Here is a 144,179-nt window from a genome sequence, read left to right on the forward strand (position 1 = left end):
CAAGGGAAGAATTGGCTGCGTCTGGAGACATTCCTGGTTGTCACAATCTGGGAGGGGGTTACTCCTGGCATCTACTGAGTAGATGACACTGCTCAATGTCCTGCCGTGCACAGGACAGCCCCTATCCCATTTAAAAAAAAAAAAAAAACTACCTGGCCCCAAATATCGAAAGAGCTGAGGCTCAAGAATCCTTCTCCAGAATCAAAGCCCTGTGAATACCCATGGCTGTGCCGGAAAGGTGCAGGGGCCCCAGCCCTGCAGAGCCCTGTGAGCTGAAGACATGCTGAAAGGTCCTTCACCCAAGAACCCTGGGTCGGATGACTAATGAGCCAGGAGTTCAGCCTTTATACCGCTCCAGAGCAGGGCATAAGTGACAAGTTCGGCTGTCATGATGCCAAGGTTTCAACAAAGGGGACTTGAACAGGCGGGCAGAGGAGTGTGGAAAGGCTTGTGGGGAAGGTCAGGGCAGCAGCTGTTGCTGGAATCTGGGCCTCACCGAAAGGAACAATGCCCCCAGAATGCCAGGCGTGCCATGGAGACAGCTGAGCCTGCGGGGCGGGCAGGCGTGGGCAACGGGCATCTGAAGGGCACTAGTAAAAATGGAATTGTCTGGGTGCCTTGGTCCCCCCACGCAGGCAAGACAGATGACTGAGGGCTAAAAATACCAGGAGAGGAAAAGCCACCAGAGGCTTGTCTGGCTGCCTGGGACTGGATCTGACCTCTAGGCTCCCTGGGGGTGGTGAGAGCTGGGACCTGGATCCCTAAGACCGCAGATCGGATAGCAGGGTGAGGAAAACTGCAGTGGTGGAGTCTGACATGCAGGCTTCAAATGTGCCAGGCACTAGCAGAGAGACCCTGGAGAGTGACTGCTCTTCTCTGAGCCTCAGTTTCTTCATCTAGAAAATGGGCCTAATACTAGTACTCTCCTCTCAGGGCTGTGAGAATGAAATAAGATGATGGTTAAAGCTCTTAGGTCAGTGCCTGTCACATGAGCTCTAGATAAGCAGGACAATAATGATTTGATTTCTCTGGGGACCTCAGTTTGGTGAGGTCATGGGACAGTGGCTGGGAGGTGGTCACGGTGGGCAGGTCTGCTTTCTCCAGGCCTTACTATCCACCCGCAAGAATCCAGCACAGGCTTTAATGTCCCCTCCAGACCCAGCACTTCCCCCTCATTTGTCCTTCCTCCACCAGGAGGCTTCATTTCAACAATGCAAACATGTCCAAGTGTCACAGCTCACCTTCCTCCAGTACCTCTGCCTGAGGGTGAGGTGGGGGCTGGAGTAGGAAATGAGCTGGAAAGATAACCAGTAGTAACTCCTTTGCACACACACACACACTCATGGTGCACATACTCTGGGAAAAGACATTCACAGGAATTCTACGAGTTACTATGCGGATGGTACTTGGGACAGTACCTGGCACAGAGCAAGCACACAATATATGTTAGTTGCTATTATTAGCATCTCAATGATCTAGTTTTACTTTTAAAACAATCTTCCAAGGTCAGTTCTACTGTTTCCCCCCATTTATAAGTAAGGAATCTGAGGTTCAGGGTAGTTAAGTCACTTTTCCAGAGCCCTACAATAAAGGAAGTGAAGGAGCTGACCTGGAATCCAGCTTTCAATAATTGTACCACTCTGGTATGTCAGGCTCAAGTGGTAAAAGATCTTAACTATTGGACCAAAGAGTTCTTCCTCAGGTAGCAGGGAGCCATTGAGAGTTCTGAAACACATATAGGTCATCATCAGAGTTGGGTATGTCAGGAAGCACTGCAGTGGGGATATACGGAAGGCATAGGTGGAAAGGCAAGAGAAGAGGGGTCTCAAACAAATCAGGATCTACTACCATATGCCAGACCTAGGACAAGATTTAGGAGAAATGATATGAAGACATGATAGGGGCAGAACAGACTTATTTGCCAGTGGGACAGAATCAAGAGGGCTGAAGATTTTGGTCTGGTCGTTAATAAGCAGAGAGTTTGGTTGAGTGAGAGAAAAGAAAATAAATCCATGCTTGAACTTGTTATCTCTTTTACCCCTCTTTTTCCCCTCTCCCTGGACACGGCTGACCTCCAGTGCTCTGGGAAAAGAGCTGACAATTACTGAACACTTACTGGGAGCCCAGAGCATTCCAGCACTTTGCAAGTATGAGTTAACTCATTCAAACCTCACAAGAATGCTTGCAACACTTGGAAATTAGGGTCTCTATTATCCCCATGTCACAGATGAGGAAACTGAGGCTGCTTGACCAACTTGCACTCGCTACACAGAAGGTGCCCCTTCACTGTAGCTGCCCCATCTCAACTGGGCACAGAGCCTGTCTACCCAGGTCTGACTCGCTGGAGAAGCCAACTTCCCCACCTGGTGGCTCTCACTGACGCCTGGGGGCCCTGACACGGGGAGATAGGCTATCACTTGGTGACAGAGCCCATCACCCACCCGACTTTGGGCTGGCAGGGCCTGGTATGCCTTTGTTCTATTGGTGATGGCTGACTTCACCACCCTCCTTAAAGAGGTATTACGCCCAAGGCAAGACAACCCGCTAGACCAGTTTGTTTTCAATGATAACATGGTGAGCACATATATGTCATTTTCCTATGCCAGGTTTTGTCCTAAATATTCATGTGCTTAACACTTTAAATTTAACGCTTTCATTTACTGATATTAATGTATGTATTCGTTTGATCCACTGAAGAGTTTTATAAAACAACCACACAGAGAAGAGCTTCCTTTTCACCTTACAAGGAATATAAAGGCTTAGACTTGAATTCCAGGAGCTAAAGAGGAAAAAGTACTTACAAAGGGGATGAGTTAAAAAATACCCCTAGCCAGAACTGGATGAAAACCTTTAAAAGACTCAAGAACAGCAAAGACGCTAACTCCCACTACCTCATATGAAATGCAAGATAAAAACAGTACGAAACGGTCAGACCAGCGTAAAAACATCTCACGATGTTCTGATTTTCCCTGCGGTGACTATTTTAGTCCTTTTTGAAAATATATCTAATCCTTTCCCCAAAAAAAGTTCGTCGGGTTTTCCTTTGTTTTGTTCTTGGCACCCCTGCTCAGCTGGTGCTCTGAGTGTGTATAAAGTGTGTCTGCTGCGTGACCTGGCTCTGCCTGCAGCCTCTCGCTCAGTCACAGACAGGTGGACAAGCATCTCAGCCCCATGGGAGAGGAGAGGGTGGGTGGCGTTTCAAAAGGTTTCAAGGCACATCGTGCAGTAGAAAGGTCCAGGTGGCTGGTGTGTGTGAGTATGTGGGTGTGTGATGATATCATTCATGTGAAAAAGTATATTAGTATGTGCATGATATGATACTAATACAAAAAAGTACAACTGTGTGTGCCAATGACAGCGATTGAGAAAGGGAGAGGGAAAAATTGAGATGCAATCCTGAAATAGATCCTGGAACAGAAACAAGGGCATTGGTGGAAAAACCAGAAAAACCCAGATGGAGTCTGGAGCTGAGTCAATAGTAATGTACCAACGTCAGTTTCCTAATTTTGACCAAAGTCCGAATGACAACGTAAGATGTTAACATTAGGAGAAACTGAGTGAGGGGGACATGCTGCTGCTGCTGCTAAATCACTTCAGTCGTGTCTGACTCTGTGCGACCCCGTAGACGGCAGCCCACCAGGCTCCCCCGTCCCTGGGATTGGGACCTCTGCAAATTTTCTATAAATCCTAAAGTTAAAATTTTATTTTTAAAGAAGTCTGGAAGGAACTTCCTGAAGTTCTAGAATAACAGAACTAATCTCCGATTGTTGTGTTCTGCAGTCACTACGTCGTATCTGTCTCTTTTCCAATGGACTGTACCCCTTGGACTGTAGCCTGCCAGGCTCCTCTGTTCATGGGATTTTCCAGGCAAAAATAATGGAGCGGGTTGCCATTTCCTTCTCCAGCGGATCTTCTCGACCCGGGGAGTGAACTCGTGTCACATGCATTGGCAGGCAGATTCTTTACAGCTGAGCTACCAGGGAAGCCCAATCTCTGGTGCTAGAGGTAAAAAAAAAAAACAAACCCAGTTATTTTTGAGGAGTGTTGACTGGGACAGGGCTTTGGGAGCTGGGGTGTTTTGGATCTTGACCTGGGTGTACACATATGAAAAACTCACCTCACTGGGTACTGAAGAGGTGTGCACCTTTTTACAGGTGTATCTTGATTTTTAAAAAGCAAAGGATTAAAAATATAGTCTAAAAGCCACACACACGGTTTCCTCTGGGGAGGAATTAGCTGGAGTAACAGAAAGGAAGATTTTTAGTCAACTATTTCTGTAGCATTTCAAACTGTTTGATAGCAAGAATGTATTCATTCACATTGTACTAATTTAACTTTTTATGGACATGCACACAGAAAAGGGCACAGATCATAACACTGCAGCTCGACAAATCTTCCCAAACATAACACATTTGTGTAACCAGCACCCAGATCAAGATACAGCACATTCCCAGTGACCCAAAAGATCTCCAATTATTCACTGTTTACTTCAAATTTCAGTTTAATTAGGGAGTCTACATATACATGCTAAGTCGCTTCAGTCGTGTCTGACTCTTTGTGACCCTATGGACAGTTGCCTGCCAGGCTCCTCGGTCCATTGGATTTTCCAAGCAAGAATACTGGAGTGGGTTGCCATTTCCTTCTTCACTATGTGTGTGTGTGTGTGTGTGTGTGTGTGTGTGTGTGTGTGTATTGTTGTTGTTTCATTGCTAAGTTGTGTCTAACTCTTTTAAGACCCCATGGACTGTCGTAGCCCGCCAGGCTCTTCTATCCATGGGATTTTCCCAGGCAAGACTACTGGAGTGGGTTGCCACTTCCTTCCCCAAGGGATCTTCCTGACCCAGGGATCAAACCTGCGTCTCCAGAATTGCAGGCAGATTCATTACCACTGAGCCATAAGGGAAGCCCTCTGTGTGTGTGTCTGTCTGTGTGTGCGCGCACGTGTGGGTGTGCTTTTATTTATTTTTTTGCTAAACCTGGTATCCCAGAGGCCCCTACACTTATGAGCTCCCACTGTTCTGATCCCTAACAGCGGGGATTCATTTTACCTGTTTACCCACACACTGTTTTGAAATTTAAAGTCTTAATGTTTACCTTAGAAAAATATCAGAAGCAGTGATCTGCAACATAGAAATCACAGGTTTATGTCTCCTTCACCCATCTCCCCTCATTCCAAGCCCCTGAAAACACAGTCAACCCAAACAAAAGTGTTGGATCAAGTTCAAACAGGGACTTTGACTCTGAGACACTCAATGTCGAGGCTCCAAATGGTCAATGGAAAAGGACTGTCCTTCCTTCAAGGATTCCCTCCATCAGGTTAGACCACATTTCCCAAGCCTAGGAAAAGGTAAAAAACTTCCTGGCCCCAAGTTGGGGTTCTCAGGTCTAACAGCTAAGTGCTCCAAAAACAATCACAGTGGCTAACGTTTATCGAGGGCTCAAAACGCTCTATCCTGTTTGATCCTCATGACAACCTTATGAGGCAATGCTATTGTTACCTTCATTTTACAGATGAGGAAACTGAGATTTAGAGAGGAGAAAAAAAAGAACTTCTGAAATAATACAGCTGGCCTGAATTCAAACCTTGGCTTACTGGATTCCAAAACCCTGAGCAATCACACAAGGCCATCTCAAGAATCAAAAGCAAATACTCCTCCTGTCCTCAGCCTGGCAGATGACCAATTCCGGGGACCGAGGGTCTGTGGTCTGCAGTCCCCTGTTCTCTGGCTCCTTGTTTCTAGCATTGCCAAAGAAAAGTCTGATGCCAATTATATTTTTTCCACAGGAGCTATATTCTTTCTGCCTAGAAATATGTCAGATTTTCTCTTAACCCTGCAAGTTTGTGAATTTTGCCAAGATACACCTTGGTGTGTTTTTCCCTCATCCATCCAGCATGGAGCTTGGGAGTCCTTTCAATCTGCAGATTTCATCCTCTCCTCAGCTGAAGACAGTTTTCTTGTGTGTGCTTGGTCACGTCCGACTCTTTGCAGCCCCATGGACTGTAGCCCACCAGTCTCCACTCTCCAGGCTCCACTGTCCATGCAATTTTCCAGGCAAGAATACTTGAGTAGGTTGCCATTTCCTACTCCAAATTTTCTTGAATTGTTTGTTTATTTTCAGCCCCTCCTTCTGGAATGTGTATCATTTGCTTCTCTTTATTTTCCTCCAAGGTACTCTCTGCATGTCATCCTCCAGACTACTATATGGATTGCAATGACCCTCCTTGTTGACAATTCATCTAGTTAAGTTTTTTATTTCAGAAATCAGGTCTTAAAGCTCCAGGAAGTCATTTTGGGATTTCACTGGCATTTCTGTAGGTCTGTTTGTTTTAGTTTTTGTTTTATGTAGTAAGCCAATACATGGGTTTTAAAAAATAATCAAATTAACACACTGCTTCGTTTTCAAAACAGAAGACTATTATGCCATTGACAGTTGGACATAAATTCCTACTTTTCTCAAATTGAAGCTTAGTATGTACATCTCTCTCCTTACCCAAACAAAGTTTTACTGACATACATCAAGCCCTGAGAACAGGACCCTGCACCAAGTGAGGCACCAATAAATATTTAAGTATTCATGTCCTTTGAAATTGGGGTTGATATCATTCTTGCTTTAAAACAATGTACATCCACAAGCACTACTTATGTGTTTTCCTCTCCTCATGCCTTCTTTTAAAATCATCAATGGGTAATTTTTAAAATTACCACTCGATAAAATTGACCTTTTTTCATGTACAGTTCCATGAATTTTAATACACTTAAGTTTTATTGTTGTAATTAATATTACTTAGCTGTTGCTCTGTTTCCTCACGTTCTCACTAGATGTGGGGGGCAGTATAAACTCCTCGGAAATGTCCATGTCCCTGTAACGTGTGACTATGTTACCTTACAGGTAAGGGCGCCTGAAAAAGGGGACTTTGCAGAGGTGATGAAGAATCTGAAGTGAGGAGATGATTCCCTCACCGAGATTATCAGATTATCCAGGTGGGCCCAAATTAATCATGGGGGTCCTCAGAAGATGGAAAGAAGGCAAGAGGATCAGAGAGGTTGAAGCCAAGAGTCTGGAGTGATGTGTCCATGAGCCAAGGAGTGTGGGCAGGCCTTAGGAGCTGGAGAAGGCAAGGGATGGATTCTCCTTGAGACCTTCCAGAAGGAATGTTAGCCCTGCATTTTCAATTGATTTCTGACCTCTAGAACCATGAGATGAATAAACTGGTGCTCTTTTAAGCCACCAAGTTTATGGTAATATTTATACAGATGCAATAAGAAACTAATCCACTAGATTCGTTTTCTGATTGTTCTGCCCGATGTTCTTCTCTCTGGCTTCTGTTCAGGGGGGCAGTTATTTTTCTCTTTGGCTCCATGGAACTTAGGTCTGGTTGCTGGACACTTCTTGACCATAGGAATCCCATCAGCAGGGGAAAGCTCTCAGGACTGGTGGAGTTGCATTCTCAGGCAAGGTGCGTTACCCACACTAGCCTCAAGGACAGAGAAGCTTCAGCCCACTCATGAAGCTCCTTCCCCTGATATACCCTTGAGGTTGGGACTGAATCCTACCCCTGAACGTCTACACAGACCCAAACCCCAAGTCTTCTTAGACTGTCACTCCCAGGGCTCTGGGGGACTCCCCAGTGCCAGTCCAGCTCATCGACAAGAGGGGATATCTGGTTCTCCAACAACAGAACCTAAGGTCTAACACAGCCTGTGGGCACAAGTCCTGGTGGCCACATAGCACCATAACCTACTCAAGGTGCCATGTTCCCAGGATTTTCCTGACACATATAATCTCACTTAATCCTCCCAACAGCCTTATGAAGGTGTGTGTACTATTATGGTCTCCATTTCCCAGATGAGGAAACTGAGGCCCTGAGAAACTTACCCTGACGGAGACCGCCCCCCCACCCACCTTGAGTTAACAGAGCCGGAACTCTCTCCTCAGCACCTTCTCCCAAAGGCCCAGTTGAATAAAATATGTTCTTAGAGGGTCCAGCTGTACAGACGCCCGTCTGGGAGGGCCTCAACCAGGGACTCTCTACCCCTACCATGCATTCTGCACATCTACTGTGGCTGCAACAAACTTTTTGTTTAGCCATTTATAGCTACCGACTGCTCACACAAGCGTTTTAATGGAAATCCATGGTGTGCCTATTAGCTCAGGAAACATTTGTTCTGGTGTTGTCAGAGAATCTTGGACAGAAAAGCTCTTTTTGATCTGTCTGCGTGCAGGTACATGTGTGTGTGAGTGTGCACAGATGTGTGTTATTGTGTGCCTCTGTACATGTGCACAAGTGCATGGGTGGGTTTTGTCCATGCGGGCGGGCATGGGTGTGGGTGCATGTGTCCACTCAGGTGTGTGTCCCTGTGCCCGCACACATACAGGAAAATACATTTTTTGTTATTAACGATTCTCTAGAATCGGCTCCTGGGTAATTCTAACCCAGGTGTGACTGCAGAGAGAAAATAACTTACACTTTTTTTTTTTTTTTGGCCATGGCAATAAATGATTCTTGGGTTTGCACCCCCAAAAGTGAAATTATTTTTTACCTGAGAAAGGAAGTTGAGTGATCACTGCCATTTACTGAGGACCTGCCTGGGCCTCATAGTTACTCACACTGGAAAAATCTCATAAGGAAGGTCTTTTTAATCGTTCTCACTTTATGTGCTCAGAGAGGTAAAGCCACTTGCCCGAAGTCACACAGAGCCCCCCTCAGTTCAAATCCAATTGTATCTGACCTCCCAGCCTGAGGGCTCACTCATTCCACTCCACCGCCTCAAATTGCCTAAGGTTGAATGAAAACTTTATAACAATCCCTACTCAGGCCTTTGACAAGGAAAGCAAAGTCTGTGTTACTTGTTTCTTTAACTACCTTGTTCTTTCCTGGGGGCCAAGGATCTTCCAGTTTTCTCCAGCAATATCCACAGAGGTTTTAGCACATCAGAGCAACTGAGCACATATTGGTAGATTGATTTGGTTGATAGGATCTCGTTTGCTGGCCTTGCTCCAGTCAGAATGCCCCTGGAATGGGCAGCCTAGGCGCTGGTTCAACACAGTGTCTCCTGCTGGTGAACTCGTTATTACTCCCCTCGTTTCTGGTATGAAATTCCAAGGCCAAACCATGTGATCTGTCTTGCACACCTTGCTGTTGCCTCAACTTGTGCCCCTGCTTCCCTCACTCACTCAGCTCCAGTCACATGCTCCTTCTGCTCCTCAAGATTCTCAAATCTGTCCTCCTCTGAGGCTCCTGCTGTCCCCGGGGCCAGGAGCATTCTCCCCATCTCTGCTCAGCACTACTGCCTGGCACTGCCCATCTCTATTTCGTCCCTCTGTTGCATCTGTCACCACTTGAAATTCTCTGGGTTGGGCATTTGTTTCTTTTCATCCATCTACCCCTTGCACAGTTTCATGAGGACATGCAGTTTGTCGCTAGGCAGCTGTCTCCCCTACACTGGCCCCACGCCTGGCGTGCAGCGGGGCTCCATGAGAGGGTGACCACCCACCCAGCCATTGACTCTGTTTCAAAACCACTGGGGCGGCTGAGGAGATGTTCTGCTTCTTGGACTCTGAAGCCCATCACCCACGGCCACTAAACAAGGCCAAGACTTTATTCCAAGCCCTCACTTCTTTTTTTTTTTTTAGTTGGAGGCTAATTACTTCACAACATTTCAGTGGGTTTTGTCATACATTGATATGAATCAGCCATAGATTTACACGTATTCCCCATCCCGATCCCCCCTCCCACCTCCTTCTCCACCCGATTCCTCTGGGTCTTCCCAGTGCACCAGGCCCGAGCACTTGTCTCATGCATCCCACCTGAAGCCCTCACTTCTTACTCCTTGGATCCCAAGGCTGCCTGCAAGGCCACAGGAGGAAAACCATCCTGAGAGATTAACCACCACAGTGCCTTGAGTTCTGACAGCAAACCACCTTTCCCAAGGCCCTTTAAGAGCCTGGACTCTGGAAGCAAATGGGCCTCAGGTCCACTCCCAGCTTCTGTCTGATCCCAGGCATCTCATTTTGCCTCTCAGCCTCAGTTTCCTCATCTGTGAAATGGGGACACAGAAAACAAGGGGGTCTCTCCCACACAGGGTGATTAGATTTTAAATAGGAGCACAAAACGTATACACAGTTCCTGGCACACAGCAGGCACTTGATGAGAGCTGTTCTTTCTTCAACCAGTTAACAGACTCGCTGAGCAGCTGCTGTGTGCTGGCCAGTCAAGAGCTTGGAGCCGAGGAGAGTGTGGTGAGGGCCTCCTGAGCGGCCCACCGAGAGTGAACAAAATAAGGGAATTGCACAGTATGTTGTGGTTGTCCACTAGCTCAGTCGTGTCTGACTCTTTGTGACACCAAGGGCTGCAGCACGCCAGGCTTTCAGGAAGTGGTAAATGCTGGGGAGAAACACAAACCGAGAAAGGGCTCTCCAGGGCAGGGGCTCAATGGCTGTTTTTAAAAAATATTTATTTGGCTGCATCAGGTTAGTTGTGGCACTCGAGATCTTCGCATCATGCAGGATCTTTCATCGCAGTACGCAAACTCTTGAATTACAGGAGCACTCTGTCTCTCTTGCTGTGGCCCATGGGCTCAGTAGTTGCTGCGAGCAGGCTTAGTTGCTCTGCAGCATGCAGAATCTTGGTTCCCTGACCAGGGATCGGACCCATGTCCCCTGCATTGCCAGGCGGATTCTTAACCACTGGACCTCCAGGGAAGTCCCTAAAGGGTTATTTTTAAAATAGCATGCTGAGGAGGTCTCATTGAGAAGGTGAGCAAAGACCTGAAGGAGGTGAGGGACGGAGGTTCACAGATGTCAGATGGAAAAGCATTCCAGGCAGAGGAAACCACAGGTGCAAAGGCCCTGAGGTGGAACCCGTGACTGATAATGTAAGAGAATTTTTAAGTCTGCTCTCCCCGCCATTTTCCTCCTCAAAATTGACAAGCACAAGTGCTGACCGCCCGAGCGCTGCAGCAAGCGAGCAGCATCTCTCCCCGTGCACCAGCCGCCCGCCTCTTTAACCTTGAATGCCTTTCTGGGCCCCACGTGTCACCGGGTGGCGACTGAGCTGCCCTTACTTCAGAAGAACGGCATGGGGTGGGGGGGCCTTAGGTGGTGTCCGCCTCACCTACCACTGCCAAAAGTGGTCATGGGGTTATTTTTAAACTTAGGGAGGAAGTATTTATTGTTCCCAGGCTGAAGAGAGCCGGGCAGACTGTGGGATTCTTCTGGGGGAGCACTGCTGCGTCCTTTCCACCATGGTGAGTACTGAGGGCCCCCGGAGGAGGTAAGTGATGCTGGGTGGCAGGGAGGGGACACCACCTCCAAGCAAAGGACCAGAGGGGAGGGGGAGCACGGCAGCTCGCCGGGGCCCCAGATCCTGGAGGAAAAAGCACTGCTTGCTGCGTGCACACAGAGGAACCCCAATCAATGCCCCCGATAAGCCACAAATAACAGCAGCTCCCGGGGACTCGCAAAAACAAAATAAGAGAGTTGGCTTTTTTATGGCTTGTCTACTGACCTCTTGAGGAATCAATAACTCCCAGGGCTTGCAAAATGGGATTGAACGCTTTTAAGGATCAAATTGTAATTCTTTTCTCTTGTTCAGGCAGCTGGGGAAAAGAATCTTTTTGTTTTCACCTTTTGAACTTGCAAATTTAAAACCTCTCTCCCTCTGTTGTTTAGTTAGGTGTCCCTCTTCGGAAGCAGGAAGCCCCCAAAATCAGGATCAGTGTGAGGCTGTGGTTAGGGGCACAGACTGTGGAGGCAGTCTGCCCAAGTTCGACACTGGCTCTGCCTTTTTGTGACTGTGTGACCTTGGGTAAACGACCCAACCTCTCTGAGCCTCGGTTGCCTCCCCGGGAAAATGGCAATGGTAATAATAGCATCCACTTGACAGAGCAGTTATGAGGACTAAATGCAATAACATATGCAGTGTTCAAGCATTTGCTGTAACTCAAGTCAGAAGCGGGTGGGGAAATGTTAACTCACTCCCCTCGCTCTGTTTGCATGATGCAAGGACAGAACATTTAGAGAGGAGATGTTGCTGCCATTTGGATCAGGGGAAAATCGAGGGGGACAGAGCAGTTGGGTTTTAACACCCTGAAAATGTGTCATTTCATCTCGCATTCTTCATGGTTTAGTGAGCCTGACTTTTTTTTCGCCTCCAATCAATTCTCCTTCTGTGCATTACTGAACTTTTTGTGAAATGCATCAAACAAAAGCAGCTGGGTCCTGCTGGGGCTGATCCGAAAGCCTGACCTCCATCCCTGGAGACACACCTCTACCTCCCCTAGTTTGCAAAGGAGTTGCTGCAAGACCCACAGTCTTACAATCCACCAGAACCAGGCTGATTTTGGGAAGTCTTATTCCATGTCCTTTTATCTTTCCAGCACCGCCCTTTTGAGATGAGTGTCGGCACCATACCCACATTTCACAGATGAGTGGCTGAGGCTTACCCAGAGATGGAACCTGACCTCGTTTTCTAATTCCCAGCCTCTGACTCTTTTAACTGATGTGTTTTTTCACCCTCTAGTCACCTAAGAAAGCCAAGAAGAGAGCAGAGGGAGCCAATTCCAATGTGTTCTCCATGTTTGAACAGACCCAGATCCAGGAATTTAAGGAGGTGGGTGCAGCTGGGTGGAGATTCCCACATGCTAGAAAGAGCCTTTCCCTCATTCCATATTCCCTGCAAGGACCTTTCAGTTATGTTGTCTTTGTTTTCATTCTGTTGTTGTTGGCTGTCCCATGCCACATGTGGTATCTTAGTTCCCCAACCAGGAATCGAACTCACACCCCTTGCAAAGAAGTGCAGAGTCTTAACCCTTGGACCAGCAAGGAAGTCCTAGCTTGTCTTTATCCTCCCCAAAACACCCCAAATTTGGTCTGAACATGTGTGTGAATGACTTAAAGAAATTAACTTTTGCTGATCATCAAAACAAAGCCTATGTCTTGTTGAAAATGTAGGAATGAATTTCAGAAATGCATGAAGAATAAAAATGACCTGACTTATAATTCCATGACCCAGAGATGATCAGTTAACATTTTGGTATATGCCCTGCCAGTGGTTTTTGTTATGCACGTATTTGTTAAACAAAGTGACTATCTTCTATGCACACTAATCTGTACCTGTTATTTTTCCTTGAGCAATTCAGCACCAACATTTTCCATCATTTATTTAAATCGCCTCCTATGGTTAGATGTTATGTTTAGAATGCTTTACTATTATAATTAACACCCTTTGCTTGTATCTCTAGTTATTTCCTTGGGGTAAATTCCTAAAAGCGGAACAGTTGGATCGAAGGAACATTTTTTTTTTTTCTTTACAAAAGGAACTAAAACCAAGTACAACCACTGGTCCAAGCTGCCCTCCAGAAATCCTGTGTTCATTCTGACTCCCATCAGCCCCAAGAGGAGAAGGTGTCTTTCCTGCCACATCTCCATCAACACTGGGTGTTAACATCTCAAATATGATTTCTGCCAGTCGCAGAGATATCTGAGAGTATCTGAGATATTAATTTTTACCGTCTTAATTGTTGACTGCTAGCTGGGTCTGAAACCCTATCCCAGTCTATGGGGATGTGCCTTCGTAAGCAAACCTAAGTACCAATTACGTAAAATTAAACCACTGCTGCAGACTCAGGATACACTGAATTAATTTTCCAGCCATCCTGATGGCTCACACTGAGTTATCTACTCTCTCACCTGGCCCTTCAGAGGAAAACACACTAAAGCTATGCTGGCGAGGCCACAGTATTTTATATGAAAGGAGAAACCACTGGGGGCTTCCAGTGGGACATGAAGACTTGCCCCTTCTGTCCTCACCAGCATTCAGATCACAGGAACATCACACCCCACAGGCTGCCAGGGAGAGAGGAATTCCTGGGATGAAATGTCACATCTGAACCTGAAATAGGTCTCTTCCCCGGAGAAGACTACATCCTCCCTTCTCCCTCCCTCTGTCCCACCTTCTGGAATGAGATCAGCTGCTGGGGGCATGACCTGGGGGTGCAAATACTTTCAGGAACCAGTTGTTAAAAGAACTCAAGAAATGCAGATATGATACGTCATTGGTAAAATACCTGGGCATTCACAAAGGTCTTGGAGTTTCCCTCAGAGCCAGCTGGAAAAGATCACTGGCTTCATTTTACAGATAATGTGGGCTTGCGAGTTGGTGAGCAGACTCGTCTTTAACTCATTTATTTTTTCAACAACAGCTTGATAAAGTTATAATTCACATACCATGTATTCAGCCTTTTAAAGTAAGTGTACAATTCAGTGGTTATTTAATACAGTCACAGCATTTTGCAACCATCATCACTTATCTAATTTTAGAACATCTTCATCGCCCCCAAAAGAAACCTCATACCCATCAGCAGTCACTCCCCAGTCCCCCCTCCCCCCAGCCCCTGACAACCACTAATCTATTTTCTGTCTCTAAGGATTTGCCTGTTCTGAATGCTTCATAGAAATGGAATCGTACTCTATGTGGCCTTTTGTGTCTGGCTTCTTTCACTTAGTATCATGTTTCAGGGTTCATCCATGTTGTAGCATGTGTCGGAATTTCCTTTTTATCATTGAATGACATTCCACTGTGGGGAGAGACCACATTGTTTATCCATTTATCAGTTTGGAGCTACTGTGAGTAGTGCTGATGGGGACGTTCACACACAGGTGTTTGTATGGTCACGTGTCTCATTTCTCTTGGGAATACACGGAGGCGTGAAACTGCTGGGTCCTGTAGTAACTCCAGATCTAACACCTAATATCCCTCGATGCTCCTTGAAAACCCCAGAATCCCACTTCCCCCAGCCCTTGGCACAATCGCTGGGACTCCTCCCCACAATTTCTCCCGGGCTGACCAGACAATCACCTTCCTTTCGCAGGCCTTCACCATCATGGATCAAAACAGGGATGGTTTCATCGACAAGAATGACCTGAGGGACACCTTTGCTGCTCTTGGTACGTCACCCCGCACCACCACCCAGCACCAGCTAGGAAGGTCTTCTTATCCCACTCCATGAGGGGCAGGAGGTGGGGCTATCAAAAAGGTCAAGAGCTTGTCATTTTGAAACAGCTCAACCAAGATTGGTCTTTAAGGCAAATTTCAGAGGATAGGAAAGAAGTGTTTAGTCTTTGAGTGTCTTAACGTATCTTTTTCTTTTAAAATCATTTTTATGTGGTTTTGAATACAATGGCAGTTTACAATAGAAAACTTGGAAAATTCAGAGACGTATAAAGGAGTAGACAATGTTGACCACTAGGGCATATTCTACTCTCAACATCTGAGCCTCTAATTTTTTTCCTAGGCATCTCGTGTGTGTGCATGCTTATTAGTTAGACTCATTCTATTTTGGATTCAGCTTTTAAAATTTAACATCTCAGTAGGGTGATCATGAGTACATGGAACTGCTTCAAAATATAAGTGTCCAATCTGTCACCTCCTCCTCCATTCCTACCCCCAGAACTCAGGTCCATGAACAGCTGGGCAGGTTTTGTACTGAGCAATTATCCAGAGTACTATTCGCATTTGTAGCCACTGTAGATTATTAATTTAAAACATAAGTTATCTCAATAGGGGTGGCTTTTTCTAATTTATACAAACGTACTATATGGGCTTGTGACAGTGGCTAGGACAGGTATATCAGAATCTCCAAGGCTGTGTGGGTCAGAGCGGTTATAATTTGAAAAAGTTCCCTCGAATTCTGATCTGTCTCTCCCACCTCCAAGTGAGAAGGGCTAATTTTATAATATGAGGATTTCTTATTTGAGTAAAACATTAAAACATCTGTATAAAATATTCCAGGTCCTGAAAGCACAGTTTTAAAAATAACTAAACCCTCTTTGGGTTGTTTCCAGTTGTCTGGTTATTATAAATAACACTTTTGAGAACATCTCACGTGAATCTCTGGTCCCGTCTACTCTGTCTCCGATTATTCCTAGGCAAGATTCCTTGAAGTAGGATTACAAGGACAAATGCCAGTGTCCTGACAGCTGTTTCTGTCCCAGCTCAGAATCGCTGAGTGTCTGTCTCCTGCTCTAGGGCGTGTGAACGTGAAAAATGAGGAAATTGATGAAATGCTCAAGGAGGCTCCAGGTCCAATTAACTTTACTGTGTTCCTACAGATGTTTGGGGAGAAACTTAAGGGTAAGTTCATGTGTATTTCTGTTCATCTATGTCTGTATATGTATATATCTGTGTGTGTTGGTTTGTGCACCTATGTGTGTGTGTCTGTGTGTGTCTTCATCTTTGGGCATCAATTAAAAGCACTAGGAAAACATACAGGAGTTGGCAGATGGAGGCAAGGTAACATAGGAGAGGGAGAGAATAAAAAGAGCAGTTAATAGTGCTCCAAGGTTTATCCTAATCCAGACCTCATACAAAGCACTTTAAATGCATTATATGCATCATCTTAGTCTAGGATGTAGGTTCTCTTCTTATCCTCGTCTACAGAAGGGGAACTGAGACTCAGAGACGGAAAGTCACTTGCCTGAAGCTACATGGCTAACAAATGCTGGAGTCAGGATTCAAATCCCAGTATTTCTAAGTCTAGATCCATGCCTGACCTTGGGTTTGCTCCAGAAATAACTGGATTCTCAGCCCACGCTTTCAAAACACCAAGGCTCGGTGCTCAGAAGTGGTGAGGCCTTTCTTCCTTACCCAAGATTGTTAGCCACCCATAGCACATCAACCCCATTTTCTGTTGCAGGAGCAGACCCCGAGGAGACCATTCTCAATGCGTTCAAAGTGTTTGACCCTGAAGGCAAAGGAGTGCTCAAGGCTGATTAGTGAGTGGGATGTGAGTGGTGGGAGGGGGGCCTGGGGGTTCCTTGCTTCTCCCCACAGCCCTCCCCACAAAGCCGGGGCAATACCTGCGTTTCTCTCTCTGCAGTGTCAAGGAGATGCTGACCACGCAGGCGGAGAGGTTTTCCAAAGAGGAGGTAACAGGCCCCCTTCAGACACCCTCTGTACCCCAGTTACTGGCCTCACATTTCTAGGGACTCCCTCTCCAGACTCTCTTACATAAAATAGCCCTGACCCCACACTGAGAGAGAATCTGCTCTCGTTTACTGAGCCCTTACCTCATTTCATTCTCTCAATCACCCTGTGAGGTAGTGACTAGCACTATGGTCGTTTTACAGATGGTGAAACTGAGGCTCAGGGAGGCAAAGTTACTAGCTTAAAAGAACAACACTAATGGGAAATGCCGGGTCCTAGATCCAAACCTCTGTCTGACTCCAGGTTCTGCCTTCCTCGTAACACATTGAGACCCGGTGACAGCATCAATTTCCTGATGGACTGAAGGTGTCATGCAGGGTGACCATGCATCGTTGTGTAGGTTGTACACTGCACAATCCTCCTGGATGCCCTTAGTAATATATACTGCAGAGTATCTATTTGTTGCAAGTTTTTTCCAGCAGATGGCAGTCAAGTGTCTTGCTATAATTTTCTAAAAATCAGAACATAAGACTCTTTCTGGCAGGTGGCAGTAATGTGCCTGGAAGAAGGGGCACTATTGCTATCAATAATTCATCAAAGGCCCTGTATGAACAAGCAACTGTCTTGTCAACATTGCTAATTAATCTTAATGAATCTATTTAAAATAGTCCCTTGCAGCCTCTCAGGCCTGATTCTGTGAAGTTTCACATTTTACTAAAAATTTTATTTGAATTTCCTCCTTAAAATTCAAGCAGTTGAAAGAGCCTACCTTTCAACTCCCACCATCTTCATGACTTCGGACAAGCTCCTTAACCTCACTGTGCCTCAATTTCCTCATCTGTATAGTGGGGACAATAATAGAATCTACTTCATAGTATACATGACGATTAAATGAGTTCAAATGTATAAAGTGCTGATACGTGAAAAAGGTAATATGTGTTAGCTATTATTAACCCCAAATTAAAAAAACAATAATTAGCCAATATTCTTTAAGGACTTCCTGGTGGCTCAATGGTAAAGAATCCTGCCAATGCAGGAGACTCGAGTTTGATCCCTGAGTCAGGAAATCCCCTGGAGAAGGAAATGGTAACCCACTCCAATATTCTTGCCTGGGAAATCCCGTAGACAGAGGAGCCTGGTGGGCCACACTGCATAGGGTTGCAAAACTTAGCAACAACTACTACAACAACTTAGCAACTAAACAAACTAAAAATATTTTTAATGTAGAAATTACACATTTAAAAAAAATTAAATTTCTAATTTCCCTCAAAGAATCTAATTCCTCAAGGAGTCTGACCTCCTTGCCCACATGGCCACAATGGCTGGCCCTGAGAAGTTACAATCCCTGTAGACGGACTACGTCTCCATTTAACCACAGTCCCTACCAGGCCCATTGTGCTCGCCTACATAACCTGCCCGCCCCTTTGCACACACAATTAAGTTTGCAATCCCTGCTTTCCTCATTGCAGGCTGGGTACCTAGGAACATCCCTGCAGGATGGCCCTTGGGGTCAGCACCTGGGGAAGAGCTAGGAAGGGCAAGGAAGCAGGAGGGCAGGGAGAGAGATGCCCATAACACCCCATATCCTCCAGGCCCCAGCTGCCTCTCCACTTGGGCCGCCCTCCCCCCCAGATCCTCAGCATGTCTTGCTGGTTCATTGCAGATTGACCAGATGTTTGCCGCCTTCCCCCCTGATGTGACTGGCAACTTGGACTATAAGAACCTGGTGCACATCATCACCCACGGAGAAGAGAAGGACTAAGAGAGTGGCTTGCTTTTGGGTGGGCAGATGGGGGCATCCTTGCCCTCTTCTCATTTTGCCCAGTAATGCACCACCCCCAACCCTGGCCAGTTGGTCATGTGGCTGCCTCATTTATCCACCTCCATCTTCTTTGCAGTCTGGGTGCCTTAGAGCTACCACGTGACCACACAGCTGGCAGATGGAAATTCACCCAGAGCCTGTGTTCAAATAAAGAAGAGGTCGTGTATTTGTTCATGGTGTGTCCTTGAGTAAAGAAGACCCTTTGCTAGTTCCCATGAAGGCAGTCTATGAGTTAGGGACAGCCCTGCTGTCATTATTATTGAATCTTAGTGACTCTTTACTTAAAACAGATCTTTAGGGACTTGGGACTCTGCTGGTGGTCCAGTGGTCACCAGCAGTTCCTGGTTCTTGTCTATCTCTTCAGCAATTCTAGTGGAAAGAGGACACTTCTCTCTCTCTCTCTCTCTCTCTCTCCACCAGCTCCACACAAATCCCAAAACAGGGCCTATGCAATACCTGAACCAACCCTGAAACAGGTGCAGTACTCTGACTAGCAGACTTGCTCATATGATCAACCCTCGCGCAGGGGTTGAAATCAGTCCCTTCCATACCTTACATGGCCTGAGGGTAGGAGGGGCCATTCCCAAAGGAAAGTCCAGATGTATTTTAGGAGGAAGGAGGAGTAGATGTCATGTAGTCTAATTTTTCAAGGGAACCCCAAGAACCTGGAACCTAGCCAAAGCGAAAGATGTACTGGGAACAAAGAGCTGAAGCTGGGATCAAAGTGGCAGCTGGGGTCACCTAGAGAGAATGAGGGGGTCTGGGTGGTTGGAGGAGCCAGAACTGGAGTGAGTCTTTAAGGTTCAAGAACAATAACAGAGATCCCCCCCCCCCAGAGGAGAAGCTCAGGGTCTGCTCCAATGACATCACCTGCTGGGAAATGGGGTTCCTTTCAAGCCAGCTGAGAGGCAGGGACTCAGGACCCCCACGCCATGCCATGATGACCCTTCATGATCCACACCCTGTGATGACCCATGTCCCCCTCACATCCAGAACCTGTGACCTGGGGCTCCTGCAGAGACAAGGCCAGGCCCAGGAGAGGCCCCAGCTCATGGCACTCAAGTGGAGTTTGTATTTCAGGACAAGACATCCTGGACACAGCTCTACAGTGACACACTCATCCATGCGACCCTCCCACACACAGATATAGACACAGGGCCTCCACAGCTCCCGGTTCCCACCTGTGAGTCTGCTGCACCCTATGTGGTTCGAGGACGTGAAATCAGTATTTTGGCTCCCATGTGGCCCCTACACTTCACCTGGTGAGCCGTGATGCGGGGGGTACCATCTCAAGGGTAGTCAAGGGCCACGGTGACCTCACACCACTCTTGCCACCTGTGTCAGCTTTGGAGCTCCACACTCCTGCTCCTCTACCCCGTCCTGGGGAGCTGCCAGTGCCCCAGTCTCTTAGTAATGAGTGTGGAAGAGGCACTGGGGTTACAGAACAAAACATTTACTCTCTCTAGTTATGTACGAATGGCCAGAGCCGCCTCAGACTGTTACCTTCTTCTTGGACTTCACTTCGTCCCCTTTTTCAGGTATGCTGTCCCTGTTTCGAGACTCTCTTGTGGTGTAGTGGTTGAGCACCATTTGCCGAAGGCTGCTGTGGTCCAGGGGCTGTTCCACTGCACCAAAGACGGGACTCGGTGTGAGGAGTTCAAAAATCAAATCCAGCACAGCAGCGGGGTGCGCTTCCTTCCCAGGGCTAATGCCTCTTTGCCCTGTCCAAGGAACTCCAAGCCTGGTTTGGTGACCCTCCACAGCACTGGGGGTTGAAGTGTGAACATTCTCCAAGTTCAGGGAGAGGGAGGACAGGCAGAGATACACTGCTCAGGGATGGTCAGACAATAACTGTCTTTTTCTCCCAGACGAGGATGTGAAGGTGAGTTGGATTTAATATCAAAAAGACAGGGCCACCATGTGCAGTTGCTCAGGATGTAGACTGCACAAAGACACCTGTTTCCGCAGGGCTGAAACCCACTCCCCCACACACACACTTGATTGCCAAGCTACATGCATCCAGCAGAGGTGGCTTTGCCTAATTAATCTGCCTAGAGGGGCTTCCCTCTTCTAATTCACACATGCAAGCCATAGAGGCTAGTGGGCTAAGAGAACCCAATGTTTATCAATATTCCCTTGAACAGAAATGAAGATATCATCTGTATATTCCTGACCTTGTGAGGACAGTGTTATCAATCACTGTTCTCTGCCACCCTCCTTGTTTAAGAACTCAAAGGGTCAAGGGAAGCTGTGCTAAGGTGGCTGACACCAGCCCTGGTTTTCACTCCTGCTAAGTCTCAGTTGCCTTGAGTAAATCAAGCAGATGTGTGTACACCTGTGCATCTCTGCATGCACACATATTGGCAGTTCTCTCCCTCCATTCTCGGCACACCTGCACACTTGAAACGCTGCTCACAGAAGAGGGGGAACTTTTTTAAAAACCAATTTTTTCCCTCTGGCTACTCAAATCACACAAGGTCACTGTAAAAGAAAATTCTAAGCAATGACAGAATTAACTCAGAAATACAAAGTTCTCTGCAACCCACCACCCAGAAATACCCACTGTAAGTCAGCATATACATCCTCTTCATTTTTATATGTATAATCAAGATATTTTCCTTCCCTTCCTCCTCCTCCCTTTTCTCTCTCCCTTTCTCTCCTATGTACCAGGTTGTGAAAGGCTGTCTTGTGCACTGTAGGTTTTACGTAGCATCCCTGGTCACTAGATGCCATATACACATATGTCAGTTCATGTCAGTCCACAGCATTCTTTTTAGTGGCTGCATAGTATTCCATCACATGCACGGGTGAACTATAACTTATTTAACCAATCTCTAACGGGTGAGCATTTCAGTCATTTCCAGTTCAGCTGCCCTCCTACTTCCACCTTCGACCCCTGAGTAAGTTTTTCTCTGAAGGACCAATCCCCACAAGCAAGATTACAGACTCTATGCATGTATCTGAAACCCAGGGTAATTATTAGCTAAGCCCATTTCACCTGTAACCTGCTTTCACTAATCAAGATCATTTTATTATTGGTACAAATGTCTCGCTTGTCCTCCAGGCAACATGTAGCCTAAACAACGTGTCTGCCTGAGTTGTTTTCTAGGAGCTTGGGTCCAGCTGTGTCTAGTTCCAGCTGAGCAGGTTAACCCTGGATAGAACCACAATCCTTCCACTGAGCACATGCGAGAGTTGCTGGATGACATCTTGAACACACAGAGGCCCACACTTAGTTACACCTATACAGAACCAGGATCAGGGCACCATTTTCCAATCACCTTCCCCCACATGCTCCATGCCTCAGATCACCCGGCATCTTTAGTCTTTATCCCATAAACACCAGAGCCCCTTGCTTTCCAGGAGGCGGATTTTGGAGATTTGTCTCCCCGTCCCCTCTCCTTGGCTTTGCGAACTTGCGAATGAATCACCCTCTCTCTGCTGACCCTTCATGTCTTGGCCTGGCTTGCTTCGCATTGCAAAAACGCAACCTGGCTCAGTAACATAACCACTTCTCAACCTTCCCGAACATGTTGCCAAACTACCCACCAAACACCACGTGGGGCCAGACTTTACCCCCACCTTCAGAGAGAAGGGCTAGTTCCCTCAAGCCCCGCAAACAGCAGTACCACCAGCTTCCGCCTCCAAAAGCAAAGAAGGTCAATGTGCCTGTGCCCGCAGGGCCACAGTTAATCTCTGGTGTGAACCAAGTCTCAGCTGCTTCAATCATGGGGTGGGGGCACACAGATGCGGTTGGGGAAAGGAGGTCACATGTGGAGCGAGAGTCAAGAGCATACGGTGAGGGTAGGAGACGGGATCAGAGAATCTCGTCTGCTCATAACTTGCCAACTTGGAAATTTTGGCTATTTTAAGGTTCATGAAATGGTCACAGAGTAGTTGTAATTTTTTAAAGTATCTGAGATAACTAAACTTCAGAATCTGTGGCTTTGTCATCATGCTGTAGAAAAAAAATTCCAGGTAAGAAAAGAACTCACCTTCATCCAACTTGTCACTAAAGGGGTCAGCCCAGAACACTGGGGGGGTGACCTTGATGGGTTCTGCAGGCTTGAGGAGGGCGGAGCCGCCCCAGAAGGGGTTGAGGAAGGATGGCTGGACCTCCGCCTCTGTCACTTCCATTTCCATAAGCCGCTTGTAGGATTCTAACACCAGCAAGTCATTGGTCTTCTTCTCAATGATGGCTGGAAAAAAGGCATAACCAAGAAGTTTGCCAGAGACCTGGGCCCTGGGGGAACTAGAGGTAGAGCTCCCTGCTGGAGAGGAAGGGAAGTAACAGGAAGCAGGCAGGTCATGAATGCCTATAAGGACAAGGGCTTTCTCTTGGGTTATATCATTCATTCCCTAGAGAGCACAATTTGGTTCTTGAGAGGCAAAACCAATCTGACTCTTTGATGTATAAGGCACGGATATACATAAAAAAACATGAACAGTTATATGGTATATCAACTGTATGAAAATTCCATAAGGAAGAGCTGTTAGGAAAAGTATGTCTGAAAAGGCTCCATAGGGGACAATAATAAAAAGAAGGTTGAGGAATATTTTTTTAACACTAAAAACTGGGAGCCATGGGCAAACTCTGTCTTAAACTACTGATCTTTTCCTCAGTGCTCTGAGTTTGGGGGAACTGTCCTTCCCACTGTGTTTCATGGCCCCATGGAGTCACCAGAATAATTCATTCATTCATTCATTTATTCATTCATTCCACAAATGATTATTGGATGCTTATCAGACCAGGCATGGTGCCTGAGACGCCATGATGCATGGAGGGAAAACAATGACCATAAACAATAACAGAGATGCAAACCTTGTCCTGATGAAGCTCATAAGCTTCAGTGTGAATGGGAAGATGGACAGAAAGGCAAGTTCAGCAAATAAATACACATACTCCTCACTATCCAGATGCTTGTTATCTAAATTCAGTAACTATTGGATTTTTTTTTTTCAATTTCACATAACGCATACCGTTTCTCTTCTCTGTGAAAATCAGGGACCAAAAAGATTCACATCTGAAACTTGCTATTGGTTCTCAAGAACCTCCTCTCTTCACACAATGAGAATTACCTGTATATAGAGACAAACTAGGCAAGGATTAAATAATAGAACTGCTATGAGAGTGAGTACCAGACCAGCTGACCTGCCTCCTGAGAAATCTGTATGCAGGTCAGGAAGCAACAGTTAGAACTGGGCATGGAACAACAGGCTGGTTCCAAATAGGGAAAGGAGTACGTCAAGGCTGTGTATTGTCACCCTGCTTATTTAACTTATATGCAGAGTACATCATGAGAAGTGCTGGGCTGGATAAAGCACAAGCTGGAATCAAAATTGCCAGGAGAAATATCAATAACCTCAGATATGCAGATGACACCACCCTTATGGCAGAAAGTTAAGAACTAAAGAGCCTCTTGATGAAAGTGAAAGAGGAGAGTGAAAAAGTTGGCTTAAAACTCAACATTCAGAAAACTAAGATCATGACATCTGGTCCCATCACTTCATGGTAAATAGATGGGGAAACAATGGAAACAATGAGGGACTTTATTTTGGGGGGCTCCAAAATCACTGCAGATGGTGACTGCAACCACGAAATTAAAAGATGCTTGCTCCTTGGAAGAAAAGCTAAGACAAACCTAGACAGCATATTAAAAAGCAGAAACATTACTTTGCCAACAAAGGTCCGTCTAGTCAGAGCTATGGTTTTTCCAGTTGTCATGTATGGATGTGAGAATTGGACCATAAAGAAAGCTGAGCACTGAAGAATTGATGTTTTTGAACTGTGGTGTTAGAGAAGACTCTTGAGAGTCCCTTGGACAGCAAGGAGATCCAACCAGTCCATCCTAAAGGAAATCAGTACCGAATATTCATTGGAAGGACTGATAAATTGAAGCTGAAACTCCAATACTTTGGCCACTTGATGGGAAGAGGTGACTCATTTGAAAAGTCCCTGATGCTGGGAAAGATTGAAGGCAGGAGGAGAAGGGGACGACAAAGGATGAGATAGTTGGATGTCATCACCGACTCAATGGACATGAGTTTGAATAAACTCTGGGAGTTGGTGATGGACAAGGAAGCCTGGTGTGCTGCAGTCCATGGGGTCACGAAGAGTCAGACACAACTGAGTGACTGAACTGAACTGATGAGAGTGAATAATAGTGGATACAGCAGGACCAGCCTCAGATGGAGCAGCGGAGGGGGACTTGCTGGAGAGAGGACATTTAAACTGAGATCTAAGAATGAGGAACTGGGTACGGGATGAGTATCCTAGGAACACCCCATGCAAAGGCCCTGAGGTAGAATTTGTTGGGGGAGAGATTTGGAAATACAAAGAGGAGAACAGTGTGGCCACAGGAGGTGAGCAAAGAGGAAGAGCAGGACAAGAGATGATGAAAAGTGTAAGCAAGGGGACTTCCCCGGTGGTCCACTGGTTAAGAACCCACCTGCCAATGCAGCAGACACCAGTTCGATCCCTAGTCCGGGAAGATCCTGCACGCTTGAGGCAACTCAGCCTGTGCCCCACAACAAGAGAAGCCATTGCAATGAGAAGCCCGTGCACTGCAAGTAAGAGTAGCTCCCTGCTCACCACAAGAGGAAGCCTGCACACAGCAATGAAGACCCAGGGCAACCAAAAATAAATAATAAGTAGATGAATTTTTTAAAAATGTAAGCAGGGGCCAGGCTATAAAGAAATTGATAGACTGCAGGTAAGAAAGAGTTAATATGGCAAAGTCCAACTGCTCTCCTTGGAAAAGGTTGCTTAGCAGTTTGGTCCTTGGACAGTATCAGGGAACTTGGATTTCAGGAAGGTCCCCCTCACCATTAACTGTTAAGAGAGGCTCATCATGCCTTTGTTGTTCAGTCACTCAGTCATGTCCGACTCTTTGCGACCCCATGGACTGAATCACACCAGGCTTCCCCGTCCTTCACTGTCTCCCAGAGTCTGCTCAAACTCATGTCCCCTGGGTCAGTGATGCCAGTATGCTTAATCTGTGTATTTAAAAATGTAGCTTATGCTATAAATACTTGCTATTCTTTCTGGGGTCTGGAACTGGGATATGTGCCAGGCTGGAGGTGTCTGTATGATCAGCCCCCATCCTAACTCTAAGCGATGAGTATCCAATGAGCTTTTCTGGTTGACACCATTTCACGTGTGTTGTCACAACTCATGGCTGGGGGAGATTACGCACGTCCTGGGAGACGACCCTTGGAAGCTTGCTCTTGATTTCCTCCATGCTTTCCCCCAAGCTCCTTTCTCCTTCACTGATTTTGCTTTGTACCTTGTGGCTATAATAAATCATAGCCATGAGAATATAACGATATGCTGAATCCAGGAGCCCTCCTAGTGAATCCCTGAAACTGACGGGAGAGAGGCGTCTTGGGAACCTCCCAAGCACAGATGGTATTAAGAACCTTCGATTCTATTCTAAAAGCAGTGGAAGTCATTCATTCTAAACTGGCATGATCTCTGTGGGTACATCTCCCTCTCTCTCCAGAGCTCAAGGCCTAGAAATGTGTATTACAGTTAATAGGCATTTGCTACATGCCAGGCACTGCTCTGAGCACTTTCTTTCTTTCCTCCCAATCTGAATGCTTTTCATTTCCTTTTATTGCCTTACTGCATTATCAAGAACCACCAACATAATATTGAATAGGAGTTGTGAGAGCAGACATCCTTGCCTTGTTCCTGATCTTGGAAGAAAAACATTGCTTTTTTTCATCATTAACTATGAGGTTAGCTGCAGGTATTTCTGGAGATGCCTTTTATCAGGCAAGGAAGTTTCCTTCTAGTTCTAGTTTGTTGAGAGTTTTTTTTTTATTATGAATGGATATTGAATTTTGTCAAATATTTCCTTCTGTATCTATTCACATGATCCTGTAACTTCTTCTTTAAGAACTACTTATTTATTTAACCTTCCCAACATTTTTTAGATGAAAAAACTGAGGCACAGAGAGGTTCAGAAGATTGCCCAGAAAATTCCCTGATGGTCCAGTGGTTAAGCATCTGCTTTCCAATACAGGGGACGCAGGTTTGATGCCTGTTCGGGGAACTAGGATCCCACATGCCACGGGGCAACTAAGCGCTACAACAAAGATCCCAATTGCCATAACTAAGACCCGATACAGCCAATAAAGAAATATGAAACACACAGACTCAAAAATCCATGTTTAAAAAAAAAAAAAACAGTTGCCAAAAGTCACACAGCTAGTAAGAGTAGAACCACGGTTTGAACTCAAGCAGGTTGGCTTTAGTGCCAACAGGCTTTACCACCAGGCTCACTACCTCCAAAACAGCAAGTCCTGGTGCCTGCTCATAGAAATCTCTGGAAATGGTTGCTAAGAGTCTAGTGGGCTTGACTCACCAAAGTACTGCGGGAGGTTGGTATCCGTGATTTTCCCCGTCTCCCCTAACTGCACCAGGATCTTGGTGGCATCACAATTTATCTTCTTAAACAGATTCTCCACTGAGGTCTTGAGATACTCCAAGGTCTTGCTGATCTCCCTGTAGTTGTTCTCGTACATGTCTGCCTCCTCCGTGGTCTTCTTCAGTTTCTCCTATGGCAGACCCCCAGTTCCCATCCAGGTCAGCCAGGTGGCCACTCTGGCTGGGCTCAGCCCTCACATGTGAGAGTCTGAAACCAGGGTCTCCAATTGCAGGTTTGCAAACCTCTAAGGGGCTTTCCTGCTGGCTCACCCAGTAAAGAATCCACCTGCAGTGCAGGAGACGCAGGTTCGACCCCTGAGTCGGGAAGATCCCCTGGAGAAGGGAATGGCAACCCACTCCAGTATTCTTACATGGAAAATTTCATGGACAGAGGAGCCTGGCAGGCTACAGTCCATGGAGTCGCAAAGAGTCAGACACGACTGAGAAACTGAACTGAACTGAACTGAGCGACTAACACTTTTCACACAAGGGGTTGCAAGAACAATTTAATGGGCCTCAATCCACATTTTTTAAGTGAAATAAAATAAATCAGAAAATAAAGGAAGAGAGGAGAAGATACTAGTATGCACTGGAAGTAGTGAGGATAGATATTGTCTAATGTAAAGATTTGTTTCACTTATGTGTATGTGTGTCTGCATGTCTACTGGATTGCAGCATTTTTTAAAAATTGTTGACTCATTTTTAAAAAATTAAGGCCCACGGGAAGAAATATATTTTACATTGCAGTCCAACACATTCACACACTGTTGTTCAGTCGCTAAGTTGTGTCCTACTCTTTGTGACCCCATGGACTGGAGCACGTAGGCTTCCCTGTCCTCCACCGCCTCCCAGAGTTTGCTCAAGTTCATGTGCATTGAGTCGGTGATGCCATCCAACTGTCTCATCCTCTGCCGCCTTCTCCTTTCACCTCCAATTTTACACGTGTGTATCTATAAACATTTATCTAATCAAATGAAATTAAAGTTTCACAAATCAGTATTCTTATTGTGTGTTCTAACATTTTCCATTCTGTTCTGTTCTATTCCATCTTGTTATCTTTAAATGCTGGTGGCAATCCAACAAACCGATTTCATCATTCAGTTTAAATCATATTACTAGAGACCAGTGGTTCTCAAAGTGGTGTCCCAGGACAAGCAGCATCAGCTCCATCAGGGAACTTGTCAGAAATGCAAGTCCCAGGCTCTAGAATCAGAGGCTCTAGGTATAGGCTCAGCATCTGTGTTTAATGAACCTCCAGATGGTCGTGATACATGGTGAAGTTTGAGAACCTCTGTGAGTCCACTGGATCACAATTTCAGTTTCACATTGGTATTACCTGGGAGCATTAAAACATTGGCTACCCAGACCCCAGCCTCAGACATTCAGACATCTTGGTCTGGAGTGCAGCCTCGGCACTGGAAACTTTAACGCCTCCAAGGTGATTCTGACTTGCAGCCCAGACTGAGAATCGCTGCTCTAGGATAAATGCTCTGATGGTTTCCCACCTCTCTCCCTGGCTCTCAGCTTGCAAACGTGAACTGGGCCCTAGAAGGATCAGCCTTGTCCCTGCCAGCTCCATATGGACCATTCCAAATAAAGATCCCAGAGGGCCCTACTCACACGCCCATTTCCAGGTGAGGGAACTGAGGTTCTGAGGCAAGGGAGAGGGAAGCCATGATTTGAACTGTCTCTCAACCACCACGCCAGGCAGCTTCCTCTGTCCCAGCCACTGGAATATTCAGTTCCCAGGGCTGAATTTCCTCATATGTCAGCCAGAGCCCCTCCTCTCATTCTAAAGGTGCAGTAAAAGATCACATGGTTAAAAACGCTTTTTAATAGCCTGATGTGGTGTTGATAACACAAGTATGTGTGTGCATGCTCAGTCATGTCCAACTCTCTGTGATCCCCTAGATTGTAGCCCACCAGGCTCCTTGGTCTATGGAAATTTCCAGGCAAGAATACCGGAGTAGGTTGCCATTTCCTCCTCCAGGGGATCTTCCCGACCCAGGCATCGAACCCTTGTCTTTTGTGACTCCTGCATTGGCAGGCAGATTCTTAACCACTGTGTCACCTGGAAAGCCTGATAACACATGTCCGGCACCTAAAATGTTCCAAGCACTTTACACGCATCTTCTTAACTAATCCTCACAATTGTCCCAGTTTTCAGATGAGGAATACTGAAGTCAGAGAAGAAAAGTGAACTTGTGCTTACCTCATCTGTGTTGAGTTGTCTAAGAACCTGACCTTGGGCTCTTTATTTAAGCAATTATTTAGTAACAAGATGATGGTGACTTGAGGTTTTATTGACTTACAGGATAAACAACAATAATGATAGTTATGTTTACAGCTCTCTGCCCTGCAGTATGCTAAGCGTGTACATGCAGGATTTTATTCAATCTTCACAGCCCTACAAAGTGAGTACAATTATTATTCCCATTTCACAGGTGAAACTGAGGTTCAGAGAGATTAAGTCAACTTTCTCAAAGTACTAACGTCAGGAAGTAACTCTTCTGGGAATCATACCCAAGCCTTTGTTCCCAGGACCTGGATGCTTAATTTCTATGCTAAACCTCCTGTGAAAGGACTGATTCCACCACTTCCCTCAGAGGAGACAACAAATGGAAGGTAAATAGAAAGGTTCCAAGACTAAAGGAGATGGGCGTGATTTTTAGTAGGGGGTAAGAAAAGTGGGTTCTAGGTGAGCCCATTGCTATTAAGACAAATTCTCTTGCTAAGAGTATCTGCATTTGAAAAGAGGCTCCAGGAAAACGCAAGGAGCAAAGAGTTACTGGAGGACTTCAGACAGAGGTGGGGCCATGCTTGGGGTTGCCTGGTCAGCCTCCCCAAGCTGTATCCCCCATTAGGCCTTCAAAACCCCAAGATGCAGAGCAGCAACAGTCCCAACCCCAAGGAAGCATGTGAACACTGGGTGGCCAAGAGTCAAGGATGTGGGATGCCAAGCACGTGTCCAACTTGAGGGGGGATCTCCTTGAACCTGGGCCCTGCCTGCAAGTCTACTTTCCCCATTCCCGAATCCTGGGAGAGGGTGCTGAGCCTGAGAGGTGCTTTGCTGCCCTCCAGTGGTGCATTAGAGAATGGCAGAGCCATCCCTGTCTACCACCTGCAATGCCAAGAACAGAAATCAGCTACAGAAAAAGGAAGGGAAATGACCCATGAGCATGGTTCCTGGGATAGGAACTACTGGATTAGAACAGGGCTTTGCAATCAAACTCTGTGGTTCATATCTTTCTCAGACACTTGCTATCCATTCTCCCCTTATACCTTAATAACAAAATGGTTATCATTTTAGTGTAGCAATGTGCCAACTAAAAGTTGTATTTCCAACCATCCTTTGAAATAGGAGTGGCCAGTAAGACACAGATACAGATGCTATTGACTGAGAATTCAAGGAAAGAACTTTTAAGCTGACTAATCCAATTAGCAAGGCCTTTTTTTCCTTCCCTACTTTCTTTCTGCTTGGAATGTATATGTGATGGCTGGACCATAATACAAGCATGAGGCATCGTTGGGAATGTAAGCCACACACTAAAGATGGCAAAACTGGAAGGAGAAGCCTGATTTACTGATAACATCATGACCAGCCCTAAAGTGCTAATCTCCAGATTTACATTTTAACAAAGTAAATAAACTTCTATTGCATAGACCACTGTTATTTTGGGTCCCTATTATTAGCAGCTGAATCCAATGCAAAGCTCATACATTATCGCAACTCCATGATGATGGAGATTGCTTCTCTGAACCTCAGTTTCCTCATCTGTAAAACAGATCATACCACCTACTTCATAGTGTTGCTGTGAGGATTAAATAAGATAGTGCAAGCCAAGCTCTTAGCTCAGTGTCTTGTGCATAGTAATTGTTCAGGAAATATTTGTAATTACTATTATTGATTGAGAACAGGCCACAGCTAGGACAAGGGAGAGAGAGAAGTAAAGACAGAGGCAGAGATCTGTTTGAAACTCACCAGTCAGGGATGAAATTACGGGCACAAGGGCCTGGGATAGGCTTCCTGAAGTGGGAGAGTCTTTAAAATGGAAAAAGAAAGCCTTTGCCCTTTTTAGGAACAAAATTTTGCAGCAATGTCTGTAGCAGAGGCTGCCTGTGACAAGGGGTCAGAACATGTCAAGACATGACTCAGGCCAGTAGTCATAGGACAGGCATCTTACTCCTACTGACAATCAACTGACAGGCCATCAGACAGACAACAGAGACTCCCATGTCCCCCCGCTCCCCAGGCTGGTCTTACCTCCAGCTCTCTCAGGATGGAGTGGCTATCATCATGGGATGATTTCTGCTGGGATCGCAAGTGCAAGATCTCATTCTGCTCAGGAGAGAACCAGACCATAAGGAAAAGCAGTGTCCCCCTTCCTAGCACACCTCAAAATAAGCCAGTGCCTTGAAGAGTTGATGAGGACTTATTTCATTTTTTTAAAATATCTAGAATACAATTTATTTTTAATTGGAGGATAATTGCTTTACAATTTTGTGTTTGTTTCTGCTGTATACAATGTGAATCAGCTATAAGTATATATATATATATATATTCCCTCCCTAGTGAGGATTTAAATTATCCATTTCAAGAAACCCCAGAACCCCTGGACCCCTCTTAGGTCCATGGAAGTTTTCTGATGCTTTTTAAATTAAAAGGAGGATGAGGGCATGAGTGGGTGGGTGGTTCATCCTTTCTGGAGAATTGTCTATAATCAATAGGATTTGCAGCAACGGTGGCCAGGTTCTATCTGCACTGTCCAGTACCGAAGCCATTAGCCACACGCAGGCACAGGACTCTTGCAATGAGGCTAGGACCAACGAGGAACTCATTTTTAGATTTAATTTAAATTGATTTAAACGAAACTCTCCCATGTGGCTGGTGGCTACGGTAATGGACAGACAGCTCCAGAGTAGGGGTTCTACAACTCTACCATGAATCAGAATCATCTAGGGGTTTGTGAAAACACAGACATCTGGGCTCCACATCAGAGCTTCCGATTTAGTATGTCCGGGTGAGGCCCTGTGCTATGCTATGCCTAGTCGCTCAGTCATGTCCGATTCATTGCAACCCCATGGACTACAGCCTGCCAGACTCCTCTGTCCATGGGGATCCTCCAGGCAAGAATACTGGAGTGGGTTGCCATTTCCTCCTACAGCAGATCTTCCCAACCCAGGGATTGAACCCAGGTCTCCCACATTGCAGGTGGATTCTTTACTGTCTGAGTGACCAGGGAAGCCCAGGAATATGGAGTAGATGGTCTATCCCTTCTTCAGGGGAACTTCCTGACCCAGGAATTGAACTGAGATCTCCTGCATTGCAGGTGGACTCTTCACCAGCTGAGCTACCTGGGAAGCCTGGGTGAGGCCCTAGAATGCACATTTCTCACAAGTTCCTAGGAGATGCTGCCACAGTGGTGGCCCAGGGGCCAGATCTGAGAACTCCAGGGCTAGAACAGTGTGTCCAAATGTAAAAGGCAAGCACTTTCTGATGGGGCAATACCATTTCCAGGAATCTGTCCCAAGGAAATAGTAGGACACGTGGGCAAAGGTGGCCACTCAAGGCTGTCCCTTGAGTTATTATTCATTATCTCCATTAGGAACAACCTGAATGTCTACTGGTTGGTGATTGGTTAAGTAAATAATGGTACATTTATATCATGGGGGGAAAAGGTCTCAAATTAAGATACAATTTTTTTTTAAGATACAATTTAAATGCATATTCCAGGCTTATTTTCAGGGAATCTAGGTTTGCAGGTATGAGATAGGGCCTGAGGAATTTGCTTTTTTAAGAAGCATCTTGTGGTATTATTACTACAGAGCATCTAGGGAGCATGTAGGGGCCCCAGAAGCCACTACAAAGAACATAGGAATAAAAAGTTTTAAAAGGTTATGTAAATTTACTTAAAATACCAGAGGAGAAAACCATAGATGATGTTGGGCAAACTGTTGGAGGAAAAAAGTTTATAAAACAGCAAGAACTATTTTGTTCGCTGCCACATTACCAGTGTCCTTTGGCCTTCAAAAACCTTCCCTGTGATACTGAAGATGGCCACCAGAGAGAAGTGGTGAAGCGCCTAAACAGGAGGGGACACACTCAGAGGCCAACTGGGTTCCTCTTGCTTGAGACTGGCCTGGTCTCCTCAGAGCAAATGAGACCCCAGCTCCTCTCAGCAAAGGAGAGAGAGTGTGGTCTGACCAGTTTATAGGGGCAGTGCACTCAGCTACCTGTGAGAATGTGGGCTGGAGTTGTCAGGTCTGATTTTCCTAGAGAAAGCAGAAATCCACATTTTCATGTGGAATATCCTGATTTTTAAATGTTGGCAACTCACTAATTTTAAAATTTGGGTATGAAGGAGGCCAAACAACAGAACAATGAAGGCTGCATTCATCAGTTTATGACCTGTGACCCCAGCCCTCTAGGTAAGAGTGAAGTCAGATGTTAGAATCCCAAATGTTTTTGACTTAAATCTGAACCCTACTTTGGGCAGAGCTGCCACAAGAGGGCAAAGAGATAAGGTCTCAAACACCCCCCTCCAGTAACTTATCTCACCTCCACCCCCTTCATCCAGAACCACTCCATTTCATCTGTTTTATATACTGATGTTTCCCCATACCCTAGTTTAAACAAAAATTTTGGTAGCTTTTAAACGAAAGCTTGGAAACTACTGCTCCAATCCAAGTATGTCATTCTTGGTGGGGAAACTGAGGCCCAGAGAAGGCGAGAGTTTGGCCATCTTTCCTCAGACACACTTGTCTTCACAACAGAGACAGGCTGTGTGGCTGAAGAAGAAAGGAGAGTGCCCTCAAGGTGACTGGGAAGGTCAAGGTCAGTTACTGGTGGAGAACCATTGCTCGGGGCTTCCCACTGTGTGCAGGGCAGTCCTGGGCTTTGGGGATGAAGAGGGTACACACGAGGGCCTGTCCTCTGAAAGACTGGCCTCCAAAAGAGAAACATAGGGCCATTCAAGCGCCTCTCCCCTTCGCTCTCTGGGTCACCCAGCCAAAGGGAGACCCCAGCTGCACAGTGGAAGGACAGCGAGATAGGGGGTGCTTGCCTACCCTCGTGGCAGGTCATTCGTTTGGCCACTTGCCACCAGGAAAGACACACACACAGCCTTCTCCACATTCCTGTCTCCTGGTTCCAGAAGCTGCTCCCGCACCTCACCCATTCTGGAGCTCAGCTATGCTATTCTGCACATTCCCTCCTTAATTTCTTTAGACCTTTGTAAAGTCTCTTTTTTAAAAGCTCACCTCTATTTACCCATTTTGGGCATGCCATCTGTTTCCTGTGACAGCCCACCTCCGTTTCCACGTGTCACCTGTACTATTATTATCTATTAGTAGCTTTCTTTAAATTGACCAAATTTTGTGTAGTTTGTTTATCATTATTTGCTTACTGTTACTATTACTACCTGGGCTTCCCAGGTGGTGCAGTGGTAAAGAATCCACCTGCCAATGCAGGAGACTCAAGAGGGGCAGGTTCAATCCCTTGATCAGGAAGATCCCCTTGCCTGAAGAATCCCATGGACAGAGGAGCCTGGCGGGCTACAATCCACAGGATCGCAAAGAGCTGGACATGACTGAGCAACTGAGCATGCACATACATTACTACTCCTTACCACCCTAAGGAATCCTCTCTATAGAATTGCAATGCTCTACAAGCTGTTCTTTCTAATCCTCATTAAAATTAAGTTCATCACTCATTTTGAAAAAATTAGAATGTTTTCCCCCGTCTTCTAGCTACTATCTACTTGCATGTGGCCCCACGTTCAGGAAATGGTGACACTGCAAAAGGAAGGGCTCCCCTAGGTTCCCACCCAGCACAGGCACCTCAGAGGGAAGAGTAATGAGTTCTCAGAGGAGGTGACATTTGTCAGGACTAATGAGTGGTATTGCATCAGAAGAAAAGTGAGAGGGGTGGGCAACAGCATGAGGAAAGTTTCGGAGAAGGGAAACACAGGGGGCAGCTGGGACTGGCAGCTGACGGGAGTGCCTTGAGGGTCGTGATGAGAGCTGAGCCTGCAGGGGAAGGTTGAAGCCAAATTCTGAAAGGACTGGAGTGTCATGCTAAGTTTAGACTCTCTCTGTGCACAGAGTCCCAAAAGCTGTTTATGTGTGTTCTGGGGAGTCAGCAGCTCAGGGAGTCAAGTTTGGAAAATTACAGGTTCAACAAAGGTAGTTTTTTTTACTGCAGGACTTATCAGAGCCTTTACTATGCTCACCTACATCAATTCTCTCCAAGATCAATTTACCATCTTTCCTCAATTCTACAAAGCTGCTTATTGACAGGGGTCAGCCAGCTTTTAAGGCAAAGGGCCACACAGTCAATATTTTGGGTTTTGCAAGCCACATATGGTCTGTCTTGCATATTTTTTTCCCTTACAACCCTTTAAAAATGTAAAAATCATTCTCAGCTCATGGGCTGTGCAAAAAATAGGTCAAAGGCCATATTCGGCTGTGGCTATAGTTTACTGAACTCTGGATTATAAGACATATCATGCTTATTAAATGTCACTTACCGGGGTGAGGGGACATGAACCTATTAAGTGTATGTGTCAACTGAAAGATTACTACCAGTTTCAAGAAGGTTAAAATGTAGAGGGGAGAACACTGGGGGAATATAGTATTTCCCAAAGTTTTTTTGACTTGAAGTCCTTTTTCTGCAGAGCAGCTCAAAGAGTGTTCTGAGGAACCTGCTTTGGGGAAGGCTACTGTGGGAACAGATGGGCCCCTGGCCTGGGAAAGGAGAGGTGCCCCGACCTGGATTCTCTCGATCTTCTTGTGCATCATCTCCATGTCGTTGTTGAGCTCTGTGACATATGTGAACCGAGCAAAGTTCTTCTCCTCCTTGGCCAGAAACTCCTCGATGAGCTGATTCAGGTTCCCAGTCTTCGTCAGTTTCAGCAGCCGGAGGTGAGCCATCTCGTAGCTCTCAAAACTCTCGCCCTTGCTCTTCTTCCCAAACTTCTTTGCCTTGAGAACTAGAAAAGGAAGAAGCAGCAACTGTGAGTCTGAAAGGGAAGCCATTCAGAGCAGAGCTTGGCAGAGGAAAGAACTCCATAACATTATCACTGTGCCCCAGGGAGGGGGCTAGACTTTCCCAGGACAGGGAGGGGAAAAGTGAGAGATGGGAGTTTCTCAGAAACACACTTCTAGCCATACAGTTGCAAATGAGAAGGTAGAAAGGGACAGAAAGGGACAGATTTGACAAAATCAAATGTAGCTACACAAGGGGGCTCTCTGAAGAGCTCAAATCTTTCAACATGTCCAGGAGAGAGTTAACATAGCAGCCCTGAGACTGCTCTGCTTAGAAAGGTCTGTTTGCAAGGCTGGCCCTTCACCTTCATCTGGGAACTTGAATGGTGAACATTTCCCTACACTGATATAAAACTGTCCGCAAATGGTTAAGAGCGGCTCCTGTGCCCTGACTGTATGAACAGTGTGGCCTATGCCGACATCTGCCTTCCTGCTGGGAGGCTGGAATCTTGGGATGTGCTGGGGAGAGAGGGCCTACACAACCAGCCCCCAGGAAGAATCTTGGGCATCAAGTCTCTAATGAGCTCTCCAAGTAGATGACTCTCCACATGTGTTGTCAGAATTAGAGGCTGGAGGAATCAAGCATAAGCTGTGTGACTCCACTGGGAGAAGATCCGGGGAGCTGGGCCTGGTTTCCTCTGGACCTCGCCCCATGCATCTTTCCTCCCTGCTCATGTGTCTGCATCACAGCCATGTTTGCAATGATATGCTGAGTCTTGTCAGTCCTCCTTCAGAATTTCCAAACATAGATAGGGCTGCGGCAACCACCAATAAAACAAGTTTCTCCTCTAAATAATGGAAGCAGAGCCACAAGGTGAGAACCCATCCTGTAGGTTAGCGATGGCGGATAAAATCCAACTCATCTAGTTAAATTTGAATTTCAGACAAACAATGTATTTTTAAAAGTATAAATATGTCTCAATTGGAGATAAAGCACAAATAATTCTTTAGTGTAAGTATCTTTCAAATATTGCATGGGACTAAAATTTTATTCTTTATCTGCAATTGAAATTTAATGGTGTCTTGTATTTTTATTTGCTAAATTTGGCAACCTTGGTACGAGGAGACTTGGGCAGCTTCAGTTGAGAGAAAGAGGTATTCAGTGGAGAGAGATACCTTCTTCCTTTTTGGACTGCTCCTCGAATTCAAGACGGTCATTCAGCTTGACGAGCAAGAAGGACTTGAGCTTGGTTTCGTGGTCGTAGACGCGCTCCAGCTCTCGGATCTCCAGGTTGTATTGAGAGATGTCCTTCTGCTGGCGGTCCTTCATGGCGGCCATTCGGGCCATGGCTTCCAGCCTGGGTGGGGCGGGGAGCACAACACAGTCTGAGTGTCCAGAGGCTCCTTCCTTCTCCCCCCGCCTTCTCCCTACCAGTCCAGCCAGACTTCATTCCTGGTCAGTGATCACCCCTTCTTTTAATCATGGAGATTTCTGGGAGTAGAGGAACCACCTTCCTCACCTGAATGACAGGAGCTCACAACCCTAGACCACCCTCAGGAAATGATTTTCTATCATCCTCTCTGTCACCATCCTTATCATCATCATCACCATCACCACCACCATCAGCCTCATCAAACATCACCATTATCACGATTACCATCATCATCACCACTTGACAAGTATAATACTATGCCCCAGCCACTCCCTTATATACTCATATTTTTTAATATTTCTTTATTTTGGCTGCACCAGGTCTTAGTTGCCGCATGCAGGATCTTCAATCTTCATGCAGGATCTTCTGAGCAGCAGCAAGCAAACTGTTAGTCTCAGGATATGGGATCTAGTTCCCTGACCAGGGATTGAACCTGGCTCCCTGCACTGGGAGTGTCTTAGCCACCAGGAAATTCCCTATACTAATGTTATTTAATCCTCACTTCCACCCAAAGAAGTCCTACAATAAATTAGTGGTGATGGAGCCAGGATTCAAACCCAGATCTCTCTGGCTCCAAAACCTGCACTCTTCACATGTAAACTGCATGCCTTTTGCCCATCCGGGGGTGAAGCCAGGAAACAGTCCAGACTGAGAGGGGTCCCTACGACTAGAGGCAGGGACACCTGGGGGAGATGATACAGAATAGGGGTTTAAATCTCAGCTCCACCACATCTGCCACTTACCAGCATCTCAGGTAAGCATTTTGACATCTCTAAGCCTCCATTCCCTGGCCTGTAAAATTGAGATAATAACTCCTAGGGCTGTGGTGAGGGTTGATATACTACCCAGAGCACCTAGCATCATGCTTGGCAGACACACAACCAGGGCTCGGAGTCACAATGATGATGGTTTCAGGTTTCTCCACACATAAGCACAGTGGGTAGAGGAGTAAGAAGCCCAACAGGTGGCTGAGACATCTCTGCCCTCAAGAGTCTCTCCCCCAGCCTACCTCTGCTCGTAGGCCTGCGCAGACTGCTCAATGGCCACATTCATTGTTTTCTTCTGCATCAACAGGCGCCGACGAAGATGCTGGTAGACGTTGTCGTAAGCAGCCTTCTCATACCTCAGGTCCTCGATCTCCTTCCGGAGCTTCGCGTTGGTGGTCAGCATCTGGTCAAAGTGTACAGTGACCTGCAAGGAGGGCTGTGCTTCAAAACAAGGCTCGCTCCTGGGGCATGAGACAAGCTTCCAGAAGGCAGCCAGAGGGTTGAAGGTCTTCCCCTCCCCTCCCACCCCAGGCCCCCCAGAACCACGGTTGGAGCGCTGCCTGGCCTGCATGTACACCATCGTTCACCTTCTCCTGACTCAACCAATGAAATGTACCCCTGCTAATGGCTTCACAGACATCATTCTTTCCTCCTCCGAAGGGAGGGAGAGCTGTCTGCAGAGATTTTGTTTGGCCGCGTTGCACTCTGTGGGATCTTAGTTCCCCATGTGTTCCAGGTGCATTCATGCACACGTGCTCAGGTGTGTCCGACTCTGTGCAACCCTATGGACCACAGTCCACCAGGCTCCTCTGTCCATGGGATTTCCAAGGCAAGAATACTGGGAAATACTGGGGTGGGTTGCAAGTTACTTCTCCAGGGGATCTTCCGGACCTAGGAATCGAACGCATGTCTCTTGCACTACAGGTGGGTTCTTTACCGCTGAGCCACAGGGAAACCACTTAGTTTCTCAACCAGGGATCAAACCCGTGCCCCCTGCAGTGGAAGCAGGGAGTCCGAACCATTGGACAGCCAGAGAATTCCCCCAGAAGACACCTTACATACAAGATTCAAACGGGTTTCCAAAACATGGATCTGTTTCTGCAATTTCCGGGGGTTATTGGCCTCCTGTATTTTTGTGAAGATCTGTCTTTGGGTTACAATTTTTTTCTCCATCTGAACAATCTGAAAAAAAGAGAGAGAGGGGAAAACCCAGCTGTTGTAACATCTGTATGGGGACAAATGCAATAGTTCACTAACTCAAGCATGCTAAAACAGAAACTACCATTTCTTTTCCTATGAATAGAATTTTAATTTCTCTCTTGGATGTGGACTCAACTTAATTTTAGTTTGGGACAAAATGAGCAACTAAAAGTTTTTATTCTCACTTGTGTGTGTAAATTTCACTCACATAAGGGCAAAAATTTCACTTGACCCTAAAGCCACTGTTTTCCTTGAGAAATGGCATTGATCCCCCAAGAAGCCTTCTGTAACCTTGTTTTTGTTTGGTTGGCAGGTTTTTTGTTTGTTTCTTTTTCTGACTCTTACAATAATGGGGATGCTAGCGACCCTTAAAGAGCAAGTCAGGAGGTGTCACACACCCTGCAACATGTAAGACAGCACCAGACATCCAAAAATTGACCCCCATCCCTTGTGACTGTCCAGTGCGCCTTGAATGTCAGGCAAGGGAAAATCCTCTATAATCTTCTGTGCCTAGAATCAAAATGTCTTTTACATATACACACACAGCATTTTTCATTCTTTTTTTTAATTTTTGGCTGTGCTGGATCTTTGCTGCTGTGCGTGGGCTTTCTCTAGTTGCAGGAAGCAGGGGCTACTCTCTAGTTGCAGTGCAGAGGCTTCTCACTGCTGTGACTTCTGCTCCGACTTCTCAGAGCACAGGCTCTAGAGTGCATGTGCTTCAGCAGTTGTGGCTCCTGGGCTGAAGAGCACAGGCTCAACCGTTGAGGAGCATGGGCTTAGCTGCTCCGCAGCATGTGGGATCTTTTCCAGCCAGGGGTGAAGCCCACGTCTCCTGCATTGGCAGGTGGATTCTTTACCACTGGACCACCAGGGAAGTCCTTTCATTCAGTTTTCATGGACAAGTATCCAGGAATGGAGTCACTGTATAAATCAAGAGAATGTTCATTGATTTGTCTGGAACTTAACCAAGACTTGACCATCATTTTGGAAATCTTGACACCAGCACAACCTGGAACATCTTGTGGTTTTTGTTTGGCCATGCTGGGAGGCTTGTGGGCCTCTTAGTTCCCTGACCATGGATTGAACCTGGGCCACTGAAGTGAACACAGCAACTCCTAACCACTGGATGGCCAGGGAATTCCCATGGATCATCTTCTTTGAGTTGTGGACACAAGCCCAAATCAGTCTGCAGTGTGGAATCTGGCCTACTGCCTGTTCCCATAAAGTCTTACTGGCACACAGCCATGCCCATTCTTTGCATTGTCTATGACTGCTTTCAGGCTATGAAGGCAGAATGGAAGAGCTGCAACACAGACCACACGGCCTGTAAAGCCGAAATATTTACTATCAGGCCCTCTGTGGAGCAGTTCGCCAGCCCTGTTCTAGATAAGTCAGGCCAAAACATGAACATATCGAAATACACATAATTTTAGTATAAATAGCTTTCCTTTATGTTTCCTTTATATTATAGCATCATATTGATTTAAAAGAAGAAGGGTAAAGGATTATACCGTCTATGAATTTTAATTCAGGATTGTAAAGGAAGTATTATAAAATATTTGCTGTTAAAAACAGGTGCTGGCAGTTGAGTGATTCATAATTTCAAGTGTCAATGACTAGAAAATGATTAAGTTCATTTAGGCTCAGGACTTGTTAAAAATATGCTTTCCTCAGAACTTCCTCTGCTTTTATGGGCACAGATCTCAGCAGCCTCTCTTAAGGGGTAGCAGCTTGTATCAATTAGGAAAACAAGCAACAACAAATTACAGAAAGCCTGGCTAAATAGTGGTTTAAACAAATTATGGTTTATCTTTCTCTCATAATACATTGATGGCTTACGTTCAGTAACTGAAGGATGTGAGGACAAGATCTGTATAATTCACCTGACTTCTCCCTCAAAACATGGCTGCCATAGCACCAGCCTTCACAGTTATGTTCATGGAGGGAAACAGAGGAAGAAATATGGATGAAGGGTAGGACCTATATCTAAGACGCTTGCTCCTTCGAAGAAAAGCTATGAAAAATCTAGATATTATATTCAAAAGCAGAGACATCACTTTGCCAACAAAGGTCTGTCTAGTCAAAGCTATGGTTTTTCCAGTAGTCATGTATGGATGTGAGAGCTGGACCATAAGGAAGGCTGAGCACTAAAGAACTGATGCTTTCAAACTGTGGTGCTGGAGAAGACTCTTAAGAGTCCCTTGTACAGCAAGGAGATCAAACTAGTCATCCTAAAGGAAATCAACCCTGAATATTCATTAGAAGGACAGATGCTGAAGCTGAAGCTCCAATACTTTGGCCACCTGATGCAAAGAGCCGACAATGGAGAAGACCTTGATGCTAGGAAATATTGAGGGCAGGAGAAGGGGATGACAGAGGATGAGAAGGTTGGATGGCATCATCAACTCAGTGGACATGAGTTTGAGCAAGCTCTGGGAGATGGTGAAGGACAGGGAAGCCTGGCGTGCTTGCAGTCCATGGGGTTGCAAAGAGCTGGACACAACTGAGTGACTAAACAACAACAACAAACCAGTTGGAGTCTCTGAGCTGGAGGGGCATCTGGTGGGGAAACGTCTGGAAAACGTTTCCTTATTCCTAAAAGAGAGTCATAGGAAGAGATGGTCTGTCTTCTCCTGAAGATGTTGTTCCACATGGATGTGGTGCCTGGAATAGCTGCTGCAGTCCTGCCCACAAAGGACAAATACTTTGATAACCTAACTGAGCTGCTGAATCAACCATCCTGAAGCTTGTATTATTTTTATACTTCCTGTTGGTTTTAGTCACTAAGTCGTGTCCAACTCTTTGCAACCCCATGGACTGTAGCCCGCCAGGCTCCTCTGTCCATGGGATTTCCCGGGCAAGAATGGTGGAGTATGTTGCCATTTCCTTCTCCAGGGGATCTTCCCAATCCAGAGATCAAACCCATGTTTCCTTCATTAACAAGCAGATTCTTTACAACTGAGCCACAAGGGAAGCCTGCTACTTCCTATTAAATGAGATAAAAACATTTTCCTGTTGCCAGTACTTTACTCAGGGAAGGTGGGCTCTGCCCCCAGGCCCAAGGGATAAATCATCATCCATCTAAACCAGAGGCTGGGAATATTTTCCTAAAAGGCCAAAACAGTAAATATTTTAGGCTTTGAGGACCAAGAGACTCACATAACTCTTTTAGAGTATGTAGATACTCACATAACCATTTAAAAAGCAAACATTTAAGATGTAAAAACCATTCTTCACTGGAGGACCATAAACAAATAGACAAGACTTGGTGCTTGCACCATAATCTGCTGCCCCTGGTATACCCCAAACCAATTCTGGAAATTCCATAATTTCCCTTTACCAGTGACTGGCAAAGGAATGGACCTATACCCCAACCCTGACCAATCAGAGAAAATCTGCTGAAGGGATTTTGTGAGTTATTCTCCCTTTCATAAGAAGAGAATATCATGGAGGAAAAACTCCCATCCATTCTTTATATTTTTGAATGCAATTAGATGAAATATTATACCAGCTAATGTATATTATATCATTATACAAGATGGCCATTTGGCAGCCATGAGGCCAAGAGAGTCTCAGAGAAAAATAAAAAATCCATCATTGTAGAGCTGCTAAACCATCCCTAGGATGGCCTATTTCCAGTCAGACATCTTATTATGTGAGAAAAACAAACCTCTATTTTCCCAACTGTGTTCAGTCAGGAATTGCATTACTTGCAGCCCAACACATTTCTCAAGCAAGATGGTGGCTCAGCAGATCGGACATCAAGGGAACCAGTGGATCTCACACAAAACTGGCAAGGTATAGAAATGCTGCTTATGATTGACATCAGCCAGGTTTTGGACTTTAGCTGGAACACACTGTCTCTCTCCCCCACAAATTCCCTCAGAGCAAAATCAAATTGCTTCATTAGTGCTGACAAAGTCAGGTTCAAGTCAAGCCAGATTCCTTTTCCACTTGGCTCTCCTTTCCTGTTCTATGCACAAGGCAACATCCTCAACACAAACCCACTCCAGCTCTCTTCTGAAATAAAACAAATGACTTGTTTTGATTTATGGGAGGGTAGCGTCCTCCCCCATATATCAGGTGTGGCCTCTGCTGCTCTGAAGGGCTGCCTGTCCCTGCCTGAGCTGACCCCTAGAGTCCTCAGGCTCCAGCTCCTTGCCAAAGGAAGTTATGGCATCAGCTCTTGTGACTAAATTCAGAGCTGTATTCCCTTTGGCACCTTTATGTCAGACACTGCTTTCATGATGCTCAAAGTAATTAGGCTTCAGCCCAATGGGAGACATTACCCAAGCCTGTAGCTGAAGGGGAAATGCACTGCCTACACGAGATGCCCAGCAGGAAGGCATCAGCTTATTAATTATTCTGTGAGGCCAAGCAGGGCCCAGTGGTATCCTTGCCTCCAGTGACCCCTTGAAAGGACAAAGTTCTGGGCACTGTGCGGTGGACACAGCAGGAGGGGATCCTGGGAGCTAGGATGGAATTAGACCAAGAAGGTTTTTGTTCTGGGCAGTGAGTGCCATACTCTTTGGAGGATTAGCAAACTAAATCGCCTTTTCTAATGTTTCTGAGAATCCACATCCCTGTTTCTTTTTTCAATTTTTCTTTGTTCACTTTTTAAAGCTTTTTTTTTTTTTTCCTTTGATGTGCACCATTTTTAAAGTCTTTATTGAATTTGTTACAATATTATGGTTTTTTTTAATGTTTTGGTTTTTTGACAGCAAGGCATGTGGGATTTTAGCTCCCCAACCAGGGATCAAACCTGCACCATCTGCATTGAAAAGCGAAGTTTTAATCATTGGACCACCAGGGAAGTTCCCTCTTTGTTCACATTTATTGCCTTCTTCTCATACATTCATATATTCATTCATTCACTCATTCATCAATGTTTATCAAGCCACTGCTTGATGCCAGACAACAGGGGCACCAGACAGAGTGGCCCCTGCCCTCAGGGAACCTACAGTCTAGGACTGGGAACAACCCAGGAAGCATGTTGAGTTCTAGCAGAGGGGAGATAGAAGATAATTTGGACACACACAGTAGGGGCACATAGCAGAGAAAAATGAAGGGACAGTTATCCTGCATAAACAGTCTTTGAGCTGAGACCCAAAGGATGAATAAGATTCCCCCAAGCAGAGAGGATGGGGCCCAGCACTCCAGGCAGAGGGAAGAGCATGTGCAAAGGCAGAGATGAGAGACAGCAGTGTGGATCCATAAAGGCAGCCAGTGTGGATGGAGCACAGAGGGCAAGGGGCGGGGGGCATTTACTCCAGGATCCAGAGTGCCCTACTTCTCTGAGTACCCCCACTGAGTGTGCTATTTGTTCCTGGCCAGAAACCTAATACCAGGGGGATATACTTTAAACTGGACAGAGGCCATAGAGAAGGCCTCCCTGAGACCTGAGAAAGTCACCTTTAGGCTGAGAAATGGAGAGGGCAATGGCAACCCACTCCAGTACTCTTGCCTAGAAAATCCCATGGACAGAGGAGCCTGATGGGCTGCAGTCCATGGGGTCACTAAGAGTCGGACACGACTGAGCGACTTCATTTTCACTTTTCACTTTCATACACTGGAGAAGGAAATGGCAACCCACTCCAGTGTTCTTGCCTGGAGAATCCCAGAGACGGCGGAGCCTGGTGGGCTGCCGTCTATGGAGTCGCACAGAGTCAGACACGACTGAAGCGACTTAGCAGCAGCAGCAGCAACAGCAGACTGAGAAAAAGATAAGCAACTAGGGTGAGGCATTTGGGGGCAGCATACGCAAAGGCCCTGAGGTGAGAAAAGACAGCATTATTTGGGGGGAAAAAGAGAAAGTCTTTTGCAGCTGGAGTGAGAAGACTTAAGGCAGGAATAATACGGGATGAGCCTAGAGGGGTAGGCAGGGGCTAGATCACATAGTGACTTTCGAACCACAGTAAGGGATGAATGCTATCCAGCAAATGTCTCTAGCTTTTTGTTTTCTGGATCCATGAGGACTGCACTTCCTAGGCCCTTTTATGAATGGATAGAGTTGACTATTTTTGGATGGGTATGGGCACTGGGGGTATTTATGGGTTCTGTAGACTGTCTTGAGTCAATGGGTCATGAGCAGATGTGACGCACTGGAACACTTAATTGCCAGGGTGAGACCCTCAGGATCTCATTTTTTTCTACCACAACCCCTGGCAGTGTCCAAGATGGGGGCTATCCCATCAGCCTGGCCCCAGGATGAGAGGATTTAAGAGCCCCTAGCCAATCTACAATAGACCATAAATCATGTATGAAAAAGAAACCTCTGTTGTTTTAAACCACTGAGTTGGGGAGAGGGAGAGTTTGTTACTGCAGCATACCTAACCTCTCCTGACTGATACAGTAAGGACTTGGGCATTTATTCTAAGTATAATAGGGAGGCACTGGAGACCACAGTGGGGAAATGGATCAATAGAACTGAGAGATTAGGGGTTACAATGGTGGTAGAGACAGGTTTAGAAAAGCCAGCAGTGCAGGGTATGGTGGGGAGTACACCTCCCCCACTCCTTCCCCTTGCTCAATGTTCTGGTTAACCCTTTAAGAGAAAGACCACACCTTCTCATCCAGTTCAGCCAACAGCAGTTTCATTGATTTAATCAGGGCCTCATAGTCCTCCTTAGTTTGCAGCAGGAAACGCAGTTCCACGTAGTTTTTCTCATTGAGATCCAGGTTCCTGGAGGACTTGATGAGATTCAAAAGCAGGGTGATCTCATCTTGCTCCTCCTGAAGGGTCTTGATTTCCTTGCTGTTGGGAAAGCAGCACATGATTAACCCTGAACCCCTGGCTTTGCCTGGATCGGACACTCCAGGCCCCTTGACCCTGAAAGGAAACTCAGAGAGGTACTTCCCAACCCAGCGAGTTGGAAGGGACTCACTCAAGGTCTCTAGTCCAGGTCCTGAACTTACATCACCTCTGACCCAGTTCACTGCAACTTCCACTGCTCTGCACCCTTCTCTGAGTGATATTTTTTTTTTCTCCTCAGAACAATTTGCAGCTGTGCCTGTCAAAACCCATTACCTAGACATGATGGGAGCCCCCAAGTTTTCTTTTGCCAGCAGCTCACTGGCATCTGTCTGATTTCGCAGACCTTCTTTTCCAGCTTTCCAGCCAATTATCTCTGGTAATGACAGGCAAACCCATCAGACATGATCTTTCAACTGTGCATCACCACAGAGTTGCAGAGGAACCTGTAACCCCCACCAACTCCTCTATTCGGGGGCTAATGATTTATGAAATTGGCTGACATGAGTTGTCTTTCTCTCCCTTGTCTACTCTGGAGAAGAGAGGAGGTCGAGGACGTGGGCAAATGGAGATTTTGAAAAGAAAAGAAGGCTCGGGCGACTGTACAGCAATTGAACAATGTGAAATTGGCACAGAGGCCAAACTTCTTGCAAAGTCCTTGCAGCCTATTCCCACTGCTCAGTGCAATTTGCAGGCTTGCGGCCTCAACGCCCTTTGGAAGCTTGGAGAAATGCAGCATTTCAGGTCCCAACCCAGGACCTGCTGAATCAGAATCTGCTTTGCAACAAGATGCTCAAGTGACCTCTACGCACTTTAAAGTTTTGGAAGCACCACTCTAGAACAGTAAAGAACATTCAAGGGCAGGGGTCTGCAAAGACTTTTCTATAAACAGTAAAGAGTAAATATTTTAGGTTTTGTGGGCCAGAGGACCTCTGTTGCATCTATTCAACAGAGCAACCATATGAAACACAAAAATGAATAGGTGTGGCTATGTGCCAGTAAAACGTCATAAAAACAGGCCGCCAGTAAGACTTGGCTCATTAGCCACTACTGCTCTAAAGCAGCACTGTCCAGTAGATTACTCTGCAGTGATGAAAATGTTCTCTAGTTGCTCTGTCTGATAGCATCCACCAGGCACATGTGGCTACAGAGCACCTGAAATGTGGCTGGTGAAACTGAAGAACTGAATTTCTAATTTTATTTTTTGTAACTAATTACCAATGTAAATGGCCACATGCGGCTAGGGGCCACTGAGAGCACATCTAGTTCCAGAGCATCTTGTCTTCTAAACCTGGCCCTTGGGACTTCTCTGCCCCTCTTAAGCCCCTCATGGGAGGGGTCTTTGTAAAGGTACAGAGGAAAAAGGGAGAGAGCAGGATAATCCATCAAAGACAAGCTTTCCAGGTGTAGTGAGGTCAGAGAAAAGCAAAAGGAAGGTTTGTCCATCTTTAGGCAGGGCTGGGACTGCAGTGAGGGGAGTGAGGTGCTTCAAAAATTAAGGAAATCTTCACTCTCAGGGTGGTATAGGTGCGAGGTCAGCACTGGGAAAAAGCACTTCCTTAAATATTGTACCCTAACTACCTCACTTACCTCAGCCCAGTTTTCCTTCTATTTTGGGGTGTTTATGTCTACTCTTCCACTCCCCTTCCCCGCTTCAGTTCCATCACAGTGAAACCAGATCAAATGGACCAGGGTAGGGCACAGTAGGATGCAGAAGAGTAAGAAAGATTCAAGAAAAACTGAAGACACACCAAGAAGTAGGCATTTCCTGATGCCCACACCAAGGATAGGCTGTGAATCAAGATCTCCAGGCACAGAAGTGCAGGTTGTGGACTGCACAGCCCAAGGGAGCACCATCTACTTGAAAACATATCACCAATTTGCTGATTTATTATACTTTTCTGAGAGACAGTTCAGTTCAGTTCAGTTCAGTCCAGTCGCTCAGTGATGTTAGACTCTTTGCGACCCTATGAACCACAGCACGCCAGGCCTCCCTGTCCATCACCAACTCCCGAAGTCCACCCAAACGTCCATTGAATTGGTGATGCTGTCCAACCATCTTATCCTCTGTCATCCCCTTCTCCTCCTGCCCTCAATCTTTCCCAGCATCAGGGTCTTTTCAAATGAGTCAGCTCTTCGCATCAGGTGGCCAAAGTATTGGAGTTTCAGCTTCAGCATCAGTCTTTCCAATGAATATTCAGGACTGATTTCCTTTAGGATGGACTGATTGGATCTCCTTGCAGTCCAAGGGACTCTCAAGAGTCTTCTCCAACACCACAGTTCAAAAGCATCAATTCTTCGGCACTCAGCTTTCTTTATAGTCCAACTCTCACATCCATACATGACCACTGGAAAAACCATAGCCTTGACTAGACGGACCTTTGTTGACAAAGTAATGTCTCTGTTTTTCAATATGCTGTCTAGGTTGGTCATAACTTTCCTTCCAAGGAGTGTCTTTGGCCATGTTTTAACAAAATCTCTACATAACAATGATGTTTCCAACAGATGGCAGTAAAGAATCTTGAGAAAAGGGTGCCTTTTTCTAATTCACATAGTGATTCCATATTGACTAGCAGTGGCTCTGAGTAAGCCAATCCATGGAAAATCTAAAGAACTCCTCTAGCCTCTGAACTTCACACATCATCTAACAGTCAAATTTTCTTTCTAATGACAGGCAGTTACTGCCTGTATAAACATTTTAGATGTAAAGGAATCACCTTTCCTTGGACGGAATCTAAGAATGCCTATTTAACGTTTGTTTCTTCAACCCCCGAGAACACCTTTCTGTTGCCCAAGGAAAACTATATATAATTTCTAGGGCAACTCAAGTTCAAATATTCAGTCTTGAAGATCCCAAAAGGTCACACAAGCAGGAAACGTCCTTTGGGGTATCCACTGCCGGGTGATTTCCCCTTCTCTGGGAACTCCCCACCTTCATTGCTAGAACCGCTGGGGATACCCATAGCTATTTTTTGTCCTATAGTTCAACCCCTAGGCCACAGCTGATTGGGCCAGAAGCAGACACCAGACCCAAGCTGAGACAATCAGATTCTCCCTCTCCTGAGAATTCTGGGATGGATTCTCAGAATTCTGGAATTGATTAAGGACAGTCTCTCTGTGTGGCCCTTGGTAGCTCAAGAATTAGAGGAAGCCATCTCCCACCAGCCACAGCTGAGACTCAAGAAAAGGAAGAACAAAACTCATGTGTTGAAAGAAACAGGAACCAGAAATGGCTTCTAGTTTGGGTCCTTTCCTGAAACATGGGTGCTCTGCTCCCCTCAGGGTCCCTGAGACACCCTGAACTCTGAGAATTTATCTCCTTTCCCCACTGAAGCTATCCCAAATTGGTTCATGCCCCAGAGGCCACATCAGAAGGCAAGCCCCATGAAACCAAACCCCAAATTTTCTCTGACCATCACTTACTGCTGGTTTGTGATCTTCCGCTGGGAGCGGAAGTTAAAGGACTTCCGACTGTCCACCATCTTCCGGAATTGCTGCCTCAGCTTCCGAAGCTCCCCCTCAGCCAGCTGCTCTTTGGTCTTCTCTGAAGGTTCCTGGGAACTTTCAGGGTCTTTTCTCCTGTACTTCTTCTGGGTGAGACAGGGTGGTTATTAAGCAACAGATTAGGTGACTAGAAAAGCCCACATTTCAACTCAAGGATGGAAGGCAAGAAGGGTGCTTGGGGCAGAGCTAGAGTCGAAAGACCACCCTTGGGTGATGTCAACTGCTTGCGTGTTACATGGAAAACCTGCCCTGGGTTGCTGGGGTGGAGAGGAGACTGGACTTCATTATTACATACTGAAGAGGTGGCCTTGCTGTGTGACCTTGGGTGAGTCACTTAACATCTCTGAGTCTCCAGTCTTTCATCTATAAAATGGGTACACACAGATTTGCTGTCAAGATTCCATGAGCTAATATGTATTTAGTGGACAGCACAATGCCTAACCCCACAGTAAACCCTCTATACATAGGAGCTATTATTACCCACCATTGGCATCTTGAAGGAATTGTGCTTTTCCTCTGCTCAGACACCGTACCCAGGGAGGTCAAAGCCAGCAAGTGCTCTTCTCTCTCTCTGCAATGCCCTGTCCACAGTGGCAAAACAAAGAAAACTAGTGAGCCACCCCTGCTGGTGGTGCCGGACCCAGCAGCACCCTCTCCCTTCTCCACCCCCCGCAGACCTCCCTCCTCCCACAGTTTGGCACCAGAGGAGGACATGACAGATGGTTGCCCGGGTGTGAAAAGAGGCTTTTTTTTTTTTTTTAAAGCAATGTTTTCCTGAAACCTGTTCCTCTCCCAATTTATTATTAGGAGCCAGGCAGATGGTTCTGGCATGTTGGTTACCCTCTTGCTCCCTGTGTTCCCAAAGAAGAGGGGCAAAATGGCATCAAGGCAGTGTGTCCTCTGATGGGGTTACATTGAAATTCACCCAGCTTCAGCTGTGAGGACAACCTCCCCTCGCTTTTAAAAGCAGAAGCCAGTTGTACTGAGATGCATTAGGTATTCAGAGGTGCGAACAATGCTAACTCTATGAACTCCATGGGGCTGTAAGATCCACTGCACCCCAACTTCCAGACTTCAGGAACTAAATTCCTAAACTAGAAACTCTGAGCTCTGCCACCCACTGAAGGGTTCTACAGTGCAGCGGTTTAAAGCATTGCTGTATCAACCATCAAATCTCAGCAAAAATTCCTCCTTGGCCACTTGTTAACTTTGGACAAGTCATTTCAGTTTTCTGGGCCTTGATTTCCTCATCTGGAAAATAGGAGAAATTCTAGAAGCCATTTCAGGTTGTTCAGCAGGTAAGGCACTAAAACAAGCACAAAGTAAGAACTCAGTAAATGGGAGCTGTTATGATATGCTGTTATATGGGTCTTTTCATATGATGACAGTTTAGCATTAAAAAAAATTTATGTGGGCTTATGGAGCATCCAGCATTCCTCTGTCTCCTGTAGCAATACCTGGAATTTCCAGTAAGAAGCTACCCTCTCTCTCACTCCTGGTCATTTCTGGATTGGAACCTGTGACTCTGGATGGGCCAATCATAGTGCCAGAACCCTGGCCAATCTGCATAATCTCAGGGCCCTGGCCCAAGTGATCAATTCTGTGATAGGTCCGTGACCCCCAGCAGAGTAAATGGTGTCAGGAAGAGAGAAATTCTGTTTCCTGCTGCACTTTAACCTGTGAATGGGGTTGGGAGTGGCTGGCAACCATCTTGCCTCTTCAGGGAGCCTAAGAATAACGCTATCTTGGAGAACAGAAGACAAACTCAAGAGAAATTTAACCTTGGGGGAATCATCTGAGGCCCTGGATATAGCCAAGCCTGAAGATACTCTGGGTCATGTCCAATTACATGAATCAGCATATTCACTTAAAGTAATCCAAGATGAGTTTTCTGTTGCTTGCAATCAAATGAGTTCTCCTGCCTGCAGTACCTAAATCTCTTTAGCACACAAACTAAGAGGCTACTGTGTGGTAAACATTGTAAGGAATTCAGGTGTAAGTCAACCTTCAAGGTGCTATGAACCCTGCCCTAGGTAAAATAGTGGGAAAAGGTGCACAAAGAAGATGATTTTCAATTTGGGTTTTGAAGGATTAATAGGAGTTCACCATGCAGAGAAGAAAAGTGGGGAAGAAATTGGGGGTAAAGAGAACTGTCTGGGCAAAGGCTGAGTGGCAAGTGAATAAAAGGAGTGTTCAGAGACAAGTGTGTGCTGTAGTATAGATCGCAGCACCCACTGGGAATAGCCAAGAGGTTTGGAAAAGCCAGGATGTTCCTTAAAAGCAGGGATGTAAGAAGATCACCCTTTAAGAGATGAGGTGATTGTCTCCCAACAACCACTTCTCCTTCATGAAGAGTTGTTGCCACAGTAGCTGCCTGACCAGGGCTTATACTTCCCAACTCCTCCTGAATCTATGCATGCCTATGAATTCTCACCCATGGGATGTGAGCAGAGAGATGTGTCCCTTCCAGACCATGACTTTAAGAAGTGGATGTGACATTTCCATCTTCTCTTCCCTGCTCTGACATCTCTGGGAAGTGCAACCACAGATGGGCAGAGCCACAAGACAGGTTCCCTAAACCAACTTGTGGAAGAAGTCACCTGCCAACCATGAGCATCCTCATTGGACTGTTAACCAAAAAAAGAAAGTAATTTCTATTATATTAAGCCAATGAAATGTGGGAATATCTTGGTTATAGAAGCTAGCTATAACATGTTATAACTAGCATGACTCTTAGAACACCATAAGTTCTTAACAGGACTCTGATTTTGTCCCTCCTCAATGTGCCCAGTTCTAGAGGATGAATCATGATTGGTTCCCACTAATCCTAGTAACCCTATTTCCCTTTGTCAATGATTGGTCAAAAGATGAGCATGTGACCCAGATCTGGCCAATGGAACTTCAGGAGAAGTCTATTCCTATTCCTTTATGACAAAAAGAGCTTGTCCCTAGTCCCCTTTCTTTTGCTTTTGGAGATTATTGTGAAAGAATGATAGTTGATGCTGGAGCAACCATCCTATGATCATGAGGAGAAATATCACTGTCACACTAAAGAGAGTGAAGAAGAAATATGGGGGGAAATTTAGGTCCTCACTGACACTGTTTGCCACTGCCCCATTCTTAGAACAGCCTACCTCTTGGCTTCTTGTTAAGTGAAATAGTTAAGTGTCACTACTGGTCAAGGTACCCTTATCAAGTATTTTCTTCGTTGCAGCCTACAGCATTCCTGCCTTACATGACCCACTACCTTGAAAATTATTCTCAAGTTGCTGGGTGACAGGACAGTCACTGAGGCGATAGGACCTTTGACATTTCCCTAATATGTTCTAGGGGGTTTCTAGAGGGTTTGGAGACCAACTGAATTTTGGTAAATCACATCTGAAGGAAAATATCTATTTCTGGAAAATTTCCACAGACAGGGAAGTAGAGTAAAGACTAAAGTTCTATAGCTTGTTTATTTCTGGAAGAGCCCTCAACGTAGGCCTACAGGCTATAGCAGGATTTATTAGACTGAAAAAATTTGGGCAAAGGATACTCACTTTAGGACCTCTTTAAATTATAGAATTTTGTGCAGCTCCAATTTCATATGGTCCAGGAGCTTTTCTATATCTAAAGACTCTTTTGATCCTAAGTGGATCTGTAATGCACCTTTCTAAAAGTATGACTAAAGGATATATGACATTCACTGACAATGTGATTTCTCTCTCTGATCTTCAGTCTCCTCATCTGTCGAATGGAGATACTCACCCACATCCTCAGTACAAAATAATGTATATAAAGCTCTTTGCGCAGAAGCCTAGCACATAATAGGTGCCTGATGAATGTAACTTGTCTGTGAATCACGATTTTTAAGTATCAGTTTATCTTGCCCTTGAGCTAATTGGTTGTGTTGTATGTTTTCCCCCAAGAACTGGAGACTCCATCAACTTTTACCTTGTTGCTTGATACACATACATACACACAGAGAAAGAACCAGGCTCCTCCTGGGACACTGGCTTTTCTCCAGCTTCTAGACACCAACACAGACCCTTCTGAGCCCTCTGGGCTGGGCCCACTCTGTTCCCTGGGAAGAGATCCACCCTCATTCACACAGCTTGGACTTCAGAGAGCCCTGCAGGGTGTCCTGGCCCCTGGCACACCACCTTCTTGGTCAGGGTTCTCAAACTCAAGGCCCACGGGGCAAATTCAACCTGCCTTCAGTTCTGGTTAGCAGGCAGTGTTTTAAAATGTGAATGTGGGTCATGCTGTCTCTCTCCTGACTACAGGCTCTATTCCTCCCCATTGCCTAACTCCTCCTCCCCTCCATTCCCACATTTCCTGTTTTGGGAGCCAGCAAGAATTTGAGTATGCAATTCTTGGGAGGAATCTCAAAGCTGCCCATGCAATGGAAAGTGTTAAGAAATCCAGAGGTCCGGGTCAGGGAGCATCATGAAAGTGCCTCCAGCTCCCTGGACCTCCCGCTACCTACTACAGTATCGTAATCCTGGGCACATGATTAGCTCTTAGCAAATACTATTGGAATGAATGAAGTCTCCTAGTGGGTGGAGACTTTATTGTCTAATATTTAATTAGTTGAGGTAGAGGGGGCAGGCTCCTCCTCTGCTGCTGAATTTTAACAATCTGCCCTTAAAAGAAAATCCTGACCCCCGGAAGGGCTCTGCAGGGCCCCTGGGACAGTTTACTATGTGGATTATAAAGGCCAAGTCTGAAAGAGAAGGATCCTACCAAAATTAAGTCAAGGCTGCATAACCTGGTGGAATGTTAAAACATGCTTGCAGCGCTAAGCGGGGCGTAGAACACAAATTTTTAAAAATTGGGATAGTTTCGGGGGGGAGTGAAAGTTTGTTGGGCTTCCTTGGAGTTATTTGACACACTGTAATTTATTTATGTTTAATTGAGGGGGGTCAGGATATTTTGCAAGTTGAGGGGCAGCTAAACCTCTGACGTCGGGGGCCAGGGGCAGCCACCAGGTATTTGATTTCCCCAGCAGGGGGCGCTGTGACGCAGCAGGCGCGGCTGCAAGCGCAGAGAAACTCACCAGCGGCGGTCTGCAGGACCGCTCCCACCGCGTGTCCGACGTCGGCCGCAGCTGCGTGTCGGACGGCGCTGGGAGAACAGCTAGCTGCACCGCTGTGCTGGCCCGCGCCGACCCCAAGCCCCAGGTCCGGGCGTTCTCGGGCCCCTGGAACGGCGCCTTTGTGACTCGCACAGACGGACGTTCTCCCCTGGAAGGTGCTGGGAGGGTGCAGAGCCCTGAAGTGAGAAGCAGAACAGCCCATCAGAGGAAGGGGTTTTTTTCGGAGGGCAAGAGGGGTAGCGACACTCTCCTCGGAGACACCCCTGACACACTAATTGAACCCTCACAGCACTGCTTGACTCAATGACAGTTATCCTTCCGTGACTTGGCCACTCACATCGCCATTCAGGCTCCAATGTCCTCTCTTATTCACACGAATCTCCTCCCGCCTCACATTCGAGGTCCTTACAGCAATCCTACTGGGTGCATAATTTACATACACAAACGCAAAGGAACCCAGATCTTCTTGCTTTGGAAACAAATACCCACAAGTGCAGGGGAATTTGTCCATCAATTTTCTTCAGGAGCACCCACCCTCATCCTCTGTGAGCTTAACATAGGGCACCCTAGTCTGATCCTGTTTACCTATGACCAGCACCATAGGTGGTCAGCATTTTTCACTGGCCTAACTGCGTTTGATTGTTAAAAGATAAACATTTCTTCATACAAATGGCCCTGAAATACAAGCCAACCACTTCCTCTGAGGCTAAACTCAAGAAGCAGCCACACTGCTGAAGGGAACAGATTACTGGTTTTCTAGGGTAATTTTGATGCCTGTGATTTCCACCTTACCTCCAGCCACTTGAATGAATGGTAGCTCAGTCTCACTAAGCTCTCCATTCTCTTATCCCTAAACTCGTGGGACAAGATGTGTTTTAGAAGTTACTGTGTTTGGGGTTTCAGAAAGGTGCTTTGGTGCACAAGGAAGCATGTTGCCCCTGATGTTGCTGGCAACCATGTAACCGTGAGGGAAGTTAGTGGGACAGTGTATATTACAAATGAGATTTGGGCAACATGTCAAAATCAAACACACTGACATTTCTGCAAGAAAACATGAATATTAATAAGAAGTAGAATAAATAAAGATCATAAGCAGCTTCATGTCAGGCCTCGATGACTCACACAAAGTGTTTTGGGACAAGTGTTACCAGTCTCATTTTACAGATAAGGAAGCTGAGGCTCAGAGAAACATAATGACTTTTACAGTTAGTGGAGGATCCAGGATTTGAACCCAGAGCTGCCTCTAGAGACTCATGCTTCATCACAATTCTGAGTGAATCCACAGCTCCAAGCCTGAGAAGTTCTGGTAGCTGGTATCTACCATCTCTCTGATATTTAAAGGGCTGCTCTAGCCCTCAGCTCCATATATAGCCCAATGACTCATAATTTCAAGTGTCAACGACTGAAAAATGATTAAGTTCAATTAGGTTCAGGACTTGTTAAAAATAGGCTTCCCTCAGAAGAATTTACTCTCTCTGCCTTTATGGGCACAGATTTCAGCAGCCTCCATGCAGAGAAGTGCAAGGCTTTTTAAATTAGAACATGCCAGAATCAATTCTGCTAAAGGGATCTTCAGCTCCGTCAGCGGGGCTTGGAGCAGAGTGAGATGCCAACTTGCCAAAATGATGAGCCAGCGGTGAGAAGTGTTGGCGATAGCAGCATCTACAGAATGGAGGAGGAAATTAGAATCAGGCTACAGAGGGGCTAGGCAAAGGCATTTGGCCACAGACCAGGAAGCTGATTGTCCAAATGACTCTTTGACAAGGAATCAGAAACCCACCTGAAATAACTCAAAATGATATTTTTTTCTCTCCAGCATCTGCTCCCCTTCCTCCTTCCCAACAGATCCCAATTTGTTCAGGTAACCATCCCTCTCCCATTCAGCCTATGTGACCAGGAGAAATTGATTTTCGCACACATCTCCAGAATCACTCTCAATTACTCTTAGCCCGTCACAGCTATCCCATCCTCCTTGCCAATGATTGGACCTGGAAGCTAATTTTAAGCCAGTTTGTGCATAGCATTCTCCTGGAGATTGCAACTGGCCCAGGAATTGGCACATAACTGACAGTGGCCTAGTCAGACAGAAAGGAAGAATTTACAGGCCAGGGCTTTTTTTCTAGCTCCACAGATGGGAACAAGGAAGCACGTTGCCCTGCTGTTGCTGGCAGCCCTCCTGTAACCATAAGGGAAGGAAATGTGAGATCAAAGCCAACACGTTATACAGGGGGGAGCCTAAAGAGAACGGCAGAACAGTGTAGCTGGAACTCCAAACATACCATACCTGAAATCTACCTTGGTTCCACACGTCTTGTTTTTGGTGTTTTTTTTTTTTCTTTTTGGCCATCCCAAAAGGCATGTGGGATCTTAGTTCCCTAACCAAGGATCAAACCTGTGCCCCCTGTCCTGGGAGCTCAGAGACTTAACCACTGGACCACCATGGAAGTGCCACACTTCTTGTTAAAGAAGTTAACACATTTTTTTGTTTAAGCCAATCCAGATTTCTATTTCTTCTAGCCAAAAGTATACTAAACTATATGAATATCATGGTTATAGCATGTAAACCGGAGGCAGATCCCCATGAGGAACAAGAACCAAGAACTAGAAAGCTGTCAGAAATCAAAATAGCTCCTCTCTCCAGCTCTCTCTCTCTTTTGAATCACCTGATCTCTCAACTTGGTCTCTTATTTTTAAAGACAAATTTCTCCTCCCCTCAGCTTGCTTCTTATGAATTCCCATTTTAAAGTCCACATTAAAAGAAATCAAGGTCTTCTGAATTTCAACTTCCCAGAAAAAAGAACCCAAATCCAAATCCAGTCTGGATTTGGTGTCCACTGTTATGGCCAGGGGGCCACTATCAGGTGACAAAACTGCCCTTCCCCAGGGACTGTGAAAATAATTCTCAAAACAGGTGAGGGCACAGTCATAAAATGGAGAGAACTCTGGACCAGGTGTTACGATATCCAGATTCTAGTCCTAGCTCTGCCACTGAAGTGTGGTATGCTCTTAGGAAAGTCAGTTGACCTCTCTGAGCCTTAATTTCTTCAGACTGCCAGGGCCAAGTTGAGAATTTTAAAGCCTGAAAAGACTGTAAAATATTTCATCCCACTTACAGCACTGAAAATAAAAACAGTACTGATTCATAAGATAAGGGTCAAGTAGTCTGATAGGATTCTGACTTCTGCTATGATGCTTTTTCAAATAAAATGATGCACCGTTTTGGGGAAAAGCACTTTTGGGTGTCCCTACTTTACTGGTGCCCTTGGTACTGCTTTCATTTGTCTTTGGGTAACTCAGCAAAGGTTACCCCCTCCAGCCCAGCACTGCTGAGCAGCCTAATGGCCGTGCTGGTGGCATGTGGTGTCACCCAACCCTGCCTTCTGCTATCACGGACTGGATAAGAACCCCTCGCCCAAGTTAGACAGAATTTAGACCCAAAAAAGTCCCTGGGAAACAAAAGACTGATGAATAGAGGGTGCGAGAGCCAGGAGACTGTGTGAAGTCAGGGCTGGGGCAGCCAGTTTTCCCCAAGTGTATGCACTTCTTGCAAAGAGTCGGACACAACTGAAGTGACTTAGTGTGTGCGTGTGTGCGCAAGCACGCACACACACACACACACACACACACACACACTGCTCAGAGGTTGACTACACACAAAGCCCTTCCCTCACGTCTTCCTTGCTGACAAAATCCTGATTTGTATTCTAGAACTGAGTATAGAACACTGAATCTACAGAAGGTGAGCCCACTGAAAGCTTGGGGGCAGCCAATGAGATGTGAGGGAGAGTCCACTGGGAGGTTTGGGACAGATCCAAATGCTAGCTGAAACTCCACTGCACAGAGGTGTGAGCTGAAGTGCCGGGCCCAGGGGCAGAGGGATCTGAATTGTATTCCGGCCGCAGACCTGTAAACCCACCCAAGACTCCACGGACTGCCCAAATGCCTGTAATAATCTCCATGTCTGCACACACCAGCTTCTGTCATTTGCAGTCAGAAACATCATCTACCAAGGGAGTGGGCATTATTGGTATTTAAAATCTTCAGATTATTCTCTAATGGGATCCAGAACTGCCCCACTCCTGGCCTCCCTTTCACTGAAGCCAGAGTTGCCAATTATTATCTCAGTGGCAGACTTCTGAGATAAGAAATCTGTACACGCTACAGAAAGTAATGCAGTCTCATACAGCAAGACTGATAAACATGTTTATACTCTTCAACCCAGGAAACCTAAACCTGAAGATTCATCCTAAGAAAACAAGCCAACAGCAAAAAAAAAGAAAAAAAATTTAAAGAAAAATCCATAGACACAAAGATGCCCATTGTAACATTATCTCTACAGGAGAATGAACCTGTGCTTTTGGGGTCAGAATCCAGGCTCTTTGGTGAAGGAGAGTTGGAGCAGTGATAACTGGAAGGGGACTCAAGAGGCTTCTGGAGTGCTGGGAAAATTCTGTTTCTTGATCTGGTTACATGGATAAGCTCCCTTGTGAAAATTCATCAAGCTGTGCACTTCTGACATGTCCCTTTTATATATGTATGAAAGTGAAAGTTGCTCAGTCTGTCTGACTCTTTGCAACCCTATGGACTATACAGCCCACAGAATTCTCCAGGCCAGAATACTGGAGAGGGTAGCCTTTCACTTCTCCAGGGGATCTTCCCAACCCAGAGATCGAACCGGGGTCTCCTGCCTTGCAGGCAGATTCTTTACCAGCTAAGCCACAAGGGAAACCCAAGAATACTGGAGTGGGTAGCCTATCCCTTCTCCAGCAGATCTTCCTGACCCAGGAATTGAACCAGGGTCTCCTGCATTGTAGGCGGATTCTTTACCCACTGAGCTATCACGGAAGCCCCAATATATATGTATATTGCACTTCAGTGGGCTTCCCTGATGGCTCAGCGGGTAAAGAATCTGCCTGCAGTGCAGGACACACAGGAGATTTGGGTTCAATCATCACTGGTTGGGAAGATCCCCTGGAGGAGGAAATGGCAACCCACTCCAGTATTCTGGCCTGAAAAATCCCACAGACAGAGGAGCTTGGCGGGCTACAATCCAAAGGGTTGCAAAGAGTCAGACACGACTGAGCACACACACATACACATACATACATAAACACTTCAATAAAACAGCTCTCTACAAAGAAGAACAACAGGAGGATTTTTTTGTGAGGGGAGGTGGTGACCACACCAGTTCCTTGTCTGGATTCTTCCTGCCTTTCTGTAGTAATGGTTTCCCTCTGATGCTAATCTCTCAGAGCTTCTACCTCCCTTCTCTGGTCCCCTAACCCTGAACACTCTGACAGTAGTCCCTTCTTTAAAGTCCCTTGAGCATCTGAACTGGTTTCAGTTTTCTTGCAGGACTCTGTTGCAGCCCCCCGCCCCATCCCCTGTGACAAGGAAGTGACCTTCCTGGATTCAATGCTGCAGAAACTTTGCCCTCCAGAGAGGATGGGAACCAGCCCAGGAGTGAAGCCAGCATTAATTTCAATTTGGCACTAGGAGCTGTGCCAAACCTTTCTATCGTTTTGAAAAAGTGAATAACTGGGCTCTCCCTGCTTCCCATATGTGCTCTCATCCTCTCTCTGCCATGGTCCCACCCCTGTGGGCGAGGCACTGAACAGGTAGGAGGCATGCTGAGCTAGGAGAGAGACAGAGAAGGAAAGAGAACACGGGATGCCATTATGTTACGCTGGTGCCCCAGCAGCATACACACCCACCATGTCACTCAACTGCTCTAAGGAAAGATCATCTCTGTCTGGTCTCGTCTTCATGGGGAAACTGAAGCTTCACTGTGGGAGACACTGACGTTTCCTTCCCCTTTATCTACTCTTTCTCCTTCCTTCCATTTCTACTTTTTTTAAACAAATTTTTATTTATTTACCTCTGGCTGTGCTGGGTCTTCGTTGGCTTTCACTAGTTGCAGTGAGTAGAAGCTACTCTCTATTTATGGTGCTCAGTAGTTGGGCTACACAACTTAGTTGCCCCAAGGCATGCATGTGGAATCATCCCGGACCAGGGATCGAACTCTTGTCCCTTGCATTGGCAGGTGGATTCCTAACCAGTGGACCACCAGGGAAGTCCTCCTTCCTTCCTTTTCTTACTTTTAATGGGATAACAGCTCCCCTTGAATGGGAGTTGAGTTTGTGACTTGATTTGATCCATAGAATGCCACAGAGTGATACTGTTCCAGTTCTAGGGATAGGCCTTAAGAAGGCCTGGCAGCCTCCACTTTTACCCTGGAAGGTGTGAAAGACACTTGGTCACTCAGAGATCACCATGCTGTGAGGAAGCCCAAGCTAGCCACATGAAGAGGTCACACAGAAGAGCATCAAGGCCCTAGACATGTGAGTGAAGCTTTCTTGGATCTGCCAGCCTGGTTGATCTGCCAGCTGACTGCAATAATATTGTACAGAAAATACAAAAGACATAGTTCAGCACTCTAAATAGGGCTTATATTCTAATTAGGGAAATTGATGTCTGCTGGGACAAGACTCAAGTGGTTTGCTCCAAGCACAGCCCAGTGCCCCCTTAATGTCAAGGGTGACACAGCCCTGGGTGAGCTCAGGGTCACAGGTTCCCAGACCCTGTGCATTGTCTCTCCTCCTGAGAATGCTCTCTGGGCAGATCCTGAGCCAGCCTGAGGCTGGCTGGGGTGCAGGGTGAGGCAACTAGAAGGTGAAAACCAAATGCCAAAGTCAGCAGTAGGACTGGCCAGAAAAGTGGGCTCCTGGGGCAGAATCTGGGGGTTTTTTTCCCAGACTGCTGAGCTCCAGAACTGGGCTGCCCTCCAGAGAGCCTGCAACCTTGAGTGGGAGGCAAGGTCTCCCAGTAAAAGCGGCTGAGCCAGTTTAAATACCTGCTTTTCTTTATCTGCCCCACCTTGAGTTTCTGGAACAGGAGCAAGAAAGGCCACCCCACAGGGTACATGGGTGATAAATTTGGGCTTCAATCTGACAGGATCAAGTGCAAATCTCAACTTTGCCTCTTACAGCTCTATAACGTGAGGCAAGTCCCATCCCCTCTCTGAGCCTCAGTTTCTCTTCTGAGAAACAGGAGTAATAACTATACCTACCCATGGACTCTCTGAAAAGCATGCCTTAGGTTAGCACATAGTAAATGCACAATAACTTGCTAGATATTATTATTCAAGAAAATCTAGTTAAGGACCTGATAAGGGTTGAGGTCCTGAGAGTGGGGAAGGAGAGCTGAGTATAGTTTCTGGGTCTTTCCAAGGACACACCATTAGATTGTACAACTGGCCATAAATATTCACTGCCCATCCCGTGTTGAACTCAGATGTGGTCATGCGACTTACTTTGGCCTATGAAATCTGGACAGAAGTGACGCATTACGTCTGGGCCGAAGCTTTAAGAGCTGGTATGTGGTCTACCAGGCTCTCTCGCCTCTGCCACAACACCTGGTGGGCTCCACCACAACTTCCAGGTGGGCTGCTCCCTTACTCTGGGTCTCAGAGTAGGCATGGAGTGTGTGATCAGGGTGGCTGACAGAAAAACAGAAACCATAGCAGCCATTTTAACAGAATTAGAATGGATGTTGAAGGACAAAAAAAAAAAAAGCAAAGGAGCGCAACTAGACAACACAGAGATGCTGAGTGCAGGAAGCAGACACTCTCCCCGGGGCTGGCAGACAAAGGGTAGAGATTGGAGTGTCAGAACCCAGAGCCTTGGAGGAGAGGCCCCCTCGAGGCTGTAACTCAGACCGCCGAGTGGGGAGTGCCTGACACTTGTGGAGACATAAGGAGGCCGGTTCTAGAGGTATGTGTATAAAACCAGAGACTGGAACCACTAGCCACTGCCAGGATGCAGAAGTGTTGCTTGGGTGACCTTGACCTGAACAGACAATAGAAGGAAGGAGCAAGTCACTTCTCTTTCCTCCAGCCTGCCCCCTATTGGGAGAACCTACCAGGAGCAGCTGACAAGGAAGGAAGGTGGCTGGTCTCAGCCCCAGCATCACAAAGCAAAGCATGGGAGGGGAAATTTAGAGCTGAGAGACAGCAGCTTAATAACTAACATGTGGAGTGAGAGTGAGAAATAAACACTTGTTTTAAGCCACTGAGTTCATGGGGCTCTTTGTTACTCAGCAGAGCCTAGTCCCTCCTGATTATCCTGTAGCCTAGCCCCCAAGCCTGAATCCTAAATTCCCTCCAAGTGCAATGTGGGAGCTTCCCTTCTCACTTCTTTACCTCCTCACCTGCCTCATATCAAATGTCTTCCCTTTCTAAGAGGTTCTAGAAGCCTCCAGGCTGTATATTGTCATCCTGCTTATTTAACTTATATGCAGAGTACATCATGTGAAATGCCAGACTGGATGAAGCACAAGCTGGAATCAAGATTGCCGGGAGGAATATCAATAACCTCAGATACGCAGATGACACCATCCTTATGGTAGAAAGTGAAGAACTAAAGAGCCTCTTGATGAAAGTGAAAGAGGATAGTGAAAAAGTTGGCTTAAAACTCAACATTCAAAAAATGAAGATCATGGCATCCAGTCCCATCACTTCATGGCAAATAGATGGGGAAACAATGGAAACAGTGACAGACTTTATTTTCTTGGGCTCCAAAATCACTGCAGATGGTGACTGCAGCCATGAAATCAAAAGATGCTTGCTCCGTGGAAGAAAAGCTATGACCAATCTAGACAGCATATTAAAAAGCAGAGACATCATTTTACCAACAAAGGTTTGTCTAGTCAAAGCTATGATTTTTTTTCTGGTATTCATGTATGGATGTGAGAGTTGGACTATAAAGAAAGCTGAGTAAAAAAGTAAAAAAAAAAAAAAAAGAAAGCTGAGCTACTACCAAATGCAATCTACAGATTTAATGCAACCCCTATCAAATTACCAACGGCATTTTTCACTGAACTAGAACAAAAAATTTCACAATTCATATGGAAACACAAAAGACCCCAAATAGCCAAAGCAGTCTTGAGAAAAAAGAATGGAGCTGAAGGAATCAAGTTTCCTGACTTCAGGTTATACTACAAAGCTACAGTCAGCAAGACAGTATGGTACTGGCACAAAAACAGAAATATAGACCAATGGAACAAGACAGGAAGCCCAGAAATAAACCCATGCACCTATGGGTACCTTATTTTTGACAAAGAAGGCAAGAATATAAAATGGGGCAAAGACAGCCTTTTCAATAAATGGTGCTGGGAAAACTGGAAAGCTACATGTAAAAGAATGAAATTAGAACACTTCCTAACACCATACACAAAGATAAATTCAAAATGGACTAAAGACCTAAATGTAAGACCAGAAACTATAAAACTCTTAAGAGGAAAACATAGGCAGAACACTCAATGACATAAATCAAAGCAAGATCCTCTATGACCCACCTCCTAGAGTTAAGAAAATAAAAACAAAAGTAAACAAGTGGGACCTAATTAAACTTAAAAGCTTTTGCACAGCAAAGGAAACCATAAGAAAGGTGAAAAGAAAACCCTCAGAATGGGAGAAAATAATAGCAAATGAAACAACTGACAAAGGATTAATTTCCAAAATATACAAGCAGCTCATACAACTCAATACCAGAAAAACAAACAACCCAATCAAAAAGTGGGGGGAAAAAACCTAAACAGACATTTCTCCAAAGACATAAAGATGGCTAACAAACACATGAAAAGATGCTCACCATTGCTCATTATTAGAGAAATGCAAATCAAAACTACAAGATGTCACCTCACACTGGTCAGAATGCCCCTCATCAAGAAGTCTACAAACAATAAATGCTGGAAAGGGTGTGGAGAAAAGGAACACTCTTGCACTGTTGGTGTGAGTGTAAATTGATACAGCCACTATGAAAGACGTTATGGAGATTCCTTAAAAAACTAGGAATAAAACCACCATATGACCCAGCAATCCCACTCTTAGGCATATTCCCTGAGGAAACCAAAATTGCAAGAGGCACATTGTTCATTGCAGTACTATTTACAATAGCTAGAACATGGAAGAAACCTAGATGTCCATCGACAGATGAATGGATAAAGAAGTTGTGGTATATATACACAATGGAATATTACTCAGCCATAAAAAGGAATGCATTTGAGTCAGTTCTAATGAGGTGGGTGAGCCTAGAACCTATTATACAGAGTGAAGTGAGTCAGAAAGAGAAAGATAAATACCGTATTCTAACACATATATATGGAATCTGAAAAATGGTACTGAAGAATTTACTTACAGGGCAACAGTGGAGAAACAGACATAGAGAATAGACTTCTGGACATGGCGAGAGGGGAGGAGAGGATGAGATGTGTGGAAAGAGTAAACATGGAAACTTACATCACCATATGTAAAACAGATAGCCAATGGGAATTTGCTGCATGGCCCAGGAAACTCAATCAGGGGCTCTGTATCAACCTAGAGGGGTGGGATGGGGAAGGACACGAGAGGGAGCTTCAAAAGGGAGGGAATATATGTATACATATGGCTGATTCATGTTGAGGTTTGACAGAAAAACAGCAAAATTCTGTAAAGCAATTATCCTTCAATAAAAAATAAATTTAAAAGAAAACTGAGTGCCGAAGAATTGAAGGTTTTGTACTGTGGTGTTGGAGAAGACTCTTGAGAGTCCCTTGACTGCAAGGAGATCCAACCTGTCAATCCTAAAGGAAATCAGTCCTGAATATCCATTGAAGGACTGATGCTGAAGCTGAAACTGCAATACTTTGGCCACCTGATGCAAAGAACTGACTCATTGGAAAAGACCCTGATGCTGGGAAAGATTGAAGGTGGGAGGAGAAGGGGACGACAGAGGATGAGATGGTTGGATGGCATCACCGATGAAATGGACACGAGTTTGAGTAGGCTTCGGGAGTTGGTGATGGACAGGGAAGCCTGGCATGCTGAAGTCCCTGGGGTCACAAAGAGTCAGACACTTCTGAGCAATTGAACTGAACTGAACTGAGAAGCCTCTAAACCTCTAAACATTAAACCTTGGAGAGAGACAGAACTCCTGGCTCTTTACAAAGGAAAGGGAGGTGAAGAAACTTTTTCAAGGTCACACAGTGCACTTTTGTACTCCTTAGACTTGACCCAGGATTCCTGACTCCCAAACCTGGTTGCCTAAGGAACTTGGTATTAAAAAATAACAGCAACAACAACCACAGATGCCCAGACCTCGAGCCAGGAGACTCAGACTCAGGAAGTCTGAGGAGGATCTTGATGATAATCTGTTTAACAACAACAATAATACATGCAAAGATGTATATAGCATTTTCATCATACCAGGCATTGTTCTAAGTGCCTTAAGTACATGAACTCATCTGTACCTAAGGAATTCTCACCACAACCCTATGAGATCTCTATTTTTCTTTTTCCATTCTACAGATGAAGAAACAGGCATTTCTCTATAACAAGTAGGAAATGTGATGCAAAGGAATATCAGATTCTTTCATCAACTGCAAATTGTTTGGCCCACAGTGGCCAGCATTTAAAAATCAGGAGCATTCATGCAAAAGGAAATAGAGTATGGGTTCTAAGAGCAGAATATTGGAACTAGGACTGACCAGGTTTGAAGCTAGGATGATCAACAGTCCTGGTTCTCCCAGACTGAAGAGTTTCCTGGGATGTGGGCCTTCTAGTACTAAAACAAGAACAGTTGGTCACCCTACATTCCAATTCTAATATTTTCTAGTATGTAACTTTAAGGCAAATCATGTGACCCCTCAGTTTCCCCATTGGTAAAAAGTAGATAATGACAATATCTACCTTACAACATTAAGTCAACATTTAAGGTGTTTCTAAACTGCCTGAGTGTTTGCCATTGATATGATTATTAAAACTTGCATTTCCAGACTTAGTTCCCTTGAAAGATTGGAAGACATGACAACTAAGAACCTATATTCTAATTTACTACTTAGCATACATTTAATATACAGTGCTTTTCACTACATACCAGGCACTGTTCTAGGCATTTACAAATGTTCATTCATTCAGAACATCTCTAAGAAGTGAGTTTTTATTATTGTTCAATTTCACCAATGAGGAAACTGAGCCACAGGGAGAGGAAGTGACTTCCCCAATGTCACACAGTGAGTGGGAGGCAGAGCCAGGATCCAAATCCAGCCAGTCTGGCTCCATTCAGTGACCAACTAGCACTGGGTCTTAACTGCCCTCCGGAGAAGGGCATGAGCTCCCCGGATTTTCTATCTCCCTGGTTTTCTATCTCCATTCCTCCTAGACCTCTTTGAGTTCTGTTTTCCAGCCCCACATCCCTGGGGGTCTCAACCACAGTGGCAGCTTTTCTAAATGATCTAAGGGAAACAGTCTGAGGTCTCTAAGTCCAGCTTTCATTTTCTGGGTCCCAGGGTTTCTCGAAAAACGTCCTCTCCTCCAAGAGATTTAGATTTAGATTAATCTTCTTAGCCAGTGGCTCAGGATCAGGCAGACAGTCGGGTCACCTGCTACAGCCTGGCCAGACCCAATTACCTGCCGTGACCCCAAAATTCACTCATGCACACCTGCTCCTGAGACATTTGCTGATTAATAACAGCAGGGGCTTTGGGGATGGTATGTTCCTCACCTTCTGGGAAACTCTTCAGGTTGAACACGGAGGCTGGCTGATGGAGGGCTGTAGATAAACATGCAGCTCTTCACCCCTCATGCTCAATCCCCCCAGCTACCCGCCCTGAATCTGCATCATTGAAAGCTCCACCAGATTCCATGTAATTTAATGTCCCAGAAAATAGAAGCTGATTGAGTCAACGGTCATCAAATTAAAGACTGAGAGCTGACAGAATATTCAGAAATCATCCTGGTCAGGGTCACATGATGAACGTCTGTCGAGTTTTCCTGCCTCCTTGTGGTAAGGGCATCCCAGTTTCCCCTTGCAGGTTTATCCCTTGACCCCTCTGTCTGTGAGGTTGGGGTGGGGGTGGGGGGTGCTGCCCTCATGCTGTCTGGATGCAGGCAGCCTGAATGCAGGCTGCGTCTCCCTAGTAGAGCCTGGCTCCTCAAAGCCACAGCTCTCACCAGATTCCCTCAGGCCCCAGGCTCCCTGCTCCTGCAGGTCCCACCCACTGCTGGTTCCCTTTCTCCTGCTCACAGCTGTTACAAGCCCTTCACTAATGCTCATCAGTTACCCTGTGTCCCCTGGGGGACCTTAATTGATTGATGCCCCTGCAGATGGATACACCAGTAGCCCTTCTGAGAGCTGAGCACTGCTCTCATCCCCAGGTCTGTTTCCCCAGGCCCCAGGACTCATCTGCTTCCTTCTCACTAGACCTTTACTGCCACTCTCTTTAAGGTTGCTCTTCTCACACTTAGTTTCAGAGTGGGAGTCAATCTCCCAGCAGCCCTCAAGCTCACTCCCCAGAGTTACTTTCACTGGGCACCAGGCACTGTGCTCAGGATTTTCAAAGGCATGAAAATGAGTTCATTTGCTATCGATCCCTGCAGGAAAATCCATGTGAGGAAGTTACACAACTTCAGCAATCATCATACATGCTGAACTGTTTTCCAGATTTGGCAAATTGGTCATGGGCAGGAGGTCACACTGGTTACAGGCTTGGGTTGTGGAGTCAGACAGACCTGAATTCAAATCCCACCTCTGCCATGAACTAGCTGTGTGATCTGGACAAACGACTTACCCTCTCTGGGCCTCTGTTCCTTCATCCAGGCAGCCAGGTGACACAGCTTGGAGAGGCAGTCACTCACATTATCACACCAGACGGTGACAGTTTTCACAGGCTATGGAGTGAACGCTAACCCCGGAGCCCAGAAAGGAGCAGCAATGACAACACGACCTCCCTGGATTATTCTTGTCAGCGGTCACTATGGCAAGAACAAGCACTCAGCAATCCACCCAGTAATCTTCCCCCATGTCACAGAAGAGGAAACCGAGGTTCAGAGAGGATAAACAATGTGTCCTAAGTCACACATTAAATAAGTGACTGAGTCAGGATTTGAATTCAGATTTCTTTTCATCCAGAGCCTGCACCTCTTTAAGTCCTCCTAAGACCTCCAGCCTGGGAAGCTACACCACACACCTTGTTCAGAATCACAGTCCACCTCTTTCCCTTCTGGGCACCTCTACCATCTCCAACAGAAGTTTCTCTGAAGTGCAAATGGTTGTCTCCCATTTCTCCTTCCCCAGCCCCAGCAGAGTTTCGTGCAGACCCTAACTTTGTTCTTAGTAGTCCACCTCTGGAATCTCAAAGGCCATTCCAAACTCCACCTTTGGCGTCTCTGACTCCAAACACAGCAAATAATGAGTTCCTCACATTGGATCCTGCAGCAGACATCACTAATCAATCCTGGAACTCTTTCCCTGCAGATCCAGGATGCCCGCAGTCCAGGCAGGCAGCCACTACCAGCTGATTCAAGCATTGTCAAGAAAAAAACCACATTTGCTATTCCTCCTAGAGATTATAATCTCCTTGAGAGCAGCAGTAGAGTCTTAATCAGCTCTGCCCACTTCCTGCCCCAAAATAGTTATGTTTTCCTATATTAAGAACTCAGGGAAGTTTAATACCTTCATGTTTCTAACGTCAAATGTAAATGGAAGCTCCAAAAAATGAAAGGCCTTGTCCAAGGTCACATTGCTAGTAAGAAGGGGAACAAAATCATGTCAGAAACAAGGTCTTCACTATGTATCATTGGAGGTGTGGATCTGCGTAAAATTCTTGGCATACTGCTTGGCACCTGGTATGAAATCAATAACATCAAACTTATTTTGTATAAAAAGAAATTGGCTCTGTTCCGAGGCCACAGCCTTGTATAAACTGTTCTGAAGTGCTCTCTGGCCAGAATCTTTCCTTGATAAGAGAACACAGAAGACTCCAGAAAGCCCAGGTTATCGGCACACAGACTTATGAGAATGTACTCTCTGGAATACTGGGGCAGATCCCTGGGCTGGATTCAGGACCTGTGAGATCTTATTCTTGAGACCCCATTTACCAGCAGAGAAGCTGAGGTTGGAATGCTGATCCCAAAAGTTCCCTGTGACATTTAAAGCTGCCTTCTCCTGCTCTCTCCCCATCTCCCAAAGCAAGTGGGTGGGCAGCAATGATCTTCCCAGCCTGTTGTGCAACTCTGGGCTGCCACACAGCTGCAGGGAAGATGGGACCCACGTGGCTGGGTCTGGCTCTGAACAGGTCACAACTTCCTGTGGGACCTGACTGTCCATGGAAGGCACAACCAGATCACTGATGGACTCTCTTTTAATTTGTTTTCTTTCTCCCTCCTTTACTCCCTTTCTTCCTTCTCTCTCTTCTTCACTTCCACCTTTCTAACTTTTCTTTTTCCCTTCCTCCCTGCCTCTCTTCCCCTTTCTTCCTTTCTTTTCTTTTTGTTTCTGTTTCTCTTTCTTCCTTTCTCTCTCTCTCCCTCCCTTTCTTTCTTATTCTCTTTCTCTTTCTTTCTTTTCTTCCTTCTTCCTAACCTGCTCATAACCTACTTACTGAAAACATGGACCCTGGAGCCAAGGGATCAAATCCTGGCTCCATCAGTTACCAGCTCTGTGACCTTAGGCAAGTTGCTCACACTCTCTGTGCCTCAGTCTCCTCATCTGTAAAATGGGCTAACAAAAATGCTGACTCTCACAGTACAGCTTTACAGTCCTTGAGCTCTGTGAATCCACAGCCTAGGAGGGGAGATCAGCATTAAATAAATAATCACACAATTAACTGATCATTTTTCTTGCCAAAGGGCAGAGCAATCAGGGAATGTTTCCATGCAATTGTAGCTTGTCTATTCATTTATTGTCTCTTCCACTAGCTTGGAAACTCCAAGAAGGCTGGGGTCACGTACATTTTGTTTACTAATGTTTACCTGGCATTCAGAGTCACTCATTAACTAGGTTTGGATCAATGGATGAATGAATATAGTGATGTTCTATTGGAGACCAGAAGGATAAGCTGAAGTAAGGAAGTGAAGAGAGTAGGTGGAAGGGCGTCCTAGGCAGAAGGAATAGCATGTGCAAAGTCCCTGTGGCTGAAAGGAGATTGGAGTGTTTGAGGAAATGAAGCCAGGATGGCATGTCTGGAGCAAGCAGAGTGACAGAGTGGGGCAGGCTCCCCAGGGCCTTGGGAGTCCCATGGTGGATTTTCTCCAACAAGTGCGCAGCCAGGGCTGTAAGAGCGGCTGAGCTGGGGTGTCTGAAAGACACCCTGGCTTCAAGTCCCAGCTTCCCCACTTTCTGGATGCATGACAAGTCAATTAACCTCCATGAGCCCTGGATCCTCATTTGCACAAGGGGCATAATAATAGTAACCTATTGCATGGGGTTTGGAAAGGATCATAGACTGTAAAGCACTTAGCACCGTGCCTGGCACACAGGTAGTGCTCCCGAAATATAGCTGTGGTCGTAAGAACATCATCACGATTGACGCAGGTTTCCTAGTTCTCTTTTACTATCCCTGAAGCTGAGTCTTCCCCTTAAGGAGGGTCTCCATCTCCAAACCCTCTGGGGGACATAGTTGTTCCTGCTTTCCCCACACCCCACTCCCTCAGGCCCTCCTGGGGCTGTTCTCCTTGAAGTTCCTGCAGCCAAGACTGAGGAAATGCTTCCCTTGGCTCAGGGCAAAATCTGTACCCATGTTGCTAAGCAACCAACCCCTATCCAGATGCCAGCTGCAGCCTGGGCAGAGGGATGAACGTCAGCACTCTGGGGAGGGCCTCCTGGGGTGCTGCCAGGACCACAGGCTACAACCAGCACTGAGGCAGGAGAGTGCCAAGGCAGATGGCTCACTGAGAGTCAACACACAGCAGTGGAAAGCCCATGGGGTCAAGGGCAAATCCAAATGCATTTGGACTCCAGTTTTACAGTTTACTAGTTGCGCAGTCTTGATCAAGTCAGTGAACCTCTCTGGGCCTCAGATTATTCATCTCAACAATGGGATGCAGAAGTGAAGCGAAAGTGAAAGTCACTCAGCCATGTCCGGCTCTGTGACCCCATGAACTGTAGCCTGCCAGGCTCCTCTGTCCTGGAATTCTCCAGGCAAGAATACTGAAGTGGGTAGTCATTCCCTTCTCCTGGGGATCTTCCTGACCTAGGGTTCGAACCCGGGTTTCCTGCCTTGCAGACAGATTCTTTACCATCTGAGCCACCAGGGAACCCCAATGATATGCAGACCTAACTACAAATTCATCATGAGGATTACATGGGCTGATGTATATGAAAATGCCCAGCACATGGTAGGTGCTCAAAGAATCTTGAACTATGGATGGATATACAGGGGTAAGTCCAGTAATCTTGTCACCCATCAGTGTTAATAAAATTCAAACTACTTAGCCTCCCCTTCATGGTTCCTTAACCTGATCCTCCCACTTTCTTCTGTCATCTTATTTACCTACGAGTTCAGTGTCTCGCAACCTTGGCACTACTAACATAAAAAAACAACAACAGAAAAACAGATTTATTGGCATAATTCCTATATCTCACAATTCACCCTTTTAAAGTGTACAATTCAATGCTTTTCAGTATATCCATAGAGTTGTATAACCGATACCACAATCAATTTTAGAACATTTATATCACCCAGAAAGAAACGCCGTACCCATTAGTGGTCACTACTCATACCCTCATCCCCTAGCCCCTGGCAACCACTCATCTGCTTTCTGTCTCTATGGATTTGCCCATTCTAAAGAAGTCATATAAATGGAATCATACAGTGTGTGGTTTCCGTACCTGGCTTCTTTCCCTTAGCATAATGTATTCAAGGTTCATTCATCCTGTGATGTGTATCAGTAAGTACTTCATTCTTCATGACTGAATGATATTCCATTGTAGGGACAGACTGCATTTTGTTTGTTCTTTCGTCAGTTGCTGGCCACTGGGGTTGTTCCTACTTTTTGGCCATTGTGAATAATGCTGCTGTGAACATTCATGTACACGTTTTTGTGTGGACTGGTGACACTTTCAACTGGACAGTTCTTGTTGTGGGTGCTGCCCTATGCACTGTAGGATGTCTAGAAGCTTCCCTGGCTTCCATCCACCAGATGCCAGAAGCACTGAAACCCCCAGGTTGTGACAACCAAAAATTTCTCCACTGTTCCCTGGGTGGCCGCATCACCCTGGTCAAGAACTACTGCCCTAGGACTGTCCCTTAGCAGTTCCCAAAGCTTGTTTTACAAGTGGAAATACCAAGAGATTCTCTGAGGGAAATAACCTTCTGTGGTCAACCCAGCTTAGGAAGACACACAGTCCACCTCCTTGCTTCTGTCCCTGGAAATTCATGGGGCATTTTGGCATTCTCAAGGCTCCCTGGGTGTCTCCAACAGCAGCAACAAACTATGGGACATTGTGCAACTTGACCTCTGTCAAGCTGACTCGACCAAAGAATCCTTTTCTAATCTTCACAGAACACCCATGATAGCAACTCTGGGCAACGCTTCTCAGACACCTCCTCCCCTCTGACCACACTGGTTTGCTTACTGCTTTCTTGAACAGATTTTGCACATTTCGGTCACAGAAACTCTACTTATGTCATGTCCCCAGTGTTGTGGGAACTGTCCCCAGTACCCACTCCCCTCCAACTTGCTCCCTAGAGGAAACTCAATTTTGTTTGGGTGGCAATGTGTCCAACCTCAGGGGACCAATCACGATTAGTCAAAGCCACATGTGTCGATCTTATTTCTCTTTGCCAACAACTGGCATAGGTGTGGACACATGGCCAGTCCTGGCCAGAGAACTATAGCTGGCCCAATTGGGACTGGAAGACCTAGTGGTCCCCAAGATTCATAGGTCCAGCAGTTGACTTGATGACCATGCATCCCTTATCATCCAGCAGGCTAGCCTAGCCCCACCCCACAGTGGCAACTGCAGGGTTCCCACCAGCTAACAGCAACAAACTCCAAAGCACAAATGCTTTTCAAGCCTTTGCTTGTATCATATTTACTAGCATCCAACAGGCCAAAGCCCCTCCCACAGCCAAGTTCAGCTTTGAGGGCTGGAGAAATGGACTCCACTTCTTGATTGAAAGGACAGCAATGCCACCATGACAGGGGTGAGCATGCAGGGATGGGAGGGACTTGTGGCCTCACTGCAGTCCCTCATACCTCTGATCTGGAAGGCTCTAGCATTTAACATGGAGCTGACACACCGTGTACTCTCAGTAAACATCTGTGGAATAAATGAGTGAATTCCCTCAGTCCCTACTCCCCATGGCCTCAAATCCTCCCTGGAGGCCTTTCTTCTTACCCAGAGTCCACAGCAGACCGGCCAGGCAGAGAAGGCCTACGGGGGTGACCTGGGATTTGGTTCCCAATTCTGCCACACTGGTGGCACCTGTCCTAGACAACTATATGACACACCCCCACAATTACAACTAAGTTGGTTAAGAGTCACACAGATATAGGTTCAAATCCTAGCTCTGCCAGCCACTGTGTTTGACATTGAAGTCAGCTCAATAAATAAATATTGTTTAAGACTCACAGAGAATTAACTTATGGTTACCAGGGAAGGAAGGATAGGGAAAAGAGATAGTTAGGGAGTTTGCGATGGACATGTACACACTGCTATATTTAAAATGGACAACCAACAAGGACCTACTGTATAGCACAGGGAACTCTGCTCCATGTTATATGGAAGCCTGGATGGGAAGGGAATTTGGGGGAGAATGGATACATGTATGACTGAGTCCCTTTGCTGTCCACCTGAAACTATTACAACATTGTTAACTGGCTACACTCCAAAATGAAATAAAAAGTTTTTAAAAATAAGAACAAAAATAGTTTAAAGAAGAAAGACGTTCTTTTCACTCTGCTGAAAACGTCCAGACCAGGCCTGGTTATGGTCATCAAGCGTGTAAGGGACCCAGGGTTCTCCCAGCCAAATGTACCTTCAAACAGGGCCCTACTTCATAGCCCAAGATGATGGCGTCTGTGTTCCAGACAGCAGGTGAAAGAGGAACAAAGAAGTAACAACAAAGCAAGTGCATCTACATGTCTTAGGAAGAGTTCTCCAGAACCCTCACATCCTTAAGCCATAATTCAGTTCCATGTCCACATCTACCCGCAAAGGAGGCTGGGAAATTCTCTGCCAAAAACTGGATTACTTTTACTTTAGATGAAGGAAACTTTAGAATGGATGTTGGGGGACACACAGCAGTCTTTGTTACAGCTCTCCAGGCCTCAATTTCCTTTTCTGTGAGTTTAGGATAATAATAGTTTTGCCTCATAAGTTCCTTGTGAGATTAATTAATGGGTATCAAGAGCTTAGTAAATTGGCAATAGATGTTAGTGATTATTATGATGATTAGCAAAATATCCTGGTACTAAGTACAGAGGGAAAAAAGAAGTCAGTGTTTTCTGTGCCAAACAGGGGTGTGCCTGGGTTCAATCAGGTTCACCAACTGGGTGAATGACAGGGAGCTGCCTAGAAAAAACTTCAGACCTGCTTTACCACCCAGGAACAGTCAGAGGTGAATTCATGCCTCCCTTTTCCTCTAGGAAGCAAGCCAAAGTCTCCAGGAACAATTTGTGTTCCTAGGAGGCCAAAGGTAGCCCTTGAACGTTTTTATTGGAAGGGGGCGATTTTTATTTTCTGATTTTAAAATTAGCAAATCCTCTTGGATACCAACAAACTAGCAATATCCAACAGGACCAGGAGTTCCCTGGCATTTCACTGGGGGTTTCGATTTATATTGGATTCAGTGCATGCTGTTTTTATTGCAAGTGCTAAGTAGGAAAAGTCCTGGGAGTCAGTGGCAGTTTATAAGTGGGTGTCTGACCTAGTTATGGAAGGCTTCCTGGAGGAAGAGACTTTTGAGCTTAGATGAAGCATGAGTGTTACTGAGGCAGGAAGGATATTCCCAGCAGGTAGGAGTCGGGCAGCCTGGTTGGCCAAGTCCCACATGGGAGAATATGTGACTGGAGCTGAGGCTGGAGGCAGGAGGAACTGGAAAAGGCAGGTCAGATGGACTACAGGGAAGGATTTTGGTCCTCATCTTCGCTGCAGGGGGATACAAGTAAGGGATGTGATCATATCTGGAAAAAATACACACTAGCCACAATGTGGAGGACAGATAGGAGGAGGGGCAGAGTTACTGACAGGAAACCCCCTAGAAATGATGGCATTGTCAGCAACAAATTCTCAGGGATTCAACTTACTGTCCCATGTATCCCAGAACATACTACAGCATCAAGGGAAAGGTACTTCCTGGAGCCTAAAATTCTCATACACCACACCCCCTGCCCCTTCCCAGTCACTCTCTAGCCCTTTTCTCTGCTTTGCCTTTGTTTTCACTTTCATTGTCATTTTCTTTGCTATTATATGTTCATTTGTTGTTTACTTGCCAGGTATTTGTCACCCCCTCTAGCACATGAGCTTCAGTGAGGGCAGGGACCTTGTCTCCTATCTTCCTTGATACAGTACAGCCCCTGCGCCCTGCACCATGACTGGCACACAGTAGGTGTGCAATAAAGGCACCGAGTGTGTGTGTGTGTGAGTGAATGAGAAATTGGGGTGTTAGGACAGCTTATCAAAGTGAGCTGGACCCAGGCTGACCCTCCAAGGACCCTCCAGGTGCTGGCAATTAACAAGAACTCTCGACTCCATCCTGAAATATAAAATCTTGGCACTCTCAAGGCCACAGAGGGTTAACTTCCTTCTGCGGGGATCTGAAGGCCAGGGAGTTGGGGCAAGGTCTCCATTTGGCCTGTGAGGACAAAGAAGTAAAGTGACTCAGCAGAGACCAGCTCAGAGCCAGGCAGCCGGGGGAAGAGTGAATTCATTAAAGATGACTGGTTTTCTCAGCTCCACACACTCATAGGTTTGCAACAGATAATGAAATGATGATGATAATGAAGACGATGGTTAACGTTAATGTAAAGCACAATGGTATTTACCAGATATTGTTCTGAGCATTTTACTATATTAACTCATGTAATCCTTACAACTATCCTATGAGGTGGGTGATGTGGTTATCCCCATTTTACAGCAGGGAAAGTCGAGGCATAACTTGCCAAACTGACAAGACTCAGAAGTGGCAGAGCAGAGACTGGAGCAGGTGATCCTGGGCCTTGTGTCAGAGCAAAATACCATCCTGCTCCCCAGCCAGACACAGTGCCCAGAGGCTTCTGGTCCCAAGCCCAGGGTCTAGCTGACCCACTCCCACCCTCCTGCTTCATGAATTCACATTCAGACCACAAATTTCCCTTCGGTGCCTCATTCTCTGATGAGTGAGATGCTCTAATGTTTAAGTAACCACAAGCTACAGAGTCAGATGTACATAGATTCAAATCCCAACTCAGCCACTTCCCAACTAAGCAGTGAAGAATAAGTGATGTTACCTTTCTCAACCTCAATCACCCCATCTGCCAAATGGACCTAATGATGTTTCACCCTGGAAATGGCTATGGGGACTGAGCGAGTCCTCCAGAGCTTGCCTGCACGTGGTGCATGTAGAGGAGAGAGAGTTGCTGTTTTTCTACTTGCCAAGGCTTGACCCCTCTGTCTCCTTCACCAGCCCACCTCCCCCCCCCACACACACACCAGCAGCCTGCTCACTGACCTTGCCAGAATTCAAAGCCAGGAGAAATTAAAAGCCCAGTGGGATCCCTTCAGATTCCACCAGCTTAGCAACTCAGGCAATTAAAGAATCTCTTAGATTTGAGTTCTGAGCAAATCGGATCTTTAAAAAAAAAAAAGTCCCAAACTCTAAACCCCTCTAAAGAGCTAAGTCTGGTACCCCATGAAGCTATTTTTTAAAAGTCCTCTAAAAAAAAATAATAATAATAAATAAATAAATAAAAGTCCTCTGAGCATCGGCATTATTGAGAGGTAAGAGCTCTGAGTACTTGCATCTTGGGGCTGCCCATTCCTCCCAGAGGACTCAAGGTCAAGGGAAATGTTAAAAATACAGGTTCCCCCAACAAATGCAACCTGAGGGACAGTCTCTGAACAACAACAAATGCTTCAAAATGTCAAAAAAAAAAAAAAAAAAGCTAAGGAACTGTTTCAGATTAAAAGGGACAAAAGAGAAATGACAACTTAAAAGCTTGATTCTGGATTATTTTTTAAATGAAGCGGGAGGGACAATTAGAGAAACTTGTCATGTACTGTGGATTAGATAATAGTGGCACTGGTAGTAAAGAACCCACCTGCCAATGCAGGAGACACTGGAGATGCAGGTTCAGTCCCTGGGTGGGGAAGGAGAAGGGAGAAGGGAACGGAAACCCACTCCAGTATTCTTGCCTGGAGAATCCCATGGACAGAAGAGCTTTGTGGGTTACAGTCCATGGAGTCTCAAAAAGTCAGACACCACTGAAATGACTTAGCATTCACACACATTGTATCAGTGCTAAATACCCTGAATTTTATAATTATGCTACAGTGATATAAGAGAATTTCTTCCTTGTTCTTAGGAGATAAGCACAGGTAAAGAGGAATCACATTTATAGCTTCTCAAATGATTGTGAAAAATAATATACGTATTTATATACGGAAAGAGAGAAATGACTGAGCAAAGGATATGCGTGAATCCTTTGCACTACCCCTGCGACTCTTCTGTAAGAGTGGAGTTATTTCAGAGGATTCATGTCACATTCCTGCCTTCCTGGAGAGCTGAACTCATTGGATCTTTGGAGGGACCCAGGAATCTGCGTTTCTAGCAAGGTCTCTAGGGGATTCTGGCACACAGGAAGCCTGACTAATCCCAGCTCTGAAGAGTGCTGGGGTCTTCTTTCACAATCAGAGGGCAGAGGCACAGCCCCTCCAGTTTTTACCTTCCTTTCCCCCACTTGTTACAGGCAACAATCAAGGAGCCACTAATGGTTTTGCAAACCAACAGCACAGGAGTTCCTCCAGATTTGTGTCAGAAGCACAGCTTGCTCTGAGCCCCTAGCCTACTTGTAATCACGTGACTTAAAATACACTTTGTTAAAGACAACCTGCTGAGGAAGGGAGATGGAAGAAATTAAAGGAGAGTAAAGAAGAAGCCCCCCACGACAGGCTAAAGGGGCACCCTGGGGGATCAGAGGGCTCCTGTTTGTTTTTTTCATCAGGGATCGTGATGACATCACTTGGCCTTAATCCTCCTTAGTCATTTTCATCTGGGGACACTGGCAGCAGCTGCCATTTCTTAACGCATGGGAGGCACCAACAGCTCAGCTCCGCATTGCTGTTCAAATATGCCAGGGCACCATCTCACCAAGACAGGGCTGCCTCTCACAAGCGGAGCCTCAAAAAAAGCGACGCAATATCCCAGAAGGCAATTAGGAGGAAAACAACTCGGGCAGAAGCACAACCCAGACTTGCCAGAGGCTTGCAAACTGCTTTGACCAGGACCCACAATAAGGAATGCTTTTGCACCACGATCTGGTTCACTCTAACACACACACACACATAATGACAGACAAGAAACACCCCATCCTCTTCCAGGAAGGCTCTATTGCAGAGAGTCTCCAGCTGTCAACCCCTTGGACTGAGTCCCTTGCTTCATCTTCATGGAGCAACTTTGCCCAAGGTCACATCTCTTTCCAGAGGCCGTTCGTGTCCAATGAGGGGAAGATAAAAGCCTGGCCATCTTGCCCAACTCAGGATAATTCTGAAGAGCCGTTTAACTCCCAGATTTCCTATGGGGTTAGCCGAGGTCATTGCTAGACCTCCATTCCAGCTTGACCTCTCCCTCTGCCCACTCCTGCTTTTTCCCCCTCCCTTCCACAGGAGTTGATCTCACAGATACTTGCTCATAAAAACTTCCAAACACTAAATTCTGTCTCAAGGTTTGTTTCCTTGGAGAACCAAACCTGGGACCCACATAATTAAAACAAGAGTTCAACAAAACCAATATTTATCTTTTCTCTGCCTCATCCATTCCCATATAATCTATGTTATTTCACTTTTAAAAATGTTGGTAATAATCCAATACATTGATTTGATGACTCAATCATGCTTTGAAAATGCTAGTCTGAACTATGCTCATGAAGCATGAAGGATGATCAGTGTATCCTTTGGGCTGTCCTTAGGTGTACGTAAAAGAATGCCTGACCAAACACGAATTAAGTAATAGAGATTTACTTTTTATATAACAACAGGCTTGGTAATAGGTTGTTCCAGAGTTTGTTTATGACTCAACAGCTTCCTCAAAGACCCAGGTTTTTTCCATATTTCTTCTCCAGCATCTTTGACATGTTGGCCATGACCCCTCATAGTCACAAGATGGCTGCCTTTGCTCTGGGTATCATGTCCTTACACAACCACCTTCAAATAGGAATAGGAAGCTTCGCTTCACAGCACATTTCTTTCAATTCAGGAAGAAAAAATTCTGCAGAAGACCCAGAAGCAGACTTCCCCTTATTTCTCATTAGCCAGAATTCGGTCATTGTTCATATCTAAATCAATCTCTGCCATCCAATACCTAAGATTCCATTAGCAAAAACAAAACAGTGAATGAAGATTAGTAAACAACCAACATGGACTGCCACAGTTCATGTCAGGTATGCTACTCAGCCCTTATTTCCTTCTAGGGTCCAATGTCAAAGACCCCGAGGTGGGGCAGAGTCATTGATCTCTGGCAGATTCACAAGCAACCATACCACCATGCCAGACATCACTAGTAGATCACAGCAATCTTTCCCACTGAGCAGGAATGTGATTTCATGAGGTGTCCCAACAAAATACTCCATGCACCCATTAGAATTAAAACCTGAGATTAAAATCTGATTCCTGCTCTGGCCTTTAGACCAAAGGATAACAATGGAAACTAATATGAGAGAAGATTAGCCAGTTTTTGCCTTGTATTTTCAGGATACTCTCTGACTCACACATACATCCTTCCCTCTTCACTTGGAATATTTCTTCCTTCCCTTGCCCTGTCCAATTCCCATTTGCCCTTCAAAGAGGCCAAACTCAAGCCTGATTCCTCTAGGAAATCTCTCTGAGTATCCCAATCTTGTCTAAAATTATTCACTGAACCCACTGATCAATCTTAACATTACTCAAAAGAGGAATAATCAGACATTGTGTGCCTGTGGATGTGATGCAGAAGCAGCATCCCTACAAAGTATCTTTGCCCAACCAACCAACCTGAATCAAATCCAGCCTCGAGATTAACCACTTACATGCTCAGTCTCTCAGTCATGTCTGACTCTTTGCAACCCCATAGACTGTAGCCTGCCAGGCCCCTCTGTCCCTGGGATTTTCCAAGCAAGAATACTAGAGCGGGTTGCCATTTCCTCTTCCAGGGAAGAGGGATCTCTTCCTGACCCAGAGATCAAACCTGCATCTCCTGTGTCTCCTTCATTGGCAGGCTGATTCTTTACCACTGCACCATATGGGAAGCCCTAGATATTAACCAACCACCAGTTTATAAAAAATACAGGAACTAACATTAAATAATACATGGGATATAACGATCTAGAATGTAATATAATGACACATGGGATATAAAAATCTAGACTGTCAGAAAATAAAGAACCAATGACCTAGTGTCTTTAGCACATAAATGACATTTTGAAAAGGGGCAGAAATTTTGTAGATTTGTATCAGTTAACTGATAGATTTGTATCCGCCACAATAATGTTATGTAATAAACCACACTAAAACATAGTGGCTTAAAATAACAATGTACTATTTGTCATAGCTCTGTGGTCAGATGGGTGGTTCTTTTGGTCTGGCCTAGGCTCAGCTGATGTGGGCTGGGCTTGATCATGCATCGATGGTCAGCTGGCAGGTCAGCTGTGGACCAGCTGGTCAGGCATGGCCTCACTCAGGAAAGTACCCACCCCAACATGGTTACCCCGTAACAAGCTGCTTAAGTTTGTTCTCCTGGTTGAAATAGGAATCTAAGAGAATAAGTGGAATCGTGTGAGACATCCCAAGGCCCAGACTTAGAAACCATCCAGCATCCCTTCTGTTGCATTCTTGACCAAAGCAAGACACATGATCAAACCCAGATTTCAGGATCAAGAAATAGACTCCACCACTCAATAGGAGAAGCTGCCAAGTCAGATTGCTAAGGCAGTGAATGTGGAGAGAAGCCATTTACTATAATCAATCCACTTCAGGCTTAAAAAAGACATGTCAACCAAATGCAACGTGTGCCCTTGTTCAGATCCATATTTACAGAAACCAACTGCAAAAACCCATTTTTGTAGTCATTAGGGAAAAATTGAATGTAGGCTGAGTATTAAATGATAATATGGAATTGTTGGTTTTTAAAGTGCAATAATGGTGTTGTGTGAATTTTTAAATGTCTTTATTGTTAGAAGTACATACTAAAATATTTGTGGGTGAAATGATATAATTTTGGGGATTTATTTTAAAATAGTCTATCATAAAAAGGAAGTAGGGAGAATAGATGTACAAGAACAGCAAAAAGTTTATAGCTGTTGATGCTGGGTAATGCACACAAGGGGGGTTATATGACTATTCTCATTAAATTTATGTACATGTGTTAGAAATTTTCCATAATAAGAAATGTTTTCACACTCTTCAGCTTTCTTTGCCTCATGTAGTTTTATAAGTGTGGTGATTATCCCTGGTGGTTCAAGAACATTAAAGAGAAAGTCTCAATTTGGTGTTTACCTGTCTTTAACACCTATCAAACATTCATTAATCTCTCTACAACAAAATATAAGCAGGTTTTGGGCTCTAGAGCCCTTGGCAGGAACCGGATATAACAAGAATTTCATCATGGTTTAATTTCCATTGCATTTATTTTTTTACTATTACATTCTCTCTACCATTAGTGAGGTTGCTTTTCTATTTATGGATAGGGACACAGAGCTCTCTTTTTAAATAAGTTAAGGTCATAAAGAGTGAATTTTAAGTGATTAAATCTATAATGATACAGATGATAAAAGATTATGGCTAAAACTGTGAAGGTGGGTGTCTTGTTAAATCTTAATCGGCTACCCTCTCTGGGCTTTCCTGGTGGCTCAGTGGTAAAAAAAAATCTGCCTGTCAATGCAGGAGAGTATGGGTTCGATTTCTGGGTCTGGAAGATTGCCTGGAGAAGGAAATGGCAACCCATTCCAATACTCTTGCCTGGGAAATCCCATGGATAGAAGAGCCTGGCGGGCTACAGTCCGTGGGGACGCAAGAGTCAGACACGACTTAGCAGGTAAACAACAGCAACAACCCCCTCTAGCAATTTTAAACCTCACTGGCTTTCCAAAATAAAGTTCTGTATCTGAAGTCACACCCCAATGCAGGGCAGTGGGGGCCTCTGCTCCAGGGAGTCATTCAGGGACCCCAGTTCCTTCCAGCTAATGGCTCTGAAACCCTTCAGGCCTTGAAGTCCACCATCGGACCTGCTGCACTCAGCTGGCAGACTGGAGAAACAAGAGCACGCCTGCAGTGTCACGCGGAAGGACGTGGGGGCCAGGCCTGAACACACACACTTCATTTCAGCCCACGTTCTGTTGGCTCGGATTTGTACCACGGTCCCACCGAGCTGCGTGAGAGGCTGGAGATGGTGCCGTAAGCACCACGGGAAGAAGGAGGTCTGGTGAACATTGAGCATTACCTCTGCCACAGTGGCCCTCAAACAAATGAAATTTGAGAAAAGCTATTTTTTAAATGGAGCTCAAACTCCTCAGGGTGGCCCACACAGGTCTTTATGATCCTTGCCTGTATCAGTCAGGGTTCAGTCAGAAAACCACTATGAAGAAAGGATTACAGGGATGAGACTGGGCATAATGGTAGGAGCTGGTGGAGGAATCTATTCAATGATCTTGTCCCTTAGATAAGTTGTCAGGGAGGAGCCCTGGGTATGAATGAGAGCAAGGACAAGGTAGAACCTGGGAGGATGAACCTGGAGCCACAGGAACTCAGAGAACTGATTGGCACTGATGTCTATAGTGCCTGGGGCCCTGAGTTGACCTTCAGAGCATGAAAACATGGCTAATTTCACATCCATCTTCCAAAACTCGCACAAATTTCTCTTGTGGCCGATGCTAACCCAGAATCATACAAGAAAGGTAATTTTGGAAAAGGAGTTCTAGCCCATCTGGACCCAGTATAAGCCACTTCATGGACGAGTGGGACACTTAGCCTTACCCACCACCACTCCCCAGCTCATACCTTCCACTCCAGCCATGGTGACTACAGTTGACCCCTGAACAAAACAGGTTTGAACTATGAGGGTCCACTTACACGTGATTTTTCCAATAAATACATACTACAATGACTATGTGACCCGAGGTTGGTTGAATATGCATATGCAAAACCAGAAATTCGGAGGGTTGACTGTAAAGTTATAGGCAGATTTTTCAACTGTGTGTTGTAGATGTCCATGTCTAATGCCCATGCTGTTCAAGGGTCAACTGTACTTGCCTTTTCTCAACTATTCTAGACATTTTCTCACTTTACCCTTGCTGTTTCCTCTCCCTGGAATGTTCTTTCCCATCATTGTCTAGTGCCCACCTCTTCCTAAGTCTTCAAGATCTGATCAAACGTCACTTCCTTTAGGAAGTGCCCTGCAGTCTCCAGGCAGAGGGGAAGATGGGTGGGCCCATAAATACAGAAGGTTGTGCAAAGAGCCATGGGATCTTTCTCCATAAGGCTCGACATCTTCAGAAAAGCTGCTAAAATGCACTAAGGGCATTTCTTTTTAAAAACAGTGATGAGGCTAGGTTTCTTATCTGGGTTTGACTCAGGGTGGAAGCAAGAGAGCTCACATAGGGACTTCCCTGGTGGTCCAGTAGCTAAGACTCCACATTCCCAACATAGGAGGCCCAGGTTTAATACCTGGTCAGAGAACTAGATCCCACATGCCACAATTAAGAGTTTGAGTTCACATGTCACAACTAAAAGAACCTGCATGCTGCAACTAAGACCCAAATAAGTGGGGCTTCCCTCATAGCTCACTCGCTAAAGAATCTGCCTGCAATGCAGGAGACTCAGGTTCAATTCCTGGATCGGGAAGATCCCCTAGATGAGGAAATGGCAACCCAATCTAATATTCTTGCCTGGAGAACCCCATGGACAGAGGAGCCTGGCAGGCTACAGTCCATGGGGTCACAAGAGTCAGACACAACTGAGTGACTTTCACTTTCACTTTCCAATAACAAGAAGTGGGGGGAAAACAAAAAAGAGAAGTTAGTTCAAAAAAAAAAGCTCATATAGGCACAAGAACCCTGAGACAGGGAGTAGCACAGGGAAAAGAGAAGCATTAGGAAATAAAATACAGGAACGGGCAGAAACTTTGGGGAGACTTAAGGTTGCCTTCGGATCTGTGACCTGTTTCACCAAATCTCCAAAGGGTCATGAGCAACATACTATGCAGCTGTGGTAGACTGGTTTATCCTTCTCAAGTTTTCACTCCCTCCCCCATATGACCTTGAAGGGCTTGAGAGTGAGGCAAGTATATTTCCCTGTCCTGTGGATGTTGTACTTGGACTTGACCATAGGATATTTTTTTCAGCCAAGAGAAATGTGGACAGAAGTGATGTGCTAGTTCTGAGCCAAGCTGTTAGGAAACCTTACATGTATCTGCTCGCCCCCTTGTGCTTCAGCTATTCACCATGAAAGGAACATACCTGAGCTATTGTGGAGCCAAAGAGGGCGAAAGACACATAGAAGAAGCATGTGGAATATGTTTGAATTCATCAGCAACCAGAGGCCAAGCCCCAGATGATTCCAGCAGAGCTACAGTTCACTCTAGACTAATAAACAAGAAAATAGATGTTTGTGGTTGGTTTTTAATAACTAAATTGAAACATGATTCACATACCATAAAATTCACCCATTTAAATAATACCATCCAATTTTTTTTGGCAGATTCACAGTCATGCAGCCATCACTATAATCAATTTTAGAACATTTTCATCACCCCAAAAGAAAATTGCATGTTCAACACATTAGCAGTCTTTCCCCATTTCCCTGTTCACTGTTACACAGCGTTATTGTAGTGACAGCTGACATATATAAATATATATATATATATACACACACACAAGATATTAGAAATGCATCCAGTGTTATCAAGCTCATAATTTCACATTCTTCTTAATAGAAGTCCAGGATAAGAAAGGTTTGTGTGCACACATCTACACAGACTCCCCTATACACATTCACACAATCCTACACACGTGCTTAGACACACATCCACTTCTACAAATGTATTACACACCCACAGTCAAACATAGACTCACACTCATTTTTAGTAATACAAAGATTCATATATAGACTCATCCACACACACTCACAATTACATACTTGTAGACATGCACACTCACACAGCAATTTCCCAACCCCAGTCATTCAAATAACTCATCACATTTTTTCCATATCTACATATCACATATGCTTTTATTTCCTTGTTTTTTTCCTTTGAATGACTCACATTTTTATTTAAATAAACTGGTTTTTTTAAAAAAGTGCTATAAATAGAGGGTCCTCATCTTTCCCATTAGCTCTTGACCTTTCTTTCCACCAAACCCAAGCATACCTACTATAAGTGGAAGAGGGGGACTGGGTGTCACCACCTTCAGGAAGCCCCCTGACCACGCAGTTGCATATACCTTGCACTTAGAAAGAACTCCTGCTTACTTCAGTGCTCTACTCTCAGCATCTTGGAATTCTTAATAATGTATTAACTATAATTATAATGCATTTTCATTTTGCATTGGAACCCACAAAGTCTGTAGCCTCTTCTGCCCTTGACCACACAGAGTATCCCAGCTTCGGAGATATTCAGGGCTCCCTCCATTGGAGAAGCTGACCCAGGACAGGTCACATGTCACACAGCCCGGACCTTGGAGTACAAACAGGTGGAAGTTTGAATCTCGGCCCTATTTACCAGCTGGGTAACCTTGGGTAGGTTACCTACCCTGACAAAGTGCCCAGGACAAGAGCACAAATGGAGGCCCACAGGCCATGTGTCTAAAAGTCTTCATGGTAAAAATCAAGCTCACAAATTTGTCAAATAAAACATGTTCTAACCTCCTATTTTAAAGAATATACCTTCATTAAAATAGTCAAAATATACGTGTAAAGCTATGTTTTTTATATGTCTGAAAATTGGCAAAATATCAAAGATGATGGAACTAAATTATGTTGTATTGATGTAACAGTGCTATCTAAATGAGTAACTTTTAAAAAGTATAATTAAGAAATGTCTACGTATTTATTCTATAAATTTTGTTTTTCTTGCCTTCATTTTAGCAAAATCACTCACACTGGTTTTTTCCTTTTTTTGGCCATGCCACTTAGCATGTAGGATCTTAGTTCCCCAGCTGGGGATCAAACCCAGGCCCCTTGCAATGGAAGTGTAGAGTCTTAACCACTGGACCACCAGAGAAGTCCTTCACCCTGTTGTTATAATCAAGATTTTTATGTAATTGTGTGCTATTGGCAGTAATGACCTAAAGGAATAAAAAATAAATTGAAGTTATAGATCAAAGGACAAAAAACTTGAATACATTTTCATAAAAAGTGCAAATTAAAATTTTTTAAATTAGCAAATTAAAATACTTCTGTGGGAGAAGGCGAGGGTGGGATGTTTCGAGAGAACAGCATCGAAACATGTATATTATCTAGGGTGAAACAGATCACCAGCCCAGCCTGGATGCATGAGACAAGTGCTCGGGCCTGGTGCACTGGGAAGACCCAGAGGAACCGGGTGGAGAGGGAGGTGGGAGGGGGGATCGGGATGGGGAATACATGTAAATCCATGGCTGATTCCCGTCAATGTATGACAAAAACCACTACAATACTGTAAAGTAATTAGCCTCCAACTAATAAAAATAAATAGAAAAAAATAAATAAATATTTTCTGAAGTTATTTTTCTAGAATATTTTATTTATGTTTTTTCTTTTAAAATTAAACAATTTAATTATCTTTTAAAATCAAAAGGCAAAATACAAATGACAAAATTAAAGTAACATTTTAAGATGAACTATTTCAATAAAGCTAGAGATGTTAATTTTTAAATTTAATTTAATTCCAATAAATATTAAAAAATAAGTGCTTGCTTTGGCAGCACATACGCTAAACCTGGAACGATACAGAGAAGATTAGCATGGCCCCTGCACAAGGATGACACACAAATTCATGAAGCATTCCATACTTTTGTAAAGTAATTAGCCTCCAATTAAAATTAATTAATTAATTAATTAAAAATAAATGGGAAGGAAATCTGAAAAAGAGGGGATATATGTATACGTATAGCTGATTCACTTTGCTGCAGCAGAAACTAACACAACACTGTAAAGCAATTAAACACCAACAAAAATGAATTAAAAAAAGAAGCAGCAAAGAATAAAACTGCTAACAATCCTAGAGTTCAAATGTCTGATAGTTAATGTAAAGAAACATAAGACACTTCACGCATTTTACATCTAGATCTATGTATATTCAAGTTTAAGAGTGATGTGAGTCTTTAATATTTCAAAATGATCCTCTGTGCTATGTTAGTTACATACTGCTGTACACCAAATTACCATAAACCGAGCAGTTTAAAACAAGACAGATTTACTATCTCACAATTTCTATGGTCAAGAGTCCAGACTCAGGGACTTCCCTGGCAGTCCAATGGTTGAGACTTCGAGATCCCAGTGCAGGGGGCACAGGTTGATGCCTGGTCAGGGAAGTAAAATCTCGCACACACAAAAAAAGAATCCAGGTTCAGTTCACCTCTTATTAAACTGCAGTAAAGATGTCAGTCAGGGCTGGGGTCTCAGCTGAGATTCAGATGGGGAAGGAACTACTTCCAAATTCACGTGGTGGTTCAGCACTCAATTCTTTACGGGCTGCCAGACTGAGAAGAGAATCTCAGCTCCTTCCTGGATGTTGGCTGGAGACCATCCTCAGTCTCTTGCCATGTGAGTCTCTCCATATGGTGGCTTACTTCATGAAAGCCAGCAAGGAGGAGTCAACAGGGAGAGTCTGCAAGCAAGACAGTAGTTACATCTCATGCAAGGTAATCACAGATGTGAAATCCTATCAGCCTGGCTGTATTCTATTGGTTAAAAGCAAGTCACAGATCCTGCCTACTCAAGAGGGGAGAAGATGATACAGGAGTGTGAATGCCAGAAGGTAAGAATTAGGTGGGGCGGGGCGGGGGGGCACGGGGGCTGGCATTTTAGACTCTGTACCCCATAATGGCCATGCACCTTGCTTGCAAAGACTGCACTAATGTGTGAGTACATTCAGAACCACAAACTGGAATGCAAGGAGAAGCCTGAGAGTTTCTTACATATTTATGCTATCAAAGAGGAAGGATTTAGCAAGATAATATAGTATATTGAGTTGGCAAAAAAGTTCATTCAGATTTTTCCCCTAAGATATTCTGGAGGGACTTCCTTTGTGGTCCACTGCTTAAGATTTCACCTTCCGATGCAAGGGGTGCTGTTTTGATCTCTGGCTTGAGGATCCCTCATGCCTCACAGCCGCTCCCACCCCCAAAGAAGCAAAAGCAGTACTGTAACAAAGTCAATACTTTAAAAAAAAAAAAAGATGTTCTGGAAAAATCTGTGGGAACATTTTGGCCAGCCCAATATTTGCTCTTATAGGAATGCTTCCAATTTTCAAATTATCCCTCCACTAGAACCAGAACTAGAATGTTCATCTCCAATGTTGACAGCAGCACTACCCATGAACCTTTACTGCATTCAGACACAATTGTTATTTTAAAGTCTAAGAAATGGGGAGATGTTCTGAATGATGTTAATCAGGACAGAACATGTTGAGGACTACAGGTTGCTCTGTGACAGCCCCGGATACCAAGTGACAGACATCTCCATGTGTTTTTAATAAATTCTTTCTTTCTTTGTGCATTGCTATTTGTTGTTGTTCAATCACTAGTGTCCAACTCTTTGTGATCGCATGGATGTAGCACACCAGCCTCCTCTGTTCTCCACTTATCTCCAAGGGTTTGCTCAAATTCATGTCCAAGCATTCTTTGCCCATGCTTATGATATGTGAGGAAGCTTGAGTACCCTAACATGGCAGCTGAGTCCCTCAAAAAGAATAATCCATGAAAGAGAGCAAGAGTGCAAGGTAGAAGCTATGACCTAGTTTTAGAATTCACACACCGTCATTTTTGCAATAATCTTCTAGTTACACAGCTTATTCCTAGTCAATGTGGGAGAGATCTATACAAGGGTATCGGTGGTAGGCAGAATTCTAAAATTACCCCCAAGACTCCTACTTCCAGGTGTATGTGCCCAGTAGAATCTTCCCTCCCTTGGGTATAAGTGAGATTTGTGAATATAATGGGCTGTCACTCTCATGGTTATGTGATGCTATCTGGCAGAAGAGATTTTGCAGATGTAGTTAAGGCCCCTAATCGGTTGACTCTGAGTTAATCAAAAGGGAAAATATCCTGAGTGGCCCGAACTAATCAGGTAAGCCCTTAAAAGAGACCAGGGAGATTTAAAGCAAAGAAGAAAATGAAAGGCAAAAAAGATTTCTCTTGCTGGCTTTGAAGAAGTAAATAACTATGTACGAATTGCCTATGGAGAAGGCCATTTAGCAAAGAGCCGAGAACAGCCTCTAGGAGCTAATAGTGTTGCCCAGTCAACAGCTAGCAAGAATATGAGCACCTCCATTAGACAACCAGAGGGAAGTAAATTCTGCCGGTGACCTATGAACTCAGAAGAGGACTCTGAGCCTGAGATGAGATCACAACCCCATTGATACCCGATTTCAGCTTTGGGAAGCCCTGAAAAGAGATCTTCTGACCTACAGAAATTATAAGAATAAACAGGTGCTGTTTTAAGTGGCTAAATTTATGGTAATTTGTTACACAGCAGTAGAAAATGAATACCAGTGTGAGTATCAGAAGGCAAAATTACTGGGGGCCATCTTGAGACTGGCTACTAGAACCTGATACTGTTAGATTTTTAATTTTTGTTTTTCTTGTCAGTGTCAGTCCACTAATCTTCCCTCTCATATGCATACCTTCTTTACACTTCACTCACTCACTCAACTTCTCCTCCCTTGATTCCTTCATTCCACAACAATTCCTGATCCCCTACTTTATTCTCACCCAGTGGATTACTGGGGACACAGAAGCGAGTCACGTGTGTTCCCTGACCTTCCAGAGTTCCAGTTTGGAGCAGGAACATTCCATGGTATTCCTCAGTCTCCTTAAAGCTACTCCCAACATAAGCCATACATGGTTCAGACCCCAGGACTTTCCAGAAACCTGTTTCAGCACATTGATCCATCACCAAACCACAAATTTAACCCCCAAAGCATTGATGTACAGCAGATTCTGCTGAAGTTTCCAAGTAGAGACCAAGGATGGTATTATATCATATGCATGCATGTGTGATAAGTTGCTTCAGTCATGTCTAATTCTTTGTGACCCTATGGACTGTAGCTTGTCAGGCTCCTCTGTCCACAGGATTCTCCAGGCAAGAATACTGGGGTGGGTTGCCATGCCCTCCTCTAGAGAATCTTCTGACCCAGGGATTGAACCTGCATTTCTTATGTCTCCTGCATTGGCAGACAGGTTCTTTACAACTAGTTCCACCTGGGAAGCTCACTATATCACATATTACAAGCCAAATGTTATCAAACTTTGTATTAAACTTCTCTGTCCTTAAGCTCTATGATTCAGAATGTCTTCTCCCAATCCTTCCCTGCTAAATATCTTTATTACTCTGATAAGTTCTTTTTTGTTTTCATATTCCACTTGGCAAAACAAAAGCTTCATGAGAAACCCAATCAATGTGGACATGGGTGAATGAGGGGCTTGCTTCCCTGATTCTGCAGGCAGCTCCACCCTAGCCCTTGTGACGGTAGACCAGGTACTTCGGTAGACCAGGTACTTTCTGTCTCAGTTGCCTGGCCTGCATTCTGGTAAAGTCCCCAAGCGAAGAATGGAGGCTCCTCGGGGACCCCAATCAGGCTTTTGAAGTTCTTGGAGGAAGGTGTTAGGTAAATAGCAATTCCAGGTAACGCTGTCTAGGGCCTTCAGATTGACGGCACTGGAGAAGATCAAAGGCCGTGTGGACAGCACCTAAGATCCAGCTTCCAGAAAACTGCAGTGACCCCAGCCAGGGCTTCTCAGGGTCCCTCTGGGTTTGAGACTGAGTAGCTGAATGTCCTGGTCATCATTCTGGAAGGCAGTTCCCCACGCTGGTAACATGCATCTTCATCATCCTCCCATCTCCTGACGAGGTTCTGTCTTCACTTGCTCGTCACACACTCTCACTCAGACCTGTGGCTTGAATACCCTCCTTATGATGACTCATCAGTCTCCTGCTCTGCCTTCTCCCCTGAGTCCCAGACTCATTATACAGCTGCTAACTGATACATCCACTGGGATGTCTAATGGGCATAGCAAACTTCCTGTGTCTAAAATGGATGTCTACTTCATCCTCCTCTCTCCCCAACAGCCCTCGGGGAAATCAACTCCTCCCCCATCTCAATAAACAGTTCCATCATCGCCCACCCAGTTGCTCAAGCCAGAAACCAAGGAATTATCTTTGATTCTTCTCTTTCTCCCATCACCCAACGATAATTCATCAGCAAATTTTGTTGACTTTCCTTACTAAATGCATCCCCAGTACATTTTCTTATCTATGTCTGCATGACTCCCACCTTGATGGTCTGCGTCACTGCCATCTCAGGCCAGGGACCACAGTCGCCTTCTCACCATGCTCCCTGCTTCCTCTCCTGCAACTTCACAGTCTGTTCTCCACATAGTAACCTGAGAAAACATTACTTCCCTACTTAAGCTCTCCAAGTCATATGTCACTGACAAGCCCCTGTATGATCTGGCCCCTGCCTGGATCTTGAACTTCAACTCCTCCCACACTCCCCTGTACTCTGCTCTAGCCATAATAGCATTTGTTCTGATCACTGAACACATCAAGCTTGATCCAGTCTCAGGGCCTTTGCACATGCTGTTTTCTCTGCCGGGAATCCTTTCCTCTCTACCACCTATTGTATAGCTGGACCCTTCTGGCCATTCAGATCTCAGTTCAAAGTTCACCTCCACACAACCTATCCTGTCCTTGTGTACAGCTGGCCTACTTCATCAACCCTGGTTTGCCTTCCTCATTTTGTCATCTTTCCTCCATAGTTCCTATTACTACCCACCTCTCTTACTTTTGCTTGTTTGATTGTCTTCCCCCTAGAACTTCACTCCAAGAAGGCTCTCTGGTTCACTGCTCCATCTCCAGCACCTAGACCAGTGACTGACAAACAGGACCTGCTCAGGAAATTTCTCTCAGATTCACTCATTCATTTAGTCAGTACAAATTTATCGAGTGCTTACTGCTTAACGACTTGGGGAACCCCAGGGTACAAGGGGAACCAAGATGTCTGGTGTTGATGGGTTCCAATTCAGCCTTCACCATTACCAAGCTCCAACCTTTACTAACCAAGCCTCTGTTTCCTCATCCATAAGATTGTATACAGGGTAGGACTATTATGAACTAACTTGTAAAAGTCTACCAGACAACCTGGCACACTGTAGGTACTCATTAAATGAGTGCTTTCATCCCATGACCAAGGGTGGCTCTGTCTGCTAGAAAATGTGGATGCAAGCTGGGGTTGGGGTGGTGCTGAGACAGCTGTGGGACAGCTGGATGCCCTCATGGGAGAGAAATCAAAAACAGATGTGGGTGGGAGGACCCTCAGGCCAAATGCTGACCCACTTGGCCACTGGAACAAAGGAGACAGGACCATAAACAAGCCAAGAGAGATTATTAAAATAACAGAGAGAATGGGAACAGCCTCGGGGCCACAAGACCTCTTCCAGAGGCCTTCTAGGTCCAGCTCTGAGACTTCAGGTCAGGCCAAAAAATATCTCCAGGTCTCAGAGCCCTGCCTCCCACCCGGTGAACCTAGGAGTCTGCTGGCCAGGGGCAGAGAGAAGTCTGGCAGGGACTAAAAGATATCAGGCTCCTGGGCGAGATTTGAAAACAAAAGTTGTCTTTACCTTCATCAGAAAACTGTGCAGTCACAATAAAGAATGAGGATGCTCTTTATCTCTTAGAATGGTCTCTAAGAGATATTGTTGAGTATGAAAAGATGAATTTTTAAAGGATTTTTAAAAAAGCACGTACATGTGTCTGCTCATCTATCTAGTCACTACCTCTGGAAGGATGCTGATGGTTACTGAGGTTACTGATTGGGACATCCTTGGTGGTCCAGGGGCTGACTCCACTCTCTCAATGCAGGGGGCCTGGGTTCAAACCCTGGGCAGGGAACTAGATCCCACATGCCACAACTAAAGATCCCACATGCCATAATTAAGACTCGACACAGCCAAATAAATAAGTTAGTGGTGATCATTTTCTCTCCAGAGTGGAAATGAGGGCTTCAGGGGTGTGAAGGAAGGAAATCTTTTCACTAAAATGTTCTTTGCCTCTTTTGAATATTGAATTACTTGAGTACTGAATCACTATCTATTCAAAAATAAATGCTTAATATTTGAGAAGGAAAATGGTTTACCCCTCCTCTTCCATCAAAGGGAGTAAGGGATACCATACTTTTTCCAGAATGATCTATCTAAAAACTAAAGCCAGTTCCATTGCTCCTCTTTATAACCCTTCTCTGTTTAAATCCCTTCAGTGACACATAGTTAAACATATTGTACAACCTCAAAATAAGAATATTTGTTGAATGAGTGAGTAAGTGAATAAATGCATGAATAAACCAAATGCTTTCTCCCTTTATCTTTATGTACTGATACAGAAAAATGTCCACACTAAGTGAAAAAAGAAAGTCACAGAATATTTAGTCAAGAATGATCCTATTTTTGATAATTATACGTAAATGAATTCTACTGCAGTCATATTTACATAAATTATTATATATGTCTGTGCTATAAGTACATATATATTTATATACACATAAAATTATATTGCATATTAGCATATTCATTTATATATCATATACATTAGTATATACACACATATATATATAGTTATTAGCCAATAAACAGAAAAAATCTAGAAAGACTCCAAATTTGCTGGTTCTGTATCTTGATCTTAGTGATGATCGGTATGAAGATGGGTAAAAACTCACTAATCTGTACTTAAGAATTGTACGTATTCCTGTATATAGCTATATCTCAATCTTTTAAAAGGAAAAAAAAGACATATGCCCAAATATTATTAGATATCATCTCCTGGAATGGTTGGGATTATGTGGGCTTTGATTTCTAACATATATCTGAATATTTTACAGCAAACACACAATTATAAATCTCTTAAAAATATATATACCTTTAAATTCATATTTTATTTCCAACTCTTTAGTTTAGCACACAAACCCTTTCACTTCTTTAACTGCCTCCGCCCTTCCTTCCAACCACATCAAACTGCTTAAGCTCCCCAGTGCGTCATTCTGTTTCTCACCTTCAGGACTTTACTTTCCTGTTCTCTCTTCCTGAGATGCCCTCTCCCACGTCCTCAACTCCTCCCACATACCTACCTAAGTTCTTCTAGTCATTTAAGTCTCAACTGAAATGTCACTTCCTCCAGGAAGCCTCCCTTCACCTCACCAGGCTGGGTCAAATTCTCTAGAAACACTTTAGAGTTGCCTCTGTCGGTCTTGACTCACCTGTCCATCTCACTCATCCAACCGTGAGCTCCTTGAGGCAGAGACTGGAGTGATGTGGCCACAATCCCAGGGTGCCTTGGCACACAATTTGAAAATTGCTGCTCTAAACCAGAAACTAAGAGACAGAGGCCAAAGCTGCTCAAGAAGCAGTGGCAAGGGTTTGGTGTTTCCATGCTGGCTGAAGCACACTGACAAACATTCAGAGAAAACCTATTTGCAAAGAGAAGAAAAAGAATTAAAATATAGAAAAGAAGTTAAAAGGCCCCACCAGGAGCAAAACAAGAAAGGGCAACCACCTGATGCAGTATTGCCGGTAATTGGACTCCATCACCTCACCCCAGAATTCATGTCTGACATTGAACTCCTCATCTGTTGCCCTAAACCAGTTCCTTCCACGGTCTAACCTGCACTCAGGGACTGGTGGCAGCTCCATCCTTCTAATTGCTCAGGCCAAAACTTTGCATCATCCTTGATGTTCTCATTCTTTCAAATCCCAAATCCAACTAGTTAGCAAATTCTGTCATCGTTTGCCTTCAACAGATGTCCAGAACTTGAGCATTTCTCCGCATCTCCATGCTACTGGCCCAGCCACCATCCTCTCTCCCCCACACTAGGCCACGGCCACCTCACTGGTACCTCTGGTTCTACCTGGTCTGTTCTCAACTCCGTAGCCAAAGGGAACGTCTTATAAGTCTGTTCTGGACGCTGAACTCTAATGGCCCCCATCTTGCTCAGAGCCAAAGCCAAAGCCCAAGCCCTTAACATTGCCATGAGGCCCTCTGACCACAAAACCCATTCCTCTGGGTCTTCACGTCACTCCAAGCACAACAATTTCCTCATTGTTCCTCAGACGTGCCAGGCACAGTCCTGTCTCTGAATCTTTGCATGGCTCTTCTCACTGCCTGAAATATAGTCCCTCAGATAACCTGATGACTGGCTCCCTTACTTCCCTCAGTCATGGTTCAAATGTCACTTGCCAGCACGCTCATAAAACAGAAGCAGTGCCTGCCTCCTCCTAGCATTTCTGGGCCCCTCGCTTTTGGGAGGAATCACTGACTCAATGCGCTCATGTACAAAAACGTATATTTAGAGAATTAATTCCATTTATCACCAAATATTTACTGAGCATGTATTATGTCCCAGAATTGAATTGGGCAATGAGGACAGTTTAAAGCTGGCTTCCTCAAATGACCCAAAATTGGTGTCTTGAACCATGTTCCCCAGATAACTAACTATTCTTCCTCCAGTTCCTTTAATAGGGAAATATAATTTTGGAGGTACTTACAACCCATCGGAAATCCTGAGGTAGGCTCCCTGGGAAGTCCCAACACAGGTACAGTCATCAGCGGGGAATCTTAGGCCTGGCTCAGCTGTTATCCTCCCCTACCCTGCAAATCTAGCTACCAGTCTGGACTGCTGTGACAAAGTTGGCCCAGGAAGGAATTCAGCTCCTTCAGTTTGTGGGCTGCCACGGAAATCCCAGGGGCTGGGCTGCCAGGGCCATGAGCAGGAACGTAGGACGGGATATGGAGGCAACTTGATTTCTTTTTACTTTTTTCCTTCCTTTTTTCTTCTTTTTTTGGTGGGAAGGCTCCTTCACACACTCCCTCAAGTCAGGATTTCCTCACACTCTCCCTCAGCCAGGGCTTCTCACACCCTCCTTCAGTCAGAGCTCCTCACACCCGCCCTCAATCAGGGCTCCCTCACACGCTCCCTCAGCCAGGACTCCTCACACCCACCTCCCTCAGTGAGAGCTCCTCACCCAGGGCTCCCACAACACCCTCCCTCAGCCAGGGCTCCTCAGTCTTCCTTCACCTTTTTATATATATATTTAGTTAGTCATTTGGGGTTGCGTTGGGTCTTAGTTGCCGGCAGGGGCTCTTCCTCGGGCTATTTGCAGGGCACGTGTTTAATGGCTGTGGCGCTTCAGACTCTGTGGGTGTGGCGTGTGCGCATGTGCAGTGCGGGCTTGGTTGCCCCGCGGTATGTGCGATCTTAGTTCCCGAACCTGGAATAGAGCCCGAGTCCCCTGCATGGGAAGACAGATTCTTAACCAGGGCTTCCCTGCGGATGGTGAAGAATCTGCCTGCAATGCAGGAGACCTGGGTTCGATCCCTAGGTAGGGAAGATCCCCTGGAGAAGGGAATGGCAACCCATTCCAGTATTCTTGCCTGGGGAATCCCATGGATCGAGGAGCCTGGAGGGCTACAGTCCAAGAGGTCGCAAAGAGAGACTAACACACACAGAGAGACCACGAGGGAAGTCCCTTCCCTCACCGTTTTCTAACCTTTAATGTACTTAGACATATGGTTTTCGGGTTTCCCCTTGTACTCTTATCCCAGACTGTGCCAGTGTTCCAGGCAAGGACTAGCTTTTGGTAAAGAAATAGCAAATATGGCAAACGCCACCTGGACTGCCCCTCCCTAACGGTGGCAGACTTCAGTATTAGATTACAGTGTTCTTTCTCCCTGAGGCCTGGCCTCAGAACTGCTTTTTACACAGCCGTCTGGGAAGACACTATATGAGAGTTGCAAGGGGATTTCCTTCCCTGTTCTAAAACTTTCTACATGGCAGTCTGCTCTGCACCCCACAGCACTCATCAAGTCTCATTCTTGTCTGGAAACTTTCTTTTTTCTCTTGTTAAGAAGAAACTGCTGATGCTAGATGTTTGTGGAAAGTAGATAAACCCTCAAATGCTGTTTTTGGTGCTCCTAAGAACGTTCTGATGTTATTAAGAGAAAAGAAAAAAAATTAATAAAATAACTCCCCTTTGGGAGAGCAATTATTTATATCAAAAACATTTTTTAATGCCCACTCTTTCCTCTGAAAAGATTAATGTTTTGCAGTAAATCCGAACACAACACACTCTGACTCCCAGCATTTTTTGGCAGAACAGAAAATCCTGATGGCTCTTTTTGTCTGAATGGTTTATTTTCTTTCTCTGCATGGATCTCAGTTTCTCTGCCTTCTTCTTTCTGTTTCTCTCCTGTTCTCAGTCTCTTTATATTCCCAGCTCTGTGTGTATTTGTCTCTCAGTCTCAATCTCTCTGTCTCTCTTTACCTCCGTCCCCCTCTTTCCCAGTGGACTGGCAGCCCATCTCTTGTGGGAACCTGTCTCTGAATATTTCTCTCTGTGTGTGTACACATGCATGTGTTTGTCTATGTCTATGTATTTTCCTCTCTATCTCTGTATGTGGACTTATTGCTTTCAGTCTGTCAATTTCTCCATCTTACTCTGTGCGTTTGTGTCAGGCTTTCTCTACCTGAGTCTATCTTATCTTTCGTTCTACCACTTCCTTTGTTTGTGTCTCCATCTCTAAGTGAATTTCTCTTTCCCCATCACTCTCTCTTTTTATCTCTCTCTATCTCCTTATTTGAGTTTCCTCTTCCTTTTTCTCTCTTCCTCCCACTGCCCATCTATCTGTCCATCTTTCTCTCTTTCTGTCTTTGTATGTTTGTGTCTGTCTCTAAGCAAATCTCTCTCTCTCTCTCTCTCTCTCTCTCTCTCTGCTTTTCCCTCTCACCCACTCCTTGCCTCCAGTCCACCCTCAAAGTGTCTGTTTGTCTTTGTCCTTCAATCTCCCTCTCTCTGTCTCTGTGCTTTTTGTTCTCGCCAACCCCTTGCCTCCAATCCACCCGTTTCTCTTTTTCTCCTTCCCCTTTCCCCCTAGAGCCCTGAGCTTGGGTGCAGACAACAAGACAGTGAATATAAACTGAAAAGTCACCCAGAGGTTTCCAGGCCACCAGATGCGCACCATATTTAGACAGAACAGCTGGATAATTTAACGACTTCCTTGTTTTCCCCGGAACATGGGCCGCCAGGGCGTTTCAGACAGTGAGTCTGTGTGAGGACGCACAAGTGTACGCACCGTGTGTTCCCTTTGGGACCTTGTGCACACGTCACCATTCTCTAAAAGTTCCCACTCATATCCTTTAGTGTAATCCCAGTCATATTTCTTTTCCCCACAACGTCCCTCTTTTTCCTCTTCCTGTGCCATCTGGCTTAGAGACCTGGAGCTGTTTAAGCATCTCAGAGACCTCCCACCTCCATCCTGTGATCCTCATCATGGTCTCGTGAGTGAGGTGTCTGGAAAGAGAAAAGAAAATGAGGTAGGAAGATCTAGAAGAAGAACTAAGGAGAAAGCTCAAAAGAAAACCCTCAAAGGCAGGGCATTGTGTTATTCTTGGTTCCATTTTACAGATGAAAAAGTGGGTAGGCCAACTCTGTAGCCCCAAAGTTCATCAGAACCACTTTTCTAACCCAGAACTGTTAGCTCCCAGCAAGCAACTCAACTCCCAGCGTCACAGTCCAGCAAAGCAGAAGACTTTACCGAGGCAGGAGGTGCAGTGGGCATCAGCTCAGGTCTGCTTGCACATTGCTCCACTGGAACGCAGAAGCTGTGTGGCCTTGGGCAAGCTGCTACAGTTCTGGAAGCCTTCTGTTTTCTCACCTGGAGAAGGGAAATACTAATAGTATCTACCTCAGAGGGATGTTCTGAAGTCTGATGAAATCTAACATGTAAAGTTCCTGAGTGATAGGAAGTACTCAAAAAATGTACATTGCTGTTGTTAGTAACAGTATTAGTATAAAACTGAGGCCCAGGTTCACACAAATTAGTTGATGGTAGACCCAAACTTAGCATCCAGATCCCCCAGCTTTCACACCAGTGTATTTTCACGAAGAGTTTCCTGCTACCTCCCCCCAATTAGAAATCTCAAAAACATTTTCTGAGCGCTTTCTATGTGCCACACAATACCTTTCACACATTCACTCATTTAATCCTCAGAACAACCAGGGTTCCATTATCCCCATTTTTATTTATTTTTAAAATATTTTTTATGTGGACCATTTATAAAATCTTTGTTTAATTTGTTACAATATTGCTTCTGTTGTTTATGTTCTGGTTTCTTGACTTCGAGGCATATAGGATCTTAGCTCCCTGACCAAGCATCGAACCCGCACCCGCTGCATTGGAAGGGCAACTCTTAACCACCGGACTGCCAGGGAAATCCCTCATCCCTGTTTTAAAGATAAAGAGGCTGATTCATGTCAATGTGTGACAGGAGCCACTGCAATATTGTAGAGTAATTAGCCTCCAACTAATAAAAATAAATGAAAAAAAAACATTAAAAAAAATAATAAATAAAGATAAAGAAACTGAGGCCCAAAGAGCATTAGGAACTTACCGAAGGTGACACAACTAGTAGATGGTGAGGATACACTCCATCTACTCACCCACCTTCAATCCCCTACATTCACCCTGTTTTCTCTTCAAACTGTTGGAGATGTACTTCAAATCATGCTTGCTTTTCTTTGCTTCTCTCTCTCTCTCTGTCTCACCTTCTTTCGGCTTTTACTTATGTAAGTAACACATGAACACATTCTCAGGTAGAAAAAATTAGTATTATAGATAAAAACCAAAGTTTGCTTTGATGTTATCCCTAATTTCCATTGTTGACAATTTGGTGAAAAGACTTCTGGACTTTTTCCTACAGATTTACATACACATTTTACTGCTACCTTTCAGACCTTTCCCACTGGGCCTCTAATACAGTAATTGAAGCAACAAACCTGAAGGTGAAGGAGGTTGAGTTGGGGCTGGAGATAGTCTCACCTTGTGTTTTCTGAAGATCTGTTACATACAAATACACTGAAAGTTTCTGTCAGATAGTTTCAGCCAAGGTGCCAGAGAACTGGTTGCATAATAACCTTTCTTTGGCTTACACAGAGACAAAATCAGAGAAGTATGGCTTATCATTTACGTCATTCACATGGCAGTCATTCCTGACCTGTGGTTCTGAGACCTTGCTATTGCTGGTCCAAACTGAGATGTGCTGTCAATGTAAAACACACACTGGATTTTGTAGCCTTGTTGTTGTGACCCCATGAAGTACAACATGCCAGGCTCCTCTGTCTTCCACTATCTCCTGGAGTTTGCTCAAATTCATGTTCAGTGAGTTGGTGATGCTATCTAACCATCTCGTTCTCTGCTGTCCACTTCTCCTCCTTCCCTCAATCTTTCCCAGCATCAGGGTCTTTTTTCCAATGAGTCAGCTCTTCCCTTCAGGTGGCCAAAGTATTGGAGCTTCAGTTTCAGCATCAATCCTTCCAATGAATATTCAGGATTGATCTCCTTTAGGATTGACTGGTTTGATCTCCTTGCAGTCTAAGGGACTCTCAAGAGTCTTGTCCAGCACCGCAATACAAAAACATCAATTCTTCGGTACCTAGCCTTCTTTATGGACCAACTCTAAGATCGGTACATGACTACTGAAAAAACCATAGCTTTGACTATACGAACCTTTGTTGGCAAAGTGACATCTCTGCTTTTCAATATACTGTCTATCTACGTTTGCCATAGCTTTCCTTCCAAGAAGCAACCACCCCTAATTTCATGGCTGTAGTCACTGTCTGCTGTGATTTTAGATCCCAAGAAAATAAAATCTATCACTGCTTTGTTCCTCTTCACTTTCTCCTGTTAGCCTGTTAGAGTGGTATCTTCTGCCTATCTGAGGTTGTTAATATTTCTCCCAGCAATCTTGATTTCAACTTGTGATTCATCAGCTTGGCATTTCTCATGATGTTCTCTGCATAGAAGTTAAATAAGCTTGGTGACAATATACAGCCTTGATGTAATCCTTTCCCAATTTTGAATCAGTCCCTTGTTTCATGTCCGGTTCTAACTGTTGCTTCTTGACCTGCATACAGGTTTCTCAGGAGACAGGTAAGATGGTCTGGTACTCCCATCTCTTTAAGAATTTTCCACTGTTTGTTGTGATTCACATAGTCAAGGTTTTAGAGTAGTCAATGAAGAAGAAGTAGATATTTTTCTGGAATTCCTTTGCTTTCTCCATGATCCAGCAAATGTTGCCAATTTAATCTCTGGTCCCTCTGCCTATTCTAAATCCAGCTTGAACATCTGGAAATTCTCAGTTCACATACTGCTGAAACCTAGCTTGAAGGATTTTGAGCACAACCTTGCTAGCATATGAAATGAGTGTAACTGTATAGTAGTTTGAACATTCTTTGGGATTGGAATGAAACTGATGTTTTCCAGTCCTGTGGTCATTGCTCAGTTTTCCAAATTTGTTGACATATTGAATGCAGCACTTTAACAGCATCATCTTTTAGGATTTTAAATAGCTCAGCTGGAATTCCATCACCTACACTACAGTAATGCTTCCTAAGGCCCACTTGACTTCACACTCCAGGATGTCTGGCACTAGGCAAGTGACCATACCATCGTGGTTATCCAGGTCATTAAGACCTTTTTTGTATAGTTCTTCTGTGTATTCTTGCCACCTCTTCTTAATCTCTTCTGCTTCTGTTAGATCCTTAACATTTCTGTCCTTTATCGTGCCCATCCTTGCTTGAAATATTCCCTTGATCTCTCCAGTTTTCTTGAAGAGATCTCTAGTCTTGCCCATTCTGTTGTTTTCCTCTATTTCTTTGCATTTGTTCATTTAAGAAGGCCTTCTTATCTCTCCTTGCTAGTCTCTGGAACTCTGCATTCAGTTGAGTATACCTTTCCCATTCTCCTTTGCCTTTTCACTTCTTTTCTTTCCTCAGCTATTTGTAAAACCTCCTCAGACAACCACTTTGCCTTCTTGCATTTCTTCTTCTTTGGGATGGTTTTGGTTACCACCTCCTGTACAATGTTATGAACCTCTGTCCTTAGTTCTTCAGACACTCTGTCTACCAGATTAATCCCATGAATCTGCTGGTCGCCTCCACTGTATAATCAAAAGGGATTTGATTTAGGTCATACCAGAATGGCCTAGTGGTTTTCTCTACTTTCTTCAATTTAAGCCTGCATTTTGCAATAAGGAGCTCATAATCTGAGCCATAGTCAGATCCAGGTCTTGTTTTTGCTGAGTATATAGAGCTTCTCCATCTTCAGCTGCAAAGAACATAATCAATCTGATTTCAGTACTGACCATCTGGTGATGTCCACGTGTAGAGTTGTCTCTTGGATTATTGGGAAAGGGTGTTGCTATGACTAGCATGTTCTCTTGGCAAAACTCTGTTAGGCTTTGCCCTGCTTCATTTTGTACTCCAAGGCCAAACTTGCCTGTTATTCTGGGTCATAACTTTTGCATTCCAACCCTCTATTATGAAAAGGACATCTTTTTTTTGGTGTTACTTCTAAAATGTGTTGTAGGTCTTCATAGAACTGGTCAACTTCAGCTTCTTCAACATAATTGGCTGAGATACAGACTTGGATTAGTGTAATGTTGAATGGCTTGCCATAGAAACAAACTGAGATCATTCTGTCGGTTTTGCAGTTGCACCCAAGCACTGCATTTCAGACTCTTGTTGACTATGACAGCTCCATTTCTTCTAAAGGATTCTCGCCCACAGTAGTAGATATAATGGTCATCTGAATTAAATTAAATTCACCCATTCCCGTCCACTTTAGTTTACTGATTCCTAAGATGTTAATGTTCAGTCTTGCCATCTGCTGCTTGACCATGGCTTCCCTGATAGCTCAGTTGGTAAAGAATTCGCGGGCAATGTAGGAGACCCTGGTTCGATTCCTGGGTTGGGAAGATCTGCTGGAGAAGGGATAGGCTACCCACTCCAGTATTCTTGGGCTTCCCTTGTGACTCAGCTGGTAAAGAATCTGCCTGCAATGTGGGAGACCTGCGTTCGATCCCTGGGTTGGAAAGATCCCCTGGAGAAGGGAACAGCTACCCACTCCAGTATTCTGGCCTGGAGAATTCCATGGACTGTATAGTCCATGGGGTCGCAAAGAGTTGGACATGACTGAGCAACTTTTACTTACTTACTTAGCTAAGATGTTGATGTTCACTCTTGCCATCTCCTGCTTGACCACATCCAGTTTACCTTGATTCATGGCCCTAACATTCCAGGCTCCTATGCAATATTGTTCTTTACAGCATCAGACTTTACTTTCACCACCAGACACATTCACAACTGAACATCGTTTCTGCTTTAGCCCAGCTGCTTCATTCTTTCTGGAGATATTAGTAATTGCCCTCCACTCTTCCCCAGTACCATATTGGACAACTTCCCACCTGGGAGGCTCATCTTCTGGTGTCATATGCTTTTGCCTTTTCATACTGTTCGTGGGGTTCTTGTAGCAGGAATACCGGAGTGATTTACCATTCCCTCCTCCAGTGGGCCACATTTTGTCAGAGCTCTTCACTGTGACCTGTACATCTTGGGTAGCTTTGCATGGCATGGCTCATAGCTGCACTGAGTTACACAAACCCCTTTGCCACAGTAAGACTGTGAACTGAAGGGGTTTGTATCCTTAATGCTCTAAAAAGAGTATGTAATATTTCAAGAACACTTTCTTTATTTGATTACATGTTGAAATGACAATATTTTAGATATATTGAGTTAAATCAGATATACAATTAAAATTAATTTCACCTGTTCTTTTTTAGTTTTTTAATATGACTAATGGAAAAATTTTAAGTTCCATATTGGCTCATATTTTATTTCTAATGGCTAGTATCCTTCTAAACAGTTGCTCAAGGAGACACTCTATTTTTGAGTTTGATTTTTTAAATTATTTTTTTAGAGTGTAGTTGATTTACAATGTTGTGCTAATCTCTGATGTACAGAAAAGGGACTCAGTTATACACATATATACATTCTTTTTAAAATATACTTATCCATTATGATTTATCCTGGGAGATTTTATATAGTTCTTTGTGCCACACTAGGACATTGTTGTTTATCCATTCTAAATGTAATAGTTTGAATCTATTAACCCCAGATTCCCAGTCCATTCTTCTCCCTCCCCACTCTCCCTTGGCAGCCACAAGTATGATTTCTATGAGACACTCTATTTTTAAAATTTCATGGAGAATAGTAATAATAGTCCAACTATATCAAGTGCTCATGGGCCAGACTGAACACGTCCCATCTGTGACTGCATCTCCCCCCTCACAATAGCTGTACAAGGTAAGCACTGTTCTTACCTCCATTTCACAGAGGAAGGAACTGAAGTTCAGAGAGGTGAAGTCATTTGCCCAGGGTCACACAGCCAGGAAGCAGCAGAATAGCAATCTGAACATGTCATTCATGGGGCTAACCCCACACAATGACAGATCCCTTCTGGGAAGGGCTGAGGGTTTGGGAGGAAAACAGACTTTGGCTCAAATCCCAGCTCTGCCAAGTGTCTAATGCTGGGTGACCTTGAAGAAACCATTTCACTCCTTGGGGCCCCATCTTCCGCATCTGTGAAATGCGACAGTAACAGCACTTACATTTCATGTTGGGAGAAATTAAAAGGAGAGAACAAAGTCTAAGGCACAGTCTTTTCTTGGAGGTGGAAAGACCAGTTCCACTGACGTTTCAGATCCCAGGCCTGACCGTGGCCTGATCCTAGGCCTACAACTGGGCTTGTAACCCGAGTCAGACTTTGACAAAGTACCAGTAAATATAATCTGGCAAAAATATATGTAAAGTGTGGGTTGAAAAGAACCCCACAGCAGCTTCAATCTAAGTTGCATCAGCTTCTTTTCTCCAACCTCCTCTTCCCAGTCTCGGGCCTCTGAAACAAACCCTCCCCCATCAAAACTCCACAAGAACAGGAAACCCACAGTTCTAAGTCCTCTAGCTAGAACTCTGAAAAGTCACAACAAACAGAAATTCGTTTCTGCTTATCTTATCTAGATGCTCCTCCTTGTTAGGCTGTTTGGAAAGAGAAATTGATTCACTCTTCAAAGTCTGCCTGCTCTTGGCTGGACTGGATGACATTTTTAAGGCAAGGAGTCCATCTGACTCCTTGCACACATACATGCATGCACATACGACAACATACACACTTATGAACAAAGATTGGTTTAGCCAATTCCCTGCCTAGGTACCCTCCAGGTATTTTCTCAGTTGCCAGTTTTGTTTTCACTTAAAAATAACGTTGATATGTGTAGGCAGTCTGTGTAGTGGTTGGGACTTTAGGTTCTACTTAGTTTGAGTTCCCCACAAAAGAGATTCAGAGGCAGATTCTACTGAAAATTGTTTGAGAGGTGGTTCCAGGAAATATCAGGAAGAGAGCAAGGAAGTTCAGTTCAATCACTCAGTTGTGTCTGACTCATGGACTGCAGCATGCCAGGCATCCCTGTCCATCACCAACTCCCAGAGCCTACTCAAACTCACGTCCATCGAGTCAGTGATGTCATCCAGCCATCTCATCCTCTGTCACCCCCTTCTCCTGCCTTCAATCTTTCCCAGCATTGGGGTCTTTTCCAATGAGTCAGTTCTTCACATCAGGTGGCCAAAGTATTGAAGTTTCAGCTTCAGCATCCGTCCTTCCAATGAATATTCAGGACTGATTTCTTTTAGGATTGACTGGTTTGATCTCCTTGCAGTCCAAGGGACTCTCGAGAGTCTTCTCCAACACCACAGTTCAGAAGCATCAATTATTCGGCACTCAGCTTTCTTAATGGTCCAACTCTCACATCTATACATGACTACTGGAAAAACCACAGCTGTGACTAGACGGACCTTTGTTGGCAAAGTGATGTCTCTGCTTTTTAATATGCTATCTAAGTTTGTCATAGCTTTTCTTCCAAGGAGCAAGCATCTTTTGATTTCATGGCTGCAGTCACCATCTGCAGTGATTTTTGAGCCCAAGAAAATAAAGTCTATCACTGTTTCCATTGTTTCTCCATCTATTTGCCATGAAGTGATGGGGCGACCAGATGCCATGATCTTTGTCTTTTGAATGTTGAATTTTAAGCCAGTTTTTTCACTCTTCTCTTTCACTTTCATCAAGAGGCTCTTCAGTTTCTCTTCTCTTTCTGCCATAAGGGTGGTGTCATCAGGGTATCTGAGGTTATTGATATTTCTTGCAGCAGTCTTGATTCAAGCTTGTGCTTCATTCAGCCCGGCATTTTGCATGATGTACTCTGCATATCAGTTAAATAAGCAGGGTGACAGTACACAGCCTTGATGTACTCCTTTCCCAATTTGGAACCAGTCAGTTGTTCCATGTCCAGTTTTAAGGGTTGCTTCTTGACCTGCATATAGATTTCTCAGGAGGCAAGTGAGGTGGTCTGGTACACAGAATAAGAGGGTACAGAGTCCCACTGTGAGCAGACAAGGCTCTGGAGGAACACTTGGGACTATGTAGAACACACCTCAGCATGATCCCACCTGAGGGGCAGGAGCTGGGGTATCTATCCTCCAACTCCTGTCAGTCATTGGTTGAGGGATGCTCCCCAGGGAATGTTAATTTCCTGGCACTTCTGATTTGCCCCCATACTTGCCCAGCCAGCCCTGGTGGATAGAGTCAAGTCCAGGTCCTGGCAGTCTGCAGGTCCAGGACCAGAGGGAAATTAATGACTTGCCCAGATTGCAAATTTTAAGGTAATGATCACTCTCAGGGCTGTTCAGGTGCAGGGTGGGAAGTATGAACCAACAGATTGGCTTCACAGAAAGGTTATTAAGGAGCCTCAGACAGTATCTGGTACAGGTTTTCGAATCAGACTGCCTGGGTTTGAATCCTAGCTCTGCCACTCAAGGACTACTCATTTAACTTCTCTGTGACTCAGCTTCCACATCTGTAAACTGGGATAAAATTATAGTACTTACTTCATAGGATTGTGCTTGAGGATTACATGAGTTGATTCACATAAAATGCTTAGAACAAAGTTGGGCACAAAATAAGCCTCCCATAAACATTCACTCTGATGACATTGCAATGAGGGTTATAGCACTGACCTTTTCTGAAAACCAAGGAAACAAGTTTACCTAATAGCTAAGAAAAGATCCTCTGGAGTCAGGCATATGAGTGTTCAAGTCCCCGATCCACCACTTACTGTGTGACCTTGGGCCAGTCACTTAACATCTCTGGGCCTCAGATGCTTGATGTTTAAAATTATTATTAAATAATAAGATACTTTGCAACTGGAAAAAAGGGTGCATGCAAGATGTTTCTCTAAGCAGTGTGCCTGACTTGAAGTGAAATTGCAATAAATGCTTCATGTTCAACTTTCCATACCAGCAGGGGGTTGCTGCTGTGTTGGAGCAGCCAGGAAGACATAATTCTCTTGGCAATATTTACCACACACCTGCAAGTTGCAGGACACTAAGATAGGAAGTGAGGACTCTTAAAAAGAAGTGTTAACACTTGGCCCTTCAGGGGGACTGGAGTTCCCTCATCCCTCCCTTAATAGAATCACACATTCATGCCCTTGCTTTGCTCCTCCCTCAAGTCGACAGAGTAAGTTTTCCAGCAGCCTTGAGATCATAAGCCAATTCAAAAGAAAGCAGAGGGCAAAGTTAGAAAAATTTGGTCTTTGATGATTCTGTGGCAACACAAGCCCTGAGCTGCCCACCCATGAACTTACTTTAACGTGAGAGAAAACTGAATATGGGCTGAGTTTCTGGTATATGCAGCCAATATTAATTCTCTGATGTATATCCTTCTTTGTATTTTATTATTTTTTATGCTCTGGGCATGGCAAGGAGGGAGAATTGTGTGATCTGGCAGTTGCCCAGGGAAGTCCTCAAGTCCTGCAGAAAGGAAATAACAATTTCCAGGCTGACTCCTACAGAGTTTTGCTGCCTTGTTCCCAGCCTGGAGTCTAGCCCTTCTCTTATCTCTGTCAGCTGTCAAAGGGATCCAACCAGGTGACTCCTGCTTTCTCTAAAGACGCAAGAGGAGACATCCATCAGCGTCAGATCATGCCTGAAAGGATGAAGCTGCCCTGAAACCACATCAGCCTTCTTCCTTTTCCCCTCTACCCTGACCTCAATGGGCGTTTATTCTATTCACAGTACATCTGTCTATCTTCCTTCCAGGCCCATTAATTAAACAACTGGGCCTCATATCCGGCCTGATTTTTTTTTTTTTTTTTTTTAGCAAAACACACCAGAACTGCCGGACAATTTTCAGAAATAATCTTCTGACTCAGCCAAAGATAGATGGGTTGGAACTTTGGAGAAAGGAGGCCAATTATTCCTTTCAAGTTTGGCTGCCACCTACTGACTGCCTACTCTGTTTCTCTACCCCTACTTTTTCACCCTTCTTCAAGGAACAACACCTCGATTTTACTCATGACATCCCCTCCCCCCACTGATGGTTCCTTTGGTCTCAGTTCAGATCAGTTCAGTCACTCAGTCGTGTCCATCTCTTTGTGACCCCATGGACTGTAGCATGCCAGGCTTCCCTGTCCATCACCAACTCCCAGATCTTGCTCAAGCTCATGTCCATCAGGTCAGTGGTGCCATCCAACCATTTCATCCTCTGTCGCCCCCTTCTCCTCCTGCCTTCAATCTTTCCCAGCATCACAGTCTTTTCTTTGCATCAGGTGGCCGAAGTATTGAAGTTTCAGCTTCAGCATCAGTCCTTCCAATGAATATTCAGGACTGATTTCCTTTCGGATGGACTGGTTTGATCCCTTTGCAGTCCAAGGGACTCTTGAGAGTCTTCTCCAACACCACAGTTCAGAAGCATCAGTTATTTGGCACTCAGCTTTCTTCATGGTCCAACTCTCACATCCATACATGACTACTGGAAAAACCACAGCTATGACTAGATAGACCTTTGTTGGCAGAGTAATGTCTCTGCTTTTTAATATGCTATCTAGGTTTGTCATAGCTTTTCTTCCAAGGAGCAAGCGTTTTTTTATTTCATGGCTGCAGTCACCAACTGCAGTGATTTTTGAGCCCAAGAAAATAGTCTGTTACTGTTTCCACTGTTTCTCCATCTATTTGCCATGAAGTGATGGAACGACCAGATGCCATGATCTTTGTTTTCTGAATGTTGAGTTTTAAGCCGGCCTTTTCACTCTTCTCTTTCACTTTCATCAAGAGGCTCTTTAGTTCCTCTTCTCTTTCTGCCATAAGGGTGTTGTCATCAGGGTATCTGAGGTTATTGATATTTCTTGCGGCAGTCTTAATTTTAGCTTGTGCTGGAATTCAGCGTGGCATTTTGTATGATGTACTCTGCTTGTAAGTTAAATAAGCAGGGCGACAGTATACAGCCTTGATGTACTCCTTTCCCAATTTGAAACCAGTCAGTTGTTCCATGTCCAGTTTTAAGGGTTGCTTCTTGACCTGCATACAGATTTCTCAGAAGGCAGATAAAGTGGTCTGGTATTCCAGAGTCTTTAAGAATTTTCTACAGTTTGTTCTGATCCACATAGTCAAAGACTTTGGTGTAGTCAATAAAGCAGAAGTAGATGTTTTTCTGGAACTCTCTTGCTTTTTCTATGATCCAACGGATGCTGGCAATTTGATCTCTGGTTCCTCTGCCTTTTCTAAATCCAGCTTGAACATCTGGAAGTTCTTTTGGTCTAAGTGATAGAAACTCCACTTCCTATGACCAGGATGGTCATGTGACTCAGACCTGGCCAATCAGAGCCTCACATGTCTCTGGCTGCAATGACTGCCAACTCAGTTTGGACCACTAAGGGTCGGGCCAGGACCTGTGTTCCATTTGTTAGGGAGAAGCTGGCTCCCTGCTCTGCTGGTCTTGGTGTTATGAGGAAGGGAGCTCCTGGCAGCTGTCTTTCCACCACAGGGCAGTGCTTAATTGAGAGATTGGAATTAGAACAAAGAGAAGCTGAACCTAGTGATGGTAGGAGAGAGACCATCCCTGATAGCGTCATTTGAGCTCCTGGATCAAGCCACACCTGAATTTTTTTTTAAAAATTGTTCATGCATTTTTTTCATTCACATATGCAATTAAATTTTCTGATTGAGCTACTTGGATTTTGGCTTTCTTGTTCTTGCAAATAGAAGTCCCAATGTTCTATCCCCTTTCTGTCATTATATAATCATATAATATTCTCAGGTGGCTCCCCGGGTGGTGCTAATGGTGAAGAACTGGCCTTTAGGAGACACAAGAGACGTGGGTTTGATACCAGATTTGGGAAGATCCCCTGGAGTAGGAAATGGCAACCCCCTTTCATATTCTTGTCTGGGAAATTTCATGGACAGAGGAGTCTGGTGGGCTATAGTCCATGGGGCTGCAAAGAGTTGGATAAGACTGAATACAGACACGTACATACATATAACATTCTCTACAGTTTACTTATTTTTCTTCCCTATTGAATTTCCCTACCACTCCCCAGTGCTTCTTTTTGGGGGGGGCAGGCGGAGGTGGCCAGGGGTCTGCTTTGCTTACTGCCATGGCCCTAGAGCCCAGAAGAGATCATGGTACATAGTGGAGGCTCAATACACTTTTTTAATAGAAAAATAAAGAGGCCTGAATATATATATATCATTTGCACCTTGCCCCCATTTTGCAGATAATGATAACTGAAGCTAAGAAGCTGAATGTGTCCAGAGTGATTGGCCTAATTAATGGACAAACATTTACATCAAATGATCCTGGCTCAAAGTCCACTGCTCTTACATTATATTGCACCAAAGTTTCCTTATCATTCTTCAGACTGTATAGTCACCATGACATTACCATTTACTGAACTCTTGCTGCTGTCAGAGAAATTTTCAGCCCTCTACATGAATATCTCCACCAAAGTAGGTACCATCATTAACTCAGTTTACAGAGGAAAAAAATGAGGTTAATGAATGGGATTAGTGTGCTTATAAAACGGACCCAACAGAGCTCCCTCACCCCTTCAGCCTTGTGAGGACACAGTGAGGAGACAGCTGTCTATGAAGCAAGAAATAGTCTCTCACCAGACACCCAATCTATAGCACCTTAACCCTGGACTTTCTAGCCTCCAAAACTGTGAGAACTACATGTTTGTGGTTTATAAGCCATCCAATCTATGGCATGTTTGTCATAGCATCCCAAACAGACTGAGACATATGTGTCATTACCCATCAGAATCTTAAAAGGCAGAATTTAAAAGTAAAAAATAAAATTAAAAGTGCCAGGTGTTCCAAAGGTTTTTCAAATGTCTTCACAATGCTTGCCATATCTTTTTGAAAAATATTTATTTATTTATTTTGATTGCACTGGGTCTTCATTGCTGCAAGTGGGCTTTCCCTAGTTGCAAACGGCAGAGGCTACTCTTCATTGTGGGGCCCTAGGTTTCTCATTTGGAGAAGGCAATGGCAACCCACTCCAGTGTTCTTGCCTGGAGAATCCCAGGGACGGGGGAGCCTGGTGGGCTGCCGTCTATGGGGTCGCCCAGAGTCGGACACGACTGAAGCGACTTAGCAGCAGCAGCAGCAGGCTTCTTATTGTGGTGGCTTCTCTTACTGTGGAGCGTGGTCTCTAGGTGCACTGGCTTCGATGGTTGCGGTGTGCAGGCTCAGTAGGTGTGGTAGGAGGGCTCAATAGTTGTGATGCATGAGCTTAGCTATCCCGTGGCATGTGGAATCTTTCCAGACCAGGGATTGAACTCGTGTCCCCTGCATTGGCAGGTGAATTCTTATCACTGTGCCACCACGGAAGTCCCATACCATATCTTTATATCCTCTATACTATTACACATTTAACACGTTTAATCAACTTGCAATTTTAGTATTTAGAGTCTATTTTAAACAGAAAATGTTCATAATTGGAAAACAAGTATCATTTGCCATAAATAGAAGATAACGATAAATATATATACTTAAATTCTAAAGGGATCTTTTCACACCTAAAGGCTGGACTTGAGGTCTAATTTCTCTTTATTAAAAAGAGATGACAGGGTTAGGACTTATTAGAAATATCTGAGACTTTCTCCTTAAGACATTCATTGCTTCTAAATAAAATATTAAAGTATATTAAAAAGTAAATAACTGCTCTAAACCAAGGGTTTTCAGACTGAACCATGGCCTGTCACATGTTTTTGTAAATAAAGTTTTATTGGCACATGGCCACAATCATTCATTTACATATTGTCTAGAATGCTTTCATGTTACAGTGGCAGAATTGAGTAATTGCAACAGAGATCATTTGGCCCACAGAGGCAAAAATATTTACTGTCTAGCCCTTTATGGAAAAAGTTTGCTGACCCCTGCTCTAAATCACATCACACTCGAATTCTTTGGTGTGGATTTTTATCACCTTTTAAGGGAAGCAACTCCTTGGAATAAAAAGCCCACAGCAGCTTGAAAAGGCCAAATGCCATCCAGTTTGTGTGGAAGCAGACTCTTTAGATATAAAATCCTCCCAGCTTTCTAAAGGCAACAGCCAGAGACACCTTCCCTATTGAGAGAAGAGCAGTGGTCAGAGCCCCATGCTTCTCACTCTGAGCCAGAAGTGGCATCTTCCCATGGGTTTCGCTGAGTGGTGGAATTATGTATGACTTTATCCTTTCCACATGTCTGTATTTTCCAAATATTTGAAGCTGTATTAGTTTGCTTGGGCTTCCATAACAAAGTATGGTGGTTGAGACAACAGAAATTTATTTTCTCACAGTTCTGGAGGCCAGAAGTCCAAGATCAAGATGTCACTAGGGTTGGTTTCTCCTAAGATCTCGCTTCTTGACTGTTACTGGCCGTCTTCTCCCTGTGTATTCTCCCAGTCTTCTCTCTGTGTGTGTCTGTGTCCAAATTTCTTTTTCTGAGGACTTGCCTCATGGTTCAATGGCTATGACTCTGAGCTCCCAATGCAGGGTGCCCAGGTTCAATCCCTTCAACACATGGATTTTGGGAAAAACAATTCAACCCATAGCACGTGTATTTGTTGCGTTACTTAAAAATGAGTAGTAAATTGCTAAATTTTTTAACAGGTGGACTAACAATCATGGCCAACAGTTTAGCCTGGGACTTTTAGTATGTAAATAACGTATGTCCAAGCTCCAGGAGTTGGTGATGGACAGGGAAGTCTGGCGTGCTGCAGTCAATGGGGTCGCAAAGAGTCGGACACAACTGAACGACTGAACTGAACCAAATGTTTTAAAAATACAAGCAGTGCAAAGGATGGCAAGGGGATGTAGATACCTACTCCCACTCAATCTCACTCCCTGCTGTTGACAGTCTCTTGCATATCCTTCCAGAAACATCTTCTATCATCATGCTTCTTATTTTGCACAAACAGGATTATGTTTTATGTACTGCTCTGCAACTTGCATTTTCACACTGAACAATAAATAAACCATTGTCTTTTTTCAAAGCATTGCATATGTCTTGCACTCCCAACCTCCGTCTCAATGCCTGCTTCCAAAGAACTCAACTTGCAAACAAGTTACTTGGAAGCGAATCTCAGACAGCATGTCATTTCACCCATAAATGTTTCAATAACTACTACCAAAGATCAGGACTTTGTTTTTACTTTTAAACACAACCACAAACAAACAAATAAAATCAGAGTAAGAACAGAAATGAAGGTTTGGGGAAGAGAGTTAATCATTCTTTTAATTTTTATTTCTCTTGATGATATTGTAATGCAAATTTGAAACTCTGGAAAACTGAATCAGTAAAGAGCCACTTGTTCCTTATCTGCATTCCTACCATCAAGACAAGCAAGATTTTTCAAGCCCTGAGAATTACTTTGGTGTTCTTCCTTCCTTGGTCTATAAAACGGTGAGGCCAGAGGGAGTGTTGGGACCCTAGGGACTGCTTTCTTACCCTGCAGAGAGGCACACTCTAGGGCCAGGAAGATGCCTGCTCTGTTACGTGAGTTTCACAGAGACAACCACTGTTCCTCACTGTCCCCAGGTGCTGTCCCCTGGACCTCAGCTTATCTTGTGATGTGAGGTAAATAGCAACTTTACAACACACTCCTCCTCAGAGTAGAGTGCTGTGTTAAGCACTTACCTGCATCATTTCATTGAATCCTGCCCTCAACTATTATCATCCCTATTTTGCATATATATTATTAATAGTTTTACCAAGTCCAAGCTTACACTGCTTTCCCCAGGACAGGTGAATACACTGAGAGGAGTTGTTGGGGCAAAGAATAACAATTTTATTCAGAAAGCTAGCAGACCGCAGAGATGGCGGACCAGAACCATCTTGCCAGAGTTAGAATTCTCTTATACTAAAATGGGAGGGGGCATGACTAGTTTCAAATTGCTGGAATTTTTTGTTCTTACAGCTGTACACTAGGTCTGATCACAAAATTCCTATAAACCTCCAACCAGACAAATGTTATTCTCTGTTCTGCAACTTTTTATCTTTACATGAATGAAAAACTGTTATATACCTTTAAAGGTCAGAACCTTGAGAATGGGCTGTCCTATGTACTTCAGCCTATAGGCAACATTCTTTTACAAAAGGTGCAGAGTCAGCATGACTAAGCACAAACCACAGAGCACAAAGTTTAGAGCTAAAGGAATAGATTCAATATGGAGTCAGGTTTGTTCTTCTCTGTTACAGTAGCTTCAATTTATTTGTCTATTTGACAAATTTTTACTGAGCATCTTGGACATGGCAGACACTGGGTATATAGTGGTGAACCAAGCAGACAAAAATCTCTGCCCATGTGGAGACAGAAAATAGACAAAGACATAATACAATGGCAGACAACTGAGAGTGGCATGGAGAAAAACAGAACAGGGTTAAGGGGAGAAAGGGTGATGAAAGAGTTGAAGCTGTTTTAAGTAGGTTGGTCAGGAAAGACCTCTGACAAGGTGATAGCTAAACAGAGACTTGAAAGGAGTGAGGGAGCAAATACCTGGGGTAAAGCATTCTAGCCAAGGAACAGTTTCAGGATGGGAACGTGCTTGGGATGTTTGAGACATAGCAAGGAGCCAGAGTGGTTGCCAGTGGTGGGGGGTGGGGGACGGGGGGCAGGGGGGTGCGAGTCTTAGACTAAAGGTGGTGTGACGCCCGGCCTGGCAGCCGTGGTGTGTCTCAGGCTTATTCATATGAACTCCAAGAGCTGGCAACCCTGTATATCAGGGCTTTTTGTTTTTGCTTGTTTGAGAGCAGACACACCACTTCCCAGCACACTACGGTTTGTAGGCAAAAGTCAGGATTTGGATTTTATTCCAGGTTTAACAGGAAGCCATTAGAGGCTTCAGAACAGAGAGAGGCATGATCATACTTCCGTTTCTAAGAGCTGGTTCACCTGCTGGGTGGAGAAGAGACAAGAGCAGAAATAGTTTTAAGTCTTTCAGGCCAGGGATGATGGTGGCTTGAACTTGAAAAGGTTGTATTTGGGATGCACTTGGATTTGCTGTAAATGAGGAACATGGAGTGTGAGCGAAAGAGGGACAGAGACAATGATGCACCGACGTGTAACGTGGTCTTTCTGTGCTCTGGTTATCCACAGCAGCTTAACAAAACACCCTGAAACCTGGTGACTTAAACAACAGCGACTCCAATAAAAAGTTAAAAACAGAAAAACAATAGCGATCGTTTACTTAGCTCACAAATCTGTGACTGGGCAGAGCTCCATGAGAACAGCTCATCTCTGCTCAGGAGTGCAGAGAAGGGGCTGCTGGAAGAGAAGGGGGCTGGAAGGACTGCTTGATGCTGACTGATGGTGGATACTGGCTGTTAACTAGGACCTCACCTGGGGCAGCAGCCAGAGCACCTACCTGGACCCTCAGCATGTGGCCTTAGCCTCCTCAGGCACAGTGGCAGGGTCCCAAGAGAAAGAGAGGGCCAGGAGTGCCATTCTACCGTTTCCCTGCAGCTTCATCCAGATATTATTGACCTGCAACATAAGCAGGTTTAAGGTATACAATGTGAAGATTAGATGCATGTATATATTGTAAAATGATTAACCATTAGATGAATACGTCTATCCCCTCATGTAATTACTATTTTGTATGTGTATAGTGATGGCATTTAAGATCTACTATTTTGGAACTTCCCTGGTGGTCCAGTGGCTGGGACTCCACGCTCCCAAAGTGGAGTGGGGTGGGGAGCCCCAGGTTCGATCCCTCGTCAGGGAACTGGATCCCACATGCCACAGCTGAAGATCTTGCATGCTGCAACTAAGACCTGGAATAGCCCAATAAATAAATAAAAATGGGGGGAAATTTTTTTTTTAAAGATCTACTCTCTTAACAACTCGTGTGTGATACATTCTTGTGAATTATAGTCACCATGCTGTATGTTAGATTTCCAGATCTCATTCCTCTTATAGCTGGGAGTTTATAATCCTTGACCAGTATCTCTCCATCTCTCCCACCTCCCTCCAGCCCCTAGCAACTGTTCTGCTCTCTATTTCTTTGAGTTAGGCTTTTGTAGATTTAGCATAAAAGTGAGAATATACAGGATTTGTCTTTCTCTGTCTGACTTACTTCAGGCCAGGAGAGAGTAGGATGGTATATATTACCTTTTGAGACCCAGCCTAGGAAACCACATAGCATCACTTTCGCTGTAGAGAGTCCCCCCAAACCCAAGGGGGAGGGAACCTAGATTTCATCTTTTGATAGGGGAGGGGTAGGGTTCTAGAAAAGCGAGTTGGACCAGAAATATCGTCACGGCCAACTTCAGAGAATACAACTCACTACGTTATGTTTCGAGTACCATGCTAAGCAGCCCACGTACCTCATTTCATTCAATTCTGCACTATCTTCACTTCACAAAACTGAGGCTTACCCATGTCACTTGCTCCAGGCTATTCAACCACTAAGGAGAAAGAGCTGGAGTCTGATTCCAAGTAACAGGGAAGCACTTGATGGAACAGACTTGGAAGTGGCAGAGAATAGCCTTTGGAGCTGAACCCAGAGAGGGGGCAACCAGCAGGGCAGAGCTGGCCGCTCTGAGCCCACTCACCGCCCTTCTGTCCTTCCCAGGGTTAGACTTTGCTTCCCAACTGGCTCTAAGGCCACAGCTCTACTGTAATGTCAGGGCTGTGAAGAGAAGATGAGATTTGAACACTCATGGGCAAATAAGACAATTTGCTGTGAATCAGGCCCTGGGAGCCTGATCTGGTTTGGTTCAGGAAAGCCTCTAAACCTGGATGCAGCTTCCCTCCTGGGCTGGGTAGGGGCCAGTGCACGGGCAGATGGAAGGACTGGTGGAAAGCTCTTTCAGAAATTGTCAGTGTGTGTTTCAGAGCCTCAGCAAGGGAGCTGGAGGGCCGGGCTTTCCAGGCCACACAGATCTGAGATCCCAGGCTTCCAAGCCAAGCCAGCAGCCCCTTTACCATAATCAATATTTCTGAGAAGAAAAGGCCAGCTCAGGGCAGAAACCAAGATGGGCCCTTGGGACCTCTGGTTTCTCTGCCCAGTGGCCCATCATCAACTTCCGCTGCGGGCAGCCTTCAGTGGTTTTCCAGAATGCTGCTGAGGAAGCAGGGACTTGGGGATGTGATACCAGAAAAACTGCCAGAGTAACACAGTGGGGGTGGGAGTGTGTGTGTGTGTGTGCACTGTATTAATTTTTGTTTGTTTTGTGATTCCCTTTTCTTTTTATTAAAAGAGATCTCTCTCTCTCTTTTTTTTTTTTGGCCATGCTGCACAGTATGTGGGATCTTAGTTCCCTGACCAGGGATTGAACTCATGCCTCCTGCATTGGAAGTGTGAAATCTTAACCACTGGAACTCCAGGGAGTCTCTGTAGATTTATTGTTTATTAAACCATCTCAGACATAAACATTATCAAAAATTTTCCAAAATCTTGAAACCACCCAAGTGCCTGCTAATAGGTGAATGGATAAACATATTGTTATCTACTCATACTGAGGATACTGCTCAGAAATAAAAAGGAATGGATTACCAACACACACAATATGTACCAGTCTTAAAAACATGATGTTGAGTGAACGAAACAAGACACAGAAAGAGCCTAATCTGTATGATCCCATTTATCTAAAACTCTAGAAACGATCACTGTAATCTATAATTGCAAATAGGAAATCAGTTATTGCCTGCAACAGGGGTTTAGGCGTGGAGGGAGATTAATTCCAAAAGGAGGAGCGACTTCTCTGGTGGTCCAGTGGTTGAGACTCCACCTTCCAATGCAAGGGGCTCAAGATTCATCCCTGATCTGGAAACTAAGGTCCCGCATGCCACAGTGTACCATCAAAATTTAAAAAAAAAGAAGAAAAGAAAAAAAAGGGGAAGACTTGGAGGAACTTTTGGGGGGTGATGGAAATGTTCTCTATCTTATTGGGGAAAAAGCTACATGAGTGTATATATTGATCAAAATTCATTAAACTGTAAACTTAAAATGGTTGTGTTTTATCATATACAGGGTGTACCTCGATGAAGCTGACTTTAAAGACTAATATAACAAACTCCCACATAACCACCTTCCAATACAGGAAATAAAACATCAGAAAAAAAATTGCACCCCCTGTGTACCCCTCCCCAATCACCTCTTTTCTTTTTTCCTCCTCAGTATGATGTGTTTCATGGATGTCTTTATATTTTCACTACGTGGAAACATGTTTCTGAATGTTGTATGTTTCTTACTCACGTGACTTTATACTTTTACTGCATGGGATATACTCCTAAACTGGTATATTTCAAAATCAATTTAAAGGATCACAGCTAGCATTTCAATAGTAAGGATAGGAGAGGATTAAAAAATAATCAGAGCATATGACACTTAGTAAGGTAAGGATGTCTTGTGAAATTTTTGTAAAAGTTTTACATCTGTATATATATGTACTGAGGGTTGAGACATAATATATCTTTCTTACAGCACACTGTGGCCTCCAAAAGTTTGAAAAACACTGTCCTAATATATAACATAATATTATATTTTTTGTCATTTTAACTTTTATGTAAATAGTATGGTACAGTTCTAATCCTTCCCCAACTGGCATTTGTTTGCTTAACATTAGCTTCCAGATTTATTCATATTGATACATGTAGCTTAGTTTCGTTCATTTCCATCACTGCATAAACATGCCACAGGTTATTTTTCCATTCTCCCATTACTGGATTTTTTTCTTTTGCCAAATGGAGCATTACCAAAAAATGCTGTCACTATCACCACCATTTTACTTTAGGAAGGACATTGTAAGATAAATAAAACTGGAAAGTCCTACTATCAGAGTCAAAGATGATTCTTTTAATGGAATAAATCTGGCTTTATAAAAATGTGCTCGAGGGACTTCCCTAGTGATGCACTGGTCAGGATGTGGAGTTTCACTACTGAGGACCACAAGCCACACACAGCCAAAAAAAAAAAAAAAATGCATTCCATTTGCCCCCTGGGGGGGTGAGGTTGTTGTTATTTCCTTGTTGATTGTTAGTTTGTTCAGGAAATTGATAAAAACACAATCACCTATACAACAAGCTCTGCTGGGGAGAGGGGGAGGAAGCAAGTAGAATGGAGAAAGGGTTCAAATGGAGTCTCAACTATAATGCTTTATTCCTTTTGTTAACTAAAAGAAAAAGTCCAAGTTATTCCCACTCTTGTTTCTCTTTGAAACGAATCTTTTGCTTTTATTACTATAACACTGGGATTCACCTGGGGAGGGATAGGCAAGTGTTGCTTCAATTTTTTGAGGCCTGGTGAGATAAACAAGGCCATTTCAAAAAAAAGTCTAAGTCAAATACGGCCAAATGTTAGTGTTTGTTAACTCTGGAGTGTGAACAGGATAATCTAAGCTTTGGTCTAAGCTTTCAATAGTTTGTTTAAAATGTTTCCATCATCAACAAATATCAGGAAATTTCCAGTAAAGACAGCTAAAAGACAGTTTGGTCTTTGTCGCATAAAATCCAGAGCTGCTAGCTTGCAATCCCTCTGTGATGTTGGTGAAGTCATTTAACTTTACTGAGTCTTGTGGCTCTCGTCTGAAAAAACAAAAAGGGCTTGGTCAACCCAAATGTCCATCAACGAATAAATGGATAAACAAAACGTGGTCTCTCCATACAATGGAGTATGATTCAGCCATAAAAAGAAATGAAGTACTGACACATACTACAGTGTCGATGAACATCAAAAACATGATGCCAAGTGAAAGAAGGCAGACAAAGAAGGTCTCGTGTATAATTCTACTTACATGAAATGTCCAGGATAGGCAAAGACAGAAAGATAGAAAACACCTGAGTAGTGCCAGGAGCTTGGAGGAAGGAGGAACAGGGAGTGACTGCTAATAGGTACAGGGTTTCTTTTTGTGGTGATGAAATTGTTTTGGACCTGGATAGGACTGTGATAGGTAACACAGTCCTAGATAACACTGTGAATGTACTGAACACATAACAGAATTGTACACTGTAAAATGGTTAGTTTTATGTTATGCGAGTTTCATCTCAATTCAAAAAGCAGGGGGAGAGCTTGTTCCTCCAAGAATTATTGAGGATGAAATTAAAAGGACACACGTGCAAAGCTCCTAGCACTGTGCCTCCATCATTGTTCAGAGCCATCTCTCCCATAGTGGGTAAGGTGAGGCTGGGCTGATTAAGCTTGTATCACCTACTCAGTCAAGTTAGTGGCTTGCTCAAGGCCACACAATGAGTCATGTGTGGACTCTGCACTAGAACTTGACTTTTCCGACCTGTGAGTACTGAGTAAGTTGTCTCCATGCTGCTTCTCCTACTTTATACAAAAATGGCACTTTACTGTTTAGAAAATATTTTTCCCCATGTGGTTTTCTAATACCCCTGACTTCAGAGGTTCAGTGTGGCAGAGTGCTTAAAGGGTATGGCCCCTGAGCTGGGCAAATCTGGGTTCAAAACCAGGTTCTGTCAATTCTTAGCTGTGTGTCTTCGGGCAGTCACCTCTCTGAACCTTGTTTTCCCCACCTATTTATGAAGAACAATGACTTAGCCTGTGCATTAAGTGAAAATAAAGCTGGAAGATACACAGTTGAAGCAAGAGTTAGGTCAATGCCTAGCACATAGTAAACTCTGAACTGTTGTTTAGTTGCCAAGGGGTGTCCGACTCTTTTGGGACCCCATGGACTGTAGCCCACCAGGCTCCTCTGTCCATGGAATTTCCCAGGCAAAAATACTGGAGTGGGTTGTCAATTCCTTCGCCAGGGGATCTTCAGACCCAGGGATCGAACTCGTGTCTCCTGTATTAGCAGACAGATCCTTTACCACTGAACCACCTAGGAAGCCCCAAACTCTATTAGTATTAGCAGTTGAGGGGCTACTCTGGCAAAGCACTTAACACATAGGATTAAAACTGACAGAAGAGGACTTCCCTGGTGGTCCCATGGTTAAGCATCTGCGTTGTAATACAGGGAACACAGGTTTGATTCCTCATTGGGGAACTAAGATCCCACATGCCAAGGAGCAATTAAACCCACAAGCTACTACTAGGGAGTCCATGAGCCACAGTGAAAGACCCGGAAAGAAATAAAGAACCCCCCATGCCGCAACTAAGATTCAACACAGTCAAGTAAATAAATAAATAAATATTTTTAAAAAACTGACAGAAGAACAAAACAACTCCAAAGTCACTTTGCCACAGGCCCCAGATGCTGCAAAGTGGTGGTTCTCATCTAGGAGTGGGAGGGTGATGTTTGGCAGTGCCTGGAAATATTTTTGAATGTTACTGTTGTGGAGAGGGGGTGTGCTTCTGGTATCTGGCGGATAGAGGTCAGGTATGTCACTAAACATCCGAAATGCACAGGACACCCCCACAATAGAGAATGATTTGACCCAGAAGGTCAGCTGTGTCCAGGCTGAGAGACTCTACTCCAAAGTGACCTTACTCTTGCCAGACATAGTTCCAATCAACAGTGTCAACCACCCTCCAAATACCGGGATAACTTGCTACTTTCCCAATCCAGAGTGAGTCATTTTGTGAAGCTAAGGAACATTTAGCAAGGCAATAATCACCCTAATTTCTCTGTTGGGTAAGTCCAGATGGAAATATAATTGGAGCCTTCTCAAACACAGAAACATCCAACATCAACAAGAACTCTATGAGGGCCAAAGATGGTTTGAAAGATCCATCTTAATCTCCCTCTCTTGAAGGCTTCTGGGAGCATCCCGAAGAATCTGCTCTCCTGATTCTGCATGAAGGGCCTGAAAAACAGAAATTGGCACACAGTAAGCACTAAATAAATGCTAGCTATTATTATTATCATCATTATCACCATTGTCCTCATTATAACTATTATCTCCCAAGGTACAGGGGAAGGTACATGCCCATAACAGCCTTCTTTTAAAAAAAAAAAAAAATTATTTATTTGGCTGCACTGGGTCTTAGTTGCAGCATGCAGGCTGGATCTTTAGTTGGAGCATGAGAACTCTCAGTTACATTATGTGGGAACTAGTTCCCTGAACAGGGATTGATCCCAGGCCCCAACACTGGAGGGCACAGAATCTTAGCCAATGAACCACAAGGGAAGTCCTTTACAACAACCTTCTGAGATGGGTGATATCGTTCCCATTTTGTAGATGGGGAAACTGAGGCTCAGAGCAGTGTGTGATGCCACATTTTTCATCATCTTTTCCTTGATCTCAGAGCTTCCACTCCTATGGTCTGTTCTCCTCACAAACACCAAAGGGATCTCTTAAAAATGAAATTAGACCTTATTTAGGAGAAGATGCTCTCTGGGTAATAATGTTACATGATGTATTATGATCCAACATTTCTTTACGATTTAAATATCTTGAAAAATTAAGGGCAAAGCCATGATATCAGAAACCAACACAACATTGTAAAGCAACTATACTCCAAAAAAATTAATTTGAAAAAAAAGTGGGCAGTGGCCCAGTTCCTGGAAATCTCCGCCCCTTCCCCAAAACAGTTGGAATAATCCTCCCACTCATTAGCCTGTGAAATTGCCCAGCCCATAAAAACTAACCACACCATATTTGGGGGCCTTTTGCTTTCTGAGATGGCCCACACCCTGTATGTATTTCTCCCAAGTGTGTTCTTGCCTTTTGAGAGGGACCTAATTCTGTCTATGAAATGTGTATCTCTCTAAATAAATCCATTCCTTACCTTAAAAAGAAAAAAGCCATGGTTTTGTAAAATGTTAGCATTAAAGGCAAACCAAGTGGAAAGGAATATGGAAAATCTTTGTACTACCTTTACAACTTCTCAGTAAATTTAGGATTATTTCAAAATTTTAAAAAACTAATCAGATCGTGTTATTCCTTGACCCAAAACCTAGAGACCCCTCCTAACACTCTCCCTCTCACTCTGCACTCCAGCCACTCTGGTCTTCTTTCCATTCTTTCAACACTGGAAGATTGTTCCTGCCTCAGGGCCTTTGCACTTGCTGTTCCTTCTGTTGAGAATACTCTTCCCCCAAATGTAGTTCTTCCCATAACTTTCTCTTTCTTATCCTTTAGATTTTGACTCAAATCTCTAATCCTGAGTCCCTCTCCCATGTGATCACATGACCATTTCTAATTCTCTCATAAAACTGGATTCTCTGAAATTATCTCCTACACTGGTTTCTCTGCTCCTCTCTGTCTCCTCCACTAGACTGGGACTTCCGTGGGGACAGAGACTATACTGCTTGGCTCACTACTGCCTCTCCAGCTTCTCTCACAGAGTAAGGCCTCAGTAAACATTTGCCCCCTCCCCAAAAGTGGTAAAGAACTGCCTGCCAATGCAGGAGACATAAGAGATGAGGGTTCAAGCCTTGGGTTGGGAAGATCCCCTGGAGGAGGGCATGGCAACCCACTCCAGTATTCCTGCCTGGAGAATCCCATGGACAGAGGAGCCTGAAGGGCTTCAGTCCATAGGCTCGCAAAGAGTCAGACACAATCGAAGCGACTGAACATGCATGCATGCACGCAAAATAAACTGTGTCTGCTGGTAATACCATCAAAATAAAACTATGAATTTTGTCAAACAGCTTTCATGCATATTTTTTCCTATGGTTTCCTAATTAGTTCAAAATTTCCAGGATATCCAGGCAGGTCTAGATCTGCTGGCAAACTGCATCAACATTTCTTTGTATCACTTAACAACAATCCCAGTGCTTAATAAATTGGGGGAAGGAATGAGGAAGGATTCACCCCCAGTGTTCTAAAACAGAATCCCAAATTGTTGACCTGGGGCCAAATGTAGTTCATGGATATGCTTTGGAAAACTTACATAGTGTTTTAGAGGAATTTGAGTTCATGATCAACTTTTAAAAATTGGAGCATTTCACATCAAACTCCAGATGCCCAAGTTTTCCTGAAAACTCAAAGGACCTGGCCTCACTGGGCCCAAGTTTCCACTGGGTCCCCAGGGTCCCCATGGACTAGAGTTGGGGTGTGTGCTCCTCAGTTTATCATAGTCCCTATCCACCTGGCTTGGGCTACGTAGGTGGTGTTCATGGTAAAGAATCCATTCACCAATGCAGGAGATGCAAGAGATGCGGGTTTGATTCCTGGGTCAGGAAGATGGATCAGGAAATGGCAACCCACGTCAGTATTCTTGCCTGGAAAATTCCATGGACAGAAGAGCCTGGCAGGCTACAGTCCACGGGGCTGCAAGGAGTCGGACACGACGCAACTGAACACACACACATCCACATCCACCCAGCTTATTTCCTTCATGCTATCAGCCTAATCCCTTTAGGTACTAAGATTCCCCCTCAAAGTCTAAAGTATCCTTAGGAATACTGTTAGTTTCAAATATTTTCACTTTAGCCCCCCTCTTCAAATCTTACATGGAAGTTTAATATCTAAAATAGATAATAGTGATTATAGTTCATTTCGATTGAGTGCTTTCTGCATGCCATTGTTCTGCTTTGGTTGACTCAAGGGCTTGGGGACGCGAATTCTACCAGCTCTCCATCATTTTCAGCAGACCCTTACGAAACCTCTATGGATCCAAGGAAGACAGTTCAAAAAGAACATTTTTTTTTTTTTTTTTTTTTTGCCTTTCTGCATGGCATGCAGGAGTTTAGTTCCCCTATCACGGATAGAATCGGTGCCTCCTGCAGTGGATCCTCAAGAGTCTTAACCACTGGACCACCAGGGAAATCCCGTCAAAAATATATTTTAATCCATGCTCCTCACTATAAGCAAACTAGAGGAGGGAAGAGACACTCCACCAATTGGAACAGTAGCCTTTTTGGCAACTGTTTGTCTGCTAGTCCTGAGTGTTGACAGTGGCAGGAAAAAAGCCAATAAGGGGATCTGTTCTTTCCTTCCAAAGTTATTTGCTGCTTTCTGGGAGCCCTTCAAGCCATGAGGGCTCATGCCACTCTCAGGCTTAGAACTAGCTAATTCTCTTAGACATGTTTCAGCAAATGTGGACTCTGGAGGGGAGTTGCCTGGCAGAGAATGGTTTGGAGACAGAGGCCCTCCCCACGGTCCCAGTCCAGTCAGAAGTTTTCCTCCAGCCCTGATGATGTCAGCAGATGTGAACACACCTGCTACTTTGTCTATGGAAATTTTATGGCACTCATTGTCCATTGAGACTCTTTTAGATCATTCCACTGAGTCCCACATTTATGTACCTAGTGTGTGCCAGTGTTGCGCTAGGTCCTGGGGATTCACAGTGGGAATTTATTAACTATGAACAAGGGCTTTGGTTTCTGACTGTTCCGAGTTCCAGCTCGAGCTCTGAAACTTACTAGCTGTGTGACCTTAAGCAAACAACCTAGCCTCTCTCTGTCTCACTTCATCTGTAAAATGGGTGTAACAGGAATAGTAATACTTCCTAGGATTGTCTTGGGGATTCAAAGAGAGTTTTTGACACATACAAAGAAAAGGAGTGCAGTGTTTTGTTTTGTTTTTCTCCTCTGGCAGGCTTCAGAAGATGATATTTTTTTATTTGTGTTTATGTTTTCTGTCTGGCTGGCTTACTAAATGACTCTCCATGAGAGAAAAGCCTTGTCTTTCTTGTTCACCCCTGATTCTCTCCGAGGAACAATGCCTGGCACAGAGGAGGTGCTGCATAAATGTTTGTCTGCTGAATGAATCGCTGTCTTTCATATTCCTGCTTTAACTGCCATTCCGATGATGCGCCTTGGAGGAGCCCAGGGTCTCGTGGAGAGCCAGCATGACCTTGACAGCCAGCTGTTCACAACGGTGCTGTGCATCAGCTTCGAATGTCGCCAACTGGGCTGTGTGCCCCGGGCTGACAAGTGACACTTGTTTGTCCTCTGGTGAGCAGCGTTACAGCACGGGAGGGTAAGTTGGTGACTGGGGAAAGCTGAGTGAGCAGCTGCTCCAAGCAGGGGGAACTCTGAACCTTAACGCCTCCAAGCCAGCAGTAGGGAGGCCTCGGGTCCATGTGGAAGGAGCCTGGGCCCCACCACTTCTTGGGCCCTGGGGGGACCACCGGTTTTGAGCTTGGATGCCCGGGTGGCACAATGATCTCGATGGCATTTCGGGCTGGGAATTCGTGCATTTTGTGTGCCTTGAGAAACAAAATTAATTTCTCTGGCGGGAGCAAACTGTGAAGCGCTGCAGGAAAAAAGCAGTTAAATGAAAAGGTCAGGATCCAAGAGAGCAGATGTGTTTGCTGAGTGTAACTGCACTTTCAAACCCAGCGAAGACGACACGCAACCCCCGGAGGTGGCACATTTTGGAGGGATCTCCTGGGGAGAGATTATTTGGGGAGGCTGAGAAGCCAAGGGAAATTGACCAAAGTTTTCCGGGGTATCTGCAGAACTGGGGACCCGACCGCAAAGCCAGCGAGTGCAAATTCGCCCTTCTCTTCCGGCCTCGAGCTCCGACGCGCGAAATCTGCAAATTCTCCTTTATCTGCTGCACAAGCTCGCTCATCTTCGTTCTGGCTGCAATCAGGGTAAACCGTTCCGATGATTATGTAACTTCGCGAGTTCAAGAAAGATAATCCAGAAAGAGATGATGAAATTTTTTTGAGGGTGGATTAAAAAGAATTTTTCCCCCAAATGTAAGTTACAGAGTGCACAAAAATGTGCATACAAATACCCATATTTCCACCACTCAGAAAGAATAACTTAACATTTTTATTTATCTGGGAGAGGACTTTTTAAATTAGCCATCAAGTATATCTTTCCCTTCCCCCCAAATTCTAGCAAATTTGAAGCCAAAGAGAGTCAACCTACTTCTCTTTATTATTTCACTGTTCACCTCTACCACAGATTCATCTTAAGGGGATATTCCAGGACACCCAAATTCCCTCCGTGGGCTTTTCACATGGCCAGGTCTGCAAACACGGCCGCAGTGAACAGCGTCCTGCGGAGCCCGCAACCCTCGGGTGCACAGCTGCATCTTCTCCCCCATCCCCAACTCCAGCGTGCAACTTTGCAACTCACGCTCCCACCAGAGGGCCTATTTGCTCGGCCCGTTTGGCGGAAGGATTCCGCGCGCGAGCGCATTTACTCCCAACCGTCTCCTCCCCATTCCCGCGTTCTGGCCCCGCCTCCTTTCCTCGCCCTGGCCCCGCCCCCTCCGGGTGCCCTATGGCCCATAAAGAAGTCCCGGCCGGGCCGCTGCACTCCCCCGCGCGCATTCGTGCGCCGCCCGAGGCTGGCTAAGGAGTCGGCGGCCATTTTGTTCTTCTCGTGGTTCCAGTGGGGAGAGAAGGAGGAAGCAGGGAGCGGGGCGGTTGGGGGGGACCCACCGCGGCTTCTGCCACCGCCGCCACCACCATCTCTGTGCTCGTGGCGTGGGGAAGGAGGTGTGAATCCCGGGCGCGAGCCGGCGGCGGCGCCGCTGCGGGAAGGTCGGCGGTGGGAAGGCGATGGCGGATATAGATAAACTCAACATCGACAGCATCATCCAACGGCTGCTGGAAGGTGAAGGGGGCGGCGGGCGGCCCCGGAGACTCACGGGGGAGGGGGATTTGGGAGGCCTGTTGGGCTTGCTGCGCCAAGACGAGTGAGCCCCGCGAGTTCGCCCGCGGGCCGGGGACTGTCACGGGAAGGAGGTTGCCCGGGGTTCCGCACTTGGCCCAACCCGCGGACCCTCCTGGCTCCGCTCATTCATTGCTTGAGGGTGCAGCCTTTTTCCTGGCCGTGAAATTTGAAAACTCCGCTCCCCACCCCCACGTTTCCGGTACGTTCCCCCGTGCGCCCGGCACTCCGGACCAATCTTTGGAGAATATTGGGGGCCCCAGTCCAACCTACTGAACTGCTCGTTCCGAACTTCGTGGTTCTCAGTCTTTTGGAAAGCAGTATGATGCGGATATGGATTTCACCAAGCTTGAGGGCTTCTTTCCTAGCCTGCTTGTTTTTATTTTTTTGTGAGGCTGGGGTTGAGGGCCCCGTTACTTGTTACTTGGTAACGAACCTTCATTCGCAGGGGGATGTTGAAACCCATCTTCTCCTGCCCTCCGAGATATTCTTTTTAAGTTGTTTTTATCCCGGGGAAGTCTCCGCGCTCTTTTCTGAACATGTCTCTGAATCGTGAAACCGGCAGTGATGACAGTTTCGTTAGGATCTTTCCAATGTGCCAAGCTCTGTTAAGCGCTTTGCGTTCACTGCATTTTGTTGTCTTTAGTCGCATCAGACTTTCCGATCCCATGGACTTCAGCGTGCCAGGCTTCCCTGGCCTTCACCATCTCCCGGAGCTTGCTTAAACTCATATCCATTGAGTCGGTGATGCCTTCCAACCATCTCGTCCTGTGTCGTCCGCTTCTCCTGCCTTAAGTCTTTACCAGCATCAGGGTCTTTTCTAATGAGTTGTCTCCAGTACTTTGCGTGCATCGCATAAATCAAATTAGCCATCGCTTCTAAAGCGCTTACTGTGTTGTCAGGCATTTTTTGGAGCTCTTTACACAGATTTCATGTAATACATGAGGTAGATGCTATTATTTTTTTCCTGACTAAGACCTAGAGAAGTGTAGTCACTTGACCAAGGTCACACAGTTAGTGACAGTCAAGTTTGTAAACCCAGGCAGCCAGTCATTGAAGTCACCCTATGTGTGAAAGAAGGGGGTGTCCAGTGGTTGAGCAAAGGTTAAAATAAATATTTAATTTTGACTGACCTAAAACTCCTGAGGTGTCTGGCGATTGATTTCTATTGATGTGGGAGAGGGATGAAGTTCGGATTTTAAGGAGAGACGCTGAAATAAAATCACCCCTCACCACCCCTAAATTCTAGAGCACATCTATTAATAATAACATCTAATTCCGAACTTTGAAAGAATTCAGATCCCTTTCTTGAGTGTTGGATAATGTAGATTTGGCAGAGTTTTAACTGCATTTTTGCCTTTATATTCTAAAATGTTGTTGAACTGTAAATGCTCAAAGATGGAGTCTAGCGTAAACAATTGGACAGCTCTGGTGTTAGAATTTGCAGATCTTTTAAGTCATGAGAATGAAACTTCTGAAAATATGTTTTCTTAATGTGTGTTAAGGTTTTTTCCTTTTATAGTGTCTCAAAAGAAAAACTCATTAAATGAGCCCATGAAATGTCACTGCCATTGTGGGTGAAAACCTTGTTCATTCAATACCTGGCATTTATTAGAAGAATCACACTTTTAATATTAGTTAATATAGTTCTTTGGTTTATGTGAGGCAGCAGTGGGTCAGAAACGGATTAAAACAATTTGCTGTAAGAAAAGAACTTAAATTTTTTTCATTCAAAAATTGTAAATTAGCTTCTGCATGTCTACGCAGGGACATGTGTGGCAAGTTAAGAGTGGGCTTTATTTCTTTGAGAAAGCTGGAAAAAATGGAAGCTGTGGATTAGAAACAATTTTAAGATTAGTTAAGTCTTAGTTGTGGAGTCGCCCGTAACTCTTCATACAACATCTTGTTAATTTTAATCTTATTTTTTTAATTGTGCTAAGAAATTTGTGCTGATTAACCTGGATCATTTACAGTGAGATCAGTCATTATTTCTTAATAGTTTCTATACATGCTATATTGGAAAACCAGATTTTTTTAACATTTCGTTTTTTTCATTGAAATTAGTAAAGCAGTGCGTTTTCATTCTTTGGGAATAAACTAGCTGCTCAACATTCTTAATGTTTTTTTTTTTTCCTCATCAATGTTAAATTGGCAGAGAAACTATTGAAAATGATCTATTGAAGATATATATATGTATATCTTTCCAAGGTAGAAAATGCTGATAAGTTTTGTGATTTTTTTTTTTTTGTAGCGCCTCACAAAGTTTCTCCTCTGAAAATTTTCATTAAGAGTTAAGTATATCTAAAGATGGAGGGAATGTGAGTTTTATGACCTTGTTGGAATTTTTTACATGTTCGGAATTGTCTCTTTTAAGGTGGAGGACTGTACAAGCTAGTTGAGAAGTAGCTCAGTGATAGTACTAAAAAGACCATTCAAAAGTGAAGTCTTATCTAACGAAACACCATGCTTTAGCTTTTAGTCATTACAGCTTTGCAGTTCTTTTCTACTCTTACCTTGGGAAAATCCCAAGGACGGAGGAACCTGGTAGGCTACAGTCCATGGGGTCGCAAAGAGTTGGACACGACTGAGCGACTTCACTAAGGAGGCAGCATTCTGCCACCCACCTGGGAAGGTCTGCCTTGCAGGTGATAAAACCCTGAGATTGTCGCTCTCGTGTTATTCATGTTCACTTGCTTAAATAACTGCACCGTAAAACTTCGGATTTAGAGAATAAATCAGCTGCTGATTTGTCTGGTAGTCCTACTGTGTTGGAGAAAAGTGAGATTAGAGGCAGATTAGCTTTGTAAGTGATCTCATACAGAGAATGATTGATGGCTAGCCATTTTCTTGCAAAGCAGACAGTTGTAACTTCACATCCTGCTTTGAGGGAAGCATCTCACCTCTGAAGATGGCGGTTGTCAAACTGCAGGACTGTGTCAGGCTCTGCACAATTGCTTGATTTGCATTAGTGATTTAAATATGACTTCTGTCCTGGCCCTCAGACAACATTTACGAATTTAATCCTCTAATTTGTAAAAGTAATCCCTGTGTTTAGCTTTTTGATGTGAAATGAAACATGTTTGTATTGTAATGTTTAAAAAAGACAGTGGTCCCTGGTCCTGAAGATAATAAAGGACAAACATAATGGCACAAGAAAAAAATTCTTAAAATGCTGACCAAGGAAGACAAAAATAATCTTTCTTAAAGAATGAGTTTACACGTCAGATCATTTTAACAGTTAGACGCTTTTCTTGCGATCAGTGATCATAGGGCATTTTGTTGATAAAGACAGTAATCGTAAACTTGTGTGTTACTAATACCCTTAATTTCCAAGAAGCCTGTATTGTGAGGACCTCCCCCTCCCCTCCCACATGTCAATTGTATGCTGCATTCTCTCCTACAAGTAAGACCAGAAAGGTCTTAGGCTGTGATCTGCCACTTGCACCAACCCTAATCCAAGCTGGGGAAGGATTATTCTCTGTGCCCGCAGTGCCCCCTCGCCTGTCGGTAGCAGGAGGAAGCAGTGAAGTCTAACAGGATGGCGTGTGTCATTTTGTGGTGCTTGAGGGAATGTAAGCCGCGGGAGCAGGCAGGCATTCCTCCTCCAAGCTGGGGGAATGGATGCCAGGCTGCACCGTGCAATAACAGCACATCCACGGTAGAGGTGGGTGAGGTTGTTCCGTATCAGTGAAACTGCGGTCACGTGCCATTGCTGTTCAGTCTGCCTGAGTAGGTGAGGGTTACTGATCTTGAAGCAGGGAGATGATATACAGACTTGGTCATTTCATTCAATTTACTCTCGAGGATGTTAGTAGACCTTGAAGACTGGAATGTGAAGGAGATAATATCCTGATACGAATCACTGTGTAAATGAGGAAACTGGAAAGTCTTAATTCAAGAACAATTTACAGAATTCTGGGGCAAATTTTTTTATGTTTTAGGATCAGACCACTGTATCCAAACCATGTAAGAATAGATGATTTACTTAATGGTCTTGATGTTTTATCTGAAATCTCCAATTTTACCTCCCCTGGGGCTTACTGGCATCCCTCATCTAGAGGAGATTGTCTGTTACTGGTATTAAGGTTTATGAAAATGCCACTCAGTACAAATGTAGGGTCAGATGTCAAGTCTCATCAAGCGTAGGTGGTTAGACTGTAGAGAGTTAAAGATTTTTCAATAAATTGTCTTCACTCTAGGTGTGGAAAACTCAAGGTTCTTCACTGAGAGCAATAGACAGTGTTTTGCAGCTACATCCTGATTTCTATATATGCCTTGAGAAAATTGGTGTCACCTTTAAATGCCCAAAGTATCACACCAGCAGTTAGCAAAGTCAAGGCGGGGAGAGGGTGGCTTAGAAATTCAAATGGCCAAAAAGTGGGCATCTTCCTGCTGGTGACTTTGCAGGAAACTGAATGGTTCTTGAGTAACATTTTTGTGGCTTACAGTTTTTGTAGAAAAGACCTCAGTTGTTTGTGGGAAAGTTTTGATGTTACAGATCCTCACTGTTTTTTGTTTGTTTTGGTTTGAGGTTTTGTTTTCCTAAATTTGTCAAATGTTGTGAGGTTATTGATTGTCACTAAAATAAATATAATGTGGCATATTGTTAAGATTACCACCTTTTTAATAGGATTATCTTATTAGCAAAATCTCTGTTGACTTATTTTTATACTGGTTGTGCCAATTTTAGTTTTAAAACTTGATTATAATTGAGCTGAGGCTTTTTGGTAGGTATGCTATTCCTTTTCTATGATCTTCTTTCAACAGTTAAGGGGCAAGAATACATGCTTATCCCTCATAAGTAATCCCAAAGTAGTCTTAAGTTATTTCAAGTTTTTATCAGTTTGTTTACTATAAAATTGCATAGGAGTTTTTATCATGTGCTCATGTGAATGATTTGCCAGATAAATAAATGATGATAAAAGTTAGAACAGAACAGTCTTTGCTGGTAACAGCCATGATGCAGTTTTCTGAATCTGCCATTTTATTTTAGCCAGATAAAAGCTTTTACTCTAAAGTTGCACATTTGGGAATTCCCTGGCCATCCACTGGTTAGTAGGACTCCAAGCTGTCTCTGTTGAGGGCAATCCCTGGTCAGGGAACTAAGATCCCGCAAGCCTCAAAATGCTGCAAAGAAAAAAAGAGAAATCACGTGCCTAAGACCTGAGTTGACCATTTTAATGTATCAGTCACTAACCTATATATGTCCGCTGTGCCTACTGATTTTATTTCCATACAATACCTAGCACCTGCACTTATGAGAAACATTCTACCTGGAAAATGAAATTCTTTTTTGTTGGAATATTTTGGATCTCATTGGCAATTGTTGAAGTAACTTTATACGACGTGCGGGTTTGTCTTACCTTCTGAATCCTCTACTAGAATGTAAACCTCTCAAGAAAAGGGACAAAGTTCTTGTCTCAAGTAGATTGCATCATTTAATTTTTAATGCTTCCTGTTTGTAAGGATGCCTTATGATTTTTATATCTCATATCAAATTTTTCTTAAGCATCAATGACTGTATAGAGGTTCAGTAGTTTGTCCTATAAAATCTCTTGGTTTAGAAGTATAATGAAAACAAATTCTTTCCTTTTTAACTTTTTCATCTTTGTTATTGCTTATGAACTTATAAAATGGCAAAAACAGTTGTATGCTAGTTTACTTGCTTTCATTGTTTTCTTACTAAGTTTCTAAGTTAATGCCATATATTTTAAACATATTTTGAAGATGAAGAACAAATTCTTAAATGCGAGGGTGATCTGGTGGAAGCACCATTTCAGAGCTAGAGTCAGTTGGGGCCTGGTGTCCTCCTTACAAGCTCTGTGACCTTGGACCACGTCACTGAGCCTCTTCCAGCCTGTAACACAGAGAAGTGCCAGTGGCTGACTTCACGGGATTGTTGTATTGAATGGCCCTGTAGTCAGTAAAGCGTCCTAGTGCAGCAGTGCCCGGCACATGGGAAGTGCTCCATAGGTGTCAGCTGCAATAGTACCTGATTCTGTGTGATGGACACTGAAAACAGTGAAGTAGGTTTTTTATGCTGTCAGCTAATTGGCCATCTCTAAGAAATGCCTGCTGTGTTCACTCAGGCTGCCAAAACCCATTTTGAAATCTTTATTTTCTGTTAGATACATTTTTAAGAGTAATCCTAAATTTTCACAACTAGAAAAATACTCTAGTATAAGAATGATACTATTGCTTTGTAATTTGAAAACAGACAGGTTTTGAGTACCTACCACGTACTGGCTGTGGGCATGTACACTGCAGGGCTAGTGGTATGGTCCTGAGGTTTACATTCTACCAGGATGAATAGATGGACGCGAACTGGCAATTATAATACAGAGTGTGTGCTGGTCAGTGTTGGGAGAGCATTTCAGAAAACATAAAGCCGGCTTGTTAAGGGGAGAGAAGATGGCTAAGAGGGGTTTTCCAGAGTGAGGTGATATCTAAGCAGTCTCGAAAGATGAGCAGGTATTTGCCGGTTGGTAGATGGTTTTGATGGAGTTTCTGTTTATATAGTTTTAGTTCTTGAGCTAATTGTTGGGAATTTAAGAAGCTTTGTGACTGTGTTTTTAATGAGCACTGTTTAGATATAAACTAAATCTTGATTTGTTCAAGAATTGTATTTAATCCTCAGTCCACATTAGGAACACTTTAAATTGTTAGTGTTGCATGGAGCTCTGCCAGGTACTGTGTGATGACCTAGAGGGGTGGGATGAGGCTGGGCGGGTGGGAGGAGGTAAGTGTATACCTATTGCTGATTCATAGTATTGTACAGCAGAAACTAGCACAACATTGTAAGCAGTTATCCAATTAAAAATAAATTTTAAAAAGTTGTTAGTATTGTTCTTAATCTCTGCTCTGATACTTTGGGGACAATCAGATTAAGAAAACTAAAATTATCATGAACTATGTCTAAAGGTTGTAGTGGGAAGCCTCCAAACCAGTAAAATGTGCATTAGCAGCATTGATTTAATCTGATAGTATTCATATTAAATTATGACTTGAGTTCCCTATAGGTGTAAGTCTTCTAAAAGACTTCCCTTACAAATGTGGGCCTCTGCTGAAAAAGATTCCCTTTGAAACCAGAAGCATTTAGGAATCCCCTAGCCAAAAATAAAAGTTTCCTGTTGGGCAGTCTGCCCAACCTTCTTGCTGACTTGTGGCAAAATCACTAATGATTGGGGTTTTCTGGCCAGTAAAGCAATGATCCCACTATCTTTCCACTGGGAGGGTTTCTTGTGTTCTCTCCTATGTGTATGTCTAGAAAGAAAAAATTACTTTGGTTCTGGAAAAAAGTTGTTTTGTTTCACAAACAACTCAGTAGCTCTTGTATTGTGTATGTGTCCGTTTACTGTAGTCCCTCAAAGATTATCCTTACTATGCTTTCTCTTTAGTCGCTTCTTTAATATTTTAGTCGTTTAATATTTGATCAGAATGAGACTGGTGGTCACTTAGTTCAGTTACGTGTATGTTTTGGAGTCCAAAGAGGTGATTTGCTCAAGACTGAAACCAGTACAGAAACCTTGCTTCTAGTTGCCAGTCCAATACACTCAACATTTTTTTTTTGCTGTACCCTCTTAAGAGTTTGACTCTTCCTCCTTGTCATCCTTTCTTATTTATTGTCTTTCATTGAAAAAAATAACACCTTTCCATTTCTGCTCAGCTTGTTACCTCAGAGAATTTCATTTCAGTGGCTATTCAGTCTGAAGGAGGGCTTCCCCTAAGACAGTATTTTTCACATTTGGGCACAGCCCGATTTAATGGGGAAAAAAAATACTCAGCAGATACCAGGGTTTTTTTAACTTGCAGTTTTTATTACTCTGTAATGTTACTTAGATATTTACAGAACAAAGCTAGATACAAACCAGTTAAACATATTGCTCTTGTTTAGCATTAGGCTAGATGATTTTGAATTTGAATATAAAGCCTTCAAACCTGATAAAGTTTAAATTGACAATATTGATTTAATCTGCTTATATTGGGTTTAATGGTGGAAGGATGTAGGCTTAGTTCTGTACTTGGTCTGGTTCTGTGTTTTTGCTTCAGTTCTAGTTCAGAGAGTGCCTCCTTTCATGAATCTTTTGTATAAAATAAGTGTTAAGTTTTTTTTTCTTTTTATAAAATAAGTGTTAAGATTTTTATTGCGACCTGATGATAATCAGTCCCCATATTTAACCAGACCCTGGCACTTCATAAGGGGCTTCCCTGGTGGCTCCCCGGTGACTCAGACGGTAAAGAATCTGCCTGCGATGCAGGAGACCCAGGTTTGATGCCTGGGTTGGGACGATCCCCTGGAGAAGGGAATGGCAACCCACTCCAGTATTCTTGCCTGGAGAATCCCATGGACAGAGTGGTCTGGTGGGCTGCAGTCCGTGGGGCTGCTGAGAGTCAGACAGGACTTAGAGACTGAGGAGCAACAGCAGCCGCTTCATAACTGTAAAATTAAGGTAAAGTTAGTAATGCAGTGCTGCTTGTTATTTATTACCCTGGAGAAGGAAATGGCAACCCACTCAGGTATTGTTGCCTGGAAAATCCCATGGACAGAGGAGCCTGGCAGGCTGCAGTCCACGGGCTTGCAAAAGGATTGGGCACAACTTGATGACCAAACAACAGGCAGTGCAGTGCTGTTTGTTATATATTTAATTAATAACTCTCTAATCTGTTGCAACTAGAGTCAAAACAGAATTTCATTTCTTACTGCTACCTAGCTGCTGATAAATGAATTATTATAAGTCCAGAGGATATCTTGTGCTTCACTTTGATAGTGAGTAGAACCCAAGTGCTCTGATGTGATGTGTGCTGTGCCATGATCTCGTCCTCCTTTTTCTCAAGTTTTACCTGTTCCAATTACTAGGAAACCTTTCTCACAGCACACACTGACATCCTTTGCCCTGTATAGACATGAGTGTATTCACAAATTCAGGCCTAGAAAGTTGCATAGCAAAATACCCACAACAAGCATACACTGTGTTTTAATGAAAAACAGCACAGTAAATTTTTTTCATAAGATAAATCTGGGACCATGGAGAGAGACCTGTGTCCTTTGAAAAACACTGATTGGGACGGGGGAGATCCTGAGCATTTCCAATCATATTTTAAAACAAGGAATTGTTAGAACTGACTCAGCAGCATGACAGTCTCTAAGACCTCCTGCTTTACAAATACTAGTTCATTTATAAGGCTGGAGAAGAGAAGATGACGGGAGGCAAAAAGAGCTGATCTGGTGAGAGGGCTGTAGGTGAACAAGGCCAATTGTTAAGTGTCCTGAAAATAAAGCCTAGTCAGAAAGTAGTTAAACTGTTTTTGTCTCCTCTTTATTTAAAGCTTGTGCCTTTTCATATATGTTTAATTTTTATATGAAATCTTACTTTGACTTCACTTGACTAAATTGGGCTTTTTCCTCCCCCTACAGTGAGAGGGTCCAAGCCTGGTAAAAATGTCCAGCTACAGGAGAATGAAATCAGAGGACTGTGCTTAAAGTCCCGAGAGATCTTTCTCAGTCAGCCTATCCTGCTAGAACTTGAAGCACCACTCAAGATATGTGGTAAGTTTTGGTGCACTGTTACCTTTGGTTATGTGATTAATTGACTGAGTCAAGGGTATATATAAATGGTATATAGATGATGTTATGTTAGCCAATAGAATCATGTACTATTTATGAATAACCTAGAATTACATTATATAATTGTAGCTTTAGAATAAATACCTCTAATGGACCTAGTTTACTTAGATGTGCTTCAAAATTGCTTAAAATTATTTTGCTAAAGAAATACAAACATTGCAGAAGAAAGGAACAGAAACAGAATGGAGAGCTAAGAAAAGGCCAGAACCTATATATAAGCTTAAAGCAAAGGAAAATACTCTTCGGCATTATCTAGCAGGTAGACCTTGAAAGCCAGATGTATTGGTGGGTGTAGTGTGTGTGTACCTTTGTTCACATGGGGTCAGGGCTTGTTAAGAGTGCATCACTTCTGCTGGCACGGTCCCTAGAGACTGAGCTGTTGGGTATCTGATATTGATCAGCCAGCCTGAAAGGGAAACCGTGTTACTTGGCAGGAAGGCCTGCCTAGCCATTAATAATCCGTTCTGCAAAATAAATTATTAATTACTTGAGTTTTGTGTATGATTCTGATATACACATAGACTTAAAATTTTCACTAAGCTTTGTTGGACTAAATACTACACAACAGTGGAAATTAGTTTTATGTGCGTGGTTTGAACTATACGAATGAAGACACTGTGTAATAAAAATTCTTGCTTCTAGGTGATATCCATGGGCAATACTATGATTTGCTTCGACTTTTTGAGTATGGTGGTTTCCCGCCAGAAAGCAATTACCTGTTTCTTGGGGACTATGTGGACAGGGGAAAACAATCACTGGAGACTATCTGCCTCTTGTTGGCTTACAAAATCAAATATCCCGAGAATTTTTTTCTTCTCAGAGGAAACCACGAATGTGCCAGCATCAATAGAATATATGGATTTTATGATGAATGTAAGTACTTTCTACAGGAAGATTTACTTATATTGAGATACGTGGTCATAAACTGAACATGTTTCTGTTAGGATTTGTGAGAACTTACATGTAGTGTTGTCATTTTTCATGCTTACTATTTTGTTAACTAGTTTTTGTCCTGGCTTCTTTCTTGTGGTAAAAAAAATTAACATTCGTTACAGTATGATAATGTCCTGGATTCTTGTATGATGTGATGATTAGATTAGGAAATGGTGATAACAGTGGTGATTTCTTTTAAGGTAATTGTTGTGAATAGTTGCAGATAATTTAATTTTTAGTACAACTCTGAGAACCTGTCCGAATAGATAGCTTTGTTTCTGATAACTTTATTGAGATAAAATTTCATCCATTTTAAGTGTACAGTTGAGTGAATTAAACTGATAGAATTACGTAGCCATCACCACAGTCCTATGTAAGCACTCAGCTACTTTCTGTTTCTATAGGTTTGCCTCTTCTAGACGTTGCATATAAGTGGAAACTTGGAATATACAAATAAGTTTTGTAATTTGTAATATAGTTCTTTTTCATTTAGCACATCCACACCCAAGAAAAACAGTACTCACTATCTGAAATTGTGCTGAAAGGAGAAAACAGGGCAGCAAGGGGGAGCTAATTAAAAGTATTTGTATAATTTATACATTGTTTGACCCATTTTGAAGGTGCACTTTGAGTTGATAATTGACAGGAGCAAGATTCCCAAAGCCTTGAAAATAATCAGTTTCGGTGGAGTTTTTATTGATGCTGCTGTTTAACTAACTATAAATTAAAAAAAAATTTTTTTTTAATCCTTATCTCCATCTTCCTTTTGTATTCATCATTTCTGTGAGTGGGAGTGGTTAAGGAATTTGAATTACTAGCACTTGCCAGTATAATTATAACAAGACTGGTTTTGTCTCTGGCTGTACCATAGACTATAATCATAACCTACAGTCTCTCAAGGTGTGGTGTTATTCCATCTCAGTTTCATTTAGATCTGTTCATCTAGTTTATTGGTTAGAAGTACATTGCTAGAAAGATTACCTTCATAAACTTAGTCCTCGTACTCACAGCCTCTCCCTTGACTGTATGTATGTACGTAGTCCAAGACCCAGCTCATAAGATGAGGTAGGAGAAAATTGACGATACTTCAGTAAAATTGGAGGAAAAAAAAGAATGAGGTGGGCGACTGGGACAACTTGAGTTGGGCAAGAAAGATATTTGATATTGACAATGAGTCTTATCAGAGAAGTGCTAGTAAGGCAGTCACTATTTAGGTAATGAAATGAGAGGCAGAGAATTTTATAACATTGTGTTTTAGAAATTTGTTACAGGTACTGCTGTTTAGAACAGTTTGCTTTTTACATAGCAGTTAGCCAATATTTTGATGTTTTATTTGATAAAGTTCAAATTCACATGATTTGTTGTGATATACTTCCTAGTGTGTTGGCTACATCATTTTTGGTTTCTTTTTTATTAGAAGCCTTAATGATTTAGAAGGTCAGCATTGATTAGTATTAATTTTGACTCTTTGTCTTCAAGACTCATGTAATGAATGACCTTGTACGCCAACTTTCCCCTCTCCCATCAGGCAGGTATAGTTTGCCACCCAGTCTGTGGGCCTGAAAGTATCCTGACATAGGTGGCTTTCAGTGGATGGTTTACCAACTTAAAACATTGATAATTTTGTTAAAATTATACTATATTGAAAATTTTTATTCAAATTTACATTTCCATGAAGGAATTTAAAAACCAGTGCTTAACGTGATAGACTTATTTCCTAAGTGTAACAAGCATTCTGTGCTACCATTTCCTCCATTCCCCCTGCCCATGTTATTTTTTTTTTAATTTATTTATTTATTTTCATTTATTTTTATTAGTTGGAGGCTAATTACTTTACAGTATTGTAGTGGTTTTTGCCATACGTTGACATGAATCAGCCATGGATTTACATGTGTTCCCCATCCTGAGCCCCCCTCCCACCTCCCTCCCCATCCCATCCCTCTGGGTCATCCCAGTGCACCAGCCCCGAGCACTTGTCTCATGCATCCAACCTGGACTGCCCCTGCCCATGTTATGACTGTAGTCCTGGAAAAGCTGAGGTATCTGTTGGATAAAATGTGAATGTATGTTACACTTTTCTGATGCCAGGGCTGTCTGGTCTGTAGTAATAGGAAGCTGCATTAGGGGTTCTGGCTCGGAATCTGAGGATTTGGAAGCTTGAAGAGACCTTGGCAGTTATCCAGGAATCCTTCTGCAGCCAGATGCTCCTGGCGCTCTGAGGTGGCCTTAGCGGGGAAATGTAGAGAGGAAAGAAAGCAGCAGCCCGGGGACTGAGTTAATAAGATGCTCAGGCAGCAAGAGGAAGAATCTTAATTTTTGATGAAGAAGCCGACAGAGTGAGTTGTGAGTTGTTCTTGGTTGCCTTTGGAAATAGGAACCCACCTATGGTTTGAGAGTGGACAGAACAGACTATATTGCAAACAGAGTTGGTGCTATTAAATAATTGTTGAGGCTTAATGATAATCCTTAGTCAGTATATCTGGAATTCTGTTTTCAGACCTTCTATGGAATTTTAAAATAGTGCATATGAAACTATAAGCTGTTGCTTATAAATCACACATCTCTTAAATATTACATATATCTAATTCTCTCTTTTTTAATAAAAGCATAGTTTTTTAATATTGCCTTGGAGGACTTATCCTGAGAGTATGTACCTGCAGAACACCAGTCTCTTGTTTAACCATCCCAAAATTTTCACAGGTAAAAGAAGATATAACATTAAACTATGGAAAACTTTCACAGACTGCTTTAACTGTTTACCGATAGCAGCCATCGTGGATGAGAAAATATTCTGCTGTCATGGAGGTATGTGTGCTGATTTTAATTGCACGTAGATTTGGATTCTTCTAAAGAGTATATACTTTGACATTGATGAATTAACATTCGGATGACTTCCTCTGTGAGGCGACTCTCCTGTACTGCTGTGTTACACCAGGAGGCCACTCTGGCACATCCAGGATCATCCAGATTCAAGTCCAGAGTATGCAGTTGATTTGTTACAGAGAACTCTAGGCTCTGTAACAGCCTTGAAAATAGAGTAGGAAGTATTCTCAAATGTAAAGTAAACAGTGAAGATCTTCTAGGATACTGAAAATGTGAATATACTTTCCCTTGAACTGTTTTTGATCCTTTCCTTTCAGAAATTTCTCTGACTTAGATGTTAAAAGTTATTTTGCTTGGTGGTTAGGTACTTTATATGATGTAATTAAAATAGTAATTGCAAAGAGGATATCTTTTCATCTGTGTCAGAAGTTAGACAACCATCAAAAAGCCAGCTCAACTATATTTTAATAAAACCACTATCCTTGCCCTCTTTATGTATTTATATACTGGTTTTGGTAGAGTTGGACATGTGATTTCTAAAGTCAGATTGAGAGCCAGTTACATCTGAGCTGGTTTGACTTTACAGTCCTTGGCCAGTGCAGGTTTCCTAGAAAGCTTCATCACCTGAGTGTCTGCATCTTCTACGCCCAGTCACTACAAGTAGTCATGAGGGTGCTCTGAATGTTGAAGTAACTTTCCTTGTCCTGTTCAGGCACACACTGCCCCACAAATTATTGCATGTGACAAGTTCCAGTCCCCCCCCACCCGCCCCTTTTTAACAAAAGCTAATAAGATAACCAAAGATTTCATGAAAGTTTTTGTAAGTCATTGAGTCTCTCTGTAGAGAAAGGGAAATGTTAAAGTGCTAACTTCCCTCTTAAAATTCTGTTTTCTTCCATTTTGATTTTTTTTTTTTACCCTCATTTAATAGGTTTATCACCAGATCTTCAATCTATGGAGCAGATTCGGCGAATTATGCGACCAACTGATGTACCAGATCAAGGTCTTCTTTGTGATCTTTTGTGGTCTGACCCCGATAAAGATGTCTTAGGCTGGGGTGAAAATGACAGAGGAGTGTCCTTCACATTTGGTGCAGAAGTGGTTGCAAAATTTCTCCATAAGCATGATTTGGATCTTATATGTAGAGCCCATCAGGTATTGATTTTGAATTTTACATGTACACTTAAGAGCATGTGTGTGAGCACAGATTCTCCTTGTTGATTTTGGTGGGTAGGTATTGCTTATTTATACAAAATGTCTCTGGAAGTGACCTACAGGATATCAGGCTCAATGGGAAACTGAAGAGTGGTTTTACTCACCTAAAATTTGCACCTATTCACATTGAAAACATTTTCTCTCCAAGGTGGTTGAAGATGGATATGAATTTTTTGCAAAGAGGCAGTTGGTCACTCTGTTTTCTGCGCCCAATTATTGTGGAGAGTTTGACAATGCAGGTGCCATGATGAGTGTGGACGAAACACTAATGTGTTCTTTTCAGGTAGAGGATGTTTTCCGCATTCCTTCCTTTTATTGTGTCTGCATTTTATTGATTTTTTAAAAAGTGCTAATTTCTGCCTATATTCATTTATGTAGAGTAGACTGAAAATTTTTATTTTCCCTTAATTGGTGTTCTAGTTTAGTAATGAGTGAATTCCTTTTAAAGGAGTGAAATGATTGTAGAACTTTTGCCCCAAGTATTGAATTTAACTTAAAATCATGGTACATTACTGTAAGTCTAAAGCTACAGTGTTGGTACAATGTTCAGCTAAAATTAAATCACCACTTGCACATGAAAATAGTACTTACTGCCATGTGCCAGATGTGCCATGCGATTACTCAGTTCTCCCACCACGTCTCTGTTCCTAAAAAACCTCTGTTGATTGACCATGACATCATTTGGCCTTCACTTGGCACAAAAGAATCATTTACACATAGTTCAGTTCAGTCGCGTCCGACTCTTTGCGACCCCATGAATCACAGCACGCCAGGCCTCCCTGTCCATCACCAACTCCCAGAGTTTACTCAAACTCATGT

At 44.2% G+C, this 144,179-nt stretch overlaps 3 protein-coding genes, 2 long non-coding RNA genes and 1 other non-coding gene across 7 annotated transcripts in view; 4 read left to right on the forward strand and 2 right to left on the reverse strand.

The window, feature by feature from the left end:
• The first annotated feature begins 3,200 nt into the window (after window positions 1-3,200).
• LOC122423570 lies at window positions 3,201-7,060 on the forward strand. The gene is made up of 3 exons (XR_006264184.1): window positions 3,201-3,252; window positions 3,781-4,005; window positions 6,892-7,060. It is a non-coding gene; the product is annotated as an uncharacterized LOC122423570 (long non-coding RNA).
• Window positions 3,880-69,078, reverse strand: CCDC63 (coiled-coil domain containing 63). Of its 2 annotated transcripts, none has more exons than XM_043440720.1 (13): window positions 68,503-69,078; window positions 54,859-55,073; window positions 50,305-50,401; window positions 49,740-49,906; window positions 46,130-46,319; window positions 39,428-39,547; window positions 38,608-38,789; window positions 37,342-37,523; window positions 35,950-36,170; window positions 31,445-31,519; window positions 27,119-27,311; window positions 22,745-22,948; window positions 3,880-3,999 (listed from the first exon to the last, which is right to left on the reverse strand). In XM_043440720.1, exons 3-13 carry the CDS (start codon window positions 50,311-50,313, stop codon window positions 3,974-3,976), a joined length of 1,569 nt encoding a protein of 522 aa, XP_043296655.1. In that variant the 5' UTR covers window positions 50,314-50,401; window positions 54,859-55,073; window positions 68,503-69,078; the 3' UTR covers window positions 3,880-3,973. The 2 variants fall into 2 exon arrangements, with proteins under 2 accessions (XP_043296655.1, XP_043296664.1); XM_043440729.1 differs by lacking the exon at window positions 3,880-3,999 and adding an exon at window positions 20,241-20,374.
• Window positions 11,110-18,915, forward strand: MYL2 (myosin light chain 2). The gene is made up of 7 exons (XM_043440740.1): window positions 11,110-11,249; window positions 12,524-12,613; window positions 14,874-14,949; window positions 16,031-16,135; window positions 16,698-16,776; window positions 16,881-16,929; window positions 18,591-18,915. The coding sequence occupies exons 1-7, from the start codon at window positions 11,247-11,249 to the stop codon at window positions 18,687-18,689; spliced, it is 501 nt and encodes a 166-aa protein (XP_043296675.1). The 5' UTR covers window positions 11,110-11,246; the 3' UTR covers window positions 18,690-18,915.
• An 18,690-nt stretch (window positions 69,079-87,768) lies between the features above and the next one.
• LOC122425044 lies at window positions 87,769-87,875 on the forward strand. Its single transcript, XR_006264662.1, has one exon. It is a non-coding gene; the product is annotated as a U6 spliceosomal RNA (small nuclear RNA).
• A 699-nt stretch (window positions 87,876-88,574) lies between these two features.
• Window positions 88,575-99,312, reverse strand: LOC122422214. Its single transcript, XR_006263754.1, has 3 exons — window positions 99,198-99,312; window positions 95,329-95,538; window positions 88,575-88,689 (listed from the first exon to the last, which is right to left on the reverse strand). It is a non-coding gene; the product is annotated as an uncharacterized LOC122422214 (long non-coding RNA).
• A 28,944-nt stretch (window positions 99,313-128,256) lies between these two features.
• PPP1CC (protein phosphatase 1 catalytic subunit gamma) overlaps window positions 128,257-144,179 on the forward strand; it is an 18,118-nt gene continuing 2,195 nt past the window's right edge. The window contains exons 1-6 of the mRNA XM_043440758.1: window positions 128,257-128,707; window positions 138,180-138,311; window positions 139,032-139,262; window positions 142,023-142,127; window positions 143,077-143,300; window positions 143,509-143,643. Coding sequence (XP_043296693.1) covers window positions 128,653-128,707; window positions 138,180-138,311; window positions 139,032-139,262; window positions 142,023-142,127; window positions 143,077-143,300; window positions 143,509-143,643 — 882 coding nt within the window. The 5' untranslated portion in view covers window positions 128,257-128,652. The remainder of the gene's footprint in view (window positions 128,708-138,179; window positions 138,312-139,031; window positions 139,263-142,022; window positions 142,128-143,076; window positions 143,301-143,508; window positions 143,644-144,179) is intronic.

Source organism: Cervus canadensis, chromosome 1, assembly GCF_019320065.1.
Source record: "Cervus canadensis isolate Bull #8, Minnesota chromosome 1, ASM1932006v1, whole genome shotgun sequence".
NCBI classification, from domain to species: Eukaryota; Metazoa; Chordata; class Mammalia; order Artiodactyla; family Cervidae; genus Cervus; species Cervus canadensis.

Coding starts and splice junctions, on each gene's coding strand:
- CCDC63 (XM_043440729.1), bottom strand. Junction 46,320..49,739: donor CGGAAGATCACAAACCAGCA/GTAAGTGATGGT, acceptor CTTTCCCAACAG/CAAGGAAATCAAGACCCTTC. Junction 38,790..39,427: donor TGGAAACCCGTTTGAATCTT/GTATGTAAGGTG, acceptor CCCTCCTTGCAG/GTCACTGTACACTTTGACCA.
- MYL2 (XM_043440740.1), top strand. Junction 12,614..14,873: donor AGATCCAGGAATTTAAGGAG/GTGGGTGCAGCT, acceptor TTCCTTTCGCAG/GCCTTCACCATCATGGATCA. Junction 14,950..16,030: donor GGACACCTTTGCTGCTCTTG/GTACGTCACCCC, acceptor CTCCTGCTCTAG/GGCGTGTGAACGTGAAAAAT.